The sequence below is a fragment of the Salvia splendens genome, chromosome 15, assembly GCF_004379255.2.
Source record: "Salvia splendens isolate huo1 chromosome 15, SspV2, whole genome shotgun sequence".
Classification (NCBI taxonomy): domain Eukaryota; kingdom Viridiplantae; phylum Streptophyta; class Magnoliopsida; order Lamiales; family Lamiaceae; genus Salvia; species Salvia splendens.
The window spans coordinates 26,814,797-26,954,880 of NC_056046.1; the positions used below are offsets into that span (position 1 = coordinate 26,814,797).

At 37.1% G+C, this 140,084-nt stretch overlaps 13 protein-coding genes, 3 long non-coding RNA genes and 1 other non-coding gene across 29 annotated transcripts; 11 read left to right on the forward strand and 6 right to left on the reverse strand.

The window, feature by feature from the left end:
- Positions 1 to 6,149: 6,149 nt before the first annotated feature.
- LOC121768266 lies at positions 6,150 to 8,031 on the forward strand. The gene is made up of 3 exons (XR_006043335.1): positions 6,150 to 6,317; positions 7,404 to 7,477; positions 7,987 to 8,031. It is a non-coding gene; the product is annotated as an uncharacterized LOC121768266 (long non-coding RNA).
- A 2,164-nt stretch (positions 8,032 to 10,195) lies between these two features.
- LOC121766936 (glutathione S-transferase T3-like) lies at positions 10,196 to 10,687 on the forward strand. Its single transcript, XM_042163163.1, has one exon. It carries the CDS (start codon positions 10,196 to 10,198, stop codon positions 10,685 to 10,687), a length of 492 nt encoding a protein of 163 aa, XP_042019097.1.
- Positions 10,688 to 15,553: 4,866 nt separating this feature from the next.
- On the forward strand, positions 15,554 to 18,051 carry LOC121768000 (ureide permease 1-like). Its single transcript, XM_042164334.1, has 8 exons — positions 15,554 to 15,630; positions 15,861 to 16,145; positions 16,221 to 16,359; positions 16,427 to 16,577; positions 16,658 to 16,695; positions 16,957 to 17,036; positions 17,103 to 17,477; positions 17,730 to 18,051. The coding sequence occupies exons 1-8, from the start codon at positions 15,559 to 15,561 to the stop codon at positions 17,880 to 17,882; spliced, it is 1,293 nt and encodes a 430-aa protein (XP_042020268.1). The 5' UTR covers positions 15,554 to 15,558; the 3' UTR covers positions 17,883 to 18,051.
- LOC121768001 (magnesium transporter MRS2-5-like) lies at positions 17,506 to 21,007 on the reverse strand. Of its 5 annotated transcripts, none has more exons than XR_006043258.1 (7): positions 19,946 to 20,873; positions 19,691 to 19,761; positions 19,497 to 19,625; positions 19,090 to 19,422; positions 18,962 to 19,009; positions 18,298 to 18,879; positions 17,506 to 17,927 (listed from the first exon to the last, which is right to left on the reverse strand). XR_006043258.1 is itself a non-coding variant. In XM_042164336.1 (7 exons), the coding sequence occupies exons 2-7, from the start codon at positions 20,388 to 20,390 to the stop codon at positions 18,652 to 18,654; spliced, it is 1,254 nt and encodes a 417-aa protein (XP_042020270.1). In that variant the 5' UTR covers positions 20,391 to 20,423; positions 20,895 to 21,007; the 3' UTR covers positions 18,477 to 18,651. The 5 variants fall into 5 exon arrangements, 3 of the variants coding, with proteins under 3 accessions (XP_042020270.1, XP_042020271.1, XP_042020272.1); XR_006043259.1 differs by having other exon boundaries at positions 18,260 to 18,879; XM_042164336.1 differs by lacking the exon at positions 17,506 to 17,927 and adding an exon at positions 20,895 to 21,007 and having other exon boundaries at positions 18,477 to 18,879; positions 19,946 to 20,423.
- Positions 21,008 to 25,805: 4,798 nt separating this feature from the next.
- LOC121768010 lies at positions 25,806 to 28,018 on the forward strand. The gene is made up of 4 exons (XM_042164352.1): positions 25,806 to 25,931; positions 26,458 to 27,318; positions 27,481 to 27,720; positions 27,821 to 28,018. The coding sequence occupies exons 2-3, from the start codon at positions 26,480 to 26,482 to the stop codon at positions 27,680 to 27,682; spliced, it is 1,041 nt and encodes a 346-aa protein (XP_042020286.1). The 5' UTR covers positions 25,806 to 25,931; positions 26,458 to 26,479; the 3' UTR covers positions 27,683 to 27,720; positions 27,821 to 28,018.
- A 458-nt stretch (positions 28,019 to 28,476) lies between these two features.
- LOC121767775 (nuclear transport factor 2-like) lies at positions 28,477 to 36,136 on the reverse strand. Of its 5 annotated transcripts, XM_042164102.1 has the most exons (10): positions 35,853 to 36,136; positions 34,880 to 34,976; positions 30,221 to 30,615; positions 29,852 to 30,097; positions 29,605 to 29,763; positions 29,428 to 29,518; positions 29,227 to 29,348; positions 29,102 to 29,164; positions 28,931 to 28,994; positions 28,477 to 28,791 (listed from the first exon to the last, which is right to left on the reverse strand). In XM_042164102.1, exons 5-10 carry the CDS (start codon positions 29,710 to 29,712, stop codon positions 28,673 to 28,675), a joined length of 567 nt encoding a protein of 188 aa, XP_042020036.1. In that variant the 5' UTR covers positions 29,713 to 29,763; positions 29,852 to 30,097; positions 30,221 to 30,615; positions 34,880 to 34,976; positions 35,853 to 36,136; the 3' UTR covers positions 28,477 to 28,672. The 5 variants fall into 5 exon arrangements, with proteins under 5 accessions (XP_042020036.1, XP_042020034.1, XP_042020037.1 ...); XM_042164100.1 differs by having other exon boundaries at positions 29,852 to 30,615; XM_042164103.1 differs by lacking the exon at positions 34,880 to 34,976 and having other exon boundaries at positions 29,852 to 30,615.
- A 2,522-nt stretch (positions 36,137 to 38,658) lies between these two features.
- On the reverse strand, positions 38,659 to 42,020 carry LOC121767776. The gene is made up of 3 exons (XR_006043201.1): positions 41,834 to 42,020; positions 40,861 to 40,957; positions 38,659 to 39,402 (listed from the first exon to the last, which is right to left on the reverse strand). It is a non-coding gene; the product is annotated as an uncharacterized LOC121767776 (long non-coding RNA).
- A 1,773-nt stretch (positions 42,021 to 43,793) lies between these two features.
- Positions 43,794 to 43,865, reverse strand: TRNAT-CGU. The gene has a single exon. It is a non-coding gene; the product is annotated as a tRNA-Thr (tRNA).
- A 92-nt stretch (positions 43,866 to 43,957) lies between these two features.
- Positions 43,958 to 48,671, forward strand: LOC121768886 (asparagine synthetase domain-containing protein 1). Its single transcript, XM_042165487.1, has 14 exons — positions 43,958 to 44,079; positions 44,160 to 44,364; positions 44,988 to 45,181; positions 45,287 to 45,422; positions 45,597 to 45,863; positions 46,038 to 46,135; positions 46,352 to 46,466; positions 46,743 to 46,848; positions 47,162 to 47,255; positions 47,442 to 47,638; positions 47,741 to 47,840; positions 47,951 to 48,067; positions 48,175 to 48,231; positions 48,332 to 48,671. Exons 1-14 carry the CDS (start codon positions 43,984 to 43,986, stop codon positions 48,479 to 48,481), a joined length of 1,932 nt encoding a protein of 643 aa, XP_042021421.1. The 5' UTR covers positions 43,958 to 43,983; the 3' UTR covers positions 48,482 to 48,671.
- Positions 48,672 to 53,022: 4,351 nt separating this feature from the next.
- LOC121766325 (probable RNA-dependent RNA polymerase 1) lies at positions 53,023 to 58,035 on the forward strand. Of its 3 annotated transcripts, none has more exons than XM_042162589.1 (5): positions 53,023 to 53,168; positions 53,880 to 54,411; positions 54,681 to 56,539; positions 56,612 to 56,762; positions 56,839 to 58,035. In XM_042162589.1, exons 2-5 carry the CDS (start codon positions 53,887 to 53,889, stop codon positions 57,901 to 57,903), a joined length of 3,600 nt encoding a protein of 1,199 aa, XP_042018523.1. In that variant the 5' UTR covers positions 53,023 to 53,168; positions 53,880 to 53,886; the 3' UTR covers positions 57,904 to 58,035. The 3 variants fall into 3 exon arrangements, with proteins under 3 accessions (XP_042018523.1, XP_042018524.1, XP_042018525.1); XM_042162590.1 differs by having other exon boundaries at positions 53,057 to 53,168; positions 53,802 to 54,411; XM_042162591.1 differs by lacking the exon at positions 53,023 to 53,168 and adding an exon at positions 53,178 to 53,391.
- A 4,359-nt stretch (positions 58,036 to 62,394) lies between these two features.
- On the forward strand, positions 62,395 to 64,529 carry LOC121766326 (cytochrome P450 CYP749A22-like). Its single transcript, XM_042162592.1, has 5 exons — positions 62,395 to 62,794; positions 62,856 to 63,079; positions 63,357 to 63,583; positions 63,662 to 64,022; positions 64,095 to 64,529. The coding sequence occupies exons 1-5, from the start codon at positions 62,545 to 62,547 to the stop codon at positions 64,527 to 64,529; spliced, it is 1,497 nt and encodes a 498-aa protein (XP_042018526.1). The 5' UTR covers positions 62,395 to 62,544.
- Positions 64,530 to 65,354: 825 nt separating this feature from the next.
- On the reverse strand, positions 65,355 to 67,794 carry LOC121766327 (translin-associated protein X). The gene is given in 8 exon segments (XM_042162593.1): positions 65,355 to 65,748; positions 65,857 to 66,058; positions 66,220 to 66,369; positions 66,451 to 66,592; positions 66,930 to 66,948; positions 66,951 to 67,008; positions 67,490 to 67,602; positions 67,688 to 67,794. Coding segments are annotated over 7 exon segments (741 nt in total). The 5' UTR covers positions 67,562 to 67,602; positions 67,688 to 67,794; the 3' UTR covers positions 65,355 to 65,650.
- A 466-nt stretch (positions 67,795 to 68,260) lies between these two features.
- Positions 68,261 to 71,108, forward strand: LOC121766937. The gene is made up of 5 exons (XM_042163164.1): positions 68,261 to 68,372; positions 68,854 to 69,519; positions 70,268 to 70,394; positions 70,476 to 70,892; positions 71,085 to 71,108. The coding sequence occupies exons 2-5, from the start codon at positions 68,861 to 68,863 to the stop codon at positions 71,106 to 71,108; spliced, it is 1,227 nt and encodes a 408-aa protein (XP_042019098.1). The 5' UTR covers positions 68,261 to 68,372; positions 68,854 to 68,860.
- A 4,956-nt stretch (positions 71,109 to 76,064) lies between these two features.
- LOC121769475 (D-aminoacyl-tRNA deacylase) lies at positions 76,065 to 78,565 on the forward strand. The gene is made up of 8 exons (XM_042166293.1): positions 76,065 to 76,389; positions 76,521 to 76,663; positions 76,786 to 76,849; positions 77,132 to 77,184; positions 77,426 to 77,481; positions 77,670 to 77,744; positions 77,923 to 78,102; positions 78,175 to 78,565. The coding sequence occupies exons 1-8, from the start codon at positions 76,101 to 76,103 to the stop codon at positions 78,260 to 78,262; spliced, it is 948 nt and encodes a 315-aa protein (XP_042022227.1). The 5' UTR covers positions 76,065 to 76,100; the 3' UTR covers positions 78,263 to 78,565.
- Positions 78,566 to 83,352: 4,787 nt separating this feature from the next.
- LOC121768240 lies at positions 83,353 to 84,139 on the reverse strand. The gene is made up of 3 exons (XR_006043322.1): positions 84,050 to 84,139; positions 83,796 to 83,916; positions 83,353 to 83,575 (listed from the first exon to the last, which is right to left on the reverse strand). It is a non-coding gene; the product is annotated as an uncharacterized LOC121768240 (long non-coding RNA).
- A 16,072-nt stretch (positions 84,140 to 100,211) lies between these two features.
- LOC121767206 lies at positions 100,212 to 103,465 on the forward strand. 3 transcript variants are annotated; one of them, XM_042163424.1, is made up of 5 exons: positions 100,212 to 100,241; positions 101,084 to 101,186; positions 101,457 to 102,364; positions 102,532 to 103,112; positions 103,194 to 103,465. In XM_042163424.1, the coding sequence occupies exons 3-5, from the start codon at positions 101,480 to 101,482 to the stop codon at positions 103,300 to 103,302; spliced, it is 1,575 nt and encodes a 524-aa protein (XP_042019358.1). In that variant the 5' UTR covers positions 100,212 to 100,241; positions 101,084 to 101,186; positions 101,457 to 101,479; the 3' UTR covers positions 103,303 to 103,465. The 3 variants fall into 3 exon arrangements, with proteins under 3 accessions (XP_042019358.1, XP_042019355.1, XP_042019357.1); XM_042163421.1 differs by having other exon boundaries at positions 100,232 to 100,359; XM_042163423.1 differs by lacking the exon at positions 100,212 to 100,241 and adding an exon at positions 100,248 to 100,467.
- Positions 103,466 to 118,100: 14,635 nt separating this feature from the next.
- On the forward strand, positions 118,101 to 121,316 carry LOC121766938. Its single transcript, XM_042163166.1, has 3 exons — positions 118,101 to 119,214; positions 120,000 to 120,128; positions 120,289 to 121,316. Exons 1-3 carry the CDS (start codon positions 118,101 to 118,103, stop codon positions 121,314 to 121,316), a joined length of 2,271 nt encoding a protein of 756 aa, XP_042019100.1.
- The last annotated feature ends 18,768 nt before the right edge of the window (positions 121,317 to 140,084 follow it).

The following is a 140,084-nucleotide window of genomic DNA, read 5'->3' on the forward strand; positions in this document are numbered from 1 at the left end:
CACGGTCACTTAGAGGTACATGGGTTCACTGATGCAGACTGGGCTGGGAACCCAAATGATAGAAAATCAACCGCCGGGTACTTCACGTTTGTAGGAGGGAATCTTGTCTCTTGGAGAAGCAAGAAACATAAGGTGGTCGCTTTATCAAGTGCAGAAGCAGAATTTCGGGGCATAAAGAGTGGCCTTACCGAAATATTGTGGTTAAAGAGACTCATGACAGAGCTTGGTCTTCGCTCATCACAACCTTGCAGGTTATTTTGTGACAACAAAGCTGCTATAAGTATTTCAGAGAACCCGGTCCAACATGATAGAACTTAACATGTGAAGGTGGATCGACATTTTATAAAGGAGAACATTGAAGCCAAAGTTGTCGAGCTACCGTTTGTCAAGTCCGAAGATCAATTGGCTGACATATTGACTAAAGCAGTGAACTCAAAGTCGTTCAGAGAAGTATTAGACAAGTTAAGTGTTGGAAACCCCATCGCTTAACTTGAGGGGGAGTGTTGGAAGGTACTGAAAGATTAGGAAGAATAGGAGGATGATTTGTGTTGATTTGTAAATTGATTTGTTACCTAAGATAGAATAGTATCCCTATAATCTAGGTTTACCATATAGATACATATTCTATGCCTATAAGTAATGTAATATACCTTGTATTTCATCATCAAGTAAATAAACAAAATCTCCTTCCTATCATTCTACAAATCTTCTCATATTCAATTTAATTGTTAATATAGTCTAGTCCCCATCCTCCCACACACGGATGTATTGCAACCGATCCTTCACCGAGGACCCTTTCTCTCCTACCAACCCAGTGATGAAAACCTCCGTTGAAAACGTTGTCCCTGCATCTCCCCAAACAAAGTCCACACACTTTTGAGTGCATTGAAGCATTTGGCCATTTGCTACCTCCACTGCCTTCGTCACACATTGAAGTCGAGTTAGCATTCTAGTACTAAGGAAATTATGAGTGCTTCCCATATCCACCAATACTCACAGTGATTTGCCCTGACTTTTTCCCTTGATATGCATGATTTGCGGGCCGCTGGTTCCCCACATAGCATGGAGCGACAATTGGAGCTCCGACTTCCTCCTCTATCTCTGCAAGAGGCTGCTCTCCGCCAACCTCTAAACCCCCATTAAACTTTCCTTCTTCCACCAGATGCATCACAATCGCCTTGTGTCACGTGAGCGGGCGTGAACTTCTCCGGACACCAATAACATTAACCATTTTTCCTCCTCTCGTCCATCTCTCCTGGCGTTAGTCATGGCCTAGATCCAGTCGGTCTAGTGTCCTTTCAAACTGCGGTGCGACAATTGGAGCTCCGACTTCCTCCTCTATCTCTGCAAGAGGCTGCTCTCCGCCAACCTCTAAACCCCCATTAAACTCTCCTTCTTCCACCAGATGCATCACAATCGCCTTGTGTCACGTGAGCGGGCGTGAACTTCTCCGGACGCCAATAACATTAACCATTTTTCCTCCTCTCGTCCATCTCTCCTGGCGTTAGTCGTGGATCCAGTCGGTCTAGTGTCCTTTCAAACTGCGGTGCCCGAAAACCCACCAGATTTTGAAGGTGCCGTCGCCAGTGACTTAGAGTAGGAATACCTTGCATTTCATGTGGTTCCCCCTCCCGAGTTTCCCAACGCGCGCACCATCATCTTTTGGAGCTTGGCTAAGGAAAACGCATCGGCTAGCCCTTTCGGTTTAAACATTCAGACAGGCATTTGTAGCTCAATGATCAACCCGGATAGGAACATGCTCAAGGCTTGATTCTCACGGATCCCTGTTCTGGGGTACGTCTCGTCAAACACATCCATGTATTCCTGGAGCGATCCGGTTTGTCGGAGGTTTCTCAGATCCGCTAAAGGATCGGCATACGCTTGCGTGCCAAATCGAGCTCCCATGGCCGCTGCATATCCCCCCCCCCCCAATCGGCCAGTGCAGCTTCACCTTGGAGATTAACAAATCCCTGATGCCATTGTAAGGCCTTGGCGATCTCGAAGAAAAACTCTGAACGCATCATCCACCCCTCAAATCCGTCTCCGTCAAAGTTCGAAAACTCATAGCATGTCGGTCTGCTCCATTCCTCGTTGTGTTCGGGTTGAACCTCCCTCTTCGTCTTTCACCGGTTGCTTCTGCATGTGCGTATTAATCGTCGTAATTGCACGCAACATTTCGGCAAATTGACCCTCCAACGCATTCTGCCTCTCCGCCAATCGTTCCTTTCTACCTCCGACAACCGCGTATTAGGAAATCGACGGCTCTAGATACCACTTGATAAGGTTAAGACCGATTTGTAACCTGCAACACACAGAAAACACCACCAAGACTTCCTTGTCGACAACAGATGAAAGGAAATGCAAGAAAAGGAAAGTTGCGATACAATGAAAGGAATTGCAGATAACTAATCCTTGGGATCTCAGATCAGTAGGCCACAGATAATCACACACTCAACATGCGTCCCCTTCCTCATCATGTGCCGTTAATAACAACTCACGCCATCCTTCCTCATCATTATTTCATGACTTATTCCTCACATACTCAACTAGGATAGGATGCAGCATGCATCATCTCTCCTGTAAATTTGTTGCGTTCAGAAATTTTTTAAGAAATTTTAAATTTGAGTGCCAGAGTCGAAATCAGACAAGTTTCGAAGATTTAAGTTTTTTTTTTCATGTAGCTATGTGATTTCGGAAATAATGAAACTTTGCATAAATAAGACAAAATTACATATTCAACTACTAATAAAATTAAACACATCTATTTTTCAATTGTTAATTAAAATTAAACACACTTTCATAATGTTAAATACACTTAGATAAATCAAACAATTTTACATAAATTAAAAACATTTACATCAAATTAAACACATTTGCATACTATAAACTTGCATATTGTGAACTGCTAAACATGGCCTTCAACGTCGTTTCGAGTTCACTCTTTCCCTAAGCAAAAAGTAAAATAATCAAGCACATCTTCACAAAGTATAGCTAAGTATGCTTACGAGATAATACAACAGTTGCAACATTTATTTACCTTTCATGTACGCTTAATTTTACATAGGGGAATGATTCTGATAAAAACACTTCATTTGTCGTGTCTCTATGTTGATCACTCAAAAATTAAATGGACTAATGATTTTTATGTGGAGTACAAATTGCCTAGCCATCAATTCTATAAGCATAGAATTAGGGCATTCCCAGCACATCGCCATTCCTCCCATTTTCTGCACAACTCCCAACCACACCCCTTCCCACGCATCTCACATTAATTACCTCTACTCATTCCATATAATGATAATAATAATATTTATTGCTAAATTTATTTTGTTTATTATAATTAATAATGAATCAAATTTATTTCCAATCATTAAATAATTTACACAGTTATTCCCATTAATCACGAGGCAATTCCAACAATCACCAATTTTTACGCATGGAATATCCACTATTTAAAGAATATATGGAAATACGAAATTAAATGCATTTTTATGGAAATACGTGGAAAATTCTCTTTAATCAATTTCCATGCATAGAAATATGAAAAATTCTCATTAATCTATTTTCACGGATGGAAATATGGAAATATATGGAGACTTTCCATTAAAGCATTCACCAATTTTTATTTTTCAAAATGAAAATTTCTCCTGCAACCCCTTCTCGTCGTGTCGCCGGACTCCACAATTGGCGTCGCCGGAGCGTCTGTGCCGCATCGACGACGCTCAAGACTCCCCTCCCTCGGCAACCCCCGTCTCCCTCCCGTCTCATCTCGCACACAACGTGTCGCGCCCCCGCACTGTTACTAACAGTGTCTCGTCGCCAAATCTACCTTGCATTTGGGTTGGGAATGCTTTTATTACATACAAATCCTAAATCGAGTGATGCATTTTTTATCAGCACTAAAATAGACTGAAAGTCTACAGATATTAAAATGGAGGCTTAAAAGACAACGAAATAAAATATCGTAATGTAAATTGATAAAGTTTAAGAACATAAAGAGTTTTTTTTAAGATAGGTATACTAAAAAACATGTTTCGAGCAATATGCACGATTAAAATTGCTTCTATATAATAAACTCTATAATTCACTTTTAACCAATTAAGGGCGAGTAGAGGAATAATTATCGCATTTGTTTGCTTATACATTTATAAGACGTATCTCAAATATTTGAATATAAGAAACAAATAAGTCTAATTCTTCTGCACACTACACGTTGTGAATGGCATTCATAGTAGGTAACTCAATTGGTTATTTACAGAAATAATATAGTTATTCACAATATATATAAGCATTGGCAACTTAATTGTGAGAGGTTGTAGTGTCAATGCGTAAGTTTTCTTACCTTAAAAAACTAATGACACTAGTGTGGTATAACACTAAATGGATCTAACAATGAGATTAGTCTTTCTTGACTATTTACTGAAAGACAAGGTCTCGTTAATTGTTATTTTTTAATCATTGTTGACATAATCTTGAGCATACGACATTGGTTATCCACTACTTTGTTTATCAAAGAGTAGAATCCTACTCCCTTCGTCCACCATTTAAAGAGTCATTTTGACTCTCCACGAGTTTTAAGAAATTATTTGACCTTATGAAGAAGAGTAAAAGGAGAAAGTGAGTGGAATGTGGGACACATTTAAAGTATTAGTTTTATATTGGATTGTGAGTGTAAAAAGTTGGTGGGATGTGTGATTCGCATACTACAAGTGGAATAAAGTAAATGGTTCTATAAATCGTAGACAAACCAAAATGACAAAAGGGTTCTTTAAATGATGGACGGAGGGAGTAATACATTGAGTAGTGGTGATCAATGTAAAAGACAACGTACCAACGGGTTGTAGCGCAGTTGGCAGCGCGAAGCTGTGGTGACCTTGAGGTCACGGGTTCAAACCCCACCACCCGCTGGGAGCCCTTCGGCCTTAATCCGCAAGTCCGATCGAGCAGGGTTAATCCGATTTCGCCAAAGGCAAATTCGGAATACCTGTTGTAAAAAAAAATGAAAAAGACAACGTAGAATCCTGATGGTTAGCCAATGATTCCCTTGACCCAACAACTCTAAATGCCTTTGTCACATACAATCTTTCAATGTTTCAATGGGATGATATCCCAACGATGAAACAACATGGAATCCCAAATGAAGGCGATGACCTCTATTCGATGTAATTTCTTTTATAGCGTTTTCAATCAATGTTATTTTCTTCATTTTTTGCAATTTTATTTGTTTTATAATTTAAAAATAAAAAATACTTAGTAATATGTCAAACGATAAAAATTAGTAGTAAAATAAATTGTGATTGGAATTAGGCATACCTGTAACATCCCAAAAAATTTTGCGACTTTTGTTTTAATATGGATGTCGAGTGGAAAATTTCTTTTATGAAATTATTCGTTCCTATGTGATAGAGTTGATTATGTGAAATAATTGTCATGAGCGATGTGGAATGAAATGTTATATACATTATATTTTACAATGTGGGGAATTAATTAAATGAGATCATGCATTTTGTTCTAGCCAAATTCATTGGGAATTTTCGGCCCCTTCAATTATTGAAAATATTTTCTTCTTGGATTTAATTGATTGTTTTGGGATATTTATCCAAATTAAATCCAAATCGAATTATCCCTAATATGTGCTACATGAAATTCGAATCCTAACCTAATCTTGTGAGTTTCGAGAATCCTCTATTTTAATTAGGAGGATGAATTATTTTGTTTGATTTAATTGGTGCCTTGTTGATTCCCTTCTTTTAATTTTGAATCCAATTAAATCATGTCACACTATGTTTCCTCGCCCTAATTAAATTAGGATTTGAATTATTTCCTTGTGGCAATTAAAGCCAATTTTCGGTCTTCCCTATTTGTAAAGGAAATATATTTGTTTCCTATTTTGTGGAATTCCTTCTATTCAAATAAATACCAAATTAATACCTATGTCTAATTAATTGGGGATGTGAATATTTTCCTTTTAATTTCCCCCATTCCACACGCCTATTCCTTCTTTTAATTGTGGGATTTTATTCATTGGCCTCTATTTTATTCCTCCACAATTAATTAATTAATTAATTAATTTATGGGATTAAACCTAGTACTATAAAATCAACTAAACCTAACCCTAGCCCCCATTCTTTTCCCCTCCCACACGTCCTCTCCCTCACTCTCTCTGCCTCACACGCCTCCCTCCTCTCTCTATTCATTCTCTCAAAAAAAACCCTCCTTCAATCCTTTGTTCTTGTGTCAATTGGAGTTGGAACTTCAAGATTCACCGAAGAATCGCACCAACTGTCGTTTCTACAGTTTGTTTTTGACCAAAGAAGGTATAATTGAATTATTTTCCTCATCCTTTTCATTGAATCATTGTTCTTGATTCTCTCATGCATATAGCGAGTGTAGGAATCATAGATCGAAAATTTAATCGGTGGGGATTGATGTGTTGTGTGAGGAAATTTGTGGATGTACGTTTGTGAATGTGTATGTGTGAAGTTTGGATGATTCATTGGTAAATGATGTTGAATATATGAGAACATGAGTGTGAGAGCTTTTTGAAGCATGAATAAATGTGTTTGGATGAATGATGAATAAACCCTAATTTCGAAATTGTGAAGCATGAAAATTGTGTTGTTCGGACAGTGGATTCCGACGTGTGTTTGACCAGCCAAACGATCTTATTTTGACAGGAATTTTTAACTGAGTAACTTTTGAGATGTATTCTGTATTGTGTATGAATTTCAGCTCCTTTTGACGAAAGATGAAGTTTTAATGAATTTTTGAAGTTGACTGCGTAATTCTGCCATAAACTTGTATTCTCGCCCAGAGAGTTTTGTTTTTTATTCGACTGACCAAATGGGCTTATTTTGATGTGAATTTTTGACTAGATGAAATGTTAAGTGTCTTCTGTGTTGTATGAAAATTTCAGCCTCATTGGACATCGGATGAAATTTTGACAAATTTTTCAATTGAACTGTGCAGTACTGCCAGAATTTTTGTGTTCCGACCAGAGAGTTGCACTTTTGTTTTGACTGACCAAATGACATGATTTTGGTGTGAAATTTTAACTAGATGAACTTGAATGTGTATACTGTTTGGTGACCAAATGTTAGCTTCATATGAGGTCGGATGGATTTTTGGTGATTTTTACAAAAGGACTGCACAGTTCTGCCAGTTTTCTGTCATGTTAAAAATAGTACTTGTTGTCAAGTTTAGATGAATTACATGATGCATGTGTGATTAAGGAACATATCTTATGGCGTGGTTATGTGCTATACGTTGAGATATATTATGGTATGTTTCCTTATGTGATGAACGTTTGGGATGGGTAAATTAAGAAAACGATGAAAGGAACGATAGGACATGCATGATAATTTGTATTGATGGAAGGCTGATTGTGTTGTGGTGTTGGCAAGGGTTGTTGTGTGTACGTGAGCACAAGAAACGAGGGTTGCTTTGAGTTGGGTATTGTATTGTTCAAGCAAGCGAGGTGGGCTTTCTTTTACAAATCTCTTTACCTTTCGAAAATATGATGTGGTGTTATAAGGGTGGTTTAACTTGTTATGTCATGCCATGTTGTTTTTGTTTATGAGATTGTTGCCTGATGCCTAGTTCGTCTGAGCTTGCTCCGTTAGGCTATATGGTTGTGTTGTGAAACGAATTCGGGTCTGAGTAGGGCAGCAAACCCTATCAGGCTGTGTACACTGGTGGGATCGTGAGCCGTCCTTGCTAGTCGGCCGGTCTCATGGGCGAATAGTGTGGCCACACTTTCGTCGCACTGTGGAATGATGATTGTGATTGATGGATTGTTGAGAAAATGGGGAGATTGTTTGACTGGCCAGTCTATGAATCGTTTTTGTGTTCTCGATGATATTTCTTAACTACATGAAAAACTCGAGATCACTGGTATGGATGACATAACTGTTATAAAATGTTTTCGGCATGAGCCCATTGAGTACAACAAGTACTCAGCCCTATATATGTTTTCCCTATATACAGGTTGAGCGGGATGTTGCGATGGATGTTGAGTCGGCCTACAAATTTTGGATGTGTTGTGTCCTCATACATAGGCGTCATCCTATGACTCTCTTGATAACCTATTTCCGCTGCTATTATTGAAACTGTGTCGCAAGAATTTATTTTATTTCGTACGATTTTTGTCTTGTCAAATACTTTGAGACTTTAACCCGCTGCTTACTTCGTTACTCTAAAATGGTTTTCGTAAACTAAAACAAATGTTCTTTTAGGAGTTAATTGGATTTTTGATATTTATTTTTCCTTTGTTTTCTTTGAAAAATTGTTTGCTAGAAATCTCCGCACTATTTGATATTGTAATTATGACATTAAGTATTTTGAACTAAAATCAGTTGCTTAACTTTTCAATGAACTAAAATATTCTCCTTCTTAAGTTAATTGGGTCTTTCATATGAACTGTCGTCTCTTAAATGTTGTCTTTTATTGCTTTCACGTGGTCACGACCTCCTCGTTTTATTATCCCTAGTATTAGCGGTCGTGACAATACCTTATTTCAAGAGTTCCGCCTAAAATAAACAAGGCAAAACACATCCTTAAGTCCTTGTACTTTGATTGTTTATTTCAATATTCCTTATACAATTTTTCCGTTTTAATAAGTCTTTGTACTTTTATATTCGATATATTCCAATCCTTATTTAACAGAACCGTTAACTTTTCCGTTATAAAATAACACATTATATGTTAATTATTTAAATATATTCCACCTAATATCCTAGTTGGAAAATATCAACGAAAAGAGATAAAACAAGAAAAATGATCTCGGAGAGAAGAGCGAGGCCTTCCTTGGGCTGGAGCTCGAAGAAGCCGCCATTGACGCCAGCGAGCTTTAAGGCTTCCTCGGCGTTGAGGGGCCCACGGCCTTGGAATTGGGGTGGCCGGTCAGGAGCCCAACAATGTAGGAGAGGGGCACGAGATCGCCGGAGGCTGTGATTGTGCCGCAGAGAGGGAGGCATGGGGTGATGTTCTGGTTCAGGAATTTGGTGATGGCTTCAAGGATTTCGAATCGGATGCAAGAGTAGCCTTCGAGGAGGGTGTTGATCCGGACCAGCATCGTCGCTCTCGTTGCCGTGTGTGGCAGCGTGTGGTTTGATTCCGTTCCGTTTCTGAATATTCCGGCGTTCAAGAACCTGTTGCCATTTTGCTCTCATTAATTTCTAATCGAAAAGAACAGCAAGTTCAAGTAGAAGACCGCTCCACAAAAATTGGTTCTTGAATTTATTAGGTGTAATTAGAGCATCCACTATAGGCGAGGCGCGCCTATAGCCCCGGAGGGACGTCCGCATAGCCCCGGAGGGACGTCCGCCCCGGCGTGGATGAAAAAATGGGGGCGAGGACGGGGCGTACGATGCTTCGGCGACTAGGGGGCGAGGACGGGGCGATGGCGGGGCTATCTATAGTGGGGCGGCGGTCGGCGCGCCGGCCGCCCCCTTGAAATTTTTTCGAAAATTACCCCTATAAATACCACTCCTCCACCATCCATTTACCCCATTTTCACACACTCTCCCTTCATTCACTATCTACACTTTCACTCTCTAAAAATGCACGGTGGAGACGACGAATCCCCCGGCTCGGACGAATCGGGATATGGCTGCAATCCTTCCCAGCCGTCGCCCCCTTGAAATTTTTTCGAAAATTACCCCTATAAATACCACTCCTCCACCATCCATTTACCCCATTTTCACACACTCTCCCTTCATTCACTATCTACACTTTCACTCTCTAAAAATGCACGGTGGAGACGACGAATCCCCCGGCTCGGACGAATCGGGATATGGCGGCAATCCTTCCCAGCCGTCGGGATATGGCGGCTATCCTTCTCAGCCGTCGGGATATGGCAGCTATCCTTCTCAGCCGTCCCAGCCATGGAGTTGGAGTCAATCTCCCCCGCCGTGGGCATCGAGTCCAACTCCTCCACCATCTCAGCCGTGGAGGTCTTCTCCCACGCCCCAACCTTTGCCGAGGAATCTGAGCCGCTCGGCGTTTGGGGATTACAGACCCAACCTCGACGCCCTTCACCATCCGCGTCCGGAGACCCCTTTCCAATCCAGCACCTCTCCTTTCACTGAGGCAGATCAAGACGCACTGGATACGATGTTCGGTCTGCTTAGTTCCGTCGTACCGGATACGCCCTTTGCGACGAAAGTCAGGGGGTCCGAAAGGGCTGGCACGGGCAATGGCGGTGGCGGTGGCGGTGGCGGTGGCGGTGGTGGCGGCCGTCGATGTGGCAGTGGCGGTGGCGGATCGGGCAATGTCAGCGGCGCCGGCGGAGAGGGCAGCGGCTCAGTTCAAACCGAAAAAAAAGGCCACGCACTACACCAAAGCGGAGTCCATTGCTGTGGCGAGGGCGTGGGATGTCGCCACATCAGACCCCATAGTGGGCACCGATCAGACCAAGGGGAGCTTTTGGAAGCGCGCCGTGTTGTCGTACAACAAGTTCAAACGTCGCGGCACCAAACCGCGTGACGCGGAACAACTCCCCAAGAAGTGGTCTAGGATTCTACCGGCCACCCGGCGTTTCGCGGGCATATACCAGAACAACCTGCTCCATGAGGAGAGTGGCCGAAGCGAGGCTGGCTTGAAAGCACTTTCGATGAGCCAATACAACACACAAGGCAATCCGAAGTTCACAATGTGGGAGGAGTATCTAGTTCTCGAGGACTGCTAGAAATTCAAGGCCATCTGTGCGCAAGAGCAGGCTCTGGCACCAAAGCGGACAAGACACAACATTGTCGGGGACTACAGCAACGGCAGTGGCTCGCAATCGTTCGACCTGAACGAAGAGCAAGCCGAAGAGCCCTCCGCTACACACTCTAGGCGCGTCTGCCCTCCGGACAACATGCCTCTATCCGACGCGCTAGAAAAGCTGGCGGTTCCTCCCGCCGATCGTCGGCAGTGTCTGGATCGCGTGCCCCGTAGCCCGAGCCTACACTGCCGTCAACGGCCCCTTTTGCCAGCGATGTCTTGAGGGATAACGTATATGTGCAGCTGACGCACGAATTGCATGAAGTCTGCAGCAAATACGTGGCTGCAACCGACCCGTACATCAAGAATATATACTCCGACCTCATACGTCGGATCCAGCGCCGTCTGCGCTTGGCTGATGAGGGTCCTGGGGCAGCGGCAGCGAGGGAGACGGAGAAGGCGATGGAGAAGAGGAGGAATTGGACTCCGCCGCCGATTAGACGGTGGCGGCGTTTTTATTTGTATTTTTTTAATTCATTCGTTGTATAATTTTACCTTTGCCATTACAACGAATATTCGGTCTCAATTATCTCGTTTTATAATTATTTCAATTCAGCTGATTTAAAAACGAAACGAAAAAATTAAAATGAAAATTAATTATAAAATTCTGGGGCTATTGGAAGTGTCCGCCTATAGTGTGGCTGTGGACAAAAAAAATGGGGCTATGGACAAAAAATTTGGGGCTATGGACAAAAAAAGGGGTGGGGCTATTGGAGAAGACCGCCTATAGTAGATGCTCTTATAGCTATCTCAGGAGTTGTGGCGTTATACAAAAAGAATTATGATACCAGGCTGCAACACAGTGTGTGTAAGGGAGAAAGAGAGTGTGGTTTCAAAAAATTGATATTTTCCAACTAGGACACTAGGTGGAATAGATTTAAATAATTAACATATGATATGATGTGTTATTTTATAACAGAAAAGTTAACGATTCCGTTAAATAAAGATTGAAATATATCGAATATAAAAGTACAAGGACTTATTAAAACGGAAAAATTGTATAAGAATCTATTCAAATAAACAATCAAAGTATAAGGACTTAGGGATGTGTTTTGCCAATAAACAATAGTACTAATGTAAGAAAAAAATAAATCGTGACTAAAAATAAAGCTGATTTAATTTCATTACTGTGAACGCACGCCCATAGTGTTGAGAGCACCCGCAACGCGTGCCGCCGGCGTTCCGCGTGCTGTTCCGCCGGAACGGTTTCGCCGCGGAACGCGTTGCGGCGCACCATTCCGCTCCCATTCCGTGCCAGGTGCCGCCGGCACGTAACGCGGCACGGCTTGTGCCGCCACGCACAGGGGCGACGTGGCGCTCCCCGCTTCGTGCGTGCTTCCCACTCGCCCGCGAGTGGGACACGTCAGCGATGACGCAATTATTATTTTTTTAAAAAAAAATTGAATTTTTTAAAAAAAATAAATTTTAACGGTAATATTACCATTTTTTAACCTTTTTTTAATTTTTTTTTATTTTTATTTTTATTTTTATTTTCTTATTCTATAAATACACCTAATTTATTACATTTCACACACAACTACACATCTACTCTTCCTAAATCACCATCAATTCCTCTCCAATTTTCTATTTCAATCTCCTTCACAAAATGTCCGGCGACGGGAATTACAGCGGTGGCGGCTCCGGTGGGTGGGATCTCAACGCATTCGTCGATTGGGAGACCATGTACAACACACTTGGTGGTTCCGGGTCGTCGACGCCGGGCACCCAGGGGTCGGCGACACCGGGTGGGTACCAACCACCCACTTTCGATGTGGATGCCTACGCTCGACCACCCGGCTCGCGGCTTTCTCAGGGTTTGTCCCAGATTCGGGAGGATATCCCCGTTGAACCCACCCAGGGAGGAGGCCGAGGCGGTGGAAGCTCTAGGGCTGCGTCTGAGGCACCCGAGGAGGAGGAGGAGGAGGAACTGGAGGATCTGGGCCGGCATCCGTACAATAACGAAGAAACTAAGGCGGTGTACACCGCCTGGCTCACCGTCTCGTACGATCCCATCGTCGGGAACCAACAAGTCGCCAAGTGCTTCTGGGAAAAGGTACGTGATGTCTACCACCAGACTAAGCCGAAAGGGGCCCGGAAGCGCAAATATACAATGCTCCGTGCTCACTTTGGCCGAGTCGACGTACAGGTCAAAAAATTTTGTGGCATCTACTCGGCCGAAGCGGCGAACTACCAAAGCGGAGCTTCGGGCGCCGACATTCTGAGGGCGGCTTTGCGCGTCTTCTACCAGGACACCGGTCTACAGTTCAAATATGTTGATATTTGGCAGCTCGTCAAGGACGAGGAAAGGTGGGCCGGCGGTGTCCGCTCGAGCTCGGGCTCAACCTCAAAGCGCACGAAGCACACGGCGAGCGGCAACTACTCGTCTGGTGACACCGGTGAGGCCAGCGAGGGTGAACCGCAGGTGTTTGGGGGTACGGGGGATCCAACGCCCGACGAATACGGGGGATCCAGCCGTGGGCGCCGTCGGCCGCAAGGGACGAAGGCGGCTAAGGCGGCTAGAGCGAGGAAGGGCCGAGGCGAATCAAGCCAGTCGACCTCGGGATCGGGCTCGCGGGGAGGCTCGGACACACTTATGGTGGTGTACATAACCGCCACAATGGCGGACACTTCCCGCTTCTCGTACGCCCAATTCACGGCCTGGTGGAACGGAATTGTGCATATGGCAGGACTACTTGGTCTTCCTCCTCCCCCTAAACCTCGACCGCCTCCGCAGGATGATTCGCCGGCGGAGTAGTTTTTTTATTTTCCCACGTTTAATTGTGTGTTTTTTATTTTGTATTTTTTATTTTTGTAGGATTTTAATTGTGTGCTTTTTTTATTTTTTTTAAGTTTAAGTTGATTTTTTTTTAATGTTGTGTGTTTTTTAATAAATTGTGTTTGTTTTTTATTAAAGTGTGTTTATTTAAATTGAATTGGGTTGGAAAAAAAATGAAATTGAATGAATAGTAATTTAAGGAACGGTTAAGGAACGGAGGGTTGCAGGTTCCGTTCCTTAGTTAAGGAATGGAGTAAAAAAGTACAGTGGGACCCTCAAATAGTGGTTTAAGGAACGGTATAGGAACAGCGTTGTGGATAGCATGAGAACTTTTGATATTAATGCTAATAGATCATATTTCACCATCAATCGTTGAATCAGTAGCATGAATTCACACATAACTTGCGTGATTAATTGATAATGGCTGCTTATTGAACAAAAACTTTAAAAAAATTGACAGGTTCGTATTTTATTGGATTGGTTGGGCGATAAATACATATATAATTTTCTAAAGATTTTCCATTTATCATAGTCAAAGTTGAGGAAAAGAAAAAAATTTCATTTATCAAAGCACATGTTTTGACTCCTGCTGTTCATTATGAATATTTTTCAAATCACGTAATTTTATTGGTTTGTTGGGCGACATATAGTATTACTACTATTAATTATAGTACGAATTTTTACTCCACTTTGGAGTCTATATGAACATAAAACAAAACAAACATGTTTAATGACGAAAGGGAAAAGAAATAAAAATACCAAACACTAAAAGTAAAATTTAAAAATTACTCCTATTTAGCTAATATGTTCACATTTAATGTTAGTTGATATACTATTAATTAATATTTTATTATTAAATTGCAAACATATCAATTGGCAATCAGATGAAAAATTGCAAAACTCCATTTTTTCCCTCTCGCCGACAACCAGAGGACTAACCCTCGTTCCAATAGTCAGCACACTATGCAGTAAGGGACTAGCCAAATAATTTGCTCCATTTTCATAAGTAAGGATCGAACCTATGACCTCATGCTTAAGGGATGAGGTGTTGGTCACGCCAACCATGTAGGTTGCAAAACTCCCTCTTTAAATACTGCAGGTGTAGATATAGATTACACACTGTTCTTATATTTTTTAGAGGGATTTTGATCATAAAAAATCTTAAACATTGGATGAATATGACATTTCTATCGAACTCGTCTTAAGAATCACAAACTCTAAATATGGTGTCAAACTATGGGTCATATTTCCAACCCGACTTATCTACAAGACATATTTTGTCTTATTAGACGTTTATTAGCCAAAGTCAAATTCAAGAATTAGAGTTTCAATACAATGTAATTTCATGTAAAATTTATTTGAGTTTGGTTGAGAAAATTGTACACTTTCAAAAATCTGTGAATTTTAAAATTATTTTCGAAGTTTGAGTTTGGTTTGTCTGAAATTTATAATTTTTAAAATCAAAACTATTCAATTATGTCTAGCATAATCCTAACAAAACACTCATGCACATGCCATTACTACTTTATTAGTTCAGATGAATTTGACACCAAAATTTAAATTGGTAGATAAAATTTTAAAAGTTTAAAAAAGGTAAAATTTCTAAAACTGGTTTCAGTTTTCAAGATAAGATATTCTGTAACTATATATGGTTGACTCATATTAATTCTACACGCCATAGAAGTCCAAATTTGCTGGCATATATTAATGTCAAGTTGCAAAGAAACAAATCAATAGTGATACAACCTCTTTTTTTTTAAAGATACCCGGATCTTCACGCCTTCCAAAAATAATGATTCTATAATTTGTAGTCCACTACATGTTCAAGTCGAGATTGTTTAGAGATTTCATTCAACTTAAGTAGATCAGTTTTCTCCAAAGTAAAAATCTCATCTTTTTTCACACACAGAACATGGGTTCCATTTTGTGGGGCAGAGTTTTCTTGTTTTGATTTGCAGAACTATTAGCTGTTAATGCCCAAAAACAGTTTTTGATTTGAGTTTTTTTAGTGGTTGGTGATGCATCTCTTTCCTTGCTCTTTTTATATGAAACAGAGACAATTATTTGCTACTCTTTATGTTGATTTTAAGGTCTGGTCTAGTTTAAGAAAATTCTTATGCTTTTTAGCTTTCTAATTCTAATTCTAATTCTAATTCATCATGGTAATTGGTTGGATTATTTTAGGCTTCTTTTTCTCCATTGATTTTGCGAGGAAAGAAAATATGGGGATTCTTCTTCTTCTTCATCTTCTTCTTTCTCACAATTTCATGATTTCAAGATTCATCACATCTGATTTGTATTCTTACCTTTTTCAATATAGGATTATCTTAGCCTTCCATCTCTTGAATCAGAGAGATTCATCTCCAGGCAGTTGCAAATGTATCTGGTTGAGAGCAAAGGAGGTGCAATAGCTTGCATGCTCCTAGCTCTATCCTTCTTGGGCACATGGCCCGCGTTGTTAACTCTCCTCGAGAGGCGAGGCCGTCTCCCTCAGCACACTTATCTTGATTACACAATCACAAATCTCTTGGCTGCAATCATCATTGCCTTCACATTTGGTGAAATTGGCAACCAAAAGCCAAACTTCCTGGACCAACTATCTCAGGTCAGCTTATATCCATTTGTCTGAATCTTGCAATAGACATGAGCATGGCATTCTAAACAAGTTGATTTCTTTCAGGATAATTGGCCTAGTGTGTTGTTTGCAATGGCTGGTGGGATTGTTCTGAGCCTTGGCAATCTGGCAACGCAGTATGCTTGGGCGTTCGTTGGTTTGTCAGTCACCGAGGTTATATCGTCCAGCATAACCGTTGTCATAGGTAGTATGGATTTTGTGATGAGTTGGTTGGTGTATTTTCTAAAGCAGATCCATATCGGTTCATCCAGGAACGACGTTGAATTATTTCTTGGACGGAAAAATCAACAAGGCCGAGATTCTTTTCCCTGGCGTTGGATGCTTTCTGATTGCTGTCTGTTTTGGCTCTGCTGTTCATTCTTCCAATGATGCTGATAACAAAGCTAAGCTTGCTGCAGCTGTGTACGTTTTCCTCATCGATGGCATTTCGAGCTTTTGTATTGTTCGTGTCTGTGTTTGTTGATACAAATCTCATTTTACAGTGAAAAGAATGCTCATACTTCCATAGAAAGAAACAAGGGTAAGAGCATATAAAAATATAAGTTTCTTTTCGTAGGGTCTTGTTAGGTTGACAACTATCTGAAAACTATGTGAACAACCTACGTTATGAATGTCAACACGAAGACATTTGTATGTCAACTAAATGTAGTTCTGTTGACATCTATATTTACAATGACAACAGAAGACATACGTATGCCAACTACTTTTAGTTGACTTAAGATAGTTATCATCTGTCTTTTCCTATCTGCTTTCATTCATATATGTTGTATATAATCTACAGATTTGGAGAATGGAAGCAACAAAGCAAAGTATGGCACTGCAGATTTTCTCATAAATCTTGAGAACAAAAGGGCAATCAAGGTTTGTTTTGTGCTTTCATTTTTAATGGAGAAAAAACAAGATTTGAATATGGTGGTGGTGTTGCAGGTTTTCGGGAAGGGAACATTCATAGGTTTGGGAATAACTTTCTTCGCGGGGCTATGCTTCTCCCTCTTCACTCCAGCCTTCAACCTCGCCACAAACGATCAGTGGCATACACTGAGAGACGGCGTCCCCCACCTGAGTGTCTACACTGCATTCTTCTACTTCTCATCATCCTGCTTCGTCATAGCCGTCATCCTCAACATCAGTTTCTTGTACCGCCCCATCTTGAACTCGCCCAAGTCGTCCTTGAGAGCATATGTTGCTGACTGGGATGGTAGAGGTTGGGCCCTTTTGGCCGGGCTTCTATGCGGATTTGGCAACGGCCTTCAGTTCATGGGAGGCCAGGCTGCTGGTTATGCTGCAGCAGATGCTGTTCAGGTCAGAGCTTGAGATTTTTAAAAATATATTTTAAAGTATATTTTTAAGTAACTTAGATTATTTATAGGGGCTTTTACATAATAATGTATGCTAAACTTGAAGAAATTTTTTAAAAAAAGTTAAAAATATTTCAGTGAGGGCTTTAGCCCCTCGTCCCTATCACTTGGGTCCGCCCATGGGTTAGTTGATCATCATCTATTGTTTCGATCTTGAAACACACTACCGATCACATTTTGGTTTGCGCGTATGTAGGCTTTGCCCCTGGTGAGTACATTCTGGGGTATGATTCTGTTTGGAGAGTACAGAAGATCTTCTAGAAGGACGTATGTGCTTCTTGTTGGCATGTTGTTGATGTTCGTGGTTGCTGTCGCTGTCCTCATGGCGTCGGCAGGTCACCGGAAGTAGTGACTAGCATATCATCACTGATGTAGGTGCTGCTTTTCTTTGTAACTAAAAAAGGAACAAAAAGGAAATGTAAATTTGATTGAAAAAAGGAAATTGTAAAGAATATGGTACTTTTATTCTTAGAAAGGTGTGTTGTGTTACATAAATAAAAATGCTGAGTTTTCTCTGATGTTTTTAATGAAGAGTTACCATTGTCATCAAATGAAAAAAGCTATTCAAAAAATAAATCTGATAACTATTGATTCTGAGATAGGCAAACAAGCATAATTTAGGAAGAATAACAAAACTAGCAAGTTAAAGATTGATAAGACAAACGTGGTATAGTTAGAAATGGAATTTCTTGTAACAACAATCAAGAAGGCTCACCACAGACCTACCTGCATATGTGACCAACACGACAAGAGAGAAGACGTACCACCTTAAGAGAACCACCGGGAATCTGGCTGGCTCAACCAACGGAATACAGAACGCAGGCTATGACTCCATCAGAGATATCCCCCACATTAGGAATAAGCAAAGATTTATGAGTCTTGACTCCAATGAGGATTCAATGAGTGAAGATGAAGGCATTGATGAGTCGGAAATGCTAGCAGATACTCGAGAAAGAGAAAGCAGGCTCCGGTTTCAATTTTAGTTTTTGATTAAGATGTACAACTCAGATGCACACTAAAACTAAAAATATGTACAAGAGTATATATATGGTGGGAAACTGCAAGAACTCAATTAAAATTAGGAAATGTAGTAGGTGATCCCTTACGCTAACCGACTACTAAGGGATGACCTTTTTGTTCCGGAAATAAGCCAAAAATAAACCATACAACACTCCACAACAGATTCCAGAGATGACAAGTACCCAGTTGAATGTAGAGGCCTCGTCAAATACAGTGTCTTCGAAATTCATTCCAAAAACTGCAGCCACAGCGGCAAACATGGCAGTGACAAAGGTAGCAGCTCTGAGAAGCAACTCGAATTTAATCAGCTGATTCTGTACATTTCCCTACAGAAGCAAGATCAAGTTAGACATTAAAGATTAAGTATTACTTGAAATAAAACATGTAATATTTGATTGTTGCCCTTACCAGCTTTATGTTGATTAAATCCTCGGTATCATCAATATACTCTTTAAGCTGCACGACAATGGAAAATCGAATTAGAAAAAGGAACACTGCATAAAGAAAATTGTTTTCATCGTGAATCTTTTGCTGACCGATAGCAACTTATTGAGTGTGTTGTCTATGCCAACAAAGTATGCTTCGAGTAACATCTCAAGTTGATCGATATTTTCTCCAGAAGAAGATGAGCTCAAGAAGCTTCCATGTTTAGTGGAACTCATAGTGCTGAAAGCTCTCTGCAATCTGTGGACTCCGCTAGATGATCCCACCGGAGAAACAGGAGCAGATTTGGATCTAAATTTTGCATCATTAATTAGATTGCATACATCACTATCTGTAAGTATATCCCTTCTTTCTTTCTTCTCAGTTAGATACATCTCCGCCATGTCACCATCATCGTTCATCAGATGCTCTATTTCAACACAAACCTGGTATTCAAGAATACGTAAAATATATCAAAACTGCCAATGTTTATGTTAGTCTTTGCCAGCAATAATTTCACCTTTTGCACTCGCTGAGTCAAGGCCAGAAGGCTCCCTTTGAATCTACGTACACGCTCTAGATTGAGGGTGCTTATGGATGAGGCTAATTCGTCGAGCACAGGATATATATCCAATTCTAAATCCTTTGTCTACTAAATTCATGAATTTCAGTGCAACGATATATTGGATTCATAAAACAAACACAACTGCATACCTGAGCATCAAGTGACATACATGTATGCTCCAAAGCAACCTCCAAAGCTCTGAACTCGAAAGGTAGATCGTCTGATCCACGTAGAAAATTATATCAGTGAAACACAATTCACTAATAAGGTGAGCTCTTGTAATGTACATTGTATTTTCTACCTCCTTTCCTATTTCACCATTGTACATATACAAAAAGGAAACAAAATTCGGGTAGTTAGCTTCATAAGCCAAATTAAACATATGAGCAATTCCGGTATCTTACCATAATTATCTCTGGATACCTCGAGACGCTTGCACAACTCATATTTGTACTGCAGCACTGAGTCTTCTACGGAGTTCTTCAGTATAACCTCATCAGCGGTGATAATGCACCTAATCTGCTCGAGACTGACAACAATAGCCTTGTCACGGCCTAATATCGAGGAGGGATGGATAAACAAAGGATCCAAGAGTCTTAGATCTCGGGAAGGCAGCAAACAGCGTCTCATGACAGTTGGCTTATCTAGTTCCACGACTTCAGAGTTCCCTTTGGCATCAATCAATATCCAAGACCGATTTCCAAGATGATGATTTCTCTTCTTCAAGCCGGGAAATCCAGGTCCACGTGCATTGTCCCTCCCAATACCATTAGCATAATAGCTCGAATAATCAGCACCGAAAGGTTGAGCCATCTTCACATCTAATGATCTAAGAGCTAAGAATGACATCTTACTTCAGCAACTAGTACGTATTTCTACAATCTGATGTAGGAAATGAAAAAGGGAAATATAAAAACATCCAATTAGGTGGAGTTCGGTTTCCTAGTTAAAGACTATAACTAATTATCACATGATTAGGATTCAGTTGTTGATTCAATTTCATGAACCAAACACAATACATATTTAATCCTAAGATACATACTTGCAAACCGAACAGATGTTAGTATTTAAGATCAACACAATATGTAACTAACAGACATCACAAATCTGCTAACACTCGTCACTGAGCAATTGAAAATTTCTGAAATACAGTATAAAATTACACTTCGATTCAGAATTATGAGGGAGTATCAATAAAAGTAGGAAGAAGCCAATTTTGGGGCAGCAAGAAAGAATGAAACTTTTATACAAGCAACTAAAGCTGAATTCTTATCTAATTTGGGAATTTCTATACCCAACCAAAAAACCCCCCATTGAGATAGCACATATATATTTGGTTGAAGAAGAGTATACCTTTCGTGACAAGATTCCGTCTTGATTCGCAAAATTTGGGCAACGGAGATTCTACATTCACGGTCAACGCGATTTATCACTTCCTTGTCTATTTTTGTTTTCTTCGGTCTTAGGCCATCCACGGTAAGAATATAGTCATAAACTCCTTCTGCCACATCATCAACACTAAAAATCCTCCTGTCACATCATCAAAACAAGCAAATAGCTCGGCCATAGCCTAGTCATAGTCTAGCCACATCACTCAAAATTATATAAAATAAATAATTAACAATCACACAAAATACGGAATTAAATTTACGACACAGATACAGGAAAATTCAATAATAATATTAAAATTTTAAAAAGTACATTAATTAATAAAACACAATTCATTAAAATTAAAATAACATTACAACATCCTCATTAATGAGTTTGTCCCACATCGAAAGTGAAATATAAAACATTCAACGATGTCTCTAAAAAAGAGAAACAACCAAGAATGAGTTTGTCCCACATCAAAAGTGATACATAAAATATTCAAGGATGTCTCTATAAAAGAGAAACAACCAAGAATGAGTTTGTCCCACATCGAAAGTGGAACATAAAACATTCTAGGATGTCTCTATAAAAGAGAAACAACCAAGAATGAGTTTGTCCCACATCGAAAGTGGAACATAAAACATTCAAGTATGTCTCTATAAAAGAGAAACAACCAAGAATGAGTTTTGTCCCACATCGAAAGTTGAACATAAAACATTCAAGGATGTCTCTATAAAATAGAAACAACCAAGAATAAGTTTGTCCCACATCGAAAGTGGAACATAAAACATTCAAGTATGTCTCTATAAAAGAGAAACAACCAAGAATGAGTTTGTCCCACATCGAAAGTGGAACATAAAACATTCTAGGATGTCTCTATAAAAGAGAAACAACCAAGAATGAGTTTGTCCCACATCGAAAGTGGAACATAAAACATTCAAGTATGTCTCTATAAAAGAGAAACAACCAAGAATGAGTTTGTCCCACATCGAAAGTGGAACATAAAACATTCAAGGATGTCTCTATAAAATAGAAACAACCAAGAATGAGTTTGTCCCACATCGAAAGTGGAACATAAAACATTCAAGGATGTCTCTATAAAAGAGAAACAACCAAGAATGAATTTGTCCCACATCGAAAGTGGAACATAAAACATTCTAGGATGTCTCTATAAAAGAGAAACAACCAAGAATGAGTTTGTCCCACATCGAAAGTAGAACATAAAACATTCACGGATGTCTCTATAAAAGAGAAACAACCAAGAATGAGTTTGTCTCACATCGAAAGTGGAACATAAAATATTCACGGATGTCTCTATAAAGTAAAAACAACCAGTAATGAGTTTCATAAACAAAAACATTAAATAAAAAAAAATTAAAAAAATCCGCTGGGCGATGCGCTCGGCGATCCGGAGCCTGCAATGGCGCCGAGCGGATCGCCCAGCGCCCACACATCGCCTAGCGCTAGGCGATTTTTTTTCGGAAACCGGCTCGGCGGTTACAATGGTTCGCCTAGCGGACCGCCTAGCGCCGGGGCTCGGCTAGGCCGTGCGCTAGGCGCCATTGTGGATGGCCTTAAAAATCCAAGACTTTGGGCTTAATAAAAACTAGTATTAACACCCGAGCTATGCACGTGACATAAGAGTTTCAAATAATGAATATAAAATATAATAAATATATAGAAAATAAAAATTGAAAGAAATATGGAGATTTAAAAAAATAGAAATGTACTTATTTTGTCTCACTCAAAATGAAAAATTTACTACTCCCCAGTGAATGAAATATTTATGCAATTTTAATTTATAATCTAAGTGAAGTAAAAACAATAAAATTAATGACAAAAATAAGATGAGTGACTAATTATCAAAGAGTGTGAATTAATTAGAATAAGATATACAAATAAAGAAAATGTGTGTGAGTAAAGATGTTTATTGAAAGTTCTATGCAAGTCATTAATCCAAATAAAAGGTAAATTAATATATAAATTTAATAGCTTAATTTATAAAAAATTAATTTGAAAAAATATATGGAATATTAAACATATCCACATTAAATATATGAATAATTTAAATCATATAAATTTAAAACTTCTTTGAGAAGTCAAGTTAGAAAATTTGTATTATCCAATAATCACATTTTAGTTGACTGTTTATTTCTTTCTTTTAATTTCAGATCATAGCATAACTTGATATACATTTCCAAAGACTAAATGAATTTTTTGATATTGGAAAGAATAAATTTCTTATTTCCCGCCACATATACGTATAAAAAGTAAATTACTACTATCACTTAAAATAACGATAATATTTTATGCATGTTGTTTGTTTTGAATAATGTGAGAATTTACACTACTCTTTATATTAAAAAGTATTGCAATAAATGATTAAATCTCAATTTTAACCTAAATAAATGGAAGGCAAACTAAACTCTCTAGCACAATTTCAATTTAACTCAAATATAAGGCTAATTAATATATAAATTTAATAACTTAATTATAAAAAAATTTAATGGTAGTGCACTATTTAAATGTGTTTTAACACTTCTTCAAGAAGTTAGCATTTTATTGGGCTATTATTTGTCCAATTATTTTTACCTTAAAAAATTATTTTTGAATAGAAGACACCTCATCTTTCCATTTTCCCTCCAAAAAGGGTATTAAGGACTTTTCATCAAACTTGCACTTTAGATTAGTATAGATAATTAAACTATTCGCTTTGGAAAATTTTGCCACATAAATTATTAAAAAAAATGGCAAAATTTTAGCTAGTCTCATGCTTTTCAAATTCGTAAAATTAAATTACCAGAAATAAAAAATTTCGCAACTATCCCATTTACAATAAAAGATAGTCAAGTATGATAATATACCAATAGATTTTAAATACACAGCCCACCATATAAAAAAATAAGTTAACATGCCTTCATTTGTTTAAAATTGATTGATTGCCCATCACATATTTTGTCAGAAATAAGGCTCATTAAAAAATTGCGAAATTTTGTCATAAATAAAGCTCAAGTAAAGGAGACAATCCAAAAATGAATGCAGTATAATATAATTATAATGAGATGGAAGGAGTACTCCTTTTAATTTAGGTATATTTGCTCATAAAAATATATTTCATTCGTTCTCGAAAAATAGTCTTATTTGCCCTTTTGAGATATCCATAAAAAATAGTCTCATTTCTTAAAATATAAAGTTTCTTTTTCATACTTTTCACTTTTTCTCCTCTCATACTTTACCTATTTTTTCCCTCTATCTCTCTACTTTATCCACTTTTTCTCATGTTCTTTCTTACTTTACCAATTTATCATTACAACTCGTGTCGTCCTCAAATGGGACTATTTTTTGTCGACGGATGGAATAAAATTTTGTTAAATAAATCTATCTACTTATAAATTATTGAGCTATTGAATTGTTTGCCTTTAAAATCTTGTATTTATTAGATTTTAGAATATTATTTGATGTTGCAATCAATCAAGATTATGATTAATCAAAACATATATTCCCTCTGTTCCATAATAGTGGAGTCATTTTGGTATTTTGGTACGTTCCATAGTAGTATCGTCATTTTTCTTTTTATTAAAAAGTCAACACATTTATTCTCAGTTACTTTACTTTCTCTTATTGTATTATCTCTTCATCTTTCTACCTTTTTCATTTCGTACTTTATTCTTTCTTTAATTAACTCATTTATTATAATTTTTCTTAATCTCCGTGCCAGAAAAAAATATCTCCACTATTATAGAACGGAGGAAGTACAAAATTAAATAGTTTCATTTTTGTATTCTCTTGAGTCTCTCATTTTCTCTCCTCCATCCATTTTTATTATAAACTTCAATTCAATAAAAGAAATTATTCAATATAGTACAATACGATATTGTTGTATTAACATTTAATAGTACCACGTAAGTAAATTGCCAAGTCATATCAGCGTCGAAATTTTGATTATTTGCAAAACAATTAACAAACATATTTTAAAATTAATTTACGGAATTTAGAAATTTACATACCATTATCATTCGATTAATAAAATACAACTGAAGCGCGTGAAGATCACGTGGTGCAAACTGGGACGTAGGGATGTCAATCGGGTTGGCCCACCGGGTTTCGGGCCAACCCTACTCAGGTTGCGGGCTAATCAGATTGAGATTTTTTCGGGTTATAAAAGTTCAACCCTAACCATAAACGCTCGGGTTTCGGGCTGGCCCAACGGGTTAATCGGGTTGCTACCGATAAAATTAACATGCGGTCAATCCAATAAATAATGACGAAAATTAGTTATATTTATAAAATATAAATATTTAATTGTGATAAATTTGAGATATATACTTAAACTCAAACACATGATCAAATACTAATATTTGAGATTTGTGTAAAATAAAACATAAATTTAAATATTTTAAAACATGTTTTACAAATTTAAATATTTGTTAATGAATTAGAAGTTTCTAATTTATTTATGTATTATTATATTAATAAAAATTTAATATATAATTTATATATTTAATATAAAATTGAATGTTATTTTTTTAGTTATTTATATTATAAAAATAATCAATGAAATTGTCCAATTAGGAGTCAAACAAATAGAACAATAGAAATTTTATCGGGTTTTCAGGCCAGCCCTTCGGGTTTTTGGGTCTGATGCTAACGGGTTGCGGGTTGATCGGGTGCGGGCTAATCGGGTTGTAATTTTATCAGGCTGGAAATTTTCAATCCTAACCCTATAAATTTAGCGGGTTATTCGGGTCGGCCCACGGGTTGCGGGCTGCATTGACATCCCTACTGGGACGGTTGAAAAATAAGGCGCCAAAATATACATATTGTTTTGGAAAATGAAACTGCGAAAGATCTGCTCTTCCTTCCATTTTCATTATTCAATTTCCCCTCTAAACCCTGATTAATCCTCCTCAATGCCTTTGGGATTTATATTATTATTCTCATTTTTCTCCGAAAGGAAACGCAAGGAAGGGATATCCTACTATCTTCTGAGGATCATTGAATACTGCGATTATTTTTATGGTAATTTTCTCTAATTTGGGAAAAACTTTTCATTTAATTTTTGCTAATATGATTATATGCATCGTGAATCTTGCTGGGTTTGTTCGATAAAATGGTTGGGCAACAATTGCATTTCCATTATAAAAATGTTCTTTTGTTTTTTTATGTGAAAATTTGCTAATATTGTTGTCCGTAATAAGAGGAAATTTGGTAAAATGTTACATTGTTATAATATGAACTCACGCAGGAGAAATGATTACAAGATTCTATTTCAATTATTATTCCGTGAAATAAAATTTTCTTGAATTTATGGAGCCTTTGTCCGTAGTTAATTGTAAAATCCAATCAGAGTTTAAGTAGATAACTATTATGTGATGTGCAATAACATATACTCCCACCGTCCCATTAGAAATGAAGCATTTCTTTTTTGCACGTGTTTTGAGAAAATAATAGTAATAAATAGTTAAAGTGAAAAACAAGTAAACTAAGAGAGAGAATGATGTATTCTTGTTCTAATTCTCATCCCTTGCTTTATCTTGTGTTTCAGTGTTGTATATCTTGGTTCACTTATGGACCGTGAAAGGGACGGTGTTGAGGAAAATATCAGTGATTCTCATAGTAGGCGTGTAATATCGAATAGAGACCTAGGAGATGGCGCTATTAACGATAACGAACATGGTTCAGTTATGAACCGTGAAAGGGACAGTGTTGAGGAAAATACCGGTGATTCTCATAGTAGCCGTGTAATATCGAATGCAGTCCTAGGAGAGGGCGCTATTAACGATAACGAACATGGCTCGGAGACAAGTTCAGATTCTTCCTCATCAAAGTCTTCTTGTGAAGATATCGTTCGAGTCAGTTCTCAAATTGAACCTCCCGATTCTGTAGGAGAGAGTAGCATTCATGGAGGCTCAAGCAGGTCGGAAGAGTGTGTTAAAGACGAGTCACCAATTCTATCGCCTTCTGTCCGAGTGATGGAATCCCCCGATGATGATAGTCCTGCTTATTTCTTTAGTAATGACTCTCCAACAATGGAAGGGAATTCGTCTCTTGATGAATTTTTGTTTAGCATTCATATGGGGGACGATAGTTTCTCCTCTTCTTATGATGCAACGACCGATACTGTTGCAGATGTAGAAAAATCTACAGAGCACTTGAAGGGTAACGAATCCAGAAATTCGGGTGAGTTGGGTGGGTTTGACCAAATTTGTGCAACTACTAAAGGAGTAGACCCGGACATGGGGAAGACTGCGAGCGTGGATGTGAAACATGGAGAGAAGAGAATGGTTGGTGAACCGCTCAACAATGTTCCGGTGGGTCTCGTGAATAACCAAGTTGACACGAGTGCAAGAGGTTCCGTGGATACTAGTTACAAACATAAGCCAAATGGAACAATTGCTTTGCCAAAGTGAGTGTCGTTGTGGCTCGTAATCAATTTATACGAACTTTGTATTCTTGCGTGTATTTTGTTTCTTGTTGCCACACAAAAACTTAATTCATATGACGGATAAAGGTATCTTCACGTATCATTCGAATTAATACTGGAGAATATTGCTCTCCTGTGTTTCAGAAAGAAGAAATCTTGCCATTGCTTTGAGTGGCCTAGGTGTAAATTTCCAGGTTGCTCGTGCAAATGGACTCGTTGCTCCCTTAAATGGTTCAGCTGCCGTGGGTGCTTGTGTGAGAGGCCGAGCAAGCAGTTGAAGTATCCAAGATGGGCAGGCAACTGCTTTAAGTGCCTGTACTGGCCTTGCCTCAAGTGCCGATGTTGAAATTGTACATCAACGTGTTGATCGTTGTGATTCCAATAGTAAGTATGTCGATCTTCGTGTGTCGCATGATTTCCTCATAAGAGAATATTATAGCATCAAATAACATAGATGTAAATCATCTTCTTCAATGCTTTATAGGGTGTAAAATTGGTGAGTGACCACTTCCAAGATACGAAAGTTCAGAGCATTCAACAAAGCTCGGTGAAGGCAACAACAAACCAAAAGGCACGCTCGCTCGCTCGCTCGCTCTTCCTTTTCGTGTTCTTTTCTCATACACACCTTGTACTATAGGTGCAGTAGTAGATAACTGTAACCTACACACCTTGTACATTTACTATAAGCTCGAAATTCAGGTTGTTGTTTTAAGATATTTTTCTCTATATTTATATATCTGCTTTTTTCTTTGTCTACACAATATAATCTCCAAAAGACATTAAAGAAGATTGTGCGATTTTAAATAAATGTTTCGACAGAACATGTATGCAATTTTGAAGAAACGACACTGCTGATTAGAGAATGGAGTTTTGATAAATTCCAATGTTTTAATTTGGTGTAGGATTCATTTCAGGCTTATAAAAATAAGAAAAACAGTATGCATGTTATTTGATCTTCGTTCAATAGTAGATAACAAATTAAATCCCAACTAACTTATTATTGAGGTATCAATTAAAATGGAGATATGATTATTCAGTATAGGTTGTTTTAAAGGGTGTCATCCATTTTTAATTAGGTGTATGTATAAATAACTAACTTTGATAAGAATTTATCACTCTTTTTCATTTTTGACAGACACATTTTTAAAAATGGGTATATTTATGAGTTAAAATTAAGTAAATTAGGAGCATCTGCAATATAAGCTAGAACATTTTACCTGTCTCTTATCACAAAAATGGGAGAACAAAAGCAAGCAAATATTGCCCACTTTATAGCAAAAAAAACAGTATGTATGTTATCAAAATATCCAATGGCATAGTGATGAATGCAGATTACTTAAGGATTGGTCTGCCTCGGCTGCTGACCGTAGTTACTCCAATCTTCGTTCTCTGTCATACCGGAGTTGTCATTGTGCGGTCCACGCCTCATTGTTGGCCTCGCTCTCCCTTTGTTGCCTACCAATAAAAAAGGCATCAAAGATACATTGTGCATAGCTTTGTTTTCAGCAGTTCATAAATAGTGTTGTGACTTGTGAGATGGTATGTGGCTTATATATATGTATTTGAAAGGCATGAAAAATGTTGGTTCGTTCACCTCGATTATAAGGTTTCTTGGGCATGATATAGGCTTCCTTTTCTCCGAACATCACATGATGCGCCTGCAAAGAAGCGAAACACGTTATTGCAGTGGTTGATATGCTGACCAAAATGGTAAAAAGCACATGATGTCCTTGGACAAAAATGATGTTTGAAAACGAGTGTGTACCTCGACTGCATGACGCGCAGAATCTGCTGACTCAAATTCCACGAATCCGCAACAGAAACCATCCTAAAAAGATGCAGGATTGAGTTATTGAAGCTTTGAGTGGGACAGAATAAGTTGAATCAAACCTCGTGTCTTATGATCTGAACAGTGTCTGAATCATTCTTAACTTGCCCGAATTGTTTTACAACATCGATAACTCCTTGTTTAGTAATGTCGTAAGGTAATCCACCAATATATATACCTTTTGCTGCAACGATCATCAAATAAATCAGAAGCCACAATTTGGTTATAGCTATGGAACAGGTTGGCCTAGTACCGGAGCTTACCTTCTGAATAGGCACTAGGAGACTCAGGCGCAACTTTGCTTGAGGAAGACACACCGCCGCTAGGAGAAACAGCAGGAGTCTCTTTTGCAAGCTTTCACAAATTTTAGAAACATTCTTATTAGACAAGTCTCAATATCAGAATAGGAATTCGAATAACGATAACATCAGCTAACATACCATAGAAGCATAGGTGATTTTCGTGGTTACATTTGAAGCAGATGGTTTGACATCAGGTGTGTCAACTGGCTGTGGTTTTGTGCCTTTTTTCCTCCATGACTTTTCCATTTTGAATTGCTGCTTTGTAGTTTAAGGCCATAGCACCATCACGAGTGTCGCCTATCATTTACATAGTACAGTGTACAGAAGAATAGATTAATCCGAGCAACAAATGAGCAAAACGAGTTAGAATGTAAGTTCACTACACCAGAATCCTGAGTAGGAGCAGCCTTAGTTGAGGGCTCGCAAACGCAACAAAACTGAAGAATGTCATTCAAGACGAAGAATCCTTTTTCCTGCTTCGCCAAGAAAAAAGTCTGACTGAAATTCCTTCGGACATTATCCTTTGCGGTCAAACAACGATCCCTCCCTCGATAGATTCTTGTGGATCTGTGGTTTTGATGTCCACAGAGCAATATTTGTAATCGGACGACATAACGCTCTCACTTATTCCCTACGCAAAGATCATTCAAACCACATCAAAATTGAAATAGTTAGAGATGCATATTGAAGGAACAAAATCACTAGTATTGGTTTTAGTAATGAACAGTTGAAGGACAGCGACGAAGATAGTTACACTTAAGGTTGTGACAGGGGTGGTCACCAGTGGCGGATCTAGGGGGGGGCAGGAGGGGGCGGTCGCCCCCTCCGTGCGACTATTTTTCCCTTATCGGGATGTAAATTTACCATGTCCGCCACCTCCGTTTGCCTCCGGCGTCGCCCCGAACAATAAAAAAAATAGCCATGTCCGCACTAAACCAAGCTAATACTATATATTCCGCCCCCTCCATTTCCGGATCCTGGATCCGCCATTGGTGGTCACGAAACCATCAGCCTCTGGCCAGCCTTGTAGGCTCTGCTCCTGGTAAAACTTATGGAGATTTTGAGGACATTGGTTGAGTATGACATAAAATTGCTTGATGAAGGCATGTGCTACATCTAGAGGAGTGGGGTGTTGTTTTTCTTCCATAACTGCATAGACATTTACCAAAAGAAACCAAACAGATTCTTAGGAAAGTTGAGTGAGAGAATAACTAAGTAAAGAGATTAAGTGCATAGCATTCCAACACACTAGAGGAAAGTCATATTGGACACATATAGAAGCAAGATAATTGAACACTAAAAAAATGAGTTTTTGCAGCTAGCAAAAGAAAATGAAAAGATGATTATTTAAGCAAACAATGCATAAGAACAAGTAGATCTATTGTTGAAACATGAGCTAAAACAACTTTCCATTGTTACCAAAGATCATTCATAATCCAGAAAAGTTGCACAAAAAAGGGATAAAAAAGTTAAACTCTGCACTGAACAATGAACATACATACATTTCAAGGAAACACAAAGAAAGGGAACAAGGGTTTTAGAAAAGTGAGGAGAAGGAGATATTAAAAGAGAATTAAAGGGAGCATTAAGTGCAGGTGCAGCACAATTAAGGAAAATTTGAAATTACAACAATAGGATAGAATAAATCTGTCGGAGATTTGGTTGCTCTCAATTTATCCTGCCTGTGGGTCCAACTTACCGGATCTGCTGTGGGTCCCTTTGTCTCGTTTGACTTTTTTCCTTAATTATTGGTACTTTTGTGTTTCTTTTTTTGAATTTAGTGAAAAAGAGTAAAGCAAAGATAATGATATTTTCGTTAGAGCATCCACGATGGTAATAGGTCAGTCATAGGCTAGCCACAACTCCTCCTGCCACATCATCAACACTAAAAACTCCTCATGTCACATCATCAAGACAAGCAATAGGCTAGCAATAGGCTAACCACAATAAACAAAATTATAAAAAACAAATAATTAACAATTACACAAAATACGGAATTAAATTTACGACACAGATACGGAAAAATTCAATAATAATAGTAGAATTTTAAAAAGTACATTAATTAAAAAAACTACATTAATTTTAAAAAAACCTTCTTCCACACACGAGCCCCCGCCTCCGCCTCACTCTTCGTGGCCGTCGTCGCCGCTATCCGGGACCCCCAACTCTGCGGCATCTGAGCCCCCCAACCATGCCGCGGCGGCATCCAAATCGACCCGCATACTCTCGAGCATTGAGTGAAGAAACCTCTTCTCCACGGGGTCAGTTGCCGCCCTCCATTCAGCTAAGATCTTGTGCATCTGATCCCGCGTTTGTTGACGCGCAAAGAATACGAGCTCGGTTGGCTACGAGCCAACAGGGGGATGCCGACTGGACCTCCTGGGACCCCTGGGCGACCCCCCTCGCTACCCGTTGAGCTCGTCTTTGCCCAACCGGGCGAGTGCGGCGAGTAAACGATGGAGGGGTCGGGAACTCTTGAACATCCTCGGGGAGGTTGTGGGAACCGCCGCTGCTGCCGCTGTAATCACCAGCATAGTTCAGTCGCTGCTTCTTTGGCCAGCCAGCATCGACACCTGCCCGAAAGTTCTCGGAGTCCATCAGCACCTCATAGCAGTTCCAGTAGGTGAACTCCTTATAAAGCCCGAGCACGGGGAAGGCTTTCTCCGCTATCCTCCTGCAGTCCTCGTCATTTTGGCCACTGGTCTGCATGCGGAGGGCGTTGGTGTACAAGCCCGAAAATCGAGAGACCGCAGCCCTGATTCGGTCCCACCCCTTCCGGCAATCCTCCCCGCTGTGTGGCCTCCCCTCCGAGAAAAATTCCTTGTAGGCTGCTAATATTTTAGCCCACAAGTTGACGATCCTCTGTTGTTCGAATGGAAGGGAACATCGCAAACACTCACCCAAGCCTTGGACAGCGCGACGTTCTCGGCATCCGTCCACTTCCTCCGTGTTGGGCTGTCGTCATCAGCCGGCTGCGACGACTCGCCGACCACCCTTTTGCCCTTCCCCTTGCCCTTCTTCTTATTTGGTGCGCCCCGACCCCGCCCTACTCCCCCCGTTTGAACGGGAGTGTCTGCATCCTCGAGATCTATCCCAAACTCCTCTAAGGAGAAAGTCTCACACTCAGTGAACTGCGTCTCCGATGGGGTCGATGTGTACTAAGAAGCAGTCAAAAAATCAAAACTGGGGCGATAGACATTGTCCCCCCCGGCGTCCCCTGCACCCGGCCTGCCACCCCGGCATCATCTGCTACCAAGGGATACATGTTGTAGTACCCGCCGCCCATCGGCCCCCATCCAGCTCCCATGGGTACCGTGGGGGTTTGAGACCCGCTCGTCGCTGGAGTAGACTCGTTGTTGCTCTTGTACAGAAATTAAGATAGAGAGAAAACTCGTTAAAACAAGTGGTGCGAATGAAAATGACGTACAAATCGCGTATATATAGTGTTTCGAAAATTAAATATAAAAAAATATAAAAATCGGCTGGCCGATCGCTCGCCGTTCGGCAGCCTGCAATGGCGGCCAGACGATCGGCCAGCGCCCAAAAATCGGCGTGCGCTCGTCGCCTGCAATGGTTCGGCGAGCGGACCGGCCAGCGCCGGGAATCGGCTAGCTGATCCGCTCGCTGCCATTGTGGATGCTCTTAGAGGAAATATGTCAATTAGACAATCTAAATTTATACTCTATGTAACACCCCTTACCCGGTAGGTAAACCCACCGAATACGTGGTGTCACGTTTCAGTATCGACAACACGTACTGAAATTTTCCTATTTTCTTTTTAGCTTAAAAAGAGCAATTAAAAACTATTACAATTAAAAACTTAACATTTATCCAGCGAAAGATCAAAGATTGAACTATTATACAACATGCCACGACTTTTAACCATGTTGATCACCAGTGACTCGCCAAAAATTGCAAAGCTGCCCAACCACACTGACATACTATCAACTCTAACCTGCAGGGGGGTAAAAGATGATAGGAGTGAGCTTTCCACAGCTCAGTAGATATATCCAAACTATAAAAATCAATTTTCTAATCTAAACTGTATTGAGACTTTTACATTATTTATCTTTTACTTATAACCATTCATTCTTAGCACTTCCCACTTTCATAATTTACTATATTAATCTTTTACCCGTCCACACATATTAATTTCCGTATCACCTTCCACATGTTGTCATTTCTTAAGACATCATATATCATGATGCTTTTCTTGTATTACCATATATCACTTTATTACAACATCTATACGTTCACCGTGTTTTTCAGATAATATCTCATAACAATACTATCAAATTGCACCATAATTCTTCATATACTTACTTACAAAATACATGTTTCCATATAATTCCTTAATTTATTCAATTAGCTAATTATTATTTATTCACACTTATTCTTATCTTATAAGCATATTACTTCCCATAATCTGTCATACGTCCTATTTCCATATCCAAAGTCATTCAGTCATTTATAACTTTATGTCACATTCTTATCCACACACCAACGCAGACAAATCGCAAATGTTAACCCATTTCAAACACATATAACGATCGCCAAGGTACTTATATACCGAAATACATATAATCAGAAATAATATACAACCTATATCATAAACAATTTCATATCCATATACATATGCCTCTCTATTCCTTTTTATTATTCTGTGACGGATCAGGCCTGGTATCTGCCCGGGATTTCCAATATGATTGACCCGAAGGTCCCAATATGATTGACCCGTAGGTCCCAATATGATTTGACCCGAAGGTCCCACTGTGATTTGACCCGAAGGTCCCAATATGATTTGACCCGAAGGTCCCACTGTGATTTGACCCGAAGGTCCCAATATGATTTGACCCGAAGGTCCCACTGTGATTTCAGATCCAGGGCAAGACCGTCACAGATCCTCTTTAGTCGAATGATTCATATAATTCCAATATCATATGCAAAACATATCAATTTCATCAATCACATATCCATATCTTATCCTACCAAATAATTCGAATATAACATATAAAGCATATCTGTTGCATCAATCACATATCCATATCGTATTCCACCATCAATATCAAATAGCGCATAACCATATTTAGTTCACACCATATGACCCAAATATTCACCACAATCAACATATAGCAATCAACCACATAATATATGTAAAATTAAAAGTGTGATTCATACACACTTCAACGCATATTATCACATTTCACACCATATTATTTCTATCATCATCATATAATTATATTTATACAATTTCTTTGTAGAACTTTCATATCATGTTTATAAATATCATAATAATTCCATTTGTGTCTTCTAATGACATATATATAATTATCACATAGAATAACATATTATTATACATTTAGTTCACACAGTTCAAACCAGAGAAGTAAAATTCATAGTAAGAATATCCTACCTCTTAGGCTTATGAACATAAGCATATTTCACCTTGATACTTCTCTACCTTCTAGGTTCACTCCTTTGTCTCCAAAATGCACTATAGGTTCCTTTGCCTTTATGCGTAATATAAATAGCGTAACTATTAATAACTCATATTTACCCAAAGAAGTCAATTTATAATCCAACATGATTCACTCAAGGATTCCCAATAGTTTAAGAGATATTCTTATAGTTAATTTAGAAATTATGAAATCAAGTTTTCATCGACCTTACATGCCCTAAATATTTCGGATAACACATACCAAAATATGACAAAGTACCAGAATTTTGACAGTTCGTAGCTGTATTGTTATAACAATTTATACACATAGTAAACGAACTCCTAAATTCTCCATAAAAATCAGGGACTCTCTAGACTCATCAGAGTTATTATAAAAATTGATAAACCAAACTTTTCACAGTCCTAAATATTCAAAACAATTCGGAATATGGGGCTGAAAAACAGAGGAGTAAATCTGACTCATACTTTTGTATCAAATTCTATTTCCATTTATGTTTAATCATCCCATTAACCATAAATCAACAACCATTTACTCTATATAATATCAAAACTATTTAGTTATAGCCAACTTTGTTCGATTATTTCACAATTTCTACCATAATTGGATTTCATTCCGATTATCGAATCAAACGACGTTTATTCACGACGTTAAACACTTTTCCCAACCAAATTCAAATCCACAACAGGTCAAACACCTCAATTATATCCTAGGGTTTCGATCATGATGGAAATTTGGGTTAGGGTTCGATACATTTAAATCGAAGGGTGTAACCCAACGTTATCGACGTCTACAAACTCGTATCTATCGAAAGAATTAAACAAAGACCACACCTCCACTCACACATATGAAGCATGAAAATCACAGCCCACACACCCTCCAAATAATCACTCAAATAGCAACAAAAGTGGTATAGAAAAGAAGGTTTACCTCAAGTCATCGGGGAGTACGCGTCTAGAATTCGATTTCACCGAACGATTTGCAAAATAGAGGGAGATGAAAGCTTGAGGTCTACTTCTCCTATGGGGGCTGATATGCACGGTTTTTTTTGAAGAAAATGAGTGGAAGATGAAGTCTAGATTAATATATAAATGATTAGAATCTTCTAGATTTAGTTTATTATGTAAAATATTTTTAATTATTCTTTTAATCTTCCAATATTTTATTTTCCTACCATATGATATCACATTTAGGATTTATTTATACCCTCATTTAGCATTTAGATTCTAGTTTAAGGTAAAATTATTCCCGTCTATATCTTCAAAAGTTTCGCCGATTGTTTTCGCTAAAAACTGAAAAAAAATATGCGATAGATTTTTTTTTTATTACCTTCTAATGGCCCAAAATAATTCCTCACATTATTTACAATTATGCTAGGCCATAATTTTATAATTTATAAAATTATTAGCCCTTAGCTTCGATTTACGATTTTACGTGGGTAAAAGAAATTGCCGAAAATCGCATAATCGACATTTCGTATTAAATTTCTACCTTATAGTTTAACTTAACTACTATTCCTCATCACATATCCAAACGTTTCGTCAAGCCCTATAATTCGGGATGTTACAACTCTTCCCCCCTTAAAAGAATTTCGTCCTCGAAATTTCTCTTGATTTAAATAGCTATAAACATTTATCGTATCATATCATCCAATCTCATATTATCTTTTAATTTCGCACAACCTTCGTATTTTCGTATAACATCATTCAATCTCTTATAATCACATGTAACTTTATCCAATCTTACTTTGACTTCCTGGAACTTACCGAAGTCACAATCCTATGCCACTTCATAAAATTTATAGAATATAGTAGTAAAAATGCACAACCTGATAATAGCATACCACACAAATTATTGTGAGTTAATTCAAAGAATATATCACAATCTTAACACAGCCACATTTCACAATCACGTAATAATATTATTATTATCTTTTATCAGTCATTTAGCACGTCATGCTTTCTATCTTATCACAACCATTTATTCACACCATAGTTACATACATTTCTCTGAATTGTATCACATACTTTTATTTTAGTTCGCCTTGCACTACATATCACTTCCATTATACTTATTTTCGCTTATTACCTCTTTTTTTTTATCAAACCAACAAATCACAACAAAGTTCAAATATCAAGTCAGTATTCATCAACAACCATATTTGTTTTCAAATCCCATCATATATCGAGCATAAGCCTTTTTTTTGCATTCTACTTTCATTTTCAAATATATAATTCATATGAATCTCTTTCTTTCAATCATATCAGATTTCACCTCATATGACTTAGTTTCAAACACATTCATCTATCTCATGCAGCGCACAAATTTTCCATCATATCACATTATATGCATATAGCTCACTTTCTAGCACCGTATAGTTCATTTAGAGCACGCAGTCACGTATATCACTTCATCCAAAACATTATATAGTTCCACACATTCACATCTCAATATTCATCATCACAACATTAAATCTTGAACTCTTAGTACTAGTATCAAAACTCAATAAAAACTCATATAACAAGATCTGAATACACGGACCATATATCCAGGCATATCAGACCATATATCATCACATTTCCATTCCCAAGTCACACATATATCAAGACACATCAAATCACATGTCACATATCACGGTTATCATATACGTTTCATATGTCCACATATTATAACACATTTTATCACATGTGCTAGTTCGCACATAATCATATATAGAAATACATACCGATCACCTCAAATATTTGCACTCGTTTGTCTCAAGTGCTTAGTGATAACACACAGGTATATGGGTTAAGCGAAGTACACCCGCATGGGCTGATCGAATACTCCCGTCGCACCATATACCACATTTCATTTTCAAATTTCATCATATATTGGTCATCAATACATTTCACATTCTTACAACACACATAAGATTCATTGGATTCCATACTTTCAAGCATAGTACCCTTCTTCCTCATATCACTCAATTTCAAGCTCATATATTTATTTCATTTAAACTCACATTTTTAGACATATCATTTCATATATATTATAGCTCACTTAGAGCACCTATTTTCATTTTCCATTTCATTTCTAAATCCTCATTTAAATTTCCATATTCGCTTAGCTCGTCTTCGAGTGCACACATAGTTCTTACGGAGTTCACATTCTAATCTGATCACATTTTGTATCACATATCTTATATCATGTACAATTACTTAGCTTATATCTTTATCGCATCACATCATATTTCCTATTGCCCAATTCCGAGCACACATATAATCTATACATAATTCATACTTCCATACACATCACATAGCTCGATCTCGAGCGCACATATAACCCATTCAACGGCACACAGATTCAGATCCCATCATTTATTTCTCATTTTCCTTATAACCAACAAGTGCCCATAATCCAATAGTATGCAATATCAATCACATAACATGTCAACAGTCATCAGTATTCACACAATCATCAAGTATTCCACATAACATCCACACATCACATCAATATCACATATCACATCCATATCCTCATTACGTGCTCAACTATTTAATTTCAGCATTTACAAAACATCCCAACATCATTTACAATTACAACAGAAACTACTAATCGTATCGTACAGCAAACCAATCATATCATAAAGCTACCAAATTGCATCGTATAATACCATACAGAACTCAAGCATAACATATATCATCTCAATCACATCATATAGCCCCACTTGGGGTCCGATCGAATCCTCCTATCACCGTATATCATATATCAGTTCCTCCCATCACACCATATATCGCGTATCATATTTTCGATCACATCATATTTCATATATTAACACTCATTTCCTACAATTCTCAACATAACATACCAACATCTTATTTTGACATATTATCGAATAATACAATTGAAGCAAATCTCATTTCTTTCATTAGGACACACTTTTCATCACTATTTTCAAACACACCCTCCCTGCACTTTTTAAGTCTTTTACACAAAATAACGTTACCGAGAGTCGAACTATATGAGGTGGCCAGTCTCATATAACATCTTTCTCGGTCACACGGGAAACTATGTCCCGTACTTTACTAACTTCTTTCCACTTTATAAATAGGCAGCTGCATCGAGTCACTGGTACTAACAGACATTTACTCCTATGTGGCATGTTTCTACACACTTTACTGAATCACTTCTTTCCAGAACCACCTAAACCTTTGCTCTGATACCAACTTGTAACACCCCTTACCCGGTAGGTAAACCCACCGAATACGTGGTGTCACGTTTCAGTATCGACAACACGTACTGAAATTTTCCTATTTTCTTTTTAGCTTAAAAAGAGCAATTAAAAACTATTACAATTAAAAACTTAACATTTATCCAGCGAAAGATCAAAGATTGAACTATTATACAACATGCCACGACTTTTAACCATGTTGATCACCAGTGACTCGCCAAAAATTGCAAAGCTGCCCAACCACACTGACATACTATCAACTCTAACCTGCAGGGGGGTAAAAGATGATAGGAGTGAGCTTTCCACAGCTCAGTAGATATATCCAAACTATAAAAATCAATTTTCTAATCTAAACTGTATTGAGACTTTTACATTATTTATCTTTTACTTATAACCATTCATTCTTAGCACTTCCCACTTTCATAATTTACTATATTAATCTTTTACCCGTCAACACATATTAATTTCCGTATCACCTTCCACATGTTGTCATTTCTTAAGACATCATATATCATGATGCTTTTCTTGTATTACCATATATCACTTTATTACAACATCTATACGTTCACCGTGTTTTTCAGATAATATCTCATAACAATACTATCAAATTGCACCATAATTCTTCATATACTTACTTACAAAATACATGTTTCCATATAATTCCTTAATTTATTCAATTAGCTAATTATTATTTATTCACACTTATTCTTATCTTATAAGCATATTACTTCCCATAATCTGTCATACGTCCTATTTCCATATCCAAAGTCATTCAGTCATTTATAACTTTATGTCACATTCTTATCCACACACCAACGCAGACAAATCGCAAATGTTAACCCATTTCAAACACATATAACGATCGCCAAGGTACTTATATACCGAAATACATATAATCAGAAATAATATACAACCTATATCATAAACAATTTCATATCCATATACATATGCCTCTCTATTCCTTTTTATTATTCTGTGACGGATCAGGCCTGGTATCTGCCCGGGATTTCCAATATGATTGACCCGAAGGTCCCAATATGATTGACCCGTAGGTCCCAATATGATTTGACCCGAAGGTCCCACTGTGATTTGACCCGAAGGTCCCAATATGATTTGACCCGAAGGTCCCACTGTGATTTGACCCGAAGGTCCCAATATGATTTGACCCGAAGGTCCCACTGTGATTTCAGATCCAGGGCAAGACCGTCACAGATCCTCTTTAGTCGAATGATTCATATAATTCCAATATCATATGCAAAACATATCAATTTCATCAATCACATATCCATATCTTATCCTACCAAATAATTCGAATATAACATATAAAGCATATATGTTGCATCAATCACATATCCATATCGTATTCCACCATCAATATCAAATAGCGCATAACCATATTTAGTTCACACCATATGACCCAAATATTCACCACAATCAACATATAGCAATCAACCACATAATATATGTAAAATTAAAAGTGTGATTCATACACACTTCAACGCATATTATCACATTTCACACCATATTATTTCTATCATCATCATATAATTATATTTATACAATTTCTTTGTAGAACTTTCATATCATGTTTATAAATATCATAATAATTCCATTTGTGTCTTCTAATGACATATATATAATTATCACATAGAATAACATATTATTATACATTTAGTTCACACAGTTCAAACCAGAGAAGTAAAATTCATAGTAAGAATATCCTACCTCTTAGGCTTATGAACATAAGCATATTTCACCTTGATACTTCTCTACCTTCTAGGTTCACTCCTTTGTCTCCAAAATGCACTATAGGTTCCTTTGCCTTTATGCGTAATATAAATAGCGTAACTATTAATAACTCATATTTACCCAAAGAAGTCAATTTATAATCCAACATGATTCACTCAAGGATTCCCAATAGTTTAAGAGATATTCTTATAGTTAATTTAGAAATTATGAAATCAAGTTTTCATCGACCTTACATGCCCTAAATATTTCGGATAACACATACCAAAATATGACAAAGTACCAGAATTTTGACAGTTCGTAGCTGTATTGTTATAACAATTTATACACATAGTAAACGAACTCCTAAATTCTCCATAAAAATCAGGGACTCTCTAGACTCATCAGAGTTATGATAAAAATTGATAAACCAAACTTTTCACAATCCTAAATATTCAAAACAATTCGGAATATGGGGCTGAAAAACAGAGGAGTAAATCTGACTCATACTTTTGTATCAAATTCTATTTCCATTTATGTTTAATCATCCCATTAACCATAAATCAACAACCATTTACTCTATATAATATCAAAACTATTTAGTTATAGCCAACTTTGTTCGATTATTTCACAATTTCTACCATAATTGGATTTCATTCCGATTATCGAATCAAACGACGTTTATTCACGACGTTAAACACTTTTCCCAACCAAATTCAAATCCACAACAGGTCAAACACCTCAATTATATCCTAGGGTTTCGATCATGATGGAAATTTGGGTTAGGGTTCGATACATTTAAATCGAAGGGTGTAACCCAACGTTATCGACGTCTACAAACTCGTATCTATCGAAAGAATTAAACAAAGACCACACCTCCACTCACACATATGAAGCATGAAAATCATAGCCCACACACCCTCCAAATAATCACTCAAATAGCAACAAAAGTGGTATAGAAAAGAAGGTTTACCTCAAGTCATCGGGGAGTACGCGTCTAGAATTCGATTTCACCGAACGATTTGCAAAATAGAGGGAGATGAAAGCTTGAGGTCTACTTCTCCTATGGGGGCTGATATGCACGGTTTTTTTTGAAGAAAATGAGTGGAAGATGAAGTCTAGATTAATATATAATTGATTAGAATCTTCTAGATTTAGTTTATTATGTAAAATATTTTTAATTATTCTTTTAATCTTCCAATATTTTATTTTCCTACCATATGATATCACATTTAGGATTTATTTATACCCTCATTTAGCATTTAGATTCTAGTTTAAGGTAAAATTATTCCCGTCTATATCTTCAAAAGTTTCGCCGATTGTTTTCGCTAAAAACTGAAAAAAAATATGCGATAGAATTTTTTTTTTTATTACCTTCTAATGGCCCAAAATAATTCCTCACATTATTTACAATTATGCTAGGCCATAATTTTATAATTTATAAAATTATTAGCCCTTAGCTTCGATTTACGATTTTACGTGGGTAAAAGAAATTGCCGAAAATCGCATAATCGACATTTCGTATTAAATTTCTACCTTATAGTTTAACTTAACTACTATTCCTCATCACATATCCAAACGTTTCGTCAAGCCCTATAATTCGGGATGTTACACTCTAAAATCTAAATTGAAGTAAATAATTTGTTTTAATGGTACTCTAAAACAAATGTTTTAAAAATCGGACCAGTGAGCAAACCGGCGAAGCTACTGGTTCATGGTTCAACCGGTTGGACCGGTTTAATCACTGGTCGAACCGTTATACTATTATAAATATATTAAATTAATATGTAATACACCAAAATATAATAAATGATAAAATATAATTCATAATATATAAAAAAACATTAAACATTGTATATAATTAGTTATAGGTATTATATAAATATAAAAATATTCAAATATTAAAACTGAATAAATTTTGTATCACTAATTATAATTAAATATGAGTATAATTTACTCCCTCCGTTCCATAGTAATAGAGTCATTTTGCCATTTTGGTACGTTCCATAGTAATAGAGTCATTTCCCTTTTTAGTAAAAGTCAACACATTTTTCCACACCTACTTTACTCTCTCTCACTTTTTTCTCTCTTCATCTCTCTACCTTTTTCATTTTCCGCTTTATTCCCCCTTTACTTAACTCACCTAATACATTTTTTCTTAATCTTCGTGCCGAAAAGAAACGCCTCCATTACTATGGAACGGAGGGAGTATTAATGTGTAGATAAAAATAAAATATTATATGTATAAAAATAGATAAAGTTCATATTATATCAAAAAAGTGTATGTGACTGAAGTAATATTATAAATTTTTGAAAAAATAATATTATAATTAATAAAATACTTTAAGAAAATATCAATATTTAGTAAATAGTAAACTTTAATTAATAATATGTAAAAAATATTAATTATACTATATCTTATAAAAATAACAATAAAATTTAGTTACTACTAGTAAGCATGATTAAATTTACGATATACTAATTAAATATATCATAATTAACTAATTACTTAAAGAATATATAATTAAAATTAACTACTGTATTAGTTTGGGTGTATAAAATTTCATATGTGTATAAAAATAGTTAATGTCTATTGAAGGCCTTGAGGTGGAGGGGTATATGTGTTGATATTTTGAGGAGGAGGTATGGGTTCAAATTTTTGCAGGAACAAATTTTGATGAAATATTTTGAAAATGAAAAAAAACCGGTTTTCGGTCCGGCCGGTCCGATCAGATTTTTAAAACATGGCCTAGAACCAATCTCATTCACAGTCACCAACGCAAAAGATTGATATAAATAAGTTTGATGATATTAGGAAGGGACAAATAATTATGTAATAGATGTCAAATTAAAAAACATACTCCATCCGTCTCATGAAATACTTCCCCCACCTCATTAAAAAACGGAATACATTAAAAATATTATGGAAAGTCAGCCCCCGGCGAGGATCGAACTCGCGACCTTTCGCTTACGAAGCGAACGCACTACCACTATGCTACGGAGGCAATTCGTTGCTATCAGAACCATGTATTTTTATTTATTAAAGTCTAAGAAAAACCCTAAACGTCCTATTTAGGGTGGAGATTGCAGAGAGCAATTAGGGTATTTAGTGAAATTGAGACGATGTGTGGAATAGCTCTCTTTATTTCTGGAATTAAGATTGATTTATCACTTCTGCTACCCAATTACACCTCCCCATCTTCTCAATTTTGTGATCTGGTAATTTCACATTCCGTTGTTCCCAGATTCTGTTCACTGCTAATCCAGACTGTGACTGACTTCTCCATTTCTTTTTGTAGCCTTTAGTGTTAGAGGATGATATAAAAGCAGCTCTGCAGAGGAGGGGGCCAGATAGCTTAGGAACTAAAATTGTCAAACTTTATTCGGATGGGAGTGAGTTCAGTGGGGAATTGCTGTTCATTGGGGCGACGCTGCAACTTAGAGGAGTGAATCCGGTTGTGCAACCGCTGACTGATGAGTTGGGAAATGTTCTTGTTTACAATGGTATATTATACTTATAGTAGTTTGGTAGCTTCAGCTATTGCTATTTTCCGGTAAATTTCAACTGTTAATTGTTTTTTGCAATTCGATGGTTTCGTTGAAGTTTCGTAATCGCCATGACCTACAGAAGGACTTCATCCATGCTATACTGGCTGGAAAAATATTTATTTGATAAAACAAAAATTTATGAGCCGCATTTGGAATAGGCACCCCGAGCCTCATATATATATATATATATAGGGAAATAATCAAAGTATAACTAATCTTAAATGCAGAACTAGAGAACACGAATTTAGTGCACTATAAGAGCGATTTTAGTCACTATAATTTATAAGAGCGTGTTTTCAAATTCGTTTGAGAACTAAAACGCTCTTATAGTGATTGCACTATATCACTACTCTCTCTCTATATATATGTATGGTTTGTACCTATCAGGATGTCTGCTTATCTAGTCTTCCATCTGCAGGTTTGCTCATTATTAGTTATGCTTAAATTTGACACAATTGTGTTTTGTTTCCTATCTCTGTGTGGTGGAGGTTGACTTGTTTTATCTATGCTGTGTTGTTCAGAAATGGCATGGGTGAAGTCTCAGTTGTCAAATCATTTTGCTGTTTATGTTTTTTTAGGAGAAATTTATGGAGGGAATCAATTTAAAAGCGATAGCAATGACACGGAGATACTTATGCAGTCTCTTGAACGCTGCTGCTCATGTGTATCAAATGAAAATGTGGGATCTACGGCTTGTTCTGAAGGACATATAGAATCCGTTCCACAACTTCTGTCAAAAATTAGGGGACCATGGGCGTTGATCTATTGGCAGGTAACTGTGTGTGGTAAGTTTCTACTATGATTTCAAAAAATGCTAAGGATACGAGTGTTTGGTGTTTTGTGATTAGCATTTCTGCTTACAGTTTTATGCTTGTAGGATAGTTCAAAAACTCTGTGGTTTGGTAGAGATGCTTTTGGAAGAAGAAGTCTTCTAGTTCACTGGCCAACACTCGATGATTCTCGTCTGCTGCTATCCTCGGTGTCACCACCTTCTTCTACTAAAAAACCTTACGGTATACGGTTCAATAGATGTCTCCATTTCATCCTGTTTCGGTTGAGAAATCTGTTACTGTTGGCTTCACTTTAACCAATAATCCGCTTGACTAATTCGGTAGTCTACCTTTTCTCTTGGTCCGACTACTTTTAAGACAACATAATACTAATCCCTCTTTTGGATCTGTATACAGATATTGAGGAAGAGAAAGGGAAAACTGAGTTGGATTTTTGGGAAGAGCTATCATGTGGTGTATATAGTGTCTGTATAACTCCTCTAAAAATGGATGGATGTCTAGTTGGAGAAGTTAAAAAACATGGGTGGACTGATGTTGGGCTAAAAGAACTGATCACATGGGAGAGAACTGGCATTGAGCCAAAACCCGAAAATTTAAGTTGTTACTTCAGTGAATGTCCTCTTATACAACATGATGTTGTTTCAGATTTTTCATCTGAATCAGGTCAGTGTCAACAAATCAGTGGGCTCAAACCTATGTGCCTTCTTATCTCAAACTTTTATAATTAAATTGATTTGTCAGTCCTTGCATTCTTCATCATAAATGTTTGCATATATTTATGTTACTGAATCCTGGCTGTATATTTAAATATTGGTTTTTCTCTCTGATTTGCAACAGATTGTTTACGAAGTGTGCCTTTAGCTACAGCTAACAAAGTGCTCAAGGCTTTGACAGAATCTGTAAAGCGACGGACCAGTTTGAACAGAATCTACCAGGTTTGTTTGTGATTTTGCATTATTTTGTTGCAAATAAATGACTAACTAAGATTATTGTAAGATACAGAGTTTCTGGTGTCAGTCTCTGAGGAAGTTATTCTAGTGTTAGAATCTAAATTTTTTTGAAAGCTGCTAATGTGTCAGTGTTATGCTTTATTTAGAATATTTGTCTATTCTATTTACTAATTCTCAAGCCTAATCTTGGTGCTTGCTCAGGTTTATCTGGGGAATCATAGTCAAGGGGGATATGCTCCAATAGCAGTGCTGTTTTCTGGTGGTTTAGATTCTATGATAATTGCTGCTTTACTGCATCAGTGCATTGATTCTGAATGTAAGTACTCAGCTATTCTGACATTGAGCATTCATTGACTTTTCCGCGTAACTATATATCCATTGCAAGATCATTGCAGGGTGTTTAACTTAGTCAATTAATATGAACTCTTAGGTCTGAATTGTGATGGAGAAATTCACGCTTACAGTGTGCTGTAATTCGATGATAAAAATAGAGTTCATGATATGGTTACATTAGTTTACATCACTTTTTCTTTATTTTATGAAAAAGAAGCTGCATGCTTACTGCTCTGTCTTATGAAAACTATTATTGCAGATGAAATTGATATGCTTAATGTCAGCTTTGACGGCGAGTCAGCACCAGATAGAATCTCAGCCAGGGCTGGATTAAAGGAACTTCAGAAGATTGCACCGTCAAGGAGGTCAGTTGATTTAGATTTTTTATGTTTCAGATTTAAATATGTTTATGGGGTTAAATTTACCCTAAAAAACACTGGAATCAGTTTTAGTAAATTTTCTTCGTCCTAGTTTGTTGTTTAAATTCGAACTTGTATGCATCTTAAAGTAATTAATACCAGTAAGTTTTCAAATTTCCAAGTCCGTCAATGCTTGATTAATGCAATCTGCTTTGCTTTGTCCAAAATTCTTGGAACATATAAAGTTATGGTTCAAATATGAAACTCATATTATATTTGTACAATTTCTGTTCTTTTACTTTGCCATGTCAATTCACAGATGGAACCTTGTAGAAATTGATGCTGACTTACTGAAGTTGACATTCGAGACAAAGCATGTCATGACACTTATAAATCCTTCTAAAACCTACATGGTATTGTTCTCTCATTTGGTTGTGTATTAGCATGATGTTCTATTGTTTAGATTCTTCTTACATGCTTTATTGAACAATACATACACGTTCGCTGCTTGCAGCATTTTAATCGACGCGTAATATTGCTTTCTTATAACTTATTTAAAGTGCATATACCGAAAACCCCATCTCATATAATTGCTGCAGGACCTGAATATAGGCTTAGCATTATGGCTCGCTGCTGGAGGAGATGGTTGGCTTTATCAGGAGACAAGCGGCAATGATGGAATTCAATATCAACGCGTCAAATTTAAGTCCATGGCCAGGATTCTCCTAGTGGGTTCAGGTGCAGACGAGCAATGTGCTGGCTATGGCCGGCACAAAACAAAATTTAGAAATAAAAGGTGGTCCGTCGTTTGTTACCTGCTCAAGTGCATGCGTTCTATTGCAATAATTGAAATTAATTGTGCGAGTTTGGTTTACTTATTTCTTTTTGTTCATGCCAGTTGGCTTGGCCTCCATGAGGAAATGAAGCTAGACATGCAAAGAATTTGGAAGAGAAATTTAGGGAGAGACGACAGATGCATAAGTGACAACGGGAAGGAGGTGCTGAAAGTCCTCGATTGTATAAATACTTTGACATGGAGTCTCTATAACTCCAATGAACGTGTATCCGCAAACAAAATTTGACATTCGATTATTTTGTTTTTTGTCAGGCTAGATTCCCGTTTTTGGACGAAGATGTCATCAGGACTTTGCTCGATATTCCTCTATGGGAGATTGCAGACCTTGATAAGCCGAGTGGAGTTGGTGACAAAAAAATTCTAAGGGAGGTATGCAACATGACCTCACAACGTTTATAGCAACACAAGTAGATATGAAATCTTGGTGATACCTTTTCACGTGGTTGCGCTTAACATCCCCCGTTGCACTTCTGCAGGTTGCACGATTACTTGGTCTCGATGAAGTAGCTCTTCTGCCCAAAAGGGCAATTCAGGTCACAACTCAGCCATAATTTAGTAGAAACAGAATGCCATGAGATTCTAATTCACAAACCTGCCTTGTTTGATCACTGTCTGACCTCATTCGTCTTGCAGTTCGGCTCGAGGATCGCGAGGGAATCGAACAGGAAAAATTTTGGAAGCAACAGAGCTGCAAACCAAGCCTCTGCAGGAAGTGTGGCGATTCATAGACACCATCAGACTGAAACAATGCTGATGCCTGAATTGCCAGAAACACAAATTTGATGCTGTGGTTAATATTCAATTGTGTGAGAAAATTTTGTGGGACGACAGTTTTGTCTGATTTTAAGAGTTTATATAGGGTTTTGATCTCTTCATATTCCCTCTGTCCCAAGATAAAAGAGTCATATTCCTCTTTGGGATGTCCCTCTATAAATTAGTCATTTCCCCTTTTAGCAAAAAATAATTTCTCTTATTTTATTCTCTTTTTACTTTCTTACTTTTCTCTCTCTCATACTGTATTTTCTCTATTTTAACTCTTTAATTATTAATACCTTAAATCTCGTGCCCAAAAGAAGTGTTTCGCTTATCTTGGGACGGATGGTGTAATATCCGAAAATTTGTGGAATTTTATTCTTTTTTTAAGGATGAAATTTTTATGATTTTGTGTTTAATATTTGGTGTGGAAATATTATTTGATTTATAATATTGTTGTGGATATGGGATTTTCTACCTAGACAAATTAAAATTTGGTTTTATTAATTCAGCTATGATTTAAAATTCTAATTAATCGATTTAAACCTCTCTCTCCCTCCCCATTTTCGAAATCCCTTCCCCATCACCCCATGATGTTCTCAACTTCCTCCACCCTCACATAACCGATCCTTTTCTTCCCCTTTCCTTTTCTTTTCTCTTTTCGGTCACTCTCTCAATCTCTCCCTCTCTCTCTCGCAAAGTTGCTCTCTCTCACTGGTAAGTCTCCCTCCTTCTCCCTCTCGGTTTTTATCTTCTTCCTTTCACTCCCTCTTATCACCTTCTTGGATTCCTCAAGGTGATACCCTCCTTCGTCGTGAATCGGAGTCGGAAAAGGAAGTAAAGCTTTTGCGTTTCGTTTGAACCATCCGGGGAAGGTAACCCCTAACCCTTGTTTAATTCGAAAACTCATGCATATAGGACGTTTTGGTTGGTTTAGATGCTGAATAGGGTTTGTGGCTATGTGATATGGTTGAGCATGTTTTTGATAGTAACTGGCAGTGGGTTCCGACCCCTTTTTAACTAAGCAAACGATCTCCGTTGGGTACGAAATTTGAACTGTGTAAAGGTTAATGTGTCTTTTGTGTGGTGTGTAAATTTCAGCCTCTTTGGATGTCGTATGAATTTATTATGATTTTTGCAAGTAAACTGCGCAGTTTCGCGAGTTGTATGTTTTGGGAGATGTTTTCATGTGCTTTTGGCGTGATTCTGAGTGATATGTTTTTGTGATGAATGTGGGTGTGTTTGGCCAAGAGATGGCTCGGGAAAATCAGTGTTTGGTTCGAGGGTTTCGCGTGGGTGGCCGAGAGTTTTAGGGTCCGGCCTAGGGCAGTGTTGTGGGGAGTTTTTGAAGGGATGATCCCAGGTGTCTGGGTGTGTTTTGGGACGTAGAATGTGTGGTGTGAATGTTGTATAGGGTTTGAGAATCGGAAGTTGGAGGAAGGTGAGTGTGCACTGGCCGAGCCAGGCGGCCGAGGTGCCGAGCAGGCGGCCGAGGTGCCGAGCCAGCGGCCGAGGTGCCGAGCCGGCGGTCGAGGTGCCGAGCAGGCGGCCGAGGTGCCGAGCCAGCGGCCGAGGTGCCGAGCAGGCGGCCAAGGTGCCGAGCCAGCGGCCGAGATGCCGAGCCAGGCGGCCGAGGTGCCGAGCAGGCGGCCGAGGTGCCGAGCCAGCGACCGACGTGCCGAGCCAGGCGGCCGAGACACCGAGCCATGTCGAGACGCCGATCCTTTTTCCGAGTTTTTCCGAACCTTTTCCGAGCCAAGTGAGCCGTTTGCACAGTAAGGGTATGCCAGGACTTGGAGTGCTGTGTTCGTGTGTCGTGTGCGCGTTTTGGGTACGTCGTTTGCGTGCGGGGTGTGTTTCGAACGTGTGACTTTGTGTGTTTGTTTTGTAATATGTTGTTAAGTGTATGTACGTGTAATGTGCTAGATGTTGAAGTCGTCCACGTAGGAATCATGCATTGTCGTTTAAAGTCTCGTCTCTTCTGACTCTAATCATGATTTATTTATCTTTCAAAAGGGTGATCTTTTTCGAGGAAAGTGTGGTTGAAGGGAACTGTTTTAAAAGCTAAGCAATCGAGGTGGGCTTTTCTACCCTACTTTTATGTGGGTTATCTTTAAATACGGACTTTGTTCCGGAAATGTTTATGGAGGTGAACTGTTTGTCTTGCCAATTGTTTTGTTTTGAAACCTATCTGAAGTGGTTTACCACATATGTTTAATCGAATTCGGGTCTGTTGGGCTGCGAACCCTCAGGCTAGTGTACACGAGACCGGGAGCCATCTGAGAGCAAGTTGGCCGGTCTAGTTGACCTGGGGTGTGGCCACGCCCCTTGTCATGGTTGGATCAGATAGTGTATGATAGTGGGAATAAGGGTGGCAATATCTGAAAATGACTGCGCAGTCGAATTTATGAAATATATTTTGGTGTACTTGGGTTATTTTCATTACTCTCAAAACCCCAATGTTACACTGTTATGGCATGACAAACTATGTTTTTGGCGTGTGTCCACTGAGTGCAATAAGTACTCAGCCCTGCATGTTGTTTTCTTAATGTGCAGGTTGAGCGGCGATGGGGAGGACGGATGTTGAGCAGTTAAAGCCAAAGTGTGTTTTTATCTTTTGGATGGTGTCGTGTCGTCATACCCGGCATCATCTGTCTGTTGGTCTTTTCCGCTGCTTGTAAACCGTCACGATGTTTTCATTTAAAACTCTGAATACTTTAACTCAAGAATGTCTTCACAGTACTTTGTTTTGAATTGAATTTCCTTTTATTAAATGTTTTCGGGTCAAATATTCTCGTTCCCCTTTTCTTCCCCGCTTCTTTACTCCTCCCCTAGTCGCGGTCCACCGTACTTCCTATCCTTAGGAAATGCGGGCGTGACAGATGGGGTATATTTTTTTAACAATGCCCGATGATTATTGTTTCCAGAATATCTTTATATCTTGGGACGGATGGAGTATATTTTTTTAACAATGCTCGATGATTATTGTTTCCAGAATATCTTTAAAATTCTTCCAAATCCTGGTTCCGCGACATGACGAGCTACCAAAAGATTTGATTAAGCCCAAAAAAATCACACCCCGAATGACTCTTCAGTCGAATGACTCAAAACTGAAGAGCATGCAACTTGATAGGGTTGGCTCGAAATTAACTTAGGGTGAGCTAGAATGAATTATTAACTATATTGGCATCTAATATCATGAAATTTTCAAAAAGTTTAATTTTTTCCACGAACTTCGAAATTGACAAATAATATCACGAACTTTATCCTGAGTTTGTTATTTTCCACCAGTGAAAAAATTACGGCTATATTAATAGATTGAAGAACAAATTTAGAAGTTGTGCTTCAAGAAAAACTATTCTCAAAGATTGAAAATCTTGAAACTCTCGAAGTTGTTATCGAGAAATTACGAAAAAAATCCATATCATGATATTATTTTTTTGACGGATTTTTTCATTGGTGGGAAATAACAAACTCGAGGTAAAGCTCGTGAAATTATTTGTCAATTTCAAAGTTCATAAGAAAACCCAATTTTTTAAAAGTTCCATGATATATTAGGTGTCAATATCCCTTATTCTCTTTGCCCACCAAAAATAGTTTTATTGGCCAACAACACGAGTTTTAATACGGAATTGGTAAATTACTAGATAAATGCATAAAGTAAGGTAGGTGAGGGAAAGAGAAAAATATTAATAAAGTAAAAAGGAGAAAGATAAAAAAATGTAATAAATTGGAAGTAACTTTTTTATTTTTAGTATGAGACTAATTTTTTGAAAACAGAAATAAAAAGATGAGATTATTTTTTATGGATCGATGAGTATTAATTTAAAAATTATAGTGCTCCCTTTGTCCCCCCTCCCCCGTTAATTGTTCATTTTTGTCATTTTCGTCTAACCTCCATTAATTGTTCACTTTTAATTTTTTACTATAAATAATAAGTAGAATAGAGGGATTATTATGTATAATTGTAATACATATCATATGACTAATATAATGGCATCAAGTGTAACATTTCATCAATTAAAAATCAATACTCCTTCCGTCCATGAAAATAGTCTTATTTTGTCATTTTGAGATGTCCACAAAAGATAATCTCATTTTCTAAAATAGAAATTTTATATTTCATACTTTATTCGCTTTTTCTCTCTCTTACTTTGTCTACTTTTTCTTTTTATTTCTTATTTTACCATTTTTTCTTTAAAACTCGTAATATCTATACATGAGACTAAACTTTTTACATACTAATTTATTTGAAGGAGGGAGTATTATGATGGCAACAGCATAATATGGTAACTATCGAATACATTATAAAATAATACTATCCCTTAAACAAGGGAACACAGTAAACTGAATCATATGAAAATTATTGAAATATTGTTTTAATTATGAATGAAATATATTTCCAAAAGTTATAATCACTCAAAATTGATATATTCATATGTACCGTATATTATTATTTACTACTACTATTATGATCATTAATCCGATCAAAGAATAAAAAAGCGTAATTTGCGTAAAACATAAAAAGAGACATTTATTTACTTACTACTGTACGGCAATGCATATGGAATCTCAGCCCTTCTTTTCCTTTTCCACTCTCAAAAGCAGTAGCAGCCAAAAAACACACATTTCTTCTCCTTTTCTTCATTAATGGAGTAGACATATTGTTGACTTGTAAACCTATCCTTTCTCTCTCTAAACTCTAGCAAACAAAAAGGTACTCACATACTGATCCACTACCAAACTCATTTTTTGCATTACCAACTAATTTCATTTTGCCTCATTTCTTCTCTTATACAGTATGTGTGTTTGGGGATTTTACTATTCATTGTGTTTACTTCAAATACAGTACAAAATCATTTTTTATCAAGTTATGCTGGACTTTGTTTCCTTGAATTTTGATATTCCATGATTTTCTCTAGCTTTTGATACCATCACTTGTGAGTATGATATTTTATTTTCAGTTTTTTCTAACTACTGATAACTAGGAAGATTTTGGATCTAGGTTGGTCTGTTGTTGTTGTTGTTGTGTTGGATGTATCTCTGTTGCTACTTTATTTTCAGTCTTATCTCACTACTGATATCCAGGATTCTGGATCTACGTTGGTTTGTTTTTAGCTTTTGTTGTGTTGGAAGCATTATGTAATACTCCCTTCGTCAATGAACATTTGGTTGGGCACGAGTTTTAATGCATAATTGGTAAAATAAGAGAGGGGTAAAGAAAGGATAGCGGAAGCAGTGTTAGTGGAGAGTGGGGTCCACATTATTAGTAGTGTAGTTGGATTTACGAATTTAGAAAGTTCATACTTTTCGGGGACGAACTAAAAAGGAAATAGTTTATACTTTTCAGGGACGAGAGGAATATAGTCATCTTAGCTTGACTAATAATGTAGCTCGTTAAATTAGTGATTCGTGAACATTATTGCAGTTAGCAGATGGGGAGGACGATTCAAGTGTCTGGCTTCCCCACGCTTCTTTCTGCCGAGAGGATCAGGATGATCTTCTTGGAGCATGAAATATTGCGCAATATAGTTGGTACTATATATGCCATACAAGTAAAAATCAAACAGGAACCTGGTTCAAGGGCTTATGCTATAGTCCAATTTACGCATAGCCTAGACGACGACACATTGATGCGTTTGAGAAACTTTCGCCCAAGGTGTGGTACTTCCTATTTGAAATTCTGGGATCAAAAAGACATTGTGCCAAATCCTAGAACATATGACAATGTTATGGAGGGTGTGACTTTGAATTTAGGATGCCAGGTTTCACAAGACGAGTTTTCGGTGTTGTGGAATGCTGCAGATGTTTGTGTTAAATTCGGAACTGGCCTCAAGGTTATGCACTTGTTATTGTGTCATGAATTAGTTGAATACAGGCTTCAGCTCTACTATGACAATATATGGCAGATTGTGCTGTATGATTCTGGCATTCATGCTCCGAAGATGCTTCTGATTCAGGTCTATTTTTAATAGTATTACTTTGCTTCATTCATAAGCCATTCATATATACATCGAAGGAGATAACTAGTTATGTTACTTTACAAGGTGCATACTTATGCTTCTACATCAAAGAACACTGAATTCCTGCATATTTTCTTTCTTTATAGATCATGTTCTTACTTGATTGATTACTGCTTAATTTTGCTTTATTGTACCAATTCTACTTTGTGTTATAGATGAAACATAGGAACTAAAAGAACTGATATGTTTTGTCTAATGTCTTGTAGTTATATGGAGCACCGCGAATCTACAAGAAGCTTGCAGACTCTGAGTATTGCTATTTTCAGCAAACTCCAGATGATCAGTGGGTCCGAACAACCGATTTTACACCATCATTGTGTATCGGACAATCTTCCGGGATATGTCTCCGGCTGCCTTATGGCATCAAACTTCCTGATTTTGAAAGACACTTTGTATACTACAAAGAAAGTAAAAAGCCATTCTTCTTAAAAACTGGTGAGCCATTCTGTGAAAATATGGATCTAGTTCCGATCATGCGACCTCCCCGAGGTCTTGAATTTCCATATAGACTACTCTTCAAGGTTTGTTGTTTGGTACAAACTGGGTGTCTTCCTGGGGCGAAACTAGATGAAAACTTTTACCGGCTGCTCAATCCGGAAAGATTTGACATTGCATACCTAGAGCAGCTTTTGGAAAAGCTTTACTATTTGAAGGAGTGCTGTTATGATCCTCACTCATGGCTTATTGAGCAGCATCAAAGCTACTGCTCCTTCAAGAAACTGAAATCTCCCGCTGTGGATGCTGACGTGGTGCATATCCACAGGGTTCAAGTCACTCCGACCAAAGTGTATTTCCATGGTCCAGAAGTGAATGTATCAAATCGTGTGCTACGCAACTTCCATGATCACATTGACAATTTTCTCCGTGTTTCATTTGTGGAAGAGGACTGGAGTAAGATGTATGCGTCTGATTTATCACCGAGGGGAGCTGGTGGGGATGAGAGCACGAGAACAAAGCTGTACGATAGGATACTTTCTACACTGAGGAATGGCATCACAATTGGGAGCAAGAAATTCGAGTTTCTTGCATTTTCCTCGAGTCAATTACGTGAAAACTCCCTATGGATGTTCGCTCCAACTGACAACCTCAATGCTAATAATATAAGGCAGTGGATGGGCGACTTCAGTTCCATACGGAACGTGGCAAAATATGCTGCAAGGCTTGGACAGTCCTTTGGTTCGTCCACAGAGACCCTAACTGTAGCTCAGAATGAGGTTAAAAAGATCCCTGATGTTGAGCTTGTTAGAGACGGAACAACATATATCTTTTCTGATGGGATCGGAAAGATATCAGTCGACTTTGCACGGAGAGTTGCTATAAAATGTGGTCTCAGAAGCAATATTCCATCTGCCTTCCAGATCAGGTATGGTGGCTACAAAGGAGTAGTCGCAGTTGATCCCACTTCATCAGTGAAGATGTCGCTGAGACCGAGCATGTTGAAGTATCAATCAGACGATACAAAACTGAATGTTCTAGGATGGAGCAAATACCAACCCTGCTTCTTGAATCGCCAAATCATCACACTCTTATCCACTCTTGGGGTCGCGGATCATGTCTTTGAGAAGAAGCAAAGCGAAGCAGTTGCTCAGCTGAATGATATTATAGTTGATCCATTCAAGGCTCTCGAAGCTTTGGATCTCATGTCTCTAGGAGAAAACACTTACATCTTGAAGGAAATGTTGAAATGTGGGTATAAACCTGATGAAGAGCCGTTTCTTGCCATGATGCTGCAAACTCTCCGGTCATCACAACTGCTGGATTTACGGACCAAATCCAGAATATTCATCCGACAAGCTAGAAATATGATGGGATGTCTCGATGAAACTGCCACATTAGAATATGGACAAGTGTTTGTGCAATTTTCTGGCGCCGGGCAGAGGAGGTTCTATGAGGAATCCATTGATGAGTATTCATCTACTGATCACAATTACGTCGTTAAAGGAAAAGTGGCTGTTGCTAAGAACCCATGCTTGCACCCTGGCGATCTTCGGGTTCTAGAAGCTATTGATGTCCCAGCATTGCATCACATGGTGAACTGCATAGTATTCCCTCAGAAAGGAATGAGGTAAAAACTCACTTGTTTTTAGTTTCTTGTATAAGATTGTTGTTGAAGGCTAATGATATGTTGTGATAACAGACCACACCCGAACGAATGTTCTGGGAGCGATTTGGATGGAGATATATATTTTGTTTGTTGGGACCCTGATATGATTCCACCGAAACAATTCTCACCTATGGATTACAATCCTGCCCCAGCCACACGGCTCGACCATGAGGTTACCATTGAGGTACTTTTTTCTCTCTTTCATCATCTACATGATCTGTCAAATTGGTAAGCTTTTCGCGCGATTGATGTTCTTGTAGGAGGTCCAAGAATACTTCACCAACTACATCTTGAACGAGAGTTTAGGAATGATTGCCAATGCCCACATTGTTTTTGCTGACAAAGAGCCATTCATGGCCATGAGCAGTCCTTGTTTGGAGCTTGCTGAGTTACACTCAGTGGCAGTCGACTTCCCCAAAACTGGCGTCCCTGCACAGATCCCTCCTAAACTACGCGTGAAAGAATACCCTGATTTCATGGAGAAGCGTGACAAGCCCACTTGCGAATCCAAGGGTGTGATAGGTAAGCTCTTCAGGGAGGTTCAGTATGTCGGCACTGACACAAGTTCCTTAAAGTTCACAAAAGAAGTGGCTAGAAGCTCGTACGACTCTGACATGGAAGTTGATGGCTTCAGAGACTACATTGAGGAAGCGTTCGAGTGCAAGACCAACTATGACCGTAAACTTGGAAACTTGATGGACTACTACGGCATCAAGACTGAGGGTGAGATATTGAGCAGAGCTATTATGAAGATGTCGAAAACCTTTGATCGAAGAAAGAGTGCTGAAGCGGTTGGTGCTGCAGTGAAGTCTCTGAGGAATGAGGCTAGATCATGGTTCAAGAAAGGAAGCAAATCGGGGGACGAAAAAGCAATGGCTTCGGCTTGGTATCACGTGACTTATCATCCCGATTTTTGGGGTCATTACAACAAGGATATGAAGATGAAGAGGAATCACTATATTAGTTTCCCATGGTGTGTGTATGACAAGCTAGTCCTGATCAAGAATGAGAAGAGAAGAAAAGATGATTCTAACAGCAGCTCAGTTCAAGAAGGAATCAAGAAGAAGAAGAAGAAGAACTCAAGAAAAGAGGAGTCATATCAAGGAGGAAACATGAAGGGGGAGACTAGACAAAAAGACACTTCAAAAAGCATCTCATGTCATGAAGTAATCAAGGAGGAGAGTGCAAGAAAAGAACACTCAAAGGGCAGTGAAAAGATGATGATGATGATGGAGAATGCTTCAAATAAAGATGAGCTAGCAAGCAGCTCAGGGTGCCAGAAAATGTGGATAAAAAAGGAGTTGAAAGGTCTAACATTGAAATGAGTATTTTGAGATGAAATTTGGCATGTAAATATAGTTCAAAACTTAAGCATTTGGATAAACTAGACTTGCATTGTGTGTTTTGTTATCTCATCAACTGATGCTGAGTTTGAATGCAGTGATTTTATTTGTGAATTGTGAGTTTGGATTTGATTTATTTGAAAGACAAGTGTTTGTTTCTGAAAATAAGCCCTCTAAGCACCATTGATGTCATATGTTTTCAAGAATTTATCAATCCAAGGATTCAACAACTTTTATGATGATTTTGAGGTGAAAACAATAGTAATCTTTCTACGAATAAATGAAATGTATGTAGGTAAAAGATGAAGGTTAATATGACGAAATAGAACGGTGAAATGAAATGAAAATATAATGATATGAATATAGGAAATGAATAGCAATTAGTATTATTTCCGTCCAAAAAAATAATTCAATAATAAATGAATATTAATCCATAATAAAATTGATAAAGTTAGAGAGTAATAAAGAAAAGAAATTATTGAAATATTATTACTGTAAAATATGACATATCTCACTAAAGGATAAAATTTAGCATTAATAAATAGAGACTAATTTTAATGCAAAATTTTAAATGAAAAAATAAAACTATCTTTTATGGAAAGAGATAGTACTATATTACATAATATAGTCACAATAAATACAAAAAGTTTTTTTTTTATACTTGCTAACTATAAATAAAATAGTATATGAACAGAATAAAACTATTTGGTATTACTAAATTTGTAACGCCCCACTTTTTGAACCCTAATTTTCGAACCCTAAAGTACTTGCATTTAATACTTTTAATGTTGCGAAGTCCGTGGATTAATTGTCGAGTGGAATTGTTGTTGGATACTTTTCGTGACCTAATTTTGAGTTGGAATTTTGACTGGGTCAACTTTGTTGAATATGTGACGTGGCTGCTTTGAATAATTGATGTGGAGTGAATTTAATTATTTTTGAATAATTGATGTGGAGTGAATTTAATTGTTTTTGAATAATTGATAATTTGTTATGAGAGCTAGAAATTTGTCGAATTGTGTTGGTTAAGAAATCGATGTGTGCGATGAGTATCGTTAATGGGAAAATAGAAATTACGTTTACAAGTATTTGGAATTAAATCCAATAATTGGGCCTACTATATCTAGCCCAATTGTTCAAATTAAATGAAGTCATTTGTGAAGCCCAAAACCAATTATTCCTAATCCTTTTTTTTGCAGCCCAATTTTACTTCAAATCTTTTCACCTCCCAACATCACACGGTTTCACCAACATCCCTGAAAAATCTCCAACCAAAATATGTTAAACTGCACAATGCAGTTTCCTCATTCCTCCAAAACAAATGAAAAAGAAGAGGCACACTGTGAATTCAACATCCATTCTGTCGTATTTTCTTCTCTTTCACAAAGGTAAATTCTCCTCAATCCCTTGAATAATGAAAAATCTCCATACTTTTGATTCCATAGCACAAATTCTCGAAATCACAGTGTGAAGGAGAAATTAAGTGAGTCGTGATCTTTTTCAATACATTATCTTCTGCAAGCTTTTGCTTCTTCCGAAAGGTATATCCACAATTTCTGAAAGTCTCTGCATTCAATCCTATGACATGCTTTCACATAATCATAGTAGTTCACGAAATCGAAATTAGGCTCTTGTTCAATGTCTGGAAATTATTTTGACTGGTTCGTTCTTGATAAAGTTGCAAACTTTAATATCATTAGAACTTGTTCTCTTGTTTTCTCTTCCAATCTTAGTTCTGCAAATTTTGTCGGCCCATTAATAACTGAAATCAAACAATTAAGAAATTGGAAATAAAGATTAGAAGGGGAAGGGGACGTACCTGTTGTGTGACGGAGGCGTGGTGATGACGCCGAGAGCTTGGTGTTGGGTGGACATGCGATTTAGTGAGAGGTAGAGAATGTTGAAAATTTGAGAAGTAGGGAGAGAAAGAGTTGCTATTGGAATCTTGAAGAAGACGATATGGGGCTTAGAGTATACTTTAATATTTCATCTTTTCTTTTTGCAAATGTGTTAATATGTGTGGTGTGAAAGGAGTATATACGTGGTGGCTAGGAGTATTAATGTTCAATTCTTTTAATTGTTATTATTTATTCATTCTGTGTTGGATTGGGAGTATAAACATGTATTTCTTGTTCCTTTATTTTGCTTGCATATGATCGGGTTTGGCCCGTAAATTTGGGATTTTTATTTTGAGCTATGTTAAGTTAATGCCCGACGGATGGAAGTATAATTTTGTTGATGCTGTTTTGATTAATTGATGAGTCCGAGTTCTGAAATTTTGAGTTGACTTTGGAACGAGTTTGAGATACGAGGTTATGCTAAGAAAAGAGAAAGGGATAAATTGAGCACACACTTAGATGCATGCATTGATAAATTTATTTATTTTGCAAAGTCTAATTTTGCATATCATGTTATTTCGAAAATGGTGAACTTGTGCACGTTGTTTGCGGTGGGACCAGAAAGTGACTGAGGAGTAAGCATTTGAGGTGGGCTCTCTTTTAAATAAGGACAATGTCCTAAATATTTAATCGATGGGAATGAAACTATATTTATCATGCCGTGATTTAATTTTATCGTGCCTATCTGATGTGGTTTTTGCCATTATTATTTAAATCTAATTCGGGTCCTCGTAGGGCCGCAAACCCTACTTAGATTAGTGTACACCTATGGTAGACCGTGTGCTAGCGTATGGGTTGGCCGGTCTAGTGACTTGGTTTGTGGCCACATTCCATGTCATGTATCATGTATGTGCAGATATGGTTAACGTCTATGAGAAAATGACTGATCAGTCGACTTTTTACAATGGGAATGATTTTGAGTGCCTCGAGCCTTTCTAAAGCTAAACCCCGATGGTTACTTATGAATGACATGATAAATATTATTTTGATAACTTGTTTTCGGCATAAGTCCACTGAGTATTTTTATAGTACTCAGCCCTGCATGTGTTTTCCTTATGTGCGGGTTGAGCGGCGACGAGCAATTGATGGTGTTGAGCAATTAAAATTGAAGTATTATTTGGTTATCTTTGAACTTCGAGTGTCGTTGTGTCTCCACACATGACGACACTCTTTCTCTTGAACGCTTCCGCTGAGACATTGTTTTTACTCATCATTTATTAAGCTTTGAACCTAATTATTGGTCAAACTCTTTATTGAAACCCTAGTTTTCTTGAAAACTTGATATCTTTTTGGATAATGTCAAACCCTTTTTTTAAATATTAATTATTGGTCAAACTCTTTATTGAAACCCTAGTTTTCTTCGAGTTCTTTTAATCACGATTGCCCGTATTTATTAACCTTAAAGGGCGGTCGTGACAAAATTACTACTACCATTTATATTTATAATCAATTGATGTATAACTACGGAGTATTTTGTGGTTGATTACAGAAAGTACTCGGAATAGTGAAATTGTTCGAGCAGCCAAAGTTCGCTCTGATGAATTTTTTAGATACCATATGGAAAACGTATTGGTGTATAATGTATTTCAGTATAATGATACAAAATATTTTTGGTAGAGAATTATTAATTCCTAGATTATATATTATTTACCATTTACATATCTTTTCCTTCTAATATCTCTTACTCCATTTGGTATATATTTGACACGCTGCGTAGAGTATATTAGAGATTATATTTTCTTCTTCCTCAATTCTTCCTCATTTATTTACTCCTCATTGCTAAAAATAAAAACCATTTATCTCTACTTTATTTTGTGTCTTACTTTATTATGTTTTCATTCATTTATTTAAACATCATTTTCTTAAATTTCATTTCGAAAAGAAACACCTCACTTATAAATTTATAATGGCACCAATGAGTCCATACAAAACACACTTCAGAAGACTGAAATATGTTTAAATTAGAGTATGAAATTGCTTCTCTAGTTATTCATAGCTACATAATTTAAATCCCTACTCTTTTCAATCTAATTCAAATATTTATTGCATCCTTATAAAATTTGAGTCAAATAATATTTATTTAATTTAATCATTATTTATATTAAATTAGTCGCTGAAAATTTCTAAATCATTTACTCCATCCGTCCACGAAAAATAGTCTCATCTTGGCATTCTACGAAAAATAGTCTCATTTCAAAAATGGAAACTTTCTCTCATACTTAATCTATATTTTTTCGTTTCTTACTTTTTCTCATTAAAATCTGTGTCTTCCACAAATGCGACTATTTTTCATGGACGGATGGAGTATTAGTTATTTTCATCTTATACAGAGTTAGTCATAACGTGATTGCACTTGGAGGACAAGTATTTCATCGTTGGACACCTCTCTTCAATCATTCAAGGATGTATTAGTAAAAAATATATACTCTTAATCTTATTTACTAAGCAAAAATCATAAGTAAAGTGTATACTAAACAAAAGTCACTTGCTAGAGATAATGAAAAAAGAAAGAAACATAAACAAAATATTCTATAGATAAGAATAATTCCGTTTCTATGTTGGTATAATCATAAAGCAGAGGAAAGAAACTGAATTTTCATTCTAGAAAACATCACTTTCACTACCTTGTTTGCCTGAGTTGTTTTCATCACCACCCCAACAATGCCTCATCTATGACTACAAGGCATTCGCCTCATTTCATGGCTCTGCATTTATTACATCAACCATGGTCATCATCAACTTCTTTGTGTCTCTCATCTTAATCAGATTCATCTACAAGGCAATATGGATCCCACTTCGCGTGCAGCGAATGATGAGTACGCAGGGAATCACCGGCCCTCGTTACAGACTCATTCACGGAACTACTAAAGAGAGCATGGTCTTGAGACAGGAAGCACTCAAGGGCCCCATGGAGCTGTCACATGATATATTCCCCAAAATCCAGCCTCACTTCTATCAATGGATGAAGCTTTATGGTATGCTAACTATAACTAGCTCGATTTCGGAAACTATTCTCAAATTTATTGTGTTTAACAGGAAAGAATTTCCTAACCTGGACTGGCCCTCAACCTCATGTGGTGATAACTGAGCCTGAAATAGCTAAAGAGATACTCACAAACCAGAATGGAGTTTTCATTAAAATTAAAAGTAGAGGTAATGTGAAGAAGCTGCTTGGAGATGGGCTTGTTATGGCTGAAGGGGCAAAGTGGTTGAAGCTCAGGAAACTGGCAAACCATGCATTCTATGCAGAAAGCTTGAAGGTCAAATATAAAGTATTTTCATTCTACTCTCGGGGGTGTTCGGTTTGCAAGATTATATCCCATAATTAAATTTGTATTATGTTTGGTTTATGAGATTGAATTTCATGACTTAATCCCAAATGGATAGTCATGTGATAATTAGTCATATCCAACCCCCTCCTACTAAATAATCTCACAACTTAATCTTAGATTATATCTTGCTATTGTTTTATCTAGGAAACTTAACACCACCTCAATAATGCCAGTTTAAGACCCCCACTGTTTGCTTCTTTTGTAGGAGATGATTCCATCCATGATTGCAAGTGTTGAAACAATGCTGCAAAACTGGAAGCACTACCGAGGAACAGACATGGATGTGTCTGAGCACCTCAAAGTCATGAGCTCGGATGTGATCTCAAGAACTGCCTTTGGCAGCAGTTATGTGGAAGGAAAGAACATCTTCGAGATGCTCTCCAAGCTCGGCTTCCTTATCTTCAAGAACGCGGACAAGATCCGGCCTTTTGAGTACCTTCCACACCATCATAATCATTCTATATATTATCTTGCCATTTTTAACTGACATTTTTTATTTTGCTGAAGAAGGATTTTTTGGAAGACGCGAGATGAAGTAGAGTCAGACGAGATTGAGCGGTCCCTGTGTGACACTGCCATGTCAATAGTGAGGAAGAGAGAGGAGACAGGGGATTATGGGACTGATTTTCTTGGAGCATTGCTAAGAGCTCACCATGATTCAGACAGGCAGAATAGGATCTCACTCGACGATGTCATAGATGAATGCAAGGTGTTCTTCCTAGCCGGGCATGAAACTACGAGCAGCTTGCTGTCATGGACAATTCTTCTCTTAGCAATCCACACAGATTGGCAAGAAAAGGCAAGACAAGAAGTGTTAGAGCTTTATGGACAGAAAAATCCTACTGCAGAAGGCCTTCCTAGATTGAAGACAGTAAGAACATTTTCCCAACATTGGACTATTACAATTAACTAACACATGACATTTATCATTGTGTTGATGAAGGCTAACATGATTATCAATGAGACGTTGAGGCTCTACTGCCCAGTAGCGAGCCTAGTGAGGCAGGGGACGAGGCGGGTGAGGGTGGGGAGATACGAATTCCCGGCCAAGATGGAATTCCACATCCCACCTCTGGCACTGCATAGGAATCAAGAGATATGGGGGATAGATGCACATTTGTTCAAACCGGAGAGATTTGCAGAGGGCGTCGCTGCAGCTACCAAGAACAACCCCATGGCCTTCCTCCCCTTTGGCTACGGGCCAAGAACGTGCGTTGGCTTGAATTTCGCTAGCAATGAGACCAAGATTGCACTATCAATGATCCTTCAACGGTATAGCTTCACTCTGTCAAAGAATTACTCTCATTTTCCTATCAGTATCATCACCACACGACCACAATGTGGTGTGCACATCATTCTCCAACCATTACAGCAGTAAAATGGAATGTCACATGTTATCCCATACAATACTTTAAATAAAAGATCAACATATGGTAAGTAAAAGTGATTGTATACATCATTATTAGTACACTTTAAATCGCACACACACATACTACTTGATCTGCTATTCATGATAATGTGGACTGCAATATTTTATTTCAATCATGTAAGTAGGGAATCACTGGTTTTTTATTTATTTTGAGTTATCAAATCTAGATATTGAAGTGGCTGATTGATTTACAAAGCTAGAGCATGACAATGATTTTTCTTGTACTAAACTACACCAACTTCTTAAAAGGAAACCGACACCTTCACCTAGAAGCATCAACTTTGAGAAACAAAAAGAAATAATCTAAGAGTTCACTGTTTGGCCAAATTATGATATCCCCCCACAAACTTAAAGTGTCATCGTAACTAATACTTATATGTTACATCACCAAATTGAAACTTAAGTGGACTTGACATGGCATAAGTGGCGTGATGTGGACATAAACCTAAAGACAATGTAGTTCCATTTCCATTTGTTTGTCGCAAAGAGAGAGAGAAACTAGAGAAATTACAAAGAGCTTAGGATTTTGGTGGTTCCCTAGTGCATTTCTCTCCTTTTCTTCAGTTAGGGTTTTGGGTTTTGAGGTCCCAAGAGCTGCGATTCCTGATTTTTCGTGTGGTGTTTGAATTGTAAATCGTTCTTTAAAATATCAATGAGACAAGACAAGGACGGGCCACATTTCCACCATCTTCCTACTGTGGCATTCAAATGCACCAAAACCACTACACCATCAAGGCAGTGATAAAAAAAAGGGAGTAGGGACATAGACAAAACTTTTGAAATCAGAAACATGGCTTGTATTCCAAAAGATGGGGGTTAGATTTAACCTAACTCGACGAAGTGCAATGCAATTTTAGCACAAATTTTACACCATAGTTTGTATTCAAATAACTGAGCCCATTAAGATAACCTACTGCCAATTCTGTCTCAGCACATCTACAAAGTATTAATCGGAGGATACTCACTAGTTAGTTACTGAAAATCCTGCTGCTTTTCTCCCATTGTTTACTGCAGATGCAGAAGGTAATTTGAAATCCATGATCGTAACTTGACAGTACGCAGAATCTATGTCACTCAATCTCGGGCACTCCCAGCATAGAAAAGTTGGTATCTTCAGATCCGAGGAACGGAATGTACTCTGATCCTCTTACATGGACGCTATAGCAAGCTGAATGATGATAAGCAAGTTGTGAGATTGAGGAATATTTAAATCAATGGTACATTCCTTTGGATCATACATAAAGCATATCTACAAATAATACTATTTGGATCATACCATTTTCTATTTTCATTACACTTTGGAGCATTACATCCATCTTTTGCTTCATATCTGAGGAGTCATCCATCTTTGGGGCAACAAGTGTTAGGTCTTTACAGATTTCACGCACAAACCTGCAAATCTTTTCAGCAAACTCAAGTTCTCCGTCTGATATCCTACTCATTGCCATCCTCATCAGCTCTCCAGTTAAGTCAGCAAGCTGAATATGATGAGTTGCTAATTATTGTTAGAGATGGATATTGAACAAGGCACAGTAGAATCATAAGAGTATCATATATCAAAGACAAAAATAGGTTGAGGCTGACATAGCAATTGAAGTTCATTATTTGTTTGAATGTCACAAAAATGTTAGAACATTACCCCCAACAGATAGTCAAGCACATTAATTTGCAAAGGCTCATTAGATGGATCGCCTAGAGTTCGTAAGGAAGCATTGATCTCATCAAGATTCAAAAGAGCACCAGTTTTGCAAAAGCTACACAGTGTAGCAGCTTCAACGTATTCCTGGATCTAGAAATGCAAGGAAATCAAGATTGAGATTGCAAAACATTTTGAAGCCTCCAGAAGTTAAAATGGCAGAATAGTGGTTACCCCCGGAGAATAGGCTCGTCTTAACTTCCAGAAATCTGTTCCTCCAAGCTCTTTTACTAAACGAGCTATATATTGATCCATCACAGCAGCTAGATCATTTTCTGCTTTCTGTAAAACTTCCTCTTTATTGTGCTTACTGATTCTGTTATTACCAAGGTTAAACAAATAGTAACTCTTATTTGAGTTGGATATCAAACAACACCAAGAAACAACAAGGTTATAGAAATAATTACAAGTATACATGAATTGAAAATAGTTAGGTTAGCACCAATTGCTCATGACAACCTTGTATGCCAACAGCTATTGAAAAGCACAAAGCAATCAATACTAAACAGAATTGGATATTCTTTGCTATCAACTTTATACAAGTCAATGTGAAAATATGATAGCAGTAATGCTACATAAAATTTAATGGGAAATAAAGATTAGCACTGAACATTTCATGAAACACATGAACACAAACTACAATATCCTTTTACCTGTGCACTTGAAATATGACTTTTTACTGTTCATAGTAATATCCCGGCTGGCCTTTACCACTCTTTGTCTCTTGTCATTCTGTGGTGCATATATATTAAGAGTATTAAATCTTATAAGGCAACAAAGAGTAGTATATTTGCAGCATACATTCATGTAAACTGAGAAGCATCAATAGTGAGAAAAAATCAATTTGAAGAGAGTTGGACAGGAATTTCATTGTCGTTTCTTCAAGTAGTAGCATACAAATTCAGTAACCGGACAACCGAAGAATGCCGGGCCAGTCAATCATAACGAAATTAGCAATGCTACCAAGAGCTTGTTATGATAGGTCCAACTGCCTATCCTTCATATGTAACTTAATCAATAACTAAAAAATCAATTAATTGCATAAAAAAGCTGCATCAAATGCAAACAAGGCTTAAGTAGGACACCAATCCTAGGAGATTCAGATATACTATACCAACAGTCACCAATTATTCGATTAAATTAACAAAAGGAAACCTAGAAAACATGTTGGTAGAAGCGAATTGATACAATATGAAAAGGGGAAAATGAATACCAGGTTATTAAGGTAAGTAGCGTAATTGGAAAAGGCGTTCTTCATATCGTTTTGGCTTGAATTGGCTGTCATGGTTCTGGGCTTCTTGGCGGCGGCACCAACAATTTCTGCAACTGTAGGATAAAATGGGTCAATGAATTAGTTCGGGCGTTTCCAATGATGCTTGTGTGTTGAAGAGAGAGAGAGAGAGAGGCTTACAGTTAGCGAAGCGTTGGAGAGAGTTTACGCGCGGCCGACGAATTCAACATCTGTGCTCTCGATAAATGATGATTCAATAAGTGCAGTGCAGTGCAGCAATATTATTATTCCAGTTTTAAAAGAATAATAATATAATAACAAGATTGCATTTACACGTGAAGTTGCGAGGAAATCGCGTTTATAGGGCACTTTGCCTTTAAAATAACGCAAATGTACCCATTTTGATAACAATTCCATTTATGGGAAAAACGCCGATGAAATTGGCGTGTTTATAAGTAAAAACGCCAGTGACATTGGCGTGTCTATACTCAAACACGCCAACATAGTTGGCGTTTTATACTTGTGCCGTATTTTGGGCGTATTCTTTCCAATGATCATTACGTTAAAACACGCCATTGGTGTTGGCGTGTAGTATATAAAACACGCCAATGACATCGGCGTGTTTAAAAGGAAAGACGCCAATAACATCGGCGTGTTTAACCAAAAAACGCCAATTTGAGTGGCGTGTTTTAACAGGCTGATATAGCAGCCTCCACCCCCAAATCGCGAAAACATCACAGCACACCACACTCTGCGATTTTTCTCCGAGCAGCGCCAATCTCCGCGAATTCGCCCTCCTCTCCGTCATTTCGCACTCCATTCATCAATCGGTGCTATTCTTCTCCAGATTCATATATTTTCTTCGGTTAGTATGCTTATCTTTTACAATATTAGTTGAAATATTGTAATGGGTTGTGAATTGAGTTGAAATATTATGCATTTTGGATTGGTTGAATGACATTATTGTTGATTATTATGTTGGATTGTTTGGGTTTAAGTGAATTTGTGTATAAAATTGATTATAAACCTAAACCCTAGGGTTGTTATAGCTAAAAAATGGGCAAATTGTTTTGGTTTATGTGGGTTTTGGTTGATGTATGTTGATTAGTTTGAATTGTTAAATTTGTTTATATTGTTAGGTTTGTCAAATTGAAATTGGACAAATTGAAATTGTTAGGTTGGACAAATTTGTAATTGAAATTGTCAATTTTGTGTAGATGAATTGTGTTATGATTTTGGGTGTGAAATGTTGTGTAGGTGAATTTGTGTATTGTGAATTATTTGATTTTGGTGTTCCATTTTGTGAAATTGGATTAAATTGTATGTAATTATTGAATGCTGTGTAGGTAAATTATGGCATCATCTTCGACTTCTGCTCGTCGGCTTGCGTGTGGTCCTGCGGATCCTTCTGTACTGTATCTTCAGAGACAACACGTCTCTAATAACATATGGGCAGGAGTTCCATCCGAATACGTACGCTGCCGACGATATGAAGGAATAATTTGGAATGTTCCCATACATCACCGTGTTTTGGCATTAGTGGACCAGATGGGGTTCGGCGGTTTATTGAGGTGTGGTCAGCCAAAGGAAATTGACCACCATCTGATCACCGCTTTGATTGAACGTTGGAGGCCAGAGACTCACACGTTTCACTTCCCAGTCGGTGAAGCGACTGTAACATTGGAAGACGTGGAGGTTTTATGGGGCCTGAAAGTTGATGGAGAGGCTGTGACGGGTTACATCCCCCCGACACAACCGGGATATTGGCAGGATAGGTGTTTGGATTTTCTAGGATTCATACCGGACGCATCCGAGTTGAAGGAAATGTCTTTTAAGCAGACTAGCTTATCGCGTCAATTGAGGATTGAGCTGAATGATGAGCACGAACACAACATATATGCTCAGCGGGCTCGTATCTACTGTCTGCTATTACTTGGTGGTCTGATGATCCCGAATGCCACCGGAAATAAAATTCTGTTCTTCTACTTGCAATTTTTCATGGATATAGAACGGTGTTCTACCTATAGCTGGGGTGGTGCGACGCTTGCTTGCTTGTACCACAATTTGTGTGAAGCTGCCGTTGCTAAGAGGACGGATGTCGGGGGAGCCTTAACTCTATTACAGCTGTGGGCTTGGGAGAGAATCCCAAATATTAGACCGAGGATGCTAGATCCCGTGCATACAGACTATCTACCATGTGCAAGCGCGTAAGTTGTTCACTAATTCATTTTTTAAGCTTTATGTTCATCAGTCTTCGTGTTATTCGCTCATAATTTACATTTTGTAGATGGAATGGTCCGGCGTCATATGTCAAAGCACCCGGACATTGTATTGAAAATTTCCGAGATCAGTTCTCCATGATGCATGCCAACCAGGTACTTCATATACTTATAAATTATTTTTTGTTTGTTGTTTTTTATTGAAATTAATTTGAATAAATTTGTGTTACATGTAGTTTATTTGGATGCCTTATCTCCAACGGCAATTGCCGGAAAGTTGTGATGCCGGTCGTCCTGTATGGATATCGATAACAACGCTTATTTGCTGGAATCTGGCTGAGCCACACCTGCCACACCGAGTGTTGCGCCAATTTGGGATTGTCCAACCGTATATCCCGCAACTCCCCCGGTTCCACGGTACTGATTTTGCGAAACAGGATCGCCGTGGAAAAGCTGGTCGAAATTGGGTTGATTGGCACGCTAATTATATACAGGAGTGGGACAACAGACACTTTTTGGTGTGGACTGATCTGGAGTACAGTGATGAGTCCGTTGCAACCGAAGAATATATGGATTGGTTTCGGCAGATAACTGTTGTGTATTTAACCAAACCCGGCGTGCATGCTGAACAGGGCTTCCACGAAACGGCATCTTCTCATACATTCGCGGTAAATTATTCATACTTAACCAAACCCTAGTTAATTATTAAAATTCATATTATGATATGTATTTAACTTTGATAATTGTAGGTGGAGACACTTCACAACGTGCGCCACTTTCTAAGTGGCCAAGATACGACAGAACATCCGGCTTTGGGAACCATTTCGAGGATGATTGAAGAAGGACTGCGGATATCCGGAGAGGCTGAGCGGATGGACTACCGTCCTTCGCAGCGCTCTGCAATGGACGTGGACGTACCCGTAAGGCAAAAAGCAAAACGACGAACCAAAAAGAAAACCGCCTGCGGAGAGTCGTCATCTCAGCCCGTACACCGCTCCGATGACGATTTTGTGGAACCACCTCCACCTACATCTGCAGTTCGAGGCCGTCATTCTGTCAGCCACACCGGTGGTACCGGCGACGACATTGGCCTCAGTGATGTCCTCACTTCTCCACCGCGGTCGTCTGTGCAAGATGACATTTTTGGGGTGGATCTAGAGAACGCTGTTGTTCAAGATACTCCTCCCTCAAGGATCCCTAGATCTACATCCAAAATTGGGAAGGGGATACGGGGTTTGTTTATGCGGAAACGGCGAGATGATTAAACTAATTTGATACTTTGTATACGGCGAAATGAAAAACAACCAATAGATACGAGCCCGCTGAGCATATATGTTGTGTTCGTGCTCATCATTCAGCTCAATCCTCAATTGACGCGATAAGCTAGTCTGCTTAAAAGACATTTCCTTCAACTCGGATGCGTCCGGTATGAATCCTAGAAAATCCAAACACCTATCCTGCCAATATCCCGGTTGTGTCGGGGGGGATGTAACCCGTCACAGCCTCTCCATCAACTTTCAGGCCCCATAAAACCTCCACGTCTTCCAATGTTACAGTCGCTTCACCGACTGAGAAGTGAAACGTGTGAGTCTCTGGCCTCCAACGTTCAATCAAAGCGGTGATCAGATGGTGGTCAATTTCCTTTGGCTGACCACACCTCAATAAACCGCCGAACCCCATCTGGTCCACTAATGCCAAAACACGGTGATGTATGGGAACATTCCAAATTATTCCTTCATATCGTCGGCAGCGTACGTATTCGGATGGAACTCCTGCCCATATGTTATTAGAGACGTGTTGTCTCTGAAGATACAGTACAGAAGGATCCGCAGGACCACACGCAAGCCGACGAGCAGAAGTCGAAGATGATGCCATAATTTACCTACACAGCATTCAATAATTACATACAATTTAATCCAATTTCACAAAATGGAACACCAAAATCAAATAATTCACAATACACAAATTCACCTACACAACATTTCACACCCAAAATCATAACACAATTCATCTACACAAAATTGACAATTTCAATTACAAATTTGTCCAACCTAACAATTTCAATTTGTCCAATTTCAATTTGACAAACCTAACAATATAAACAAATTTAACAATTCAAACTAATCAACATACATCAACTAAAACCCACATAAACCAAAACAATTTGCCCATTTTTTAGCTATAACAACCCTAGGGTTTAGGTTTATAATCAATTTTATACACAAATTCACTTAAACCCAAACAATCCAACATAATAATCAACAATAATGTCATTCAACCAATCCAAAATGCATAATATTTCAACTCAATTCACAACCCATTACAATATTTCAACTACTATTGTAAAAGATAAGCATACTAACCGAAGAAAATATATGAATCTGGAGAAGAATAGCACCGATTGATGAATGGAGTGCGAAATGACGGAGAGGAGGGCGAATTCGCGGAGATTGGCGCTGCTCGGAGAAAAATCGCAGAGTGTGGTGTGCTGTGATGTTTTCGCGATTTGGGGGTGGAGGCTGCTATATCAGCCTGTTAAAACACGCCACTCAAATTGGCGTTTTTTGGTTAAACACGCCGATGTTATTGGCGTCTTTCCTTTTAAACACGCCGATGTCATTGGCGTGTTTTATATACTACACGCCAACACCAATGGCGTGTTTTAACGTAATGATCATTGGAAAGAATACGCCCAAAATACGGCACAAGTATAAAACGCCAACTATGTTGGCGTGTTTGAGTATAGACACTCCAATGTCACTGGCGTTTTTACTTATAAACACGCCAATTTCATCGGCGTTTTTCCCATAAATGGAATTGTTATCAAAATGGGTACATTTGCGTTATTTTAAAGGCAAAGTGCCCTATAAACGCGATTTCCTCGCAAGTTGCTGTGGTTATAACTTTTTATAGAATCATTTTTGGAAAATTAGCCAAAGACTAAAGTCCGGCGTTTTTTTTAATTTTGATCCAAAACATTATCTCTTGAATTCTTCGGTCCCTCACATTTGAAATCGGACCACATTTAGTCCAAAATTGACAGAATAGTTAAAATGTGACGGAATGTGAGGGTCAACGTAATTTTAATCAATTTTGACCAGATTAAGATTTATAATCATGTTTTATTAAGGGCTAATATCTAATTAACCTAACCTAAAACTTAAAAATTTAAAATATAAAATAATTTTAAAAATAAAACATGAAAATAGATTAGGGCTCTTTCTCTTCACAATCGACGCAGCGTCCTCCACACTTCACCCCCACACTTCGAACAGATTAGGGTTCCTTCTCTTCACAAAATTCGAATAGATTAGGGTTCTTTCTTCACATAAATTCTAATCGACACTTGGAACCCTAGATTTCGCCGGTGATTCAAGCCAGGTTCTCGCCGGCGATATGAAGGTATAGATCAGTCCATGCCATTGAAAGTCCAATAGCAGCCAACAAGAATATATGCATAGAGTTGCAGATATTCTTGCCCTTCAAACACCAAGAAACGCAATTTTGGAGTGCAATTCATACCATTCTAGAGTACAACAAACACCAAGAAACGAAATTTGATGATGATTCCAAATTTGATTCACCATTGGAAACGGAATTTCATTACTTGACGATTCTCAGCGAAGCCCGATTCTTGCAATGGCAAAATTCGTAGCGGAATCGGAGGTCACGTCCACCGCCACTCTCACCAGTCTCTCTGTTGTGGTTCGAACGGTCCATGGTTGGGAAGTTGGGGTTACTTGATGTTCTTCCGAGAACTAAGGTTTCTCGCGTTTATCTCCCTGCCTCAGACGAAGAAGATGATTGAAATAGAGAGAGAGAGTTAAAATTAGTTTTATAAATGAAAAGCAATTTATTTTATTAAATATAATTTTGAACTATTTTATTTCAAAAAGAATAAAATTTTTATAAATCTTAATCTGGTCAAAATTGATTAAAATTGCGTTGACCCTCACATTCCGTCACATTTTAACTATTCCGTCAATTTTGGACTAAATGTGGTCCGATTTCAAATGTGAGGGACCGAATAATTCAAAAGATAATATTTTGGACCAAAATAAAAAAACGTCATATATTAAGGACCATTTTGGGACTTTAGTCTTAGCCAAATATGATCAAATTTTTAGTTAGTTTCTCTCATTTTGAAAATTTTCTATTGTATCATGTTCCTTCCGTCCCACAAGAATATGCACTTTCTAGTTTTTGAAATTTTTTCCTCTCTAATGAGGTGGGACCCATTTCCCACTAACAATACTTTAATTATTTTTTTCTCTACTTCTCTCTTACTTTACCAAATTTGTCGAACTCAAAGTGCATATTCTTTGGGGACGGATGGAGTAATTTTCTCGATAATCCCATAGTTCAAAATATTCATCGTTTCATGTGTTTTTATTTAGAGTGAAGTAGTTGATCTTTTACTTTCGCACATAAATGGTATCTGATCTTTATTTTATATCGTTTTTTGTACCTATAAATCACATTTTTTGCACCTGATGCGATTTTCACCCAAAAATGCCCTCTAAACAAATATATTTTTCCATTTGTGTCATAGAAGATATTTTGGGCATACACAAAACTAGTACCAAAAGTGATACTATTATAATATCTTCTCTCATTCTTCTCACTCTTTATACTATTATTATTAATCAATATTAATATTATTATCTTGGAATGGAGGGAGTATGAAATTTTTAAGTATACAAATTATAAAAACAAAATTATAAATTTAATTATTAAAATATTTTTTGTAACTCAATTATTTTTTAATATTAAAAATTTCAGATTGATTAAAAATTTAAATTTTGAATTAACTAAAAATAAAAAATTTTAAGGCTAGCTAAAAAAAATTAGTTTTTAATATTAACAAAACAATCAAGTCACAATCAAAATTAAATTTTGATAATTTAATTTATAATTTTAGATTTTATAATTAAAAGAATTTCATAGTATTTTTTTATTTTAATTTTTTACTTTATACTCCCTCCGTCCCATAAAAATATGTGCATTTTCTATTTTCGTCTGTCACACAAAAATATGTGCATTCCATTTTTAGAAAGTTATATCAATTTAATAATACAGGTCTCACTATGCACTAATATTACTTTAACTACCATTCTCCTCCTCTCTCTTACTTTACTATATCATTCTCCTCATCTCTCTTACTTTACTAATTTTGTCTTAATACTCGTGTCATATCCATTGCATATATTTTTAGGGGACGGAGGGAGTAATAGTTTAAGAGAAATAGAGAGAAAGAGGATTTGACATAAAATGATTGAAAAAGTGAATTGAAAAATATCATTTTAGGCATTCAAACTATAAGAAAATATCATATTTAATACTAGAGAGATGGAAAATATTATATCCAGTACCTACATATGAAAGTTCAAAAATTCTCTCCATGCCTTGAGTGTCATTTTTTGTGCAAAATTGTGATAAATGACGAAAAAGTATCATGGATGTGATTACACCTTAGTTCATGGACTATCCATGGTATTTTTAGAGTTTAAGGACTGTTTGCGTGCGAAACAAATAGTCCACGGACGGACCATTTTCCTAGTTCACTTTAATTAATAATATACCCTTATATGCATAAGGAGTACTTCATACGTCCACCAAATGATGTTTACATTTGTCATTTTATCCATCCACAAAATATTATCCACTTTACTTTTTTTCTATTTTTAGTATGTAGATCTCATTTTTCACTAACTCATTATATTCACATTCTATTATAAAACTAGTATTACTATATAAAAGCGGAATCCACGTATCATTAGCTTTTTAAAATTTCTTTTCTCACATATCTTAAATCCCGCGCTGAGTCAAATCTGGATAATATTTGGTCGATAGAGGGAGTAGTCTATTTTTTTCATTTTGGTCTATCCACCAAAATTTTATCTCTACTTATGATCATTTTCTCTATTTAATGTAATGAAACTCATTTTCTATTAAGAATACTTCAACCATTTTTTCACTATCTCTCTTATTTATTAATTTAAAATTAAAACCTTTCTCATTTACTACCAAGACTATTTTTTATAAACTTTGAAGTACTCTGTCCGCGAATATGAGTATCTTTTTCATTTATTCCGTTAGCGGGTAGGAGTCATGGTTATTTCATTTAAAAATAATACAAGTGAGACTTATATCCCATTAACTTTTTTTCAATCCACTTTGATTAACATTTTTCATGTGTGACCAAGAAATGAGACTCTTAGTGGCGGAAGGAATATTATTTTGACTCTTTGAATACCTATTAGGTAATTAGTTTCTTGAAAGTGCTTTTTATTTATGCAGTTTCATGAGTATTATTTGACTTTAGCATTTTTTTTATATTTATATAAATTAGAGGTTTCCACATTCCTCTGCAAATGGCGACTCTAGTGGTGGCGACAACCGCCGATCCGGCGTCGATCAATCCGGCAAAAGCCCTTCTGGCAATGCCCGGGTGGATTCGTGGCCCCACCCTCGATGGCGGCATCAGGAGCTTCCTGAACGGCGAATCCCTTCGACTGTTGGAACAAGACAAATTCATCATCGAAGAAGACGACCTCGACTTGCGGTGGGAATCCGCCACCGGTGAGACTGTCTCCGAGCTCCTCTTTCTCTCCCGCCACGCCGCCGCCTCCACCCGCCCTGCTCTCACCATCCACCCTATCGGTATGTTTGAGTTTTGAGTTGAGTCCTTGATCGCGAATTGGAATTGAAATCGAATTGGTAAAAATGATAGGAAATTGAATTTATTTATTTATCCTTGAAAATTGGTTTGATGCTAGAAGCATGAGGTGCAGGGGTTCCTCATTTGAAGGAAGGAGATGTTCTTCCCCAAGGGGGAAGGCCGGGATGGGCTGCGCCGCCTTGTCCCCGTATAGGGCCTTGGCTCATGCTTTTGAAGAAGCTTGCTCAATCCCACAACTTAGTACCTGAATTTGAGGTTATCTAATTACTCATATTTAACATTTGAAATCCAGAATGTATGATTTGTTATTCTATGTTTCGACTTAGAAGATTGAGTTTGTTGATTGATTACCATCATTTTGTTTCTGTTGGATACAGATTACATTGGAAGCTACTCATCATGGACCTGTAACATCTAAGCCAGCTATGTTCATTGAGATAGGTATAAATAAAATTATGCAAGTAGGCAGTGGTTCACTTGAGAACTATCTTAAAATTAGAAATTTGAGAACTATTAGTTGGAACCACAAAACGTATTAGTTGGAGCAATTGATATATTTTGTCAAAGTTCTCATTTTAAGATAGTTCAGAAATGATTCATCTCCTATGCAAGCAAGCTTGGCAATAGGTTGTGTGCGCTTGATTTTATTTCTTCACTGGCTTCTCTATGTGAATCACACTTCATTTATGGGCTTCCGTGAAAGTTTTGCTTTACTCGTTTTAGGTAGCACGGAAGAATACTGGGGAAGATTGGATGCTGCTCAAGTTATTGCTCAAGTGAGTAAATGCTGATCCCAGTCTAAAAACTGAAATTCACGATGTAGTTTTAACTGAAAACACGCTGCAGCAAGAAGAATGTCTCTGACTGAATTTGTCGTGTATGGGTGTTCTCTATGTGAATACACTTGATTAGACTTTTGTATGTGAAGCATTTTCTTTGGTAATGCATGTTAGCATTTGAGTATTATATAGTGCTTTCAACCTATACGTTGTGATGACATTTTTCGTTCAATTTTAGTTGGTATGGGAGGGACTTGGTCGCGGAGCAAGTCCGACTGTTGGAGTTTGGAGCAGGTTTGATGAATACTTTTCTAGTTCTTTTGATATTTAATTGTCATCACTCATGAGTAAACTCACAGAGAACTTGACTCCTTTCCAATTGCTTTCTATGTAGATTTCGGGTAATCGAGTCATAACTTGTTCATATTCGTTCGTATATTACACATAAAGTGTTGTTGATGCATTTTATTCAATATTACCAGTTCGACTGAAAAGAAGAAAGTGCTGCTTGGTCTCGGAGGAGGACATTATGTACCCCGTCACATGGACATAATTCTGTAAGTTGATTGCCTCGACTTGTTTCGTACTTTCGGAACCTTCCTTTTGTGTGAATTTGGCTCATACCATATCATTCCATCAGGATTAGTTTTCCAAAAAGCATATTGGTTGTTGATCCAACACAATACAATGCATTGATCGATTTCTTAAATCATTATCGTCTTTGAAATACGACAGAAAAGAGGGAACCTGGGTCGGCCACCTCATATCTGGATATTCTTTGCCAATGGAAGATCCGGGGAAGGCAAAATTAAGCGAAGATATTGGAGGGACGTGGAAACAAGCCATCCAAGTTGCTTTCGATGCTACAAAAGCAGCCTTCCCAGGTGGGGAAATCTTGGCGCATCTTGATCACAAGTAAGTTCTCCGAGGATACGCTTAATTTCTTTCCAGACTCTGAAACGGCATTGTCCTTTCGTACCCGCGCAGGAGTTTCAAGGGCTGGCAAAAGAATGCCATCACAGAGTTCCTCAGCAAGCAGAATATAAAGATCGGTAAGCCCGTAGATTTCTGCTGATCCTTATTTAGGTCATTTGGTCCAAATCCTAGAATTTTTTTAGTAGGTTCTGAAACTAGAATTTGGCATTAGTTTCTCTCATATTTTTCTAACATCTGGTTTTTATGAACCTAAAAACATGTTTTATTCTCAATTTTTTCCTGATCACATACCAAGTGAAGGGAATGAGTTGGTATTTTCTATTTGTTTATAGTTTGGGCTTTTTGTAACAAGAAAAAATAAAACAGACAAGCACAAACTTTGGACATTGTGGCTTTTCATAAAAAAATGTAATGGTAACAATTTTATCCACAATATTTCTAATTTTGGCTCTTGTAATTTTCCCAATTTGAGGTTGAATACTGTGACAGCGACAATCTATTTGCAATGGACAACTTTTGTTATCCTGTAAGGAAACGGCTACATGTAACAAATCCTCATTTATTGTTTCATGTAAATATATTAAATCCTTCTTAGAGTCTACTTGTGTAATCAATTTATTAATATGGTAATTTATTTGTTTCAAGATGAACACTACACTTGTATTTTTTTTAATCAGTAGCTCAATTTTCTACTTAATTATAAAAATTTTAATAGCCAAGTTGAAGAACAAGAACAAGCTCCCTGGTTGTGTAAATTTTAAGGTTGTTTTTCTATTAAATCATCACGTGTTGTTTTTCGTTGTCTGTATATAGTGTGGCTAATATTATTACGAGAAGAGTATTATTTGAACCTGGAGAGAAATTCAGTATTTTCAGAAAGAAGGTGCTGTGACGTTATTGGTCAGTTGTGGGTATGAGAAAAAAAAATGTACCTTGTGACAAAAGAAAAGAAAAGCATAGTGATCATTTCAGTTGCTCATTTCTCAATTACTCCATCTATCCTCTAGTTAAAAAATCATTTTATCATTTTAGGTTGTTTATTATTTTAAAATTTATTTATTTATTTTTACTTCGTGGTATATGGATTTCACATTTCACTAACTTCTTAAACTCACAATCTATTATATAAAACTAATACTCACTTCATTCCACCACAAGTGATCAACTTTTAGTTTTAGGTTGTCTCACTATAGGTTATAGGTGATTGATTTTTTTTTTCCTTTTTGGCAAAACCAACACCCTTTCCATTTCTTATTTTATTCATTCCACATCTCTACTATTTTTCCTTCTCTCATACTTTATTCTCTCCACTTAATTCAATAAATATCATTTTCTTAAAAATCATGAACAAAGAAACTCTTCACTTATTATGGGACCGAGAGAGTATAAAAAATGGGTCTCACATTCGACTTACTTTCTCCCGTTACTTTTCTTTATAAAGTCAACCATTTTTTTAAAACTCGTGCTGAATCAAAATATGACTCTTTAAATGGTGGACAGAGGAAATATAAGATATCACTAACGTCTTAGTCCTCATGCATTTGTGTATCTCATTCTTTTGTTTTAAATGCTTCACGATCTTTAATTTCCGCTTATTTATCTATATTTATACAGATATAAAATGTGAGTTTTGAAGTTATTTTAAAAAAATCCATTAAAATGTTTTTTTTATTCTTATACTAATAAAATATACTCCATCCGTTCTCAAAGAGTATGAACATTTGATTTGACACAAAATTTAGTGCATAACTGTAAAAGTAAGAGATAGATAGAAAGAAAATGTTTTCAAAGTATTGTTAGTAGAGAATGAGTCTCACCTCATAAGAGGGAATGAAATTTCCAAAATTAGAAAGTTCATACTTTTCAGGAACGGACTAAAAAAAATATTCATACTTTTCAGAGACGGAGTGGGTATTATATTAATTCAAAATTAAAAATCTTATAATACATAACCGTTATAATTAGAAATAATAAGTGATTTTAAATTTTGCTATTTACTTCATCCATCCACCAAATGAATAGAGTTGAAAAAGTTAGTGGAATGTGAATCTCTCTTTTATATATTAGCTTTATAATAAAATATGAGTATAACGAGTTAGTAGAAAGTGGGGTTCACATAAAAAAAATGGAAATACAACAAAGTGGACAATATTTTATGGATGAACCGAAATAGCAAATGTGGACAACATTTTATGAACGAAGCGAATATGACATAAGAGAAAACGCCATTTGTTATAATAAAATAAATAATATTTAAAAGCTCATAATGTATTATTGTTACGATTAAATTTTAAAAGTGTTATTAAACGCAATAAGTGAGGGAAGAGAAAATTTTTATTTGTGAATGTGATATGTGATAATGGTTTTTCAAAATGGTATTTAACCTTATTTTATTTATGATTATTGATTTAAAGTATTCTCCCTGTCTCAAAGAAGATGATCCATTCCTTAGGCGGCACGAGAATTTATGCAACTTTATTTTGTGCGTGAAGTGGAAAGAGTAAAGTAAGAGAAAGCAAATAAAATAGAGAGAAATGTGTTTTCATTTTTAGTAATGAGTCATCTTGATTAGGATAAATAAAAAAGGAAAGTAAGTCATATTCAATGGAACAAAAGGAGTATTAGTTAATGGTTAATTGTTAATGTGTTGCTTTTAGGAACAGGATGATTTTATAAGTGATTTCACGTTCTTTAGATTATGTCTATAAATATATGTTACTATTTGCTAGATACAATTATTTTAGTATTGGTTGTTAATTTTTGTAGACAAAGGTTGTGGAATCTATACTAATCTAAAGTGTCAGTTTGTTGAAAAGACGTTTTTGTCCTTTTTGGCGGGAAACTTCAAAGCATTTGTGGTTAACTTTTTGGTCATTTAAAAAATGGCAACATTGGAGGAAAATTGGTCTAATAAAATGATAGTTTCCCAAGTAAGCTTTGGAACAATTAAAAAGCAACATTGAATCTGCAAAATGAAACGTAGAGAGAGAAGGGTGAGAAGAAGAAAGAGGAACGAGGAAAGAGGAAGAGTGCATCGAGGACTTAAAAAAAGAGGGGGGGGGGGGCTTAGCTACTGGCCGACGGGTGGCTGGGCTCTCGATCGGAACCGGAGCTCGGAGGGGGGATCGATGCTCTTTTTCCCTCTGCCGAGGCTGGACGACGGCGACACCAAGCCCGGCGGCGCCGGGTCGCCGTGGAGTGATGAGAGGAGACGACGGACAGTGGGCGCATGGCACTGATGATAGACGGACGTATTCCTACCGTCGTGAGAGCGAGCCGACGGACGGTGGCTTCCGCCAAGGCGTCGGTGCCGCCCAGAGCGGTGGTCGACGGGCGGCGAAGGGGGGATTCCAGTTTCACGTCAAGCTAAGGTTCCTACCTAAGCTGGAAAATTTGAAAGCGAGGCGAGAGATGAGAGGCGGAGTCCGGCACGGTGGTGGTCGGCGATGGTGACGGGAAATGGCAGTGGCGATGGAGCTAGGGTTTCGCCGATCCTCAATTTTGGGGGAGGAATGGATTGTGGAGAAGAGAAGAGAGAGAGGCAGTCGACGGATGGGAGTATATTTTTAAAATTGGGCTACTTTTTTTCTTTGTGTTAAATTGAATTGGACCACAAAAAAATGATGAACTTAGGCCTGGTTTTAATTTCGTTCGGGCCATCAAATTAATTCTTCATGTATTGTTATTTTGCCTTTTATTTGAGTTAAAATTGGAATTGTGCTAAAGAGTTTAATTTGCCTTCTATTTGGATTAAAATTAAAATTTTATTCATCATTGTAATAATTTCTTCTCTGAATTAATCTATAAACTAAATGGCAACACAAATATATAATTTAATTTTCATGCTATATTTATTTAATTAAAATATTTAATATTTCATCCTCATAAAAATAAAGACATTTTTTATATTCGATTAAATTGAATGACCGAAAGTTTTAATTATTCTTGAGTTTAACTGAATATTAAAATAATACTACTATTTTTATACGAAGTTGTAGTATGTCATTGAAGTGTGATTGCTCTATATATATTATATATTTTAATGTGTTTTAGTTAATATTTATTTTAAAATTTATAGTTAATTAATTAAAATATTTTTTGAATTATCTAATATGAGTATACTGTTATTGTACGTTTCTTATTCCAATTTATACTCTTTGATATTTACTCACACATATTTTCTTTATTTGTGTATTTATTCTAATTAACTTGTATTCTTTGATCCTTAGTTACACATATTCTTTTTGTCATTAATTTTATTGTTTTTACTCCACTTGGATCATAAATTAAAATTGTATATAAATAATACATTCATTAAGGAGTAGTAAATTCTTCATTTAGAGTGAGAGAAGATAAGTCCATTTTTTTTAAATCTTCACATTGCTTTGAGTTCTTCTTTTCTATATTTTTTATTATATTTTATATTCGTTATTTGAAACTCTTATGTCCCGTGCATAGCACGGAGGTTAATACTAGTTTTCTATAAATATCACAGCATCATCCATTTTTATAACGCCAAGAAAGCTGGCAATTTGCAAGAGCCCAACATTAGACATAATGCAGATTATCAATTATAAAAAATGATGAGGCCGCCTTCATGAAAACTCCATCATTGTCTATCACAACCGCATTTTACTAAATGATAGTAAAAACATAATTAACCGTTATTAGGGGTGAAAATTCAAAGAAAAAGATATATGGGCAATTCATATGATTACGAAATATCTCAAATGGAATACTTAATAGGATAAGCTCAATCAATAAGATTCGAGCTAAAGGTTCATACAATACGATTTATTAATCGTCAGAATCTCAGGGGGAAACATAATTTATTTTGCTTGAATAGCACAACGGAAATAATTGAACGCGGTTCCATGTATAAAGACATGAACCTCCAAGATTACTGTATAAACATAAAGATACCTCCATTTGGATCAGCACCCTCCAATCCATCACAGCTCAACCTGCACATTTAGAAATACATGCAAGGCCGAGTACAAAGGCACTCAGTGAACACATTGCCAAAAGATACAATTATACATTTAAAATATTGTCAAGCCATCAATCACAGTACTCAGGGGTTTTTCATAAAAGCTCGAGCTTAACTGTAACACCCCCGACTTTTTGACATCTTTTTAGCTCTTCTCTAAAGACATTGAATGGCTAGACAAATTTTTTTTCCGCATAAAGTTTGCAACGATCAAAGGAGCATTTGGATGTTTCCGATCGATCAAGAAGATTCTCAAATTTCGTTTAGTATAAAAGAACTCAAGTCCAAAATAAATATTGGGTCAAGAACATAGAACTATCATACAAAAAGTGTACATAGATTTCGGGCCTCTTCTTAGCAAGCCAAAATGTCTTCCTTTCGGCCCAACCTCCTTCAACCTTGGCCCATGTGGAATCCAGCCATTGGGCCCAATTCAGCCAGCTAGACTTTTAGCAACAACACCTGCATTGAGAAAACAAAGTCATTTAATACCAAGACCTGTAGCCATTCCATTAATAGAAATGAGACAGCCATGCTTTTCTAACAGATTGTAGTTGCTGCAACAAGGAAACAAACCTCCATTTAAAGCCGTGGAGTACAAGACTCAGTCTCAGTCTCAGCTCAAAGCAATTAATGAAAAGAAGGAATTAGCTACAATGTAACAAATAGGACAACCTCTTACCTGCCAAATGTATAAGCTGTTAGGGGACAGCTTGTTTGACTCCCTAAAGGACTGCCAGCCTTGCAGCATCCCCAAAGTCTCCAACCGATTGTCACCCCTTTAGCTAACAATACTCCTATGCCTGCAAGATAAATCCAAATTCAGTCAAGGAAAGTAAGGTGGGGGTGATAGTACCGAATTAATGTCAAGGAATCAATTTACAAAATGGAATAGAGGCCTATAGTTGTTCAACCGAAAGTGTAGGCCAAATATACCCAAAAGAGAAGCCAAGAATGAGAAATGAGCCACTTCCTGCAAAGTTTCTGCCCAATCAGTTTTATAGCACCGAGAAAGAGAGAGTGGAGAGTTGTTGAAGATGAGTACACCTACACAAAATGTCAAAAGTAGTTAACAAAGAGCCAAGGAAGAGTTGGTTGTTCTCAAAATCTTTGACCAAATCCCAACAAACTCCAGAATTCAATATATATAAATATATAGGTGCTTAGCTCCAATCTGTTTCCCTTGTTCACAAATCCTTTTATTCATCACTATATTACAGAGAGAGAGTGAAAGTAGGAAGAGGAGCAAGGAGTGAGATCAAGCAAGTAGTGGCAGCAATCAGTAGTCACAATCGAGAGGAATTACCAAGCAAGGTAACCCCACAATATCCCCTTGCATCATTAGAGAATACGCCATAGATAATCAAGAACTTAGAATCACATATGAGGAAAGTAGCCACTTGAGGTGCAGCCTTTCTGCTCAAGGCATCTGCTATGACGTTCGCTTTGCCTGGGTGGTGATTTATACCACAGTCATAGTCCTTGACTAATTCTAGCCATCTGCGTTGTTTCATATTTAGATTCTTCTGCTCAAAGAAGTATTTGAGACTCTTATGATCTGTGAAGATCTCACATCGAACTCCATAGAGGTGATGTCTCCAAATTTTTAAATCATGTACCACTGCCGCTAACTCCAAGTCGTGCGTTGGGTAACTCAACTCGTGCGGCCTTTGCTGGCGTGATGCATATGCGACCTTCGATGCATCTGTATACACCACATAGTCGATCCCTGGTTCAGGCACGACTAGAACTGGTGTGGTGGTCAGCTTTTCCTTTAGCAGTTGGAAACTTGCTTCACACTCTGGCGTCCAATCGACCTTAACTCCTTTCTTGAGTTGTTGAGTCATTGGCCTTACTATTTTGGAGAATCCTTCAATAAATCTCCAGTAGTACTCGGCCAGTCCTAGGAAACTCCGAATCTCATTGGGTGTTGTTGGTGACTGTCAACATTGTACGACTTCCACTTTAGCAGGGTCCACTCGGATCCCTTCCGCTATCACTATGTGTCCAAGGAAGTTCACTTCGTTAAGCCAAAACTCACACTTGCTAAACTTGGCATAGAGCTTCTCGGCTCTTAACGTCTCTAAAAGGGCCCTCAAATGATCCCCGTGTTCCTTCTCGTTCTTCGAGTAAATGAGTACGTCATCCATAAAGACTAGGATGACTTGTCCAAGTATGGGTGGAACACGCGGTTCATTAGGTCCATGAACACGGTTGGGGCATTTGTAAGCTAATAAAGCATTACAGGGGACTCATAATGGCCCTATCTGATGCAGAACAAAGTCTTCGGCACGCCCTCTTGTCGGACCTTCAGGTGGTGATAACTTGATTTCAAGTCCATTTTCGAGAATACGCCGACTCCTCGAAGCTGGTGAAGTAGGTCATCAATCCTTGGGCAAAAGGGTACTTGTCTTTGAGCGTTATCTTGTTCAACTCTCAACATTCCGTCCTTCTTCATGAAGGGTATTGGTGTGCCACATGGTCACACACTGGTCTAATAAAACCCAGGCCTAGTAGTTTTTTTGTAACTGAATCTTAAATGTTTCTTACTCCTTAAGCGCCATTGTACATGGTGACTGAGATAATATGGCTGATTCAAGCCACTAAAAATTTAATTATTTCGGCCGACTGGTGAAGCCATTTCTCGTCTTAGATCTCATCGTCAGATATAGGGCCATACAGCTTGCATCTATCGTAATTATAGCCATTGAGCTAGCGGATTGACCTCGGGACCTCCCGCTTAACTGGGGTAGTCTACTTTCATAGTTTTCAAGATACTTTTGTGCTTACCGCTATTCTTTTGTCATGATTTAGCACAGACTTTGTCCTACTCGTGCTTATCTTTGAATACTGGAATCGTGCAGCAAAGGTGTTGGCTTCTTTATCCAAACATTGCTGACTCCATGCTCTTTTGTTCGACTGAGCGATTCGTGGTACAATAATCTAGCATGACTTTCCAAAGTGAACTAGATCTCATGTCTAGATTAACACAAAACTCTATCGATAGTTCCTTTCTGGGCCGCTTAATTGGGGGTGTGGCTTAACATATCGTACAATACTTCTTCGCATTGTGTTGCTAACGTTTTGCCCTTGCTCTATGTCATAGGACTCCACATCCGTTTCCTCGCGATAACTCTTTAAAGGGAAAGATTTTCGATTTCTCTCCTCAATGATAGTTACTTCTCTACATAACATAACATTCGATCCTCTACCAGCTTGTTATCAGTGGTATGTAGATGTAGAATATTTAACGTTTTGTGTTGTTGGTTATGCGATGCTTCTAGTTGGTGTATCATTTTCTGCACGTGCCTCAATAGAGACGTACTTATCATGCGTATCTGAAAGGGATTAAGACTGTGTCTTTCCCGCTAGCCTTGTGTCAAGAACTCGAAGATTAATCTAACAGTCTTAACTTGGATAAGAATTGATATCACACAGAAGAAGTATGACTGAAAATTTAAAGGGCTCCAGAATACCCAATTGGACAAGAATAACATCTCTTGTTCAATTCATATGAATTTTCATCGATAATCGACATTGAAGGCAAGTTCTAAGCTCAATTGGGCTTATCATGTCCATTCAAAGAACTACGTGGCTCAACTGGTTTCAAATGAACCCATAGAAGTTGAGGCTCACCCCTGATGGGACCTAGAAAGAATCATGAGATAGGTCATGAAAACTGGATGGAAATGAATTAACTGTAAATTTCCATAGTAGGCTGCCAAATAGGGCAGTACAGTTGTCCAATTGAATTGAAAGGATCTGAGCATCAAGGATAGTGGTTCAAACATGTCACCGCCTAAGATGATCAACCGCAAAAAATTTAGAAACGTAGGCGATTGCAATGAAGGAACATTGATCATGTTTCGAGGACATCTTGATATGGAATAGCAAAATCACATCAATGATTTCATAGGTTCATTAAAAGCACTGCACTAATATGAACTATTTAGAAAAATCAGCTAGATCAGACCCGTTAGGAAAAAGTGCAGTATGCTTGCCTTAACTTCAAGCTGCAGAAATGAAAAAAATTCAGAGACTAGGAATAATACTCAACCCCGAAATGTCAATACGATCAACAAAAAACGTCAATAAGGGGTATTAAGGTCAATTTAGAACAAATTAGTTGTAACTAACTTTTGAAAAATATCTCATAACTTTAAACTTCGTATAACTTTCTCGATTTAAATTATTTTTTCGCACAACATATATCAAATTAAAGATAATTTCATAAGGATTCTTACGAGATCTCACTTGCATATGTTCCGATGTCAAAATTTGAAAAAAAATTCGAAAATTTTCATAAATTTTGTTAACAACTTTATATCAATACACGACACATAATATGCCAATACAATGCTTTTACAATGTCAATATGAAATTGTATTGACATTGTCAAGTCTTTGTGTTGATGTATTCCATACACTGTATTGACATTGTGTTTCTAAACCTAAATTTGATAGTTGTTATTATCTTTTTAATATTAAAAAATGAAAAACGAAATTACACATGGAAAATTGTAGACCACAAGATTTATAAAATCCTAGGGTTTTAAATTAGTTGTAGTTAGCAATTAAATGATGAGTTAACAAATTGTAGACCGCAAGATTTCTAATTCACCCTTAAATTGCTAACTACAACTAAATGGTAGACATTGGATCATTAAATTAAGGTGCAAGATCATTAAGGAACAAATATCAATAGTGTACAAAAAATATCAATTAAGGGTATTAATGTCAATTAAAAAAAAGTTAGTTATAACTAACTTTTAAAAAATATTTCAAATTTTTAAATTGTTATAACTATCTCAATTTAAATTATCTTTTACACAACATACATCAAATTAAAGATAATTTTATAAGGATTCTAACGAGATCTTACTTGCATATGTTTCGATGTCAAAATTTGAAAAAAAATGTAGAATTTTTGTATTTTTCGTAAACAGTTTAATGTCGACGCATCTAAGATAATATGACAATATAAACATATACAATCTCAATGCTAAATTGTACAACATATTCAATGAATCATATTGATATGTTTAATACACTATATTGACATTTTAATCCAAAACCCTGATTTTGGTGGTTTTCTTATCTTTTTAAATTTAAATATTAATAAAACGAAATTACACATGGCAATTTATAGACCACTAGATCTCTACAAATCTTATAGTTTTAAATTAGTTGTAGTTAGCAATTAAATGTTGAGTTAACAATTGATCACATCCCTATATGCATATAACTCAATTAAGTTAATCATCTAACTTTATAATCATGTTTAACTTATATACATATAAACAATTCTATTCATTACTCATGAAAAATAAAAATTATTCTTATGACACCCATAAAATATACTCCCTCCGTTCCATAATAGATGTCACACTTTCCTTTTTAGTTTGTCCCACAAAAGATGTCACCTTTCCATTTTTGGAAAAAGTTCCCTCTCACATTAATATAAAAAAATATATTTTCTCTCTCCATTTAACACACAAAATAAAACCTTATAAAATCACGTGTCGTCCCACAAGTGTGACATCTTTTATGGAACGGAGGGAGTATATAATATGCATTGAAAGTAAAATATAAAATGATGCATGTTTCGGGTTAGGGATGTAACAGCAAAAGAAATGACCCGTTGATGTTGAAAAGAGGGTTGCAGGGTACCCCGTACCTTAAATAGTGAAAGATATTATTTTAGGAGAATGAACATCGCTGTGTTTTATTTAAAAAAATTTTAGTAAACTAACTCTTGATGGTCTATGACCGTTGGTTTCTTTAGGTGTATACATTAATGGTTTTTGGATTTCTATTTTGTTTAGTGTAGACATTGAATGCTAAACACGCATAAGGCATGATTTACAATCGTAAGCAAATTCTGACACAATGGCAAGCAAAACAAACTCTTGCAGCGCTAATCTATTTAAATCCTTGGTACTCCCAAGCACTAAATTATAAATTGACATGCAATATGTGATGAAATTAAATTATAAAGAAGAATATGGAATTAATGACAAGATATACTATTTCAGATTACGAAGCAACCAATCCAACGCATGCAACCAATCATTTACACATTCCGAGGCACAATTTTTATGATAGTATGTGAAAAAACTTGTTATAGACAAGCAATGCCGAGGAGTTGCTCTCAACTCTCAACTCTTTCGGTGTCTGAACTTCAATTACGTACAGTCTACCAATGAAATAAAAATCTTCTTCCACTCTTTTCCTCTTTTCAGTATCACGCAAGGTCGGGAGTTGCTATCCAACTCTTTCCCAAAATCTAGCTTTACAGCTGAAAATTGACAATCAATTTAATACCCATAAGCAAGCAATGTCACATATTTAAACAAGCAATCTGCCATACAAAATCTGTATGGAGAAGAAATGAAAACTATCAATAATAAATTACAATCAGTCTTTAAATCTGAACTCCATGAAATTTAATTACAAATACATAAATTTCATTCGCAAGCTCATATAAGAGAATTTCTTCAATTGGTCATTAAATCATCTGGGAATCACTGACATGTAATTTAGTAAACATGAACAAGCAATATAACATATTCAGTCAAGCAATATGACAAACGAAATCTGTAAGGTGTAATACAAACACTCAATCACTAAATTGCAGTAAGTTATGAAATATAAACCCCAATATTTCAATTCCCATCACATAAGTTTAATTTACAAGAGAAGATGCAAATCTGTGAGTTCAATTAAACATGAAATTCGTGAAATTCAATCGCATATCAAAATCCATGAACTGTAATAAGCAACTTAACAATCACACGATTATAAGTAAATATTTACCATTTGCGAAATAAGTGAATTGGATGTCAGCAGGAACATCATTCTCCATGGATTCAGTGAAGATGGGAGATTTAATGAAGAATTGCAGAGATTGAATATCTGCGAGAATAACAAAGATTGAATATCTACGTAATTGAAAAAAGAGATTGAAAGTAGCAGAGCGTGACTTGAAAGAATTACACTGATTGAAATTAATAGAATGAAAGTAACACACGCGATTAGGAGAATTACAGAGATTGAAGGCGATTTTTTGCTTAATATTTGATGGATTAATTGCTAAAATTGAAGAAAGAGAGGAGGAAATACCATGATTTACGTTTGGAGAGAATCTGCTAGAATTTGATTTCCAATTATAGCCTTTTACATTTTTAAATTATTTTTTAATAAAATCGAGCCTGTACGAAATCTAACGTCTGTCCTTGATGGTATAGTGTCATCTTAAATGGTGCTGTCATTTTAACATAAACCTGAGTAGGGGTACCTTATATTGTTAACTTCCTCTTAAATTGTTAACTGCAACAAAATGATAATCATTGGATCATTAAATCCAGGCATATGATCATTCAGCCACGAGTATCAATGCAGTGCACAAAAAATGTCAATTAGGGATATTAGTGTCAATTAACAATAAATTATCTATAACTAACTTTTAGAAAATATCTCAAAACTTTAAATGATTATAACTATCTCAATTTAAATTATTCTTTTACATAACATATATCAAATTAAAAATAATTTTATAAGGATTCTAACGAAATCTCACTTGCATATGTTCCAATGTCAAAATTTGATTTTTTTTTTGGAATTTTTGTATTTTGTACATATCAGTTTAATGTAAATGTAGGTATCAAAATATGTCAATATAATATATATATATATATATATATATATATATATATATTCATTTCCTTTTTGTATCTTTTTTTCTATTGTTCTTTTTAATCTCAGCCCCACGATTTTGTCATCCGACGGTTAGATTGATGCCACGTGTCATTTAATAATGCAGATTTTCAGTTGAATAATGCACACCGACTAATAATGCACCATTATAGTGTAATAATGCAGATTTTCAGTTGAATAATGCACACCGACTAATAATGCAAAATTTTCGTCAAATAATGCAGATAATCACAACCATCCAATTCAAGGATCCAAGGGCTGAGATTAAAAAGAACATTGGACTGAAAAGCTGCGAAGGACCTTAACACACCCCTAATGTCCATACAAAATTGTGTTGACATATTCAAGGAGTCACATTGATATTTTTTATATACTATATTGACATTTTATCCGAAACCCTAAATTTGGTCATTCTTCTAATCTATTTAAATTTAAATAATAATAAAACAAAATTACACATGACAATTTATAAACCACTAGATCTCTGGAAATCCAATGGACTTAAATTAGTTGTAATTAGCAATTAAGGAATACGTTAGCAATTAATCATATTCCAACTGAGTATATATTTATGTCCAAAGCCTTTGTCCTAGAGGCAAGGAGCTTAGACATTATTGCATGAGGTGCCGAGTTCGAGCACTCTTGACATCAGTTGTAATTTCCTCCTATCTATAGTGTATGAGTTTATTTGTAATTTTCATGATATTAGACGCCAATATCCCATTTTTTTATAACGAGAGTATTATTAATGCCATATATTAATGTCTATGAAATTGACATGACACTAATTCGTTGAGTGGTACATCCGCATCACAATTAAGTAGAAAATCACTATACAGCAAGCTATTATAACGATATTTGAATACTAGAGGTGTACTATTAGATTGTTTCTTTTGGTTAGAGATCAGTTGTGTTACAACTTCAAAAAGTCAGAGACTGTTCACTATTTATTTTTATCAATTAATTAAAATTAAAAATCATGATATACTTAAATTTTTATTTTTATTGAATGTAGGGATATTTTTATTTTAGTTTTTATAAACAAATAATCTTAAAGTTTTACAGCTTTTTGTCAGTACAAATGATTTCTGAAATCCCAGTAGTTAAGGCTATTATAATTAAAAACACAAAATGATATGTAGGCCTAGAGAGAGTTGACTGGTTGGAAATATACCTCCTTCCATCTCCTAAGGCCATCTATAGTGGGGCGGAAGCGTCGTCCGCGCCCGACGCTTAGTCCTCGAACGAAGCGCGGATGATAGGAAATCGTCCGTGCCATCGTCCGCCCACTGCGGGCGACGCGGACGATGGCGCGGACGATGCAATGCGTTTTAGTTTTTTTTTATTGTTAAAATTCAAAAAATTTGTTATATATATACCCCAGCTTCACTTTTCATTTGTAACTTTTCGATTAACTTTTAAACTCTCAAATTATGCTATAAAATGGATTCCGATGGATACTCAAGTCCTAGTAGCCCGATGTTTGGAGATGGCGCACGGTGGCCGGGTACACAACCTGACAAATATCGGTCGTTCGACGCCAACACGCAGTACGATCAGGACTTAAGTACGGATTCGTACCGTCTCTCCGACATGGAGCCGTCTCCAACTCGCCCTGCCGCTGCTTCCCGTCGCTCCGCCGCCGCCTCCGCCGCCCCCGCCCCCGCCAGAAAGAAGCGGACCAAGCATCGGGCGCACAAGTTGCCACCTCCGACAACTTGTGAAGAGTACGCCCCCGGCCGTACGAACTACCAGCCGGATGAAACCTTCGTCTTGGCGAGGTGTTGGGTGGATATATCGGAGGATCCGATATTCGTGAACAACCAAAAGCAGCTCGCGTACTGGGAGCGCATCGCTGATCGCTACAATGAGGCGAAGCCGCCGAGCGCGTACAAGCGCCAACGAGAGCAGCTCCGCAAGCACTGGGATCAGGTGAAGAAGCAAGTCAACCTGTTCGCGGCGGAGTACGAGAAGTGCTCGAGGGATCAGGGAAGCGACGAGAGCTTGAGCGACGTGCGCGATAGAGCGCTGTTGTCGTACCAGTCCATGTAGGGCGACTTCAAGCATTTCAACATCTGGGCGCTCTTGAGGGACAAGCAGAAGTTTCAAGGCGGGATTCTGCACACCGGTGCGGCAAAGAGGACGAAGACCACCGACACTGGTGGTTACACGACTAGCGAAAGCGGAACTAGTCCGGTGGACCTTAACCAGATGTGCACTGAGGAAGAGACTTCTGGCACACCGATGTCCTCCCGGCGGCGTCCCATAGGCGTCAAGGCTGCGAAGAACAAGGGGAAGGTGAAGGCGACATCCTCCTCGGCCGCCGCTCCCCCATCGCCGATCCCGACCCCGGCGACACTTGCCTACGCGGATTTGGCAACGGCCTCGATGGCACGGACGTTGTTGGATATGCACAACGCCCTTATGAAGTGTACGGATCCGGCCAGAGCTGAATTCCTCCAGAGGTTGATCGATGAGTTGAGCAGGAAGTTGGGGCTTTTGTAGGATAGTCAATTTTTTTTTTATTTCTAACCCGTGTAACTTTTTTTTATAATCAATGAATATTTTGCCGTTCTTAGTTAATCGTTGTGTTTTTTCTAAGTTTGCATTTATATATTTGAAAACATTTAAATTAATTAACAAAATAATAGTAAAATGCTTAGGGCGCCCCACTACAGGTGGAAAGGGAGGAGGATAAAATGCTGATGTGGCGGTGCGTAGGGCGGGCTTTAAGGCGCCCCACTGTGGATGCTCTAAAAGTAAATTCATTTCTTTTTTATCCATTTATAAAAAAAAAATTATTTTAAAAAATGTCTTTCTATTTAATGGATAGGAATTCATTGTTTATTAACATATTTTTTTTATATATTTTACTTTAACAATTTGTTATTAAAACTTGTGACTTTTAAAAAATTTCTATTTTTAGGGAACGGACCGAGTAATACAGTAGTACTCCGTCTGTCTAGAATTTAGTCCTATTTGGTTTGGGACAAATTTTAAAAAATATAAAGACAAGTAGGTTGAATAAGTTAGTAGAATATGCGTCTAACTTTTATATATTTATATATATAGAGGTGTGATCAAATACAAACTCTCTAAAATACAAACTATACAAACTATGTCACCGGAGTGTACAAATTCTGTCACCGGAGTGTACAGATTCTGTCAGCGGGGGGTCGATGTCAACAGAATGTACAAATTATGTCACCGGGGGATGTACGGAGTGTACAAATTCTGTCGACGGGGGTGTCCAAATTCTGATTTTTCGATGTCAAAATGTTGACATTAGAAAAATCTCTTATATTAACCGTTGATTAATTGTATTAAGTGAGTATGATTAAAGTTTGTATAGTTTGTATTTTAGAGAGTTTGTATTTTATCACACCCCTATATATATATATATATATATATATATATATATATATATTAGTGATCTAGGGCAAGAACCCCTTAAACCTATAACTAGAGAACAAATCATAGCCACAAGAACAAGAAAATCAAAGGCTAGTATTAATACATGTAATTTTCTAATTTAAGGAGAAATTAGTTCTCTCAATCACAAATTTACTCCATAATAACAAGGCGGGGGTATAATGGTAATTGATTGCCAAAATTAGGTGGCGTGCGCTTATCTGTGGAGCTGCCTAAACAAGTGCGGCGGGGAAAGCTACGATGAGACCCAATACTTTGGCTCTCCGGTGAATTGCCGGCAACGACTTAATCCGCCCCTTCCAGAGAATTACTTCGGGGACTGCTTGATCCAATTCATTGCGGTTTCCACCCACGGAAGACTCAAAGGAGAAGTACGAATTGGTGGATGGGGATTATCTGTTTACGCCGGCGGGAGATGTGCACAGGGTCAAGTATTTCAAGGATACTGAGTTCTTCATCAAGTGGGATGGGCATTGAGACTTGTTTCTGGATGAAGATCTCGCTGCTGCAAATGCGGCCATTGATGCTGAAATTAAGGATTGATTATGAAGATTTGTGGTGGAAGATGGTTTGTTTGTGCTTCCTAGTAAATTCTTTCACCTTCTGTGAGATTTTCTCATTTGGATTTGGATCAAATTTGTGTTTTCTGTAATTTCATGTTTTCTGCAATTTCATGTTTCTGCAAAATCCGTTGTATCCAGAAAGAGTGAGATGCCTCAAGCCAAGAAGGAAACCAAAGGGCAATTCCACTAGCTTAGTTTTATGTTGATTGATTTGTTAGATCTTCTTGTTCATATGAAGATTAACACCCTATTTGTATTTATCGTTGCTGTATCATATTATAAGAAAACAAATTGTTCCATCAGTAGAAACGAAAGATGCTAATTTCGAATTAATCATTTTGTTCAATCAAATCCTCTCATCACAATTCACAACCACCACGTTTTATTTCATAATTATAGCATATATCAACTACTTTATTCTAATAGTGATGTGTTTTGTAAACAAGAGTGAAGTAAAATCATGATGTGTTTTGTAAACAAGAGTGAAGTAAAATCAGAATAAGAGTGATGCGTTTTGTAAACAAGAGTGAAGTAAAATCAGAATAAGAGTGATGCGTTTTGTAAACAAGAGTGAAGTAAAATCAGAATAAGAGTGATGTGTTTTGTAAACAAGAGTGAATTAAATCAGAATAATAGTGATGTGTTTTGTAAACAAGAGTGAAGTAAAATCAGAATAAGAGTGATGTGTTTTGTAAACAAGAGTGAAGTAAAATCATGCTAAGAGTGATGTGTTTTGTAAACAAGAGTGAAGTAAAATCATGCGAATAGTGATGTGTTTTGTAAACAAGAGTGAAGTAAAATCATGCTAAGAGTGATGTGTTTTGTAAACAAGAGTGAAGTAAAATCAGAATAAGAGTGATGTGTTTTGTAAACAAGAGTGAAGTAAAATCATGCGAATAGTGATGTGTTTTGTAAACAAGAGTGAAGTAAAATGAGAATAAGAGTGATGTGTTTTGTAAACAAGAGTGAAGTAAAATGAGAATAAGAGTGATGTGTTTTGTAAACAAGAGTGAAGTAAAATCAGAATAAGAGTGATGTGTTTTGTAAACAAGAGTGAAATAAAATTATACTAAGAGTGATGTGTTTTGTAAACAACAGTGAAGTAAAATCAGAATAAGAGTGATGTGTTTTGTAAACAAGAGTGAAGTAAAATCATAATAAGAGTGATGTGTTTTGTAAACAAGAGTGAAGTAAAATCATGCTAAGATTGATATATTTTGTTAACAATAGTGAAGTAAAATCATGATATATTCATATCCTACATCATGTACCATGTGCTATAGATTTTTTTTTTCCTTTTCTTTTTCCCCTATAAAACTTTTCCAATTTCAAATATATTATACTCCACCAAGTTAATTATTGGTTAGATTATCTTTTAATTGATTATCTTTCAAATCCCACAACTCTCATGGATGTTTGGAACTGCTTTGGGGTATATTAGTACCTTTTAACTGTTTTCAGATTTGATCACGTTTCCAGACTTGTAAACATACTAAACGTGTAAAACTAAGGAAGATATTCTAGGAATTTAAATAATCCAAGTGATGACACATAAAGATCTCATTTACAATTGTCACATTCCACAAAAAAATTCCCAACTCCAAATCCGATATAAAGAGCTTCAAATAACTCCAAGTCTCTCAACACACACATTTCAAAATTAATCAAAATCGACAGAGATCACAACACATAAATGATCTCAAATCATTAATTTTGTCAGAATAAATTGGTTAACACAACTCAAAACCAAACAACTTATGCTAAGAATGAGCGTCATTTTCCTCATATACATCTGCTTGCTTTGCTACTCTGCGCGCGGAAGCATCGAGGGCTGAGCACGTGCAAACAAACAGGCGTAACTAATCCAAGTGTGTGTGTGAAACGATGGAAGCTTTGTGTATTTGCAATATTTGTGCAAGTCAAATGAAGGATGGCGAGATAGAAATAGAGAGAGGAGAAAATGAAATCTGTAATAAGGAAGCGTGGGTGGAAAGCTATAGAAAAGCTCAGATCATGCTAAGAGCTATAGAAAAGCTCAGATCATGCTAAGAGTGATATGTTTTGTAAACAAGAGTGAAGTAAAATCATGCTAAGAGTGATGTGTTTTGTAAACAAGAGTGAAGTAAAATCATGCTACGAGTGATGTGTTTTGTAAACAAGAGTGAAGTAAAATTAGAATAAGAGTGACGTGTTTTGTAAACAAGAGTAAAGTAAAATCATGCTAAGAGTGATGTGTTTTGTAAACAAGAGTGAAGTAAAATCATGCTACGAGTGATGTGTTTTGTAAACAAGAGTGAAGTAAAATCAGAATAATAGTGATGTGTTTTGTAAACAACAGTGAAGTAAAATCTGAATAGGAGTGATGTGTTTTGTAAACAAGAGTGAAGTAAAATCAGAATAAGAGTGATGTGTTTTGTAAAAAATTGTGAAGTAAAAACAGAATAAGAGTGATGTGTTTTGTAAACAAGAGTGAAGTAAAATCATGCTAAGAGTGATGTGTTTTGTAAACAATAGTGAAGTAAAATCAGAATAAGAGTAAAGTAAAATCATGTTAAGAGTGATGTGTTTTGTAAACAAGAGTGAAGTAAAATCATGCTAAGAGTGATGTGTATTGTCCACTTGATAAATTTTTAAAATATTTCTACATTTATGTATAAATAAATACTGGTGTGTGAAATTCATTAACTTAAATAGTGCATGGTGTGTTATGTAAAATTTTCCAATTCTAGACCTCTCGGTGTTGCGATGCATGGCATCTTTTCTTTGTGAAAAATATTAAAGTAATGCTTTGTTCCATCCTATTGCGTTCTATTCTAATTAACTTCTTCGTTATTATAGATTTATGTCAAGAGAGAGAGGATAGAGAAAATTTTCATTGCAGCTTCCCATGATTTCAAATTTTTGAGTTTGAGCCCTCCAGAATCCAACTACGTATTTGGTTATTTGAGTCATCTATATTAGTTTTGGACTTAAACTTTTGGTCAGTACGTAATTCTAAATATTGTTGATTGTATTAAAAATTTACTATTAAAACTTGGGATAAAATAGTCTTAATTTGTATGGAAGCGCGTCTCCTTTTCTGCTTTCTGAGGTTAGTATTCAAAATGGAATGATGTACATGAATTTTGAAAATTTGTAAGATTTGTAGAGTTGACTTGTCGTAGTGAGGATTTGAGTTGCTTCTTTATTTATATTGTGTTTGTCTATGAATGCCCAACTCAGTTCCCCAAGAGTGAAGTAAAATCATAATAAGAGTGACGTGTTTTGTGAACAAGAGTGATGTGTTTTGTGAACAAGAGTGAAGTAAAATCATAATAAGAGTGATGTGTTTTGTGATCAAGAGTGAAGTAAAATCATAATAAGAGTGACGTGTTTTGTGAACAAGAGTGATGTGTTTTGTGAACAAGAGTGAAGTAAAATCATAATAAGAGTTATGTGTTTTGTGAATAAGAGTGAAGTAAAATCATAATAAGAGTGATGTGTTTTGTAAACAAGAGTGAAGTAAAATCATACTAATAGTGATTTATTTTGTCATAACTGCCTTAATTTTAATTGAACCATTATTTCCGCTTCTCTTAAAATTAATTTCAAAATATTATCATATGACACGATTTGATGTAACATTATCAATAAATCCAATTGATATTATATATTGGTTCTTACTTCTTTGTTCCTATTTTTATTGTGCATTATTAAGTTTTAATTTTGTCATGAAATTAATAATAAAAAACTTAATGAAGGCATTTTAATTTGAAATCGTAATATTGTATGAGTATAGAGTACAAAGAAATAATAAATAAATATCTGTGTAACATTGAAAAAGAAATAAAAAGAAGAAGAAAAGAAATGGTATGCATATGCCGAATGCGTAGGATTTGCATTTGCCCATATCGTCGAGGATACTCCTCAAATCCAAGTGCACCACCGCATAGCCAAGCAGCTTGCCGCCGCTGCCGATTATCATTGCCGCGGGCATTTTCGGCGTCGCTGCTTCGCTGCTACTAGGATTCGACCTGTGGTGGTGGTATTTCACTGGATCGGGGAAGAGGCGAAAGGGAGGCTGCGGAATCGGAGGGAGAGACGACGCCAGTGGTAGTAATTGGTCTGAGAAATTGAGAGCTCATAAGCCTCACTGATGTCGACGATGATATCTAATTCAAAATATGGAACCATGTATTTCCCAAAATACCCCCATACAATTTTTATTAGTAGAAAATGAATACTTAATTTAGTCATTAGATTAAGATAATGAGTGGCTGAGATTTGTTCTCTAGTTATACACTTAAGATTAGTTATACATTGATCACTACTCTATATATATATATATATATATATATATATATATATATATATATATATATATATAGAGTCCCATTATTCACAAATCCACTCTTAAAGACTGAACCACCGAACCATACCAAATTAGGGTTTTTTGATCTAGTTTTTTATGGATGAGAGGCACAAATTTATCAATTATTTTCGCCTTCATCACGAGCCTATTTTAATTCATCCGAAGGTAAATAAGTCATACAAACATGTTACAAAGATTTAAATTCATTCCAGTAGGTTTTTACTTCATTCCAGTAGGTTTTTACTTCATTCCAGTAGGATTATTACTTCATTCCAGTACGTAAATGCGGTTTCGCCGTCGCGTGTCGTTCTTTCTCTCTACAATATCTATCACCACCGCCACAACGCTGGTATGATGTAATAAACACATGGAATGATGCAATAAATTATTGGAATGAAGTATGTGAAGTCCTACTGGAATGAAGTAAAAACCTTATCCAATGAAGTAATAACGTTTCTGAATGAAGTAATAAACGCACTTGAATAAATTGCATTTTTAATGTAAATAAAGTAAAAACTCAGGTCAATGAATTCAAATGAAACATATGTTGAATCATTTCAAAACCTACTGCAAGAAAGTAAAAACATGTTGTAGTTTCAAGGTATTACGTACGGAATGAAGTAATAAATCTATACAATGAAGTAAAATGAGCTTGTAATGAAGACCGAAAAATTTACACAGCAACACATCTCATCAAAAAAACTAGATCTAATGGCCCAGATTTGGTCTCTAGTTCGGTCTTTAAAATTGGTTCGACATTGATCACAACCCTATATATATATATATATATATATATATATATATATAGTCCTTCCATCCCACTACAGTGGCCCACATTCTTGAGTGGAACGAAATTTTATAAGAAGTTGTTAGGTAGAGTAAATAGAAAGAGTAAAAGATAATTGAATATTTTAATGAGGTGAATAAAATATAGAGTCTATTTATCGTTTATGATAAAAATGAAACGAAACTTTTAATAAAGCAAAGATAAAAATAATAAAATATGACTCTTAATTAGGCTCGGATGGGCTTGTCTTTATTCCTTCCTTCATAGACATGTGAATCAGGTAAATCGGTGTCGTTTAGGCAGCTCAGATTTCGCCACCATTTTCTTTCCGCTTCTGCATATACTCCTTTTATTCTTCTGGAAGAATTTGAGGTTTCTGAATAATATCGTGATGTTAGGTTAGATTCATACCTTTTCATACCTTTTCCTCTCAATTTTTTTTGCTTTTACTCTCAGTGAAAGGGGATTTTGGCAGTTCTTTTGTGAATTGATCTTCTCTCAAACAGGTATTTTGAGATTTCGGCAATCACTAAAAAAATTTTAGGAAATTATTTTCCAAGGAATATGGGAGAGGTTTAGGAGATTTGGTTCTTTCAGATCTGATTGTTTCATAGAGAGGAGTATTTGGGTTTTTGACTTTGAAGCTTTTTGAAAAACTCAAAAAAGTGAGTGTAAAAGGTTTGAAAAAGTAGGAGGACTTTATCTTGTCCTCTTCTTCACCTTTAGACAAAGAGTAGATTCCAAAGCTTGTCGTGCCTGATTTTTTTATAGGCTATTTAGTTTTTTAGTTCTGTTTTATAGTGTTTCTTCTAATAAAAAATAAGTACTGTATGAAGTTGGAGCTTCTGCATTTACAATTATTAAAACTGAAAAAGATGATTCATTGGTGAAGATATACAGCCATGACTAGAAAAGGCAAATGTGATGATTTTTAGGTATTCATTCATTTATTTAAAAGCACTCTAGACCAGAAAGGATGATTGTATATGAAATCTACAAGTAATTGTTCTTCAAATTGTTCCAGGCTGCATCTTTGATTTGCATTTGTAATTATGATGTTTCAGATTGTTCTTGTAACTGATACCTTTATGAATAAGCTAAAGCTTTCCTTATTGGTGGCAGAGTTTGAAACTGGATCCTGTGAAGCATAACCTCAGAATTCTGGCCTTTGATTGAGTTATAACTTATGATTCGAAGGTTGTAGTTCCCGCTTGATGAGATTAAGGTCGGTACGGTTCAATACCTAGTGTGTTTCTAAAACACTTTTTTCCCTGTTTTAGGGGATGACTTATTTGTGATCACATATTAGTTCACCTAAACTTTTTTAACTGGTATGTATAAAGCTTATGTATTTGTACTCTGTGATTCACCTTATGAATTGATTATCTTTCAACTAAAAAATATTTTCATTATTTTATACAAAAAGTTGTCTAAAGTTGAATTTGTATTAACAATTTTTCTGAACCTTCTCCCGAATTTCTAATGCATTTGGCAGCATCTTTGACCTGCTGAAGAATCATGACCATGAAGGAAAATTGTAAAGAAACCACCTTTGACTCGAGATGTTTAGGGAAAAAAACTGATACAGTAGCATTTGGAAGTAAAGAAAGATATGCGGCAAATGATTCTAGGATGGATGCCAGTCTAACAGAATTAGAGGCAAAAGATAGAGATGACTGTTCAAACTTTAGAGTTGTGGATGACTCTTCTATTGATAATGAACATGGAATGAAAGCTTCTCTTTGGAAGGATGGTCAAAATGGACTCTCACATCATCTAATAATAGATAATGAAACAATATATTTTCCTATAAAGGAAAGTAACGATAGACAATCACATCATGTAAACAGTTGGGATAAGGATGCAGAATCATCATCTTCTGACTCGTTTGATATGGAGAAAGAGCAGGGAAGTCCAGCACGGAAAAGTTTTGACACAATTGAAGAGTTAGCAGATTGTAATGTAAGTGATTCCAGAGAATCCAGCTCTCCATTGTTCACCGATAACAATGTATTGCAATGTGGTCTTCCAGAGTTGGAGGTTTGCTATAGAGAGATTGATTGTGAAACGTCAAGGGATATATGTGTGGATGAAGGGAGGCCTGAGAATCCAATAGAAAGTTCTATGTTTCCCCTGTCTTCTAATGACAATGATGATCTTGAAGCCAAGGAAGATCCATCGATGGATGCCGATAGCTTTACTGCTGACCAATGTGGGAGCAAAGATTTTAATTATGGCAAAATGTCCATCTCTCGGGGAAATCTAGACTCTTGCCTAGAGAATGCAGTGGAGACGAGTGAAGCTTGCTTTGGTGGAGCTGGCAAGGCCGAGAGTGATTCTTCTTATGATTTCCTTGCAGATAGGAAACTTTTAATTGAAAAATATTCTAGTCTGCCTGACCAGGTTTTTTTTCCTCAAATTTGCTTCACCCACTTGTTCTAAGTGGCTGATTGCTCTGAGCTTTGCTATACACACCAATTAGTGTTCTATTGTTGCCTGGCTTGCTATACAATCTTGTGATGCTTTCTTATTAATGAAGTTGATTTATACTGCCATTCTATCCCTGACAGGTTCTTGATCAAGAAGCACGAGCTGAATGTGCTGCTTCATCTTCAGCCGAGGCAGGAGGCATGGGGAATGATGTTGGTAGCTGCCTAGCATACAATAGCAGGATTGAAAATGGAACCATTATTTTCTATTTCAGCATGGCTGAAGATGTTAAGGAACGGTCTACTAAGTTGGGGGATGTAAATGCTGAAAATCTTCCTGCTGTAATGGAAACGAGTATTCAGCGCACAAGCGACTTCCAGCAACAATTCCTTGTAAGAAATGAATTGAATTCTGATAGTGGGTCCACTAGAAAGGAAGGATCCCCTAACGATATACAAGCGAATTCAGATTATATTACCCTAGATGATGGCCTAGGTCAGTCTCCTAGCAACAATAGCCCAGTTGCCACAAATGAAGCAAACCACGATAAAAGGGAATCTGAAGATGTTCCAGTTGCTAACCAGTTACAACAAGATATGGGGGAAACAAGCTTCTCTGCAGCTAGCATGATCACTTACGCTGGGCCAATAGCTTATTCTGGGAGTGTCTCTCATCGATCTGATGGAAGCACAACGAGCGGAAAATCTTTTGCTTTCCCAGTGTAATCATTCTCTCTTTATCTAATCTGGTCTCCCCTTGTTGTTTCATCATTTTAACCATGTATTATCTCTCCTCTTTGCAGATTACAGTCCGAGTGGAATAGCAGCCCAGTTCGAATGGCGAAAGCAGATGGGAGAGGTTTTAGGAAACACAAGGGTTGGAGATCAGGTCTCCTCTGCTGTAGATTCTAAGTGATAGCTTTATTAGTGAACAAATATACGAGTGAAAATTTCAGAAATGGAGTAATGTAAGTATGTGTTTTGAATTTTGATTGTCAGAGCTGCTGCCATGTGATATTTATTTAGTGTATACATAGATGAGCAGGGATTAAGCTATGTCCAAAGTTTTCTTTCATTCTTTCGTCTCTTGTTAATTTATGTGTTAAAATCGGTTGCAAAGTAGGAATCATTCTTTCACTCCCACTTTAAGACTCCCAATTGAGTTTGATATAAGTTTTAAGAAATGTAAAGAGAAACTTTTGAAAAAAGAATAGTGAAATGTAAAGAGAAACTTTTGAAAAAAGAATAGTGGAGTATTAGTTTTATACTATAATAATAAAATATGAGTGGAATTAGGTGGAATGTGGAGCCTATTCTCCCTCGTCCTAACTAAGTTGAGTTGTATTTCTTTTTCGGGTGTTCTAACTAAGTTGAGTCATTTCATTTTTTTGATAAAAAACCGAAACTTCTAATCACTCTTATTTTATTTCATCACCTACTTTCTTTCTCTTTATCTTTCTACTTTATTCATGTCTCTTACTTTTCAGCACAATTTCTTAATCTTCGTGTCTAAAAATTTTATTCAACTTAGTTGGGATGGATGAAGTACTATTTATAGAATATTGTAACTATGACTCCTAATATGAGACAGATTAAAATGAAAATTTGCAATTCTTAAACTAGACGGAAGTAGGGGTGGGTAAACGGTCGGTTAATCGACCTTAAAATAGACATTGACAAAAGTAAATTACATTTTTTTCTATTGCAACGCCACATAAAGCAGTGGAGAATCCATGTTATATAGATATGATATTTTAAAAGTATAAAAATATTATAGAAGTTTATTAAGTAAAAATATAATTGAAATTAAAATTAAATTTAATTTCGGTTATCGGTTATAAAATGCCAAACCGGTACCAACTCGAACACCGTGATTTTCGATTATCGATTAACTGATAACCAATCGGTTTTGGTTCGGTTCTCGGTTAACCGAATAACCGAGAACCATTTACCCACCCCTAAACGGAAGTATTTATTTGGTGAAATTGAAAAATTGAAACTCTTAAACAGGACGGAAGTATTTATTTGGTGAAATCGAAATCTTCGACCTGTACTATATCCTATGCTCAGAACCCATCGGTGACACCATGCTGACACAATTAACACCATAACCAATCCTAGTTCACATGCAAATTATATATTCCCTTCGCCCCATAATAAATGACACCCTTTTTTAGTTTGTCTCATAAAGAATTGTCACATTTTTTTTCTTCTTTATTTGAAAAAATTCTCTCTCATATTAATATAAATATACTTCTTCTGTTCCATAGTAGTGTAGATATTTCTTTCCGTCACAGAGAATAAGAAAAAATAATGTATTAGATGAAAAGATAATAAAGTAGGAGAGAGGAAAAAGTAGAGAGGGAAAAATAAGAGTGAGAAAAAGTGTTACTTTTTTAAAAAAGAAATTACTCTATTATTATGGAATGTCTAAAATGGAAAACTGATTGTACTACTATGAAACGGAGATAGTACTATTTTCTTTTTCCACTCAATACACTGGCGGATCTCGGGGAGGGGGGAGGGGGTGGTCGACCCCTCCATTTATTATTTAGTTAAAATCATTTTTAATCTTGTGTTAATGTTTTTTACTTCTAAAGTACTTATAATTTGTGATCCATGCATCTTAATTATTCTATATGTAACAAAATAAACATTTTAAATATTTTTGAAATCTAAATATTTACTGCTCTGCTTATATCACTTTTGTATATAATATTTATGATGATTTTGAATGTATATATATTTATAATAATTTTATATTTTTAAATGAATAATACATATTTGCAAGTTAATGAATAAATTATTAAAAATTATATTAAATTAAATATTTAATATTTAAATATTAAATTCCGCCTCGCCATTTTCAGGGTTTGGATCCGCCACTGACTCAATATGCAAAACAACATCTCCTAAAATGTCGTGTTATTATCCAAGTATACCATCTATAATGGAACGAATGGAGTAGTTAATTCTATGTATGTAATGTGTTCATTAATCATTATTGCACACAGAAATCTCTCTCATGATTCATGAGTTGATATGCAAGTTCTTGAAATCATTTTTTAGCCAACCCTACCTTAAAATGATTTTATATGATGTATTCCTTTCATTCCAATGAAGTTCAGTCATAATCCCTTTGTCCTATAGAAATAGGCCTTTTAGGATTGACATGAGTTTTAATGGATAATTTGGTAAAGTAAAAGAGAATGAGAAAAATTAGTTGAAATTATGTAGTGGATGGTGGGGCCCATAAGTGATAAGTAAAAGAGAAGGAGAAAAAGTTGTCATAAATGAATATGGACTATTTATATAGGACGGACGAAAAATGAAATATGACCTATTTCTATGGGACGGAGGGAGGCGGTCGACCCCTCCATTTATTCTTAAGTTAAAATCATTTTTAATCTTGTGTTAGTGTTTTTTAGTCCTAAAGTACTTATAATTTGTGATCCATGCATTTTAATTATTCTATATGTAACAAAATAAACATTTTAAATATTTTTGAAATCTAAATATTTACTGCTCTGCTTATATCACTTTTGTATATAATATTTACGATAATTTTGAATGTATATAATATTTACAATAATTTTATATTTTTAAATGAATAATACATATTTGCAAGTTAATGAATAAATTATTAAAAATAATATTAAATTAAATATTAAATATTTAAATATTAAATTCCGCCTCTCCATTTTCAGGGTTTGGATCCGCCACTGACTCAATATACAAAACAACGTCTCCTAAAATGTTGTGTTATTATCCAAGTGTACCATCTATAATGGAACGAAGGGAGTAATTAATTCTATGTATGTGATGTACTCCTTAATCATTATTGCACATAGAAATCTCTCTCATGATTCATGAGTTGATATGCACTTGAGTTCTTGAAATCATTTTTGTAGCCAACCACACCTCAAAATGATTTTATATGATGTATTCCTTCCATTTCAATGAAGTTGAGTCATACTCCCTCCGTCTTATAAAAATAGACATTTTATGATTGATATGAGTTTTAATGCATAATTTGATAAAGTAAGAGAGGATGAGAAAAAGTAGTTGAAATTGTGTAGTGGATGATGGGGCCTATAAGTGATAAGTAAAAGAGAATGAGAAAAAAGTTGTCATAAATGAATATGGACTACTTGTATGGGACAGACGGAAAATGAAATATGACCTATTTCTATGGGACGGATGGATTATTTCTTTTTGCTATCCACTTTAACATTTAACAAATCAATTTCTTAAATCTCGTTTCCAAAAGAAATGCCCCAATTACCTTGAGACGAAGGGAGTATATTTATATTCTTTTTAGAATAAAAAAATGTAAAACTAAAAAAATAAAATAGAGATAATGATATTTTTATTTTGAAAATATGTTAATTAGAGTGGCTTATTAAAAAAGAAAAATATATTACTCCTATGTTCCGCAATAGTGAAAACGTATCTTTTTGGCACGCGATTTAAGAAAATTTGTGTTAAGTGGGTTAAGAAAATGAAAAATAAAGTAGGAAATGAAAAGATAGAGAGATGAATAGAGAATAAAGTAAGAGATAGTATAATAAGAGCGAAGAAATGTGTTAACTTTTGCTAAAAAAATGAAATTACTTTACTATTATAGAATGTACAAAAATAACAAAATTACTCAACTATCGCGGATCGGGGGAATATGATTTAAAGTAGATGGGATGGAGCAGGTATAAAAGTAACAAACAATTCTACCTCATGAATCCGTGATGGAAAAGGGACTCTATCCTAATAATTTATTACTTCATCCGTCCCATAAAAATGTGCGCTCTTTCCTTTTTAGTCTGTCTTATAAGAATATATGCACTTTCCAATGTTTGAAACCCTTTCTCTAATGAGGTGAGACTCAATTTTCCACTAACAATATTTTATTTACTTTTTCTTTTCTACCTCTTTTACTTTCTCGATTATGCATTAAAACTTGTGTCCAACCTAAAATGCATATTCTTGTGGGACGGATGGAGTAATAAGTTTCATTCATTGTATCTGTGATCAACACACACCTTCTTCTATGAATAGGTGATCAGAAGTCACAACCAACTTAATCTATTCACTCATCCTATTAATGAATGAATTGCAATATTTTCAATTAGCCAATACTATAGACGTAAAGTAATACTCCACCATCCTATAAAAATGTGTATTTTTTATTTTCGCCAGTTCCACAAAATATGTGCATTCCATTTTTGAAAGGTTATCCCAATTTATAATCCATATACATCAACTTATTTACAACTTATACCACCATTAAACACAACTAATAATGTGAGTCTCACTATCCACTAACACTACTTTAACTACATTTCTTCTCCTCTCTCTTACTTTACCAATTTTGTCTTAATTCCTATTGTTGGGATTTACTCACACACAAGGCTTTCACACACTCAATAAGATCACACACACACTCACTGTTGTATGAGATCACACAATGCAGAAACACACACACTCACACTTTGAGTATTGAAGATGATAATCTTGGAGAGAAATCTGGAAAACTCTTTATTGATTAAACTCTACTCTAAACTACATACACGGTGAGCTATTTAAAGCTCTACAATCAAGTAGCAACTGCTACTAACTAACTACAAGAAGAATCAAGAAAGCAAGAAGAATAACCGCTACATCTCAGCTAACTAACTGCTGCTCCAACGGCTAGTTCGGCTAGGTTGCTTCTTCCTTCTCGGTTCAAGACCGAACTCCTTCCTCGGCTCAAGACCGAACTCCTTCTCGGCTTACAACCGAACTCTTCCTTCTTCTTCTCTTCTAGTTCCAGGCTAGTTCCAGCTCGGTAAGCCGAGCTTACCGAACTCCTTTCTAGCCGAGCTTCTTCCAACTGAAATGAGCACTCCATTATTACAATTCTCCACCTGAGGGCTCATCTCAGTTCTTGCACAGACATTGATCAATTTCTTGCAATGATCAAACTTGTCTCTACCTAGAGACTTTGTTAGCATGTCAGCCGGATTGTGCAAGGTGTTAATCTTAATCACCTTCACTCTCCCCTTTTCATCTGTATTCAGCTTGGATTTGTCCACCAAAATCCATGTTTTGTTCTTGAGTAAAGACTCTATTTCCTCATTCATGGCTTCAATCCATCTTTCTCTATCTTTGCTCTGCATAGCTTCTTTATATGTGAGTGGATCTGCACCATCAATACTTTCAGCTGCACACAGAGCATAATACACAACATCAGAGAACTTTGTTGGTGGCCTTGTTTCTCTTCTAACTCTGTCCCTTGCAAGCTGATAGTCTCTGATAGAGTCTGATATAGACTCACCAGCCTGGTTGCCCTGAGTTGAAGCCTCTTCTTTATCTGAATCAGACTCACTCCCTGAGTCAATAACTCCACCTGCTCCTAGGCCAACCCCCACAGGCTCCACCTTGAAGAAATCACCCTCATCTTCACTGGAGTCCAGCTTATCTTTCAGGTATGGCATCTGATCCTCCAAGAACACCACATCCCTACTCACCAAGACCTTCTGCTTACCGGGCTCAATACACCAGAGCCTATACCCCTTAACACCCCTCTGATATCCCAGCAAGATACATTTCAGAGCCCTAGCTTCAAGCTTACTTTGCCTAGCATGAGCATAGGCTGCACACCCAAACACCTTGTATTTTGAGTAGTCACTATGAGCTCCATACCACATGTAATCAGGAGTTTCAGATTTCAGGGCAGTAGATGGGCATTTATTGATGAGATAGGCTGCTGTATACACAGCCTCACCCCAGAATCTGCTGCTCAAACCAGAACCAAGAAGTAGGCACCTCACCCTCTCTAGGATTGTCCTATTCATCCTCTCCACAACACCATTTTGCTGAGGATTACCAGGAACAGTCCGGTGCCTCTTCATACCCTTCTCTTTACAAAACAGATCAAACTCAGCAGACAAGAACTCTAGGCCATTGTCTGTCCTTAAGCATTTAACACTTCTACCCTTCTCTAGCTCAACCTCCTTACACCATATCTTGAACTTTGTGAGTGTTTCAGATTTTTCTTTAAGAATATATACCCACAACTTCCTTGTATAGTCATCAATGATAGCTAGATAATACTTTCCTCCACCAATTGAACACACCGGTGAAGGCCCCCAAAGATCACTATGTATGTAGTCTAAAGGGGCTGTAGAAGAGTGAATACCTGTAGGATAGGGTGCCTTCTTAGCCTTTCCAAGTATACACTGCTCACAGGGGTCCATCTTGTTGAAATCTCCAGAGATCAGACCCTTCTTGATGAGTTCTTTCAAGCTTCCTTCAGCTGGGTGGCCCAATCTCTTGTGCCATAGCATTATGGAATCATCTGACACTGCATTGCTTTCTCCATCAACAGCCTTAGCCTTCAGATAATAGAGAATATGCTCTCTGTCAGCCTCCATCATCACTGCATCTCCAGATTTCACAAACAATTTTCCTTGACTCATCAATATGGTGAACCCTTTCTGCTCCAGCATTCCCAATGAGATGAGGTTCCTCTTCACTTCTGGAATATACCTCACCCCAGTTAGGATCTTTATAGAGCCATCTTGTAGGCTTAGCTTTACCTTCCCTATTCCTTTGATCTGACAAATGTGATTATTACCAAGAACAACCGTACCCGATGCTTCTTGAAGATCATGAAACCAGCTTCTATTGGGGCACATATGGAAGCTGCACCCCGAGTCCATTATCCACCTATGACTGACCCCACTATCACTGATATTCATGAGTTGAGCCGGGGGATCAGCACTCTCCACACAATCAGATTGATTGTGTCCCTCAGAGGCCATCTTTCTCTTCCATGCATGACAATCTTTCTTCAAATGTCCAGGTTTCTTGCACCAATAGCAAGCTCTAGTTTCCTTCTGAGCATCAGAACTTGAGGGTTTAGGGCCCTCAAACTTCTTCTTGAAGTTCTGCTTCTTGAACTTCTTCACATTCAAGGCCTCTGCAGCTTGAACATTGGAGCTTGCAGAGCCTCTGTTGGCTGTCTTCTGGAGTTCTTTGGCCATCAAGGCTGAATAGACTTCTGCATAGGTGATAGGTTTATCTCTTCCATAGATAATTGCATCACTTAGCTGGTCATACGAGCTAGGCAAGGCATTCAATGTGAGAATGGCCTTATCCTCATCTGAAATCTTGACATCAACAGATCCCAGGTCATCAATGATCTTGTTGAACTCCTCTAGCTGCTCAATGATGGACCTATCTCCAGAAAAACTATAGGCATACAGCCTCTTCTTGAGATACAGCCGGTTAGCCAAGGATTTGGCCAAGTAAACTTCATCTAACTTGTCCAAGATCTCCACCGCAGTCTTGGCTTCTTGAACTTCCCTCAAGACCTTATCTCCAAGGCACAGAATCACTGCAGAATGTGCCTTGAGCTGCATCTCCTCCATCTTTGCCTGAGCTTTTTCATCAAGCACTGGAGCCTTTCCTTTCTCCTCTGGTTTTGCAAGAACTGCCGCCAAGCCTTGTTGAATTAAAACCGCCTTCATCTTCATCTTCCACAGGCCATAATCATTCTTGCCTGTGAACTTTTCTGCATCAAGCCTTGCTGCCATCTCTGAAACCGTTTGATCCTCTGCAAATCAGCTTCAATATCCCTTTCCCACAGACGGCGCCACTTGTTGGGATTTACTCACACACAAGGCTTTCACACACTCAATAAGATCACACACACACTCACTGTTGTATGAGATCACACAATGCAGAAACACACACACTCACACTTTGAGTATTGAAGATGATAATCTTGGAGAGAAAACTGGAAAACTCTTTATTGATTAAACTCTACTCTAAACTACATACACGGTGAGCTATTTAAAGCTCTACAATCAAGTAGCAACTGCTACTAACTAACTACAAGAAGAATCAAGAAAGCAAGAAGAATAACCGCTACATCTCAGCTAACTAACTGCTGCTCCAACGGCTAGTTCGGCTAGGTTGCTTCTTCCTTCTCGGTTCAAGACCGAACTCCTTCCTCGGCTCAAGACCGAACTCCTTCTCGGCTTACAACCGAACTCTTCCTTCTTCTTCTCTTCTAGTTCCAGGCTAGTTCCAGCTCGGTAAGCCGAGCTTACCGAACTCCTTTCTAGCCGAGCTTCTTCCAACTGAAATGAGCACTCCATTATTACACCTATGTCATATTAATTGCCCATATTTTTATCTGATGAAAATACAATTTTTTGACTCATTGTACAATTTAGTAGAACTCAATATTGTCCAAACTTTATAGAACTATCTCACTTTAAATAATACCAATACTTTTTTAAAATTGTTGTACCAAAAGATGTATAGTACGTACTAAAAATCTTGTATTTTTATATATACTAAAAGTCTTGGTGCATTTTATGTATTAATTGACAGATTCAGATCAGGTTGTGATATTGTTGGAAAGAATTTCGAAAATGTTGCAAAATCAATGAGAAGATTAGACGTGATCAAGGCAGAGATATCAACCTAGAAGATAGACATGGCCACGGTTTCCGGTTCCGGCGGATAACCGCCGAACCGGAACCGTGACAATTTTTTCGAACCGGAACCGTCGTATTTGGAACCGCGGTCCGGTTCCGGTTCAAGATTTTTCGAACCGAAACCGTCACCGAACCGCCGGTTCCGGACGGTTCCGAACCGCCGGTTCCGGACGGTTCTTAACCGCCGGTTCGGTTTCACGGTTCCGGCGAGGCATCCGATGCGTTAGGCGGTGGCAGCTTTTTAGGCGGTTTTGTTGACCGAAACCGGCGGTTTTTTGGCCGGAACCGGCGGTTAACCGCCGGTTTCCGTGGTTAACCGTGAAACCGACGGTTTTCCGGTTCCGGTGCGGAACACGAGGCTGACACGTTGCAGGTCGTCAGACGGTTTTTGTTGACCAAACCACCAGTTTTGGGGTAAAACCGGCGATTTTACACCAAAACCGCCGGTTTCGTTGGATTTTTTATTTTTTTATTTTTTAATTCTGATTTTGAATTCAAATTAATCCATTTTCCCCCTATTTTTATCTATAAATACCTCGTTCTATCCTCACTTACATTCACCCCATTTTTGTGTTAACAAGAGTTTTTCTCTTCTATCTCCCAATTCTCTCTCTTTGTCTCTCATTTCTCATTTGTGCTATTGTGCTTACATTTGAATTATTCAAGTGCTACTCTTATATTATGCATTGTTATACTTATACACTTATACTTTTTTCGTAGTTCTATTTCTATAAGTTGTCTTTCTCAATTGCTAAAACAAAAAATATATATATTATTTCATATTTCTACTATATAGTTTGTTACTATCAAGATGTCTTCATCCCGAGAAGGTCGTGTTGATAAGGGAAAGAGAAAGTCCAAGATGCCAAGTCGAAAATCCGTTGTTGATAAGTTTTCTCAAAGGAACATGGATGTGTGGTAGGTTAATAATTATTATCTACTAATATTATTAATTATGAATTACATTACATTATTGTTCATAATTCTATTTGATATTTACAATACAAATATTATTTTGTAGATTCGAGAAGAGAAATATATGACCAATGCTATTGCTCTCTCTCGCTCTCAATCCCAAGGCGGACGTGGATATGGTGGTGGCGGCGATGCTTATGTTGGTACCGGTAGTGGTGCTCCCGGTCCCGGTGCCTATTCTCAACAAATTCCAACCCCTGTGAATCTTGATGGCGACGATGATGATGATGACGAGAAGGAGGAGGAGGAGGATGCGTAAGAGGTTCAAGATATGCCACCCCCACCATCACCAAGGAGTCGTCGTGGTCGTGGACACCCTCCTCAACCTCCTAAACCAATTGAAAGGTCTTTAACCTCAAAGATCATGGTGAAACATTTCAAGAAGGTACGAGATAGTACCGATCCGGACACTTATAATGTGTATTGCAACTATTGCGAAAACGTATACACATTCCGAAAGGGTGGAGGATATGGTACATTTACTCGTCACATGGAGAAAGCGCATCTGGTCGAGTTTGGTATCGCTCCAACCCAAACTCAACTCAACTTTCAACATGGAGTCGGGATCGGGAGTGGGACGGGTTCATCACAAACATCAGGTATGTGTAGCAATACTCTTTTAAAATATGATCACAAAAATGCTCTTAATGTGATGTCTAGATTTTCCGTGATGAAACATTTTCCGTTCATTGCTTTTGATAACGCTGCGTTTGAGTCAAGTACGCGACAAGTTTATAATGCCGCTGCAAAAAAATTGAGTCGAACTTCTATGACTCGAGCTGTTGTTAGACAATGCATGGAAAAGAAGGCGCAATTAGGTACGTTTATTGTTAACTTGGGTCATAAAGTTTCGATTTGCTCTAATGTGTGGACTGATTGTTTTTGCAAAAATTCATATATGGGCATCACTGTGCATTTCGTTGATCACCGTTGGACTTTAAACAAACGTTTGATTGCATTTCGGGAATTTCCCGCACCATACACTGCACAAGCAATTGCTCAATTGATCATTCAAGTTTTGAATGAATTTCAATTGATCAATAAAATTTTTTCCGTTGGTTTTGATAATGCAAGCGCTAACACTGCTAGTATAGATGAACTCATCAGTGCATGTTCTCCTGTTATTGATGGCAAATATTTTCATGTGAGATGTATTGCCCATATTTTGAATTTGGGTGTTCAAGTATGTTGATCCTATTAGAAATGTTGTTAAGTTAATTCATAACAAAGCTCCTATTGGAAGAGCTTGGAAGAAATATTGTCATAGCAAGCAGTGCATGTACACCAATTTTCGTTTGGATGTTTCAACTCGTTGGAACTCGATGTACGATATGTTGGAGTCGACCTTGAACCACATTGAATATTTATGTGATTTTTTTAGAACTTGCCCGCATGTTCCTTCTGATTTGCTTTTGATACCCTCTTGTTGGGACCACAACATGGATTTATTTCGATTATTCCAAGCTTTCAAAAATGCCACTGTTGAGTTATCTGGTGTTTATTATCCTACTTTGTGCGCGTTTTGGAGCATTGCATGTATGTGGCAATTGGTTTTAAGACATGTGTGAAAAATACCCAATTCATAGAGTTGAAGGCTATTTTGTTTTATATGGTTGAAAAATGGTTAAAATATTTTGCGCGTATTCGAAATGTGTTTTTGATACCAAAATGCTTGGATCCAAAGTGGAAGTTGCATGGTGTTCATAAAATTTTAGACATGTACTATGGTTGTTTGCACGATCTGAATTTTTCTCAACTTCGCGAAATGGGCTTGACAAGAGGAGAATGCTTCGAACTAAGTCTTCCGAATGTTGATGAAATGAAACTAAGGTTAGATAGTGCACTTCGTGCTCTCTAAGCGGAATATGAAATGCGGTATTAGACCAGTCACCAGGTACATGCTCCTCCTAGTCCTTCTATATTTGATTTTGGTGGCAGGAACTATAGCAATGTCATGATTGATCCAGATGTAGTATCACTATTGCAAGACCTATACGGTGCTACAACCAATAGGACTAGAGCTACTAGTGAGTTAGATATATATTTGGAATCGCGCTCTATTTTTCAAGATGCAGGTCCTCCTACTCAACAAATTGACGTCCTTAATTGGTGGGGAACACATGACAAAGAGTTTCCGATACTCTTGATAATGGCTAAGGAGATTTTCGCCGTTCCCACTTCCACCGTCGCCGTTGAACAAGCTTTTAGTGTCGGCGGTTGTGTCCTAGACGACAAAAGGAGCAATCTCTCCGCCAAAAACATGGAAGCCACTATGTTACTTGATGATTGGGCAAATGCGGACATGAGAGCACAAGAGCCAGGTTTCGACTTCCGTGTAGAGAGTGATGGTGAAGACTTTTCCACCGTTGGCGATGACGAGGTCGGAAGCGAGGGCGCTCAACAATATCAATGACCGGGGGGGGTGATGGCGAGCACGGCCGACCAAAAAGGTAAGCAAGGTAAGAGAACTACATGAGCTTTGATTCCTCAATAAAATTGTGGATACGTAGGCAACTCAACTTAAATTTGAAAAGTTTAACTTTGAAAGTTTAAGTTGAGCTCAAGGCCTTTTCAATTTTTTCCTTTTCCCCCCATTTCATGTTTTTTTATTTATGTTCCGACGACACTTGTAAATTATATTACATTGTTGTATGTTGTATATGTATTGTAAATTGTAATGTATTGTTGTCCGTTACAACTCAAATTCAATAAAATTGATATGATTTTCACCTTATTCGTCTTATTTCAATTTAAATTATCCATTGTCTTGTTCCAATTTATTGTATAAGTCCAAATTTCAAATTACATAGCAAAAAAAATAAAATAAAAAATAAAAAAATAAACCGAACCGCGAAAACCGCCGGTTTTCAAACCGGAACCGTGAAAGCTGTCCGAAAACCGGCGGTTCGGAACCAGAACCGTGAAATAGCCTCACGGTTCGGTTCAGGTTCCGCCTTTCTAAAAACCGGAACCGCCGATTTAGGAACTGTGGGCATCTCTACTAGAAGATTGATACCATTAATCATTTAGAGTGAACTATAAAATTAGTACTCAGAAAATGAGGTTTGCACATTTTTAGTACCCAACATTTACAAAATCATATTTTTAGTCAAAAAGTTTCATAATCCCAAATTCAGTCATTTTTACTATTCTACCCTTGAGAGATATATATTTATCCATTGACTGAACTACAAAAATGGTCTATGGACTATAGGTTTATCTCGCCCATAGTCCCTAGACTTTAAAAAATATCGCCAGACATCCCTAGACTAAGGGTTTATTTCAAAATTGGTCCTTTTGGCTATTTTTGATCCGAAAATGTCCTTTTGAGCTTTTTAGCAATTTCATCTTTTCACATTTTAACTGTTTCAATATGATATTATTTCGATATACTAAATATGATATTATTTTAAAATAATCCTCTTCTTCCATTTGACATCCTTTCACTTTATTTTTTTTATTTCAATATTAGATTTAAGTTTATAAATTTAGATTTTTAAATACCAATTAATTATTTTTACTTTAAAACACTAAATTCTTTCAACTTTAAAAAATGGCGATAGGCCGATCTACTATCATCATCATCAACTATCGCATACCAAATCTGAACTATCGTGTGAAACGAGAATGTGGCCACAAACTCGATCACTGGACCGGCCGACCCAAAAGATAGCTCACAATCCCTATTTGTGTACACTAGCCTGAGTAAGGGCTCACCCCCTAGTCAGACCCGAATTCGTTAACCATCAAAGTCTAGAGGGAATCAAACCTAGTAGACAATCAGTTTGGTAGCTCCATCAAAAACCAAAATATGGTAAGACATAACATATTTGCAAAGAGATACATCATTCATAATTTAGCAAAATATTTCAAAAATATTTTAAAAGAAAGCCCACCTCAACAGCTTAGAATTTTCCTGAATCGAACGTCACGTCCGACCTTAACTGGTGTGCGAACAACCTTCTTGAAAAAAAACAATTGAGATACACATGAATCTCGAGAAAATAAACATTTAGAATGCATGCATCCTAAGGTCCAATTATTCTCGCTCTTCTTTAGGAATTTCGTTGGAACTTGAAATTATAATTAAATCGTTTGATTTAATTAATCTTCGTTCTTTCCTTGGGCTTCATAAATTACGATTATTTGCGGCCGCCCGAGGCGTCGTCGGGCTATGACGGCCGGCCGCTTGCATCTTCGAACTCGTATCGACAATCTCGTACTTCTTCATCTTCTTTGAAAAGTGTTTGGGAATTTATTATCTTTCTCGTGTGAAAAGAAATACCGAGTAAAGAATTTAATATGGGCTCCAAAATTATTTTATAAAACCATAAATCCAACCCCTTCAATTTAATTAGCCCGACATAATTTAGTCAAGGCCCAAAACACAAAAAAAATAATTGAAACATTTTAAAGAATAAATAAAAGAAAAGATTAGGGAACCAGACAATTCCCACCCAGCCTCGTTCGTACCTCTCCTCTCATTTTGTATTGCTGCTGTTGCTCCGTTGTCGAGTCGTTGCTGCTGTCCATCGCCTCAGTTCAGCCGTAGTCACTCACTGCACTCGCCCCGGTCCAGCGGCTGCTGTTTGGATTATTGGTTTATGAGTGAGTTTGGGCCATTGTTATGAATCTTTGATTCTAGTTTCCAGACTATGCCATTGATTTGTTGGTTACTGTTGGAAGATATCGTTGATTATGCCAAAGATACCGAAAGATCAATCACAATAATTTGTGATTGATCTACTTCCTAAGATAGATGATCCTCATCAATGTAAAGTTGACATATCATATTGGCTCTAGGCCTATAAAGTGTGTATTATTGTAATCTAATTGATACGAGTGAATAAACGAAAATACTTCCCCAATCTTCTTCATGGCATCAGAGCAGATGAAGATCTGGCTCAGAAAAAATTCATCATAGCCAAAGCAACCCCAATACCAATCTCGGTCAAGAGGCCGAGAATCAATCCTTACCAAACAACATACCCTTTACGGCCATCCAAGCCCCTTGGCCTAACGGTAAAGGGTGCTGGATACCGCGTCCATCCTGGAGGTCTCGAGTTCAAACCCTGGGTGGCGTAATTTGTCTTTCCTCCTTCATATATATGATATAAATATATGAAGTTAATTTAAAAAAAAAAAAAAAAAAACATACCCTTTACGGCCAAGAGGCTGAAATCCCTGCACAGAAAAACCATGACCGATTTAGAGTCAGAAAATACCAAACCAACAGTTCAACCCTAAAAAATGAAAGCCAGCAAAAATGTCACTGTTGCATTCAAATTGAATGGCAAAAATTATCCATTATGGGCGAGATTGATGAAGGTCGCAATAGGCAGCCGAGGTGGGTATTCCCACATCAGAGACCCCCCACCAAAACCAGAAAGCGCCGAGTACACCGAATGGGAGGAAACCGATCTAGTGGTTTTTTCGTGGATAATCGACAATATCGAAAACGATAAAATCGCCTATTTTGCCCACCATCAAACCGCGAAGGCGATTTGGGATAATCTCGCTGTGACCTTTGAAGGCAAGAGAGATTCGTATCTCATCTATGATCTGGAAGACAAAGCCATTGCGCTCCGACAAGGAAGTATGGATCTGGAGACGTACTATAGGCGAATCCACGGACTGTGGATAAATGTTGATCGATGCTGGAAGCAACCAGTAGACTGCTGCGACAAAGGAGTCAAACAATTCCGCGAATTCTCCAACACAACGAGGCTGTTCAAATTTCTCACCGGGCTCAACCCAGAATACGACACTATCCGACGAGATATCCTCAAAGATGAGGAACCTTATCCCTCAGTCGAAGAGGCCTACGGACGGGTCCAGAGGGAGGCGGCTCGATTGAGGATCATGCCACCGGCATCCCCTAAAACCGGCAAAGACCTCAGCGTTGGGAGCACCGATACATCATCGGGAGAGATTGGATACGGCTTCAGAGCACAAAGGGAGAGATCGTCCAGCAAAGGACCACCACGACCACCGCCGACCGAAGTCAGTCACCAAACCGGAGGACGCGTTGACAAAAGCAAATTATGGTGCTCGCATTGCGGGAAAAACAAACACACGAGGGATACCTGCTTCCTTCGCGTAGGATTCCCGGATTGGTGGGACAAAAAACAAAAAGCACGGGCCCAGATCAAGCTAGCAGCCGTCGGAATCAATGAGACGGGACAGAGACAGGGGATTTCCCAAATTCAGCACCGAGATGGATCGAATGGAGGGGGGAAACAAATTGACAACCATGAGTACTCCGGCGATAACAGCGATGGTGGCGGAAGTGGTGTCCGGGTCGGAAACTTCGTCGAGCGGACGGGAGCCCAAACGGAACTCCCGAAGTGGAACAGCGGCGGAGGTAACGGGTTTGGTCTTCGACCAAACCCAACAAACCCTACTTATTTACTGAATTTGCAGAAAGCCCCCCTGTTAAATCACAATCCCAAAAAGGACCCCCCAGATATACATGTAATTAAGAGAAGCCCCAACAGTTTTCCAATTCAAGAAGACACCCCACAGATTTACATATTGTTAAAAAACACCCCAGACGTCTACCACTATCACAAATGCACCCCACTATTAACCATATTTGCACATATAACAGATTTACACCTTTGAGAGAAATTTCCGCTGCTTTTTCTGTGCAAAACATAGATAAGGGTAATAGGAAGGGTTGGATTTTTTATTGTGGTGTTACAGACACTATGACTCCAGAGATTTCTGATTTTAGTGATTTCAAACAGGTTACTGAGACTTACATTAGAATAGCAAATGGGGAACTAATAACAGTAGCCGGGGCGAGAACCATTAAAATTTCTCCTACTCTTCAATTATCAAATTGCCTATTTGTCCCTAGCCAGTCTCAACGTTTGATGTCAGTAAGCCGTGTGACCCGAGAATTGAATTGTACACTCCTAATGTATCCATCTTTCTGCATCTTACAGGATATTCGGACGAGGAAGATCATTGGGCGTGGCACTGAGAACCAGGGGCTCTACTACGTGGATGGGGTAGCTCAACATGGCAGTGCAATGCTGGCTCACGGATCCACGAGAACAGAGGCTTGGGTGTGGCACAGAAGACTTGGACATCCGTCCCAGGGTTATTTTAAACTTTTGTTTCCGAATTTTTCTTTACCTAAAGATTTTGCTTGTGAAACCTGTGTTTTGGCCAAGAGCCACAGACAATCCTTTAAACCTTCAGATACTCGTATGAAATTCATGTTTGATTTAGTGCATGCTGATGTGTGGGGGCCTGCACCGGTTATTGGGGGTAACGGGTTTCGATATTTTGTGACATTCATAGATGATTCCACTAGAATGACCTGGATTTACTTTTTGAAACATAAATCTGAAGTAGCTGACAAATTCATCTGTTTTCTTTCACATGATCCAAACCCAATTCCACACTACCATCAAAATCCTTCGTTCAGATAACGGGAGGGAATTTGTTAATCACACCATGACTGACTTCTTCCAGAAAAACAGCCTATTACACCAAACATCTTGCGCCTACACCCCTGAACAAAATAGAGTCACCGAAAGAAAAAACCGAACCATCCTAGAAATCACCCGCGCCATCATGATTGAATCAAACGTACCAAAAACCCTTTGGCCTGAAGCTGTTGCAACATCTGTCTATCTCATCAATAGACTCCCGACCAAAGTCCTAAAAATGAAAACTCCCCTTGATATCCTTTCCCAACAAGCCCAAATACCTGAATCCCTCAGCCTGTCACCGAAGGTCTTTGGATGTACCGTCTACGTCCACATTCCCAAACACGAAAGAACAAAATTCTCCCCATGTGCAACTAAGTGCGTCTTCGTGGGGTATGGGGTAAACCAGAAGGGATATAGATGCTTCGATCCTAGTACTAAGAAAATCATCACCACTATCAACTGTGACTTCCTTGAAACCGAGTTTTTCTATAACCACCACCTTAGCAGTCAGGGGGAGAAGTCCGATAGCTCTCAAAATAATCATGGGGACTGTCTAAGCTGGTTTGTATCACCTCCAAGCCACTCGATTGAGGATCCACCAGAGTCTGTGGACACTGTCGCCGAGCAAGCCCCTCCAGAGTCCCCTCAACCACGTCCATCTGATCCGCCTCAACCGGTATCTGAGGTATGTCAAAACTTAGCTCCTGAAGTAGATACTACAGAGAGTACTAACCATGCAGAGATGGAAGACAACACTATAGATGGGGACACAGGGAGGTATGTGCTTCCACCACGGGCCAATCGAGGTGTTCCTCCGAAGAGGTATTCCCCTGAGAAGATCGGGAAGAAAAGCAGATATGGAGTGGCAAATTTTGCTCAGGGAAACATGACGAAAATGGCCCGAGCATTTGAGGCTGCGTTGTATGAAGAACATGAGATTCCACACAGCCGAAGAAGCAATGAAGTGCAAACACTGGAAATAGGCAATGCTTACGGAAATGAAAGCCTTGATGAGAAATGACACTTGGGTAAAAGAAAAACTGCCAAAATGAGCAAAGGCCGTGGGATGTAGATGGGTGTTCACCATCAAAAGAAAACCGGATGGATCGATCGATCGATATAAGGCTCGACTGGTTGCAAAGGGGTACACCCAAACATACGGAGTTGACTATGCTGAGACGTTCTCCCCAGTGGCAAAGATCAACACGGTACGGGTACTCTTTTCAGTAGGAGCCAACAGAGACTGGCCTCTCCATCAGTTCGATGTTACTAATGCCTTCCTACATGGCGAATTGCCCAAGCACGTGTTTATGGTACCTTCACCAGGATTCATCGATGAATTTGGAACCGGAGAGGTATACAAGCTGAAGAGAACACTCTATGGACTTAAACAGTCCCCGAGAGCATGGTTCGGTAGGTTCACCGAAGTGATGAAGAAATATGGCTACCAACAGAGTAACTCAAATCACACACTGTTTCTCAAGAAGAAAAATGGAAAGATTACATGCCTCATCATTTATGTAGACGATATGATTATCACAGGAGACGACGAAGAGGAGATAGGCGAATTGAGGAAGAACTTATTCACAGAGTTCGAGATGAAAGATCTAGGCCTCCTCAAGTACTTCTTGGGCATCGAAGTCTTGAGATCGAATCAAGGGATATTCATAAACCAGAAGAAATATGTGTTTGATCTTCTCGCAGAGGTGGGGATGATAGATTGCAAACCTGCTGACACTCCAATGATACAGAACCATGGATTGCAGATACGGGAAAGGGAAAAGCTCACTGACAGGGGGAGATACCAGAGATTAGTAGGTAAACTGATCTATCTGTCGCATACTCGTCCAGATATAGTATACGCTGTGGGAGTCGTCGGCCAGTTCATGCACTCACCACAGGAAGATCATTGGGAAGCAGCTGTGAGGATCGTCCGATACTTAAAAGGAACGGCAGATCATGGGGTGTTATTTGGAAAACATGGTCACTTGGAAGTACACGGGTTCACTGATGCTGATTGGGCAGGAACCCCAACGATAGGAGGTCAACCGCAGGATATTTCACTTTTGTGGGAGGAAACCTTGTTACTTGGAGGAGCAAGAAACAGAAGGTGGTTGCGTTGTCAAGCGCGGAGGCAGAATTCCGAGGCATAAAGAGTGGTCTCACATAAATACTATGGTTGAAGAGACTCATGACGGAACTTGGTCTTCATCCGTCACAACCGTGTAAGTTGTTTTGTGATAATAAAGCTGCGATTAGCATTTCAGAGAATTCAGTTCAACATGATAGAACAAAACACGTGGAGGTGGATCGGTATTTCATAAAGGAGAACATTGAGGCAAAAATCGTCGAGCTTCCATTTGTCAAGTCCGAAGACCAGTTGGCTGACATATTGACTAAAGCCGTGAACTCAAAGTCGTTTCAAGAAGTACTAGACAAGTTGAGTGTTGGAAACCCCATCACTTAACTTGCGGGGAGTGTTGGAAGATATCGTTGATTATGCCAAAGATACCGAAAGATCAATCACAATAACTTGTGATTGATCTACTTCCTAAGATAGATGATCCTCATCAATGTAAAGTTGACATACCATATTGGCTCTAGGCCTATAAAGTGTGTATTATTGTAATCTAATTGATACGAGTGAATAAACAAAAATACTTCCCCAATCTTCTTCAGTTACAAACTAAAATATGGTAAAGGATGATGGTATAAGAGATGTGTGAAATTGGGATTGAGTTCAACTCCAGAATTGGTCGAAAACAACTTCTTTCTTGCTTTGATAAAATGTGAATTATGGAGCAGATTTTGAGTATGTGAAAAAGTAACATGTAATTGAGATATTAAATTTGGTGACTTTTGGTTGCAGATTGAGGGATCGGATGTGAATTATGAGAAGATTTTGGTCACCCCAAGTTAGTACTTTATTTTATTTGGTTTATATTGAATTATTTCGTTATCATAGAAAGATGTGAGTTATCATATGATCACATCTTTACGTGATGCACTATTAAGTTTAACTCAAATTAAAAAATAGCAGGATATCCCAAAGTCGAATTCGTCTTAATTAGTACTCCCTCCGTTCCATGTTAATAGAATCATTTTTCTATTTTGGGAAGTTTCAAGTTAATTGAGTCATTTCTATTTTTGGACAAAAGTAACTCTCCTTCTTACTTTACTCTCTCTTCATCTCTCTTACTTTTTTCACCAACAATTTAACACACTATTTTTAAACTGTGTGCCGAAAAGAAATGTCTCTATTAACAAGGAATAGAGGAAGTACCATTGTCCATACTACTCCATAAATTAGTTTATAGTTGTATTAAATTTTTTTGTCTAGGATCACTAGCAAACAACACACCTATTAGAAAAATAGAATTTTCAAATCAAATTGTCATGTTAGGCAGTTATTTTGATGCGGCTATGTTGTCAATAGTCACTTCAATGTTGGTGAAATGTACTCCCTCTATACTAGAGTAGATGACCCGTTCATGGGACGATACGAGATTTTATATACACTTATTTTAAAGTGTTTAAGAACAAAAAGAGAAAGTTGTTAGGTGTTTAAAAGTGTGAGAGAGAAATAAAGTAAAAGGGATAAAAAGTTGTTGAGAGTTTAAAAATAGAGAGGTGAACAAAGATAGAAAGAGAAAAGGTTGTTGGATGCAGGGCTGACAATTTTTGATACGACACGATAACACGACACGGACCCGCACGAAATTAACACGACACGAACACGTACGTTCATGATTTGGGTCCTTATAGGGTCGACCCAATAAGGACACGTAGATAACGGGTTTGGTTTATAAGTTCAAGTTTTAGTTATTTTTGTTGATTAAAAAATTATTAAACTTCAAGTTTTAGTTATTTTTGTTGATTAAAATTACTATACTTTAATTTTAATTAATTAAAAAATATTATACTTTAATTTTAATTAATTAAAAAATATTAATTAATTTTTATGAATTTTAGGAAAATATTATGCTTAGATTTTATTAAAAATTAATTTTTTTTAATTATGTAATATTATTATATAGATTTAATAGTACTATACTTTAATTTAATTATTTTAATTAAGAAAATAATTATTTTAATTTGGTAATTTTTTATTTTATCGTGTAATATCATGTTTAAATCGTGTAATAAAATCATGTTTTAGTCGTTACCGTCTCGTGTCAAGCTAACTTACTCTCATTAACATAGAGTTGACTTTTTTTTGGTACACGATAACACGCACGAACCCGTTGGGTTGGGACACGATAAGAACCCGATGATTTCGGGTTGGGTTGGGTTGGGTTGGACACGATTGGGTTGGGTCGATAATGGGCTGACACGATAACGACCCAACCCGCACGATTTGACAGCCTTAGTTGGATGTTTAAAAGTAGGAAAGATGAATAAAGTAAGAATACGAAAGGTAATTGAGTATTTTAATTATTTCCTAAATAGGAAATGAGTCATTTTGGTTGGGACATGCAAAAAAAGAAGTTATGTCATTTTTAATGGGACTGATGGAGTATTAAACATTGTACATAGCAATGAGTATTCGGTTTTGAATCGAAATTTTGTAAAAATTAAATCGAAGCAAATCGAATTATCCAAAATCTAAACTATAAAAACCAATCCTAACTGAAAAGCTAAAATTGCACAAATATATCCAAAAATATCCTAAAAGCCAAAATATAAACTATGAATATAAAATTCAAAAAATAGAAATTGCACAAATATATTCAAAAACACCAAAAAAAACTGAAAAATCAAAATATTAATTTTCTATAATTAATAGTACAAAATATACTCCTTTTGTCTCACTCTAAGTGGAGCATTTCTAATTCAGATATCTAATTTTTGGGTATTTTGCTCACCCCTAATTATAAATGTTGTTTACAAATTAATAAAATCATCATAAAATCCATTGTGATATGTTGGAAAATATTGGGGTTAACACATTAGAAACCTAATGTGTATTAACTATTTAAAGTGGTCCACTAAAGTGGTCAGTTATGGAATTGGTGGATAGACTTTGTTGCTACAACCTAAACAAGTTTATAATGTTGCCTACGCCGAAAATTAAATGACGGTGAAAGATATATTTATGTGGGAGATGACCAATCGATTGAATGGAAGTGATAGGGCATTTTAGATTGTTACTCCCTCCATCCTCATTAAATGTCTCATTTTTTTTATTCGTCTACCAATAAATATTTTATTTCGTTTATACTTTTTTTTAGCACATGGATCCTACATACACTCCACCAACTTTTTTTACTCAAATTTTATTATAAAACCAATATAAAAGTAGTACTCACATTCCACTAACTTTTATAACCATTTTCTTTTACAAAATAAAACAATTACTTAAATATGAGCTATATAAAGGACATTTATTGTCATCCGGAGGGAGTATTACATAATGACGGTGAAAGATATATTTATGTGGGAGATGACCAATCGATTGAATGGAAGTGAAGGGAATTTTAGATTGTTACTCCCTCCATCCTCATTAAATGTCTCATTTTTTTATTCGTCTGCCAATAAATATTTTATTTCGTTTATACTTTTTTTTGGCATATGGATCCTAAATACACTCCACCAACTTTTTTTAACTCAAATTTTATTATAAAATCAATATAAAAGTAGTACTCACATTCCACTAACTTTTATAACCATTTTCTTTTACAAAATAAAACAATTACTTAAATATGAGCTATATAAAGGACATTTATTGTCATCCGGAGGGAGTATTACATAATGAATTTTCTTGATATGATACTCCCTCCGTCATACTAAGATACTAAGATGACTCACTTTCTTTTTTACTTTGTTTCAAATAATACATTTCTATTTTTGAAATCAATGAAGTTACTTTCTCTTTCCAATTAATACACTAACCATTTTTTTTCTTTCCAGTAAAAATATTCAACTCTCTTTTTTTCAAACTCCAATTCAAAATATATTGACCAACAACTCCTAAATCTCGTGTCAACTAAAAAATGTATCATCTTTGTTGTAATACTCCCTCCGCCCTCAAGAATAAGAGCTTTAAAAATGATACGAGTTTTAATACAAAATTGGTAAAATAAGAGAGAGATAGAAAGAAAAGTGTGTTAGTGAAAAACGGTTCCTGACACGAATTTTAAGAAACGTAAAGAAAAATGAGGGAAAAAAGTTGGTATAGAGAATGTGAATCATATACTCATTAGTTTATAGTAATAATAACATGGGAGTGAAGTAAATTGGTAGAATGTAGATCCATTACCAAAAATGGTAAAATTAAAGTAGAATAATTGATTAGGGAAGAGATATAGATATTCCAAAATAAAAAACTGAAACTCATAATGGAAGAACGACGAGTTGTCCATCCATAGTTTTAAAAAATGGAAGGTGACAAGAGATATGTAGAGTATCACTAGAAGAAAACTGAAAAAATGGCACAGATATTATTAGCAAGTGATATTGTTAAGCCATCTTCTCCAACCCCAATCCAAAACCCACAAACTGTCATGTTTGGATCAATTTACACCTTCAGTCTACCTCACTCTCATCTTCTTCTACAAGTTCCATCAATCTACGCTGCAACGTCTGAGACAATCTTTATCACAAATCCTTACCACCCTCTTCTAACCCTTAGCAGGAAGAGTCCGACAAAATTCATTCGCAGGAGTCGAGTTTATAGAAGCTCTAATTCACACTCGCCTCTCACAATTCACAGAAATCCCTAAAATGGAAGAACTCGAACAATTAATCCCCATTCTGTCCGTGAAAACCAGCTATGAATGCGAAGAATGGCGGTCCGGTTTCCTACAACAATCACGGAGGAGAAAATGGTGAGGAGGAGGTTGGTTTTGGATATGGAGAGAGGGTTAGGAAACTGGAAGCTTCAAGAAGCGGGGTGAAGGATCCAAGTAGAGTGGAAGCTGTCTCGGCTTTCCTGTGGCGGAGCGGAGCTTCATCGAGGCACACAATTACAAACAAGGTGCGGGTGAAACGGCGTCGTTCCCCACTGCTTCGCGTTTGTTGCGGCCACTGTGGATGCAAATGAAGATGATGTGCTCGTGTCGAGATTGAGGGGTGCCATACGAGAAGTGGACGAAGGTTAAACCAAACTTATGAGATCGAATATAATGGAAAAAAGATTTAAAATAATTTTTATTCTTTAAATATCTAAGTTTTCGACCACATATTACAATAAATTACTATACTAAAAACAAGTACTACTAAAGAACAAAATATAATAGGTAAAAATTTATAAATGAAAATTAGTGCTTTTCTATTTTGTTTTTGCAAAACTAAATAAAAGGAATGTACTAAATTAAAGTATATATAACTGACCAAATCTGTTATTTCTGTTAGATACATATGAAATACGGAGTGCATTAGAATGATAACTAGAACTAGGGTGATAACGATATAACTCAATTTGGACCGCACAATCTAATAATATGTTGTCAAGATTCAGTTTTAGAAAACTATCATTTTTAGATCAAAAAATATCATTTTTTCTAATTTTACAAGGGTATTTTAGTCAATGCATAGTTAAAAGGGGTGGGTAATGGACGTGTTGCATAATTACTTTCTCTTCCTACCAATTATCTTAAAAATTTAAATTTCAAAAACTCTCCCAATTAAAATTATTTTTTTACAAAAAATATACTATCAAATTAAAGATAATTTAACGAGAATTCTAAGAAGATAGTACCAACAAATATGAACAACATCATATCAATATCATATCATTTTATAAACTGTTATATATCATTTTATACATCAGAAGTATCTTTTTTCTAATAAGATAGTAATAAAAAATAACAACACCATATCATTTTATAAACGATATATATCAGAAGTATATTTTTTCCAATAAGATAGTAAAAAAAAACAACAACACCATATAATTTTATAAATGTTATAATATCATTTTTTCCGTCTTTGAATACCATGCAATTAGGATTTTGTTGGAATCGTCATAAAGTTATCTTTAATTTGATAAGTATATTTTTTCGTAAAAAAATTATATTTAAAAAATTATGTCAAATTTAACATTTTGAATTATTTTAGGAGAGAGTGAATTCTATATAAGATTCGAAATGGCATAACCGTGAGTCTCTTATGTTCAAAGGTCAAAATTACCCTTTTTATATGTAAAAATTAAGTTTAAAGAGTGATTAATTCTAGCCGTTAGATATAAAATTGTGTGGCCCATATTGACTTATTTTGTTATCATAAACTATATGAGTATCATAGGATCACATCCCTAAAGGATACCCTATTAAGTTTAACCCCAATTATAAAAAATAGCATAATATCCCAAAGTTGAATTCGTCTTAATTACTCTCTCTATCCGCCATTAGGAGTTCCATTTCGTGGCGGCATGAGTTTTAAGAAATATTAAGAAAAGTGAGTGGAAAAAAGTTAGTGGAATATGAGTCTCACTTGTATATATTAGTTTTTGAAATGTGAGTGGAATGAATTAGTGGAAGATGAGACCCTATTACCATTTATGATAAAAGTGATTTGGGGCTCCCATTCGCGAACAGAATAAAATGGCAAAACGAGACTCCTATTTGCGGACAAAGAGAGTAGTACGGTGGCGCATACTACTCCATAAATTAGTTTATAGCTGTATTAATTTGTTTGTCTAAATTAGTTTATAGCTGTATTAATTTGTTTGTCTAGAGTAGTGATCACTAGCAAACAACAAACCTATTAGAAAATATCATGTAGGAAGTTATTTTAGAGCGGCTATGGTGTCACTTGTCCGTTCAATATTGGTGTAACTAAACATTGTAAATAGCAGTGAGTATTCTGTTTTTGATCAAATTTTTGTGAAAATTAATATTGAATCGAATCGAATCGAATCCAAAATCTGAACTACAAAAACCAATTTGTACCGAAAATTGAAATTGCACAAATATATCAAAAAAAATCTGAAAAGCCAAAATTCAAACTAAAAATGCTGAACCCAAAACGCTGAAATTAGGGCTGCGTAAATATATTGAAAAAAGGTATATCGATCGTATTATACTGAAAAATATAAAAAAATATCGAAATTTTTGGGTATACCGAAATTTTCGGTACGATATAATACCGTATCGTAAGTTTTCGATACAATAACGATATAAATTTTCTTATGCCGCGGTATACCATTTTATGTCGAGCATACGATATATATCAATAGTATCGGTTTACCAAAAATATATCAAAAATTAATACGTATTGAATTATCGATACATACAGTTTATACTGATTATAATAATAATATAATTCATTTTTTAAGATTAAAAGCTTAAAATCATAAATAGATATTGACTTGAATTATTTTTAACATGATAAATACCCGCAAGTGTACGGGGCTAGTGTAGCATAAAACAACTAAGAGTATCGTATCCCACAGAGACAAATTGGGCAAACTTAAGTATCACGAACCGACTTCAACTATTATCTAGACAGTACGGAAAGTTTGGTTTGATTTTAGAAAACAATTAAACATAAACAAGCTAAAAGCACGCAACAAAAGAGAAGTTTCAAATAAGAGAACACGGTAGAGCCTTGGAACCAACTACAACGAACACGATGCGAACAATTCAACAACTTCGATTACCCAATTGAAGTCTCTAGGATTACTAGGAAAGCCGCTAGTCTAGGCTAAGCCCCCTCTCGAGTGCACTCAACCCGTTGATTAACCATTAATATTGAAGTTTCCTTCTAATACTTCACAATTAACTCCTTCAAACAAAAGACTCAAGCCCTCACTCTATAATTCCTTCTCTCGAATGCAAATTATCTAGGTGTTGTTCATTCTTTCATCAGTCCTAATTAGGTATCTCTCGATTACTCAAAACTAGGTCAACAAACCCAATTGGTAGCTAAGCAATTGAATTGAAAAAGCACAAGAATGAAACAAAGGAATCACAAGAGCATAGGTAATCAAAAGTCCTTGAATTAATCAAAAGCGTTCATTGTAGTCTTCATCAAAACTCTACAAAGATTTAGCCACTCATATTCAACACAAATTCACAAGAGGAATCCATAGAAAGTGAATTGAACATAGGAAAACTAATGAAGATACTCCCAAAGGTGGATTGAATGGAAAATCGTCTTCGTCTTCAATCTTGTTGATGATTCTGACACTTCGTCGCTTCAATCTGCTCTCAAAACGTGAAAACTGCATTTGGGGCGTGTGAAAAGTGTACTGAAGTCGAACCCTAGGTGCTATTTATACCCGGGGTGAAAAATAGAGCAAAAGCAACGTATAAGCAAAAGCCCGATCGGGCGATTTTAAGTGACGAAACGCCCGACCCGGGCTATTTGCACAAAACGCCCGACCCTGGCAATTTTCCATCGAGAAATTCCCGGGGACAGTGAGGATGCCCAGCCTGATGTGGTAAACGCCCGGTATTGTGTAAAACGCCCGGCCAAGGTCTTTGGGTGTTGTTTCGTCCGTTTCCACCTGTTGTGATTACCAAAACTCGACAAACTCATCAAAACACTAAAATAGGGGGTAGTAGATGAAAACTCAAGTAATGTGCTACAAAACACTTAAATATGCACTTTTAAACATCCAAAACACTAGCTAAACTACAAGTTTATCAACTCCCCCAAACTTAAGCACTTGTTTGTCCTCAAACAAGAAGAAAACAAAGAAAATAAACTCTTGCAAGTATGTTGGATTTTCATTATTGCCTCAGTAAAAGAAACAAGACATCATGTATCAATAACTTCGCAAACAAGTAGAACCATGTCGAACATTGCTTCAAGCTACTAGCACGTATTCCACCTTGTCAATTCCCCTCACAGGATATATATAGTGCAATTTTTTTCAACATTCTCTCACACTCAAAGACTTTATACAAAACATGCCACCATTTTCTAAACTTCAACAATCGACTAGTGACTCGTCAAGGATGCAGCCGATGCGCTCCTCTAATACAAACTATATCACTTAACCTGTAGGGTGGAAGAAGAGGGAGGGGTGAGCTCGTAAGCTCAGTAGCAATACCCACACTACATAATTTAATCTTTTTAGAAAAGGCAATAGTTTACTAACAAATATACTAATCACTTATTTTTATATCTCCTTGCATCATTTTATATTACCTGGCTTAACCTCAATCATGACAGAACACATATTCCGTTCTTATCCACCTACAGACACATACATGGTGCATACGTCTTTCATGATCAAAACAAATATATTCACCATATTTTTCAAATAATTTCTCATATTGATACTATCACATTGCATCACAATTTTACGTATACTCACTTACAAAATACGTATTTCTATATAGTCACTTAATTTGTTCGATTAGCAAATTATTGTTTATTCACGCTCATTTTATCTTATAAGCATATTACTTCTCACAATTTGTCTTACGTCCTATTTCCATACCCAAAGTCGCAGCATTCAATCATTTATAACATTATTCCACATTCTTATATATCCACGCAATAATACATACAAATATCACAAACATCATCAACACACACAAATCCCAGATATCATCAACAACACAGTCAAATCCCAACATCATCACTTTTCAAGGCGCGTATAGAGACCACTATTGTGACGCCCCGAAATTTTGTTCATTTCTTTCGAGATAAATCAGATTAATTAGCTTAATTAATTTTCGTTTAGGAGGCGTGTGGACGTAGTATTTCCGTTGTAATTTCCGACCTTGGAATAAATTAAGTATTGTTGCTATGAGAAACAAAGTGCAAAGAAATTTTTTCAATGATAAAAGTAAATGAGATACTTTTATTAGAGAAATGTGATTACACTTTAAGGAAAATCAAGAAGTATTATTGCAAGGAAATAAGGATGTTATAGTACATGCTTACATAAGAAGATTCCCTACAAACATTACACTCTAGTCTACTCTTAAAAGAGGCTACACTTAAGACAGAGAAAATTACAAAGCTACATTCAACAAGTACAAGGCTAGGACTTAGCTTTTAGCCACTTTGAGAAACAACCAAAAAAGATGGCATGTGCAAAATCTCTCTCCTTCCTTCTCGAAGACTTCAGCCGCCACACTCCAAATTTTTGACAGCCATGATCCCTGCAAAGTAACACAAAGAGGGATTAGAGAATCTTCACACAAAAATCTAAGGATTGGGAACATTATCAAAATAGCAAGTATATCCAAGCAACATGACATCATCGGATCTCCCAAAGAGGGAATGGAGACAATTAGTATATGAATGTGAGCTCTTTTGGAAGCACCAAAAGGATGAATAAGTAGGATCCATAAGATCAGCCAAGGGGGCGGGGCAGCCCATAAGTTTCACCAAAAAGGTATGATGAGCATTTCACAAAGCCAAAAAGAGATAGAGTTGGCAGCCCCAAAGTAGGAGCCTTTGTCCCCAAGTTTTATGTAAGAAAAACGTGTGAAATGCCAAAAGGCTAGGCCTTTGGCCTTTCTCCTCCAAATGCATTATGAGGTGTTTTAAAACCAAGACTCTTCATGTAGGCTTTCATATCCTATAAATAGGTAGGATTTGGAAGAAGAGAACACCAACAACAAGCATTCTCTCTTCTCTCTAGCTCAAACATTCTAGTGTGCATCTTAGGAGCATTGCATTGCTCGGTTCTCGCCTTCAATTCAAGTTCACCGGAGCCTACGAGTTTGAGGTGCTTCAACTCGATAGGAGGAAAGTCGTTTCATCTTTGGGGACATTACGCCAATCCGTGAGCACTAGCCGGGGCGTATTTCGTCTTGCGAATGTTGGAAATATTGCAGCCTTTACACGGGCAACCCTTGCTATTACAAAGAACACAAAAACTGGAAGGTAAATGAAACAAAGTAAATACAATAAAAGGAACAAGATGCAAACTATATTCTTCTTCAAGTCGAGTCGAGGAGATCTCAAGGAATTAACCACTCCATAGCGCATCGACATTGCGACCGTTCGTTGCTTTATTCCAGCTTTGAATTTCATGTTTCCTCCAGCTTCGGTCGACATGATTTCAACAAGAGTACAATATTTCGTCTTGCGAATGATGTTTATCGTTTGTCATTTGACAAGCAAGACCAATTTAGATTTGGTAGTAGTAATTGGGATGCATGGGTTGATGAATATACCAATGCACATTTGGTTCAATATAATTGTGTACTTATTGTTGGAAACAATACTGTACAAATTATTTGAACGTGTTGTTATAAACAACAAAGATCACGAGGTGATCGCAGTGGTCTCCGACGTGGACCATGGTAATAATCCAAATGAATGGTTAGTTGATACGGGTGCCATATGTCATGTGTGCTCCGAGAGAAGCGTTTTTTCTACTTACAAATCTGTTGGAGGTAGAAAAGTACGTATGGGAAACCAAGCCTCTTCCGAGGTGGTTGGTGTGGGTAATGTGTTCCTAAAATTAGGATCCGGAAAGGTTCTTACCCTTAAGGATGTGCTGCATGTCCCAGACATCCAAAATAATTTGGTGTCAGGCTCACTTCTAGTAAATCATGGATTTTCACTAGAATTTGAGTGTGAAAAGGTTATATTGACCAAGTACGAAAAGTTCATAGGTGAAGGTCACCTAGTGAATGGGCTTTTTGAGCTGAATGTTACGGTCATTCACCGTGGAAAAGGATTAAGAAATAAGGAAGATGACACATCCTCTTATTTGCTTGAGTGCTCTGATTTATGGCATAAAAGATTGGGACATGTAAATCTAAATGCTATAAAAAGATTAGTAAATCTTAATTTACTAAAAGTAGATAAGTTTAACTCACAAGAAAAATGTGAAGTCTGTTTTGAAGCCAAAATGACCAAGCTACCGTTTTACTCGGTAGAACGGAGCACAAAACCTCTAGAGTTAATCCATGCAGACGTATGTGATTTAAAATTTGTGCAAACTAGAGGTGGTAAAAAGTACTTCATCACATTTATAGATGATTGCACAAGGTATTGTTACCTTTACTTATTCAGAAGTAAAGATGAGGCAATTGAAGCGTTTAAAGACTTCAAAAATGAAACTGAAAATCAACTTAATTGTCGAATTAAGTGTGTTTGAAGTGATAGAGGTGGTGAGTATGTTGCCCCGTTTGTAGAATTATGTCATGCAAGTGGTATAATTCACCAAACCACAGCTCCATATTCTCCCCAGTCAAATGGAGTTGCTGAACGAAAAAATCGAACACTTAAAGAGATGATGAATGCTCTGTTGATTAATTCTGGTTTATCCCAGAACATGTGGGGGGAGGCTGTGTTAACAGCGAATCATATCCTGAATAAAATTCCACTAAAAAAATAGGGATGTGACTCCTTATGAGTTGTGGAAAGGGAAGAAAACTTCATATTCATACCTCAAAGTGTGGGGGTGTTTAGCGAAGGTAGAAGTGTCACCTCCGAAACAAGTTGCAATAGGCCATAAAACAGTCGATTGCATCTTTATTGGCCATGCACTTAATAGTAGTGCCTATCGTTTCCTAGTCCATAGGTCAGCTGTGCCTGGCGTGGCTGAAGGAACAACGATTGAGTCAAGGAATGCTATATTCTTTGAGAATGTATACCCTTGCAAGAGGCAAGAGGATAGTTCTAGTGAAAGATTGATGGATGAATCCACTAGTTCTAATCCTCCAAAAAGGACGAGGTCAAGTCCTGAGGATGTTGAACCAAGACGTGGTAAAAGAGTTAAAGTTGCTAAAACATTTGGTCCTGACTTCATAACTTTTATGTTGGATGACGAACCAAAGTCATTGGCGGAAGCTTTGTCTGGCCCAGACGCAGCGTGGTGGCAAGAAGCTATCAACAGTGAAATTGAATCCATCATGAGAAATAACACTTGGGTGTTAGTAGACTTGCCTGAAGGCTATAAGACTTTAGAGTGCAAGTGGATTCTGAAAAGGAAATATAAGCCCGATGGTACTATAGATAAGTACAAAGCTCGCCTAGTTGTCCAAGGATTTAAGCAGAAAGAAGGGCATGACTTTTTTGATACCTATTCACCTGTTACGAGAATCACTTCCATTCGGGTGCTTCTTGCGATTGCTGCTTTGCACAATCTTGAGATTCACCAAATGGATGTGAAAACTGCGTTTCTGAATGGTGATCTGGAAGAAGAAATATATATGGAACAACCCGAAGGGTTTGTTGTGCCTGGGCAAGAGCGTAAAGTATGCAAACTGGTAAAGTCATTATATGGGTTGAAGCAAGCACCATTACAATGGCATTTAAAATTTCACAACGTGATGTTGGCAAATGGATTCTCTATCAATGAGTGCGATAAGTGTGTTTACATTAAGAATACAGATAACGGTTTTGTTATTGTGTGTCTGTATGTTGATGACATGTTGATAATGGGCAGCAATAGTGTCATTATTAACGAGACAAAAAACATGTTGAAAAGAAATTTCGATATGAAAGATATGGGTCTAGCTGATGTGATTCTTGGAATCAAAATATTGAGGACTAATGAGGGAATTGCCTTAACGCAATATCATTACGTTGAGAAAATGCTTAAGAAATTCAACTCGTTTGATTGTAAGCCAGCAAAGACTCCTTTGGAGCTCAATGTCCATCTAAGCAAGAATATGGGTGATTCCGTTGCTCAAGAAGAGTATGCAAAGATCATAGGAAGTTTGATGTTTATCACAAACTGTACTCGACCTGATCTTGCTTGTCCTGTAAATAAGTTGAGCCGATTTACGAGCAACCCAAACAAGGAACATTGGAAAGCTCTGTGTAGAGTTTTGAGATACTTGAAGTATACTATTAACTTTGGGTTGCATTACACAAGATATCCCCAAGTACTTGAAGGGTACTGTGACGCAAATTGGATCTCTGATTCAAAAGACTCATTTTCGACAAGTGGGTATGTGTTCACTGTGGGGTGTTGTGCTGTCTCGTGGAAATCAACAAAACAGACGTGTATTGCTCGTTCCACCATGGAATCTGAGTTTATCGCATTGGATAAAGCAGGGGAAGAAGCCGAGAGGCTCAAAAATTTCCTAGAATATATTCCATGTTGGAAGAAGCCAGTGCCCTCAGTATTGATACACTGTGATAGCAAAGCAGCTATAGGTAGAGCAAAAAGTGGCTTTTATAATGGTAAGTCTCGACATATTCGTCGGAGACATAATACCGTAAGGCAGTTTGATCACAAGTGGCATTATCTCAGTTGACTATGTAAAGTCAGTGGATAACTTAGCGGATCCGTTAACAAAAGGTTTAAACCGTGATCAAATGCATAAATTGCTAAAAGGAATGGGACTGAAAACCACATCTTAAAAGATGAATATAGTGGTAACCCAACCATACGATTGGAGATCCCATGGGATTGGTTCAATGGGAAAACGAAGCTATACAAATCTAGCTGTAACACTCAGAAGATTTTAATCTTCGCCCATTCTTTAGAAAGCATTGAGTGTTTGTAATCTGCACGTGGTAAGAGGTTAAGTCTTTTGACTTTTAATGATTCTTGAAATCTCAAGGAGATGCAGTATGGCAGGATACTCATGAAAGAATCACCTATGTAAGTGAGAAGTGAGGCCGCTTCGTGTGTGTGAGTCACTTATGAATTCCAAAGAGGTGTTCCACGGCCGAAACGGACACAAACGTGAGAACTGATGGAGTTGAGACTATATTGTGTTGATGCTATTGACTAGGCATACACTAAGGAGGAATAGTTCAAGGTATCGCGTCCACTAGCCCGCCGGTATGTCCGATAGTGTTGACTATGGAAGGTTTAAAACCACAAGTTACCTCTCCAAATACAGTATTGTTTCTCGAGAACTAAGCAAAGAGTCTGCATACATGCATTTGCGTCTGGTGTTGGTTTGAGCTTGCAGCGCTCTAACCAATGTGGGGGATTATAAGAAAAACGTGTGAAATGCCAAAAGGCTAGGCCTTTGGCCTTTCTCCTCCAAATGCATTATGAGGTGTCTTAAAACCAAGACTCTTCATGTAGGCTTTCATATCCTATAAATAGGTAGGATTTGGAAGAAGAGAACACCAACAACAAGCATTCTCTCTTCTCTCTAGCTCAAATATTCTAGTGTGCATCTTAGGAGCATTGCATTGCTCGGTTCTCGCCTCCAATTCAAGTTCGTCGGAGCCTACGAGTTTGAGGTGCTTCAACTCAATAGGAGGAAAGTCGTTTCATCTTTGGGGACATTACGCCAATCCGTGAGCACTAGCCGGGGCGTATTTCGTCTTGCGGAGAGAGGGTCACCTCGACTCGACTTGAAGAAGAATATAGTTTGCATCTTGTTCCTTTTATTGTATTTACTTTGTTTAATTTACCTTCCAGTTTTTGTGTTCTTTGTAATAGCAAGGGTTGCCCGTGTAAAGGCTGCAATATTTCCAACATTTTAGTCACAAACAGCCAAGAAATGTGGCTATTTAAACCACCCAAGACCACTCCTCTCCCACACCTCTCAAGCACCCCAAAGTTCGAGTATTATCAAGGAGTATCAAAGGAGAGGCAGTGGCGGGGAGCAAGGAGGGCAACCAAGAAACAAAGGATTCACCAAGTGAGGTAATTACCTCAACACCATATTTTGCATCATGTGTAGAACAACCACAAGTAGTAGCGAAGAACTTAGAATTTTCCATAGGAATCTCATCTCATAGCAACAATAAGGATGACTCAGTGATTAAGAACCAAGCTTGTTACATGGCAACATAGGCTGCTTGAATCAAATAGTAGGAACCCAACAATAAGTAAGGACTCAAACCACCACAGTAGAATTCATATGCATTAAGGTATCATTTGTTCCTCCCCAAATGGACTACTGCCCAGAAAGAACTTAAAACTTAACAGAATAAGTAAAGGGGAAGTGGGGGAAGGGACTTAGCTTAGGAGAGAGAGGCTGTCGGGCGATGGACTGTCCGGCGACAAGGTTGCCGTCATAGTGGTGGCGGCGGAGCTCGAAATGTGTGGCCGGAGGAAAATACGGCAGCCATTGGTGATGGAGGTTCACTGAGGAGACGACACCTCCATTCGTGGGCCGACAAAAGGGCGGAGCGCGCACCGGCGCTGGACGGAGGGAGACGGCGTGAATCGCCGGTGAGAGGCGCTGCTGGAGCAGCAGCGTACCGGCGGCGCAAGGGCGAAGGCTATTTCGTCGGTGAGAAGGGGAGAGTGCCGCTGCTGCTATGTCTTTCAATTTAGGGATTTGGAAATTTGGGGAAATTGGAGAAGTGGAGTGAAGAGGAAACGGTGGAGAGAGGAGGAGGAGACGGCGAGATCACCGGCGCCGGAGATGAGAGTGCGAGAGAGATGGGAGTAGATCGGAACCGCCGCTGTTCTCGTTCAATTTGAGAATCTCTAATTTGGACATTTGGAGAAAGTACTGAGAAGGGAGGAGAGACCGATGGGGAGTATATGATTGGGTTGACTTCAATTTTAATTAATTGGTTTGGGCCCCTAATTAAATTGGTAGTAGTGGCCGATCACTACTTTAGTTTGGGCTAAGAAGTTTTAATTGTTGGGCTAAGTCCCATTTAATAATTGGAGTAAAAGTGGACTGCCTCAATTAAATGGTTGGGCCAAGTATCATTCTTTATTTGAGATATGGAATAAAGAATAAATTGGAGAAGTAAGGAAATTGTAATTTAGTAAAGAAAGTGGGCCGAGAATTATTTAAGCTTGGATGGACTTGATTAATTGTAAATGGACTACAATTTAATTTAGCTTGGGCCTAAATGAGTTAAATGGAGTGATGGGACATTACTATTTAACTAGTGGGCCAAGATATTAATCGTTGGGCCGAGATTTTAAATATTGTTGGATCGGAATTAATTTAAGAATCGAGTTGGAGCTTGATTAATTAATTCCCGAAGATGGAAAGTGATGAAGTGGGAGACGCGAAAGCCGACCGGATTTTCGCCATGAGCGGCCTTAAGAAAAATCCGAATGAAAGGATTTAAGAATGAGATTTTCCAAGAATACATATTTTATTAAATAAGTGCCCAAATATTTATTTTAGAGAAAATAAAATTTCTCCGAAGTTAGTAAAGCGAATAAATAAACTCTGCAGAGTAGTGAAGCCGAGATAGGATTAATCCTATAAGACGAGACTAAGATATAGGTGCTTTCCAATAGGATGCATGCATTATTTTCTCAAGAGAAATAGTTTAAGTACTAATTAGCGTGCTACGCTATTTATTTTCAAATGGTAAATCATTCAAGGGCAAGTGAAGCCAGACAAGAATTGTTATTTGGAGATAAGCGTATCAGGTGTGCTTTCTTTTAATATCCAACACATTAATGTGGATATAAATCAAATACTTTGCGAAATTATGAAGTATCATCTTTTCTCAAAATGAATCTGTGATTATTTTTTTAAGTTGTTGTCATGCCATAAAATGTTTGTTTTTTAGGCCTATATGTTGAGGCTATATGCTGAGGGTTTTGGCGATGCCAAAGCTATGTAACTAATTCGGTTTCCAATAGGACCGCAAATCCTATTCGAAATATTGTGCACAAGGGCCGTGAGCAATCCAAGAGGGTTGGCCGGCTATGGTGTCCGTGAAGGTGGCCACCTTCTCGGTACACAACTTACAGATATGGTATGAATTTGAAGAACTTAGACTGATCAGTCGGACTTTTAAGATCACAAAATAATTTAGTAAGCTCGGGCCTTTTTAAGAAAACCCCCATGTGTTACTATTGATGGATGACAACTATATAATGTATGTTTTGCTTTTCGGCACGTGTCCACTGAGTACTCCTGTACTCAGCCCTGCATGTAGTTCTAAATGTGCAGGTTTAACGTCAAGAGGAAGGAGTATTGATCGAAGTCAATGTTATTAATTAATCAAGTGGATCTTTCGACGATTT

What these genes read in the sequence shown, in the direction of transcription:
- LOC121767206 (XM_042163424.1), top strand. Translation starts at nt 101,480, where the DNA reads ATGACCATGAAGGAAAATTGTAAAGAAACCACCTTTGACTCGAGATGT. An exon ending in ATTCTAGTCTGCCTGACCAG is followed by an intron (nt 102,365 to 102,531) that starts GTTTTTTTTCCT and finishes TATCCCTGACAG; the next exon opens with GTTCTTGATCAAGAAGCACG. An exon ending in AAATCTTTTGCTTTCCCAGT is followed by an intron (nt 103,113 to 103,193) that starts GTAATCATTCTC and finishes TCCTCTTTGCAG; the next exon opens with ATTACAGTCCGAGTGGAATA.
- LOC121768001 (XM_042164336.1), bottom strand. Translation starts at nt 20,390, where the DNA reads ATGTCATTCTTAGCTCTTAGATCATTAGATGTGAAGATGGCTCAACCT. An exon ending in GGTATCCAGAGATAATTATG is followed by an intron (nt 19,762 to 19,945) that starts GTAAGATACCGG and finishes TACGTGGATCAG; the next exon opens with ACGATCTACCTTTCGAGTTC. An exon ending in CACTCAATAAGTTGCTATCG is followed by an intron (nt 19,010 to 19,089) that starts GTCAGCAAAAGA and finishes ATTGTCGTGCAG; the next exon opens with CTTAAAGAGTATATTGATGA.
- LOC121766937 (XM_042163164.1), top strand. Translation starts at nt 68,861, where the DNA reads ATGGCATCATCTTCGACTTCTGCTCGTCGGCTTGCGTGTGGTCCTGCG. An exon ending in TTTTTCATGGATATAGAACG is followed by an intron (nt 69,520 to 70,267) that starts GTGTTCTACCTA and finishes TCTGGAGTACAG; the next exon opens with TGATGAGTCCGTTGCAACCG. An exon ending in CATCTTCTCATACATTCGCG is followed by an intron (nt 70,395 to 70,475) that starts GTAAATTATTCA and finishes TGATAATTGTAG; the next exon opens with GTGGAGACACTTCACAACGT.
- LOC121766326 (XM_042162592.1), top strand. Translation starts at nt 62,545, where the DNA reads ATGGTCATCATCAACTTCTTTGTGTCTCTCATCTTAATCAGATTCATC. An exon ending in TCTATGCAGAAAGCTTGAAG is followed by an intron (nt 63,080 to 63,356) that starts GTCAAATATAAA and finishes CTTCTTTTGTAG; the next exon opens with GAGATGATTCCATCCATGAT. An exon ending in GACAAGATCCGGCCTTTTGA is followed by an intron (nt 63,584 to 63,661) that starts GTACCTTCCACA and finishes TTGCTGAAGAAG; the next exon opens with GATTTTTTGGAAGACGCGAG.
- LOC121766325 (XM_042162589.1), top strand. Translation starts at nt 53,887, where the DNA reads ATGGGGAGGACGATTCAAGTGTCTGGCTTCCCCACGCTTCTTTCTGCC. An exon ending in TTCCCTCAGAAAGGAATGAG is followed by an intron (nt 56,540 to 56,611) that starts GTAAAAACTCAC and finishes TTGTGATAACAG; the next exon opens with ACCACACCCGAACGAATGTT. An exon ending in ACCATGAGGTTACCATTGAG is followed by an intron (nt 56,763 to 56,838) that starts GTACTTTTTTCT and finishes ATGTTCTTGTAG; the next exon opens with GAGGTCCAAGAATACTTCAC.
- LOC121766938 (XM_042163166.1), top strand. Translation starts at nt 118,101, where the DNA reads ATGAAAGCCAGCAAAAATGTCACTGTTGCATTCAAATTGAATGGCAAA. An exon ending in GAAGTGGAACAGCGGCGGAG is followed by an intron (nt 119,215 to 119,999) that starts GTAACGGGTTTG and finishes CTTTACCTAAAG; the next exon opens with ATTTTGCTTGTGAAACCTGT. An exon ending in GCCTGCACCGGTTATTGGGG is followed by an intron (nt 120,129 to 120,288) that starts GTAACGGGTTTC and finishes TCCTTCGTTCAG; the next exon opens with ATAACGGGAGGGAATTTGTT.
- LOC121769475 (XM_042166293.1), top strand. Translation starts at nt 76,101, where the DNA reads ATGGCGACTCTAGTGGTGGCGACAACCGCCGATCCGGCGTCGATCAAT. An exon ending in TCTCACCATCCACCCTATCG is followed by an intron (nt 76,390 to 76,520) that starts GTATGTTTGAGT and finishes CATGAGGTGCAG; the next exon opens with GGGTTCCTCATTTGAAGGAA. An exon ending in TTGGCGCATCTTGATCACAA is followed by an intron (nt 78,103 to 78,174) that starts GTAAGTTCTCCG and finishes GTACCCGCGCAG; the next exon opens with GAGTTTCAAGGGCTGGCAAA.
- LOC121768000 (XM_042164334.1), top strand. Translation starts at nt 15,559, where the DNA reads ATGCATCTCTTTCCTTGCTCTTTTTATATGAAACAGAGACAATTATTT. An exon ending in CTCTTTATGTTGATTTTAAG is followed by an intron (nt 15,631 to 15,860) that starts GTCTGGTCTAGT and finishes TTTTCAATATAG; the next exon opens with GATTATCTTAGCCTTCCATC. An exon ending in TTCCATAGAAAGAAACAAGG is followed by an intron (nt 16,696 to 16,956) that starts GTAAGAGCATAT and finishes TATAATCTACAG; the next exon opens with ATTTGGAGAATGGAAGCAAC.
- LOC121767775 (XM_042164103.1), bottom strand. Translation starts at nt 29,712, where the DNA reads ATGGAAAAGTCATGGAGGAAAAAAGGCACAAAACCACAGCCAGTTGAC. An exon ending in CTGCGCGTCATGCAGTCGAG is followed by an intron (nt 28,995 to 29,101) that starts GTACACACTCGT and finishes GCTTCTTTGCAG; the next exon opens with GCGCATCATGTGATGTTCGG. An exon ending in CAAGAAACCTTATAATCGAG is followed by an intron (nt 28,792 to 28,930) that starts GTGAACGAACCA and finishes TTTTATTGGTAG; the next exon opens with GCAACAAAGGGAGAGCGAGG.
- LOC121768010 (XM_042164352.1), top strand. Translation starts at nt 26,480, where the DNA reads ATGGACCGTGAAAGGGACGGTGTTGAGGAAAATATCAGTGATTCTCAT. An exon ending in GGAACAATTGCTTTGCCAAA is followed by an intron (nt 27,319 to 27,480) that starts GTGAGTGTCGTT and finishes CCTGTGTTTCAG; the next exon opens with AAAGAAGAAATCTTGCCATT.
- LOC121768886 (XM_042165487.1), top strand. Translation starts at nt 43,984, where the DNA reads ATGTGTGGAATAGCTCTCTTTATTTCTGGAATTAAGATTGATTTATCA. An exon ending in TTCTACTAAAAAACCTTACG is followed by an intron (nt 45,423 to 45,596) that starts GTATACGGTTCA and finishes ATCTGTATACAG; the next exon opens with ATATTGAGGAAGAGAAAGGG. An exon ending in ATCCTTCTAAAACCTACATG is followed by an intron (nt 47,256 to 47,441) that starts GTATTGTTCTCT and finishes TAATTGCTGCAG; the next exon opens with GACCTGAATATAGGCTTAGC.
- LOC121766936 (XM_042163163.1), top strand. Translation starts at nt 10,196, where the DNA reads ATGGCGGTGGCGGTGGCGGTGGCGGTGGCGGTGGTGGCGGCCGTCGAT.